Raw genomic sequence first — 143,343 nt, 5'->3', positions numbered from 1 at the left:
ACCCAAATAGAAAGAAAGCCATCAAAATCAATGTTGAGTAATCATAATTCAAAATCAAAGGAACAGAGAATTAATGGTGTCTATAAGTCATTTTCGGAGGCACATTAAGGTACCAGGGAGAAGTTGGGTGAGGTGAAATGAAATGTTGAAACTTCAAACAACTACTAAAAAGAGAAAAAAGAAGACGAAGACTTTTGTTTCAATTGAACATGTGACATGGGCACATGGGACATCAGTACATGTCACATGGAATTGAATCTCTAAAGACTAATTGCTTTGAAAAAGTGATCTTCCATGCAATTTCTTATTCATTCACTTTAACTTTTGGCCATATCATTAGTTACTAGTAACATGAAAAATAAAACTAATCAATAGAAAAAAGGCAATCTATTAGATTAATTTATCATGAAGTTTAGGTGAAATACTAAAATCTGTTGTGATATGGCATTAATTAAAAAAAGATAGAGACACATTCCTTACTTATAAATTACTTTTATTATCAACAGTTCCTCTCTTTATAAATATAACTCAATTAATAGACAGTTTGACACATGAGACATGACTGATGACCACATTGAAGTCTCTCCCACACCGTGCAATATAATCAAATATTTGAAATATTTTAACTCTTCTAAATGAACAAAGAAAGAAACCACAAATAAAAAAAATATAATGAAACAAACAAACAAGGATATATAATGTTCCACATACTAGATTTGGAGGCAGTAAGCAGTAAACTATATATATAAATCAGGAATTAAGAAGTGAGAACATGAAGTAGCTCGCAAGGTAATCAAACTCTTTTGGCAATCTCTTTTTAATTTACTATTGAGCTTTGCAATTCAAATTTATCTAAACTCGTATAAGCTCCACAAAATTTAAGTGAACTATTGAGTTTGAATGTTTGATTATCTTGACAATGTGAATAACAGCACTTTAAAAATAAAAAGAGACTTAAATTCATTTGACACTTTTATTTTATGAAGTATATGACTTCGATGAAAAGTTGTATTGATGTATGAAATACATAAGACACCGACATTCATTCATACTTGTTCAACACACGTCTGGCATGCCCAATTATGCATAAACAAAAATCAGAAAAGTATTCAAAATAAAAGATATTAAAAATGTATAATGTAGTCACAATACAAATTTATTATCAAAATAAAAAATATACAAAATTCAGATAAAAGTATTCAAAATTTTATTCCTTGTCTATATTATTAGTATGAACTGCTAAAAGTAGTTTGTATTATTGATTAATCTAATTAAAAAGGATGCAAAAAATATTAAAGATAAAAAAGGTGAAAAGAACGGCGAATACACAGGATGTAAGCTAAATAAAAATTGAACTAAAAAGAAAAACTCGTACTTTGTGGGAAAATTGGATAGATCAAAGGAAATACATGGAAAGTCTTAACTCTATCCTTAAGACTACATTTTGTTATGAGAACAAAACAACAACACAGAACACTGAGAATAAGATACATAAAATAAAGACACAAAAATTATTATTCTTATATTTTATTTGATGATAATTTAAATATAAGAAAGAACAAATTATTAAACTCCAATTTACTCTCTTTTTCTCATACAAAAAATAAAAAAATAATAATAAAAAATTATTATAAAAAATTAATAGAAATAAAAAAAATAAATTGTATCTTTTATTAGTATCTCTATATCCTATTTAAAAGAACATAAAATACACTAATTTAATACAAATATAATTTCATATTTTTGTATCCTACAATATTACGTGCCTATATATAAACGCAACTTAAATGCCTTCACTAGTTCGCTGACCTCAGATGATCCATATGACTAACCTCACCGAATATAGTAATGATTATTCATAGGATTTATTACATGGTTTTGAATAGTAAAGGCATAGCAAATTCTAAATAAAAAAAATTAACTGCTTAAATAATAACAATTAATGAGTGTAAAACCTGAAAGTAACCAAATATAAACACTTTGTATGAAAGAACCCAAATCGGAAAGAAAGCTATTAAAATCAAAGTTGAGTGATCAAAATTCAAAATCAAAGGGGACAGAGAATTAATGGTCTCTATAAGTCATTTTCAGAGGTACATTAAGGTACTAGGGAGAAGTTGCGTTAGGCAAGGTTGCGAGAACCGAACCGGTTATCGAATTGGTCAAATAACTGGTTCAATGGTTCAATTGGGGTCGAAGATGGTTGAACTGATTTAATTAAATATACAATAAAATCATTAAAAATTCAATATACAATTTCAAATATTCACATTTAATATTTTCTAAACTAATAAAATTTAAAAATTTACCATTTTACATAATAATTTGTTTATATTCTATCATTAAGAATTGATAATAAAAAAAATTTAATTAACTTCTAAACTCTAATCAAGTTCAATTACTTGACAATCAAGATAAACACTCCAAGAATTTGTGGACTTACTGACAAGTCTCTTCATTATTCTTACCAGCAGAATGGACTCTGATTGAGTGCATAACGTGCGGCAAGCACAGTTGCTGCAGCTATCAATGAGGCACAGTGCAGAACAATTTGACAGTGCATAAGACCAAGTTCAGCCAGGAAAAAAATCATGTTCTCCAGCTGCATTTTGTGTTTAAATATATCGAAGTAAAGAAACCATGGAACCAAATCTGCACTGCAATAGTGCAATAATTACTATGCATCATGGTCAGGATTCAATATAATTTGAAAGAAAGAAAAGGCAGCGCAATTCTAACCTGGTTGAGTTGCCATACTCCATATTTCCAGATCAGATTTGATAGGTTGCTCCTTAGGAGCATGAATCACGATAATGATGGAACCGGCAATGCACATTATACATCCCAAAACCCCAATCAAGTGTAGCTTCTCTTTCAGGATAATCTGAGCCAAAACAGCACTAACGGATGCCATCGCCATGCAAAAGGTAAAAACGAAGTTAGAGGTTAATATTGTCTTCACACCAACTAGAGAAGAAAAGCTAAAGCCAATACCTCACGATAATGCTCAATGCGCCAAGAGGTAACTAGAACTGTTGGGGCAAATGCATAGGCAACAAAATTTGCAATCTCTCCAACAATCACTAAAGAATAAACCACAAAGAAACAGATTCTGCAAGAAGTCAACTAAAGATAAAAGTTGCATTATAATTTAAAATCTCCATAGCCAATACACAAAAGTCAATACTATATAAAATTCAGAACCCAGAGACCAATAAAGGGCAACCCGGTGCACAAGCGTCCCGCGTTTAACGCAGGGTCCGGGAAAGGGCCGCAACCAAGGTTGTAATGTACGCAGCCTAACCTGATAATTATATCAGTGGCTGTTTCCACGGCTTGAACCCGTGACCTTGAGGTCACGTGGAGACAACTCATCCGCTGCTCCGAGGCTCCCCTTCAGAACCCAGAGACCAATGCAAAATGAAATTACTTCAACCTAACCTATTGAATACAAACTTTCCCTTTTGATCCAATTAAGCCATAATAAGATCATTGAATCAAATCAAAACCAAGAATGAGGAGAATAATATCCACTGAAGTAACAGAAAATCTAACTAACAAATATAAAATCAAACAAACATTGGGAGCTTACTCGTAATCATCCCCACCCACCAGAGTGGCTCCAATAGATAAGAATAGCCACCAACACCTACAAATAAATAAATAAATAAATTGAGAAATTGATTGGGAACAAAAAAGAAAAAGATGAGAAATGAGAATTGACGAACCTGCCCTAACACCGCTGATTCAATATAATTTTTTTTATTTTTCTTTCTCTGAGCATGCAATTTACACAGATGTTAAGATGAACTCAAATTACTTACGATGTCAAGGAATCTAGTTCACTTGTAGTAACATGACACATGTTGGTGAACTCAGTTATTCAAGGCAACACCAAATACCAGATTTTGAATCAACAAACCAAAATCAAACTCTAGGTAATCAGGCATTTCTAGTATGAAGTGTATATACATGCTAAATGAATAGGAAGCAAACTTATAGCAAAAATATTCAAAATCAAAATCAAAATAAGCACTCTAGAAGCAAATAATCAAGACAAAAGAAGGATTGGAGCGAGGAACAGAAATTGACATGACAAAGTGCACCAAAAGCTGTGTTGGACCTGGTGAAGAAACATAGGAAATGCCATGGAAATGTTGGACCTGGTGAAAGACAGCTGTTCATGACAGCAAAATAGTTTCCGAGTAAAAAAGCTTATCTAGTTACAATCATGGATTTGAGTTTACTATGCATGGAAACTTCATAGATTGTATGTTACAAGTTTCTCACCTTGAGCAAGTCTAAAAGAGTTGAGTCTTCATGATTGCTCATGCTTAAATCTGAAGATTGTAATTGCACAGAAAAAATGTAACAAGTTTATTAAATAATCATGCAGCATCACTGACAGGAATCTCTAGGAAAGTTGCAACACGAACTGCTTACATAGAAAGTTAAAATATAAAGATGTGACATTTTGTGTTTACCCGGGAAACCTTCGTGACCAGCAGGGTTAACAATGTTTGATCCTCTTCCAAAAAGCACCAACTGTGATCAATAATCGAAACATTTTTTTCAATCATGGTTAACAAAAGCAGTCTACAGAAGTCCACATCACAGTAGCCAATTCCAAATCTCAAAAAAATAAACATGACAATATCAAGTTATGCAGTTAGACTAGTCTTCAAGCAAAAAACAAAATCTTCCAAGTGAAGTAAGTTACTGTAAAATGCCTAAATTACTAATACTCGATAATTTTGTTAAATTCTGAAACAATATCAGCTGATTGAAACCTTTAGCGTGACACCCTAAGAAGCTCGAACTGGTTACATAATTATCGGAAAATGAAATCATGGTGTTTAAATATTTACCTCTAGTGGTGATGGGAACAATGTCACCCCCCCCCCCCCCAAAAAAAATGATGCTAAGTCTAGTGAGATGTGCCCCAATATGAACATGGTTTCCACTCATTTTTTCAACAAATTAAGTCACAACCTAAACCTCCTTTATTATTAGAACTTACTCACTCCCTATATTAATATACAAAGAAAAACTCAGTTATCCTTTGTTAATAAAATCATAAATTATTTTATAAAAAATAACAAAATGTCGTAGATCAAGCTTCAAAAACCGTTTATATTAAAACACAGTGATAATTTTCTTGATGGAACCTAATGGAAAAAGAAGTAATGAGGTAATAAGGTGCACGAAGAAAATAAAGTAGAGAAGTGAAAGAAATTGATACCCATCCCGAGTGCACAGAGAGCGACGTCATTGTTCTACTTTATGTACTTCTGCACCAGCAAAAAAAATAAAAATTGAAAGCCAAAATTAAAGCAGTGGCACAATCACAAAATTAAAAATCGCAGGGAGTGGACCAAAATAAAAATCCGATGGAACCAAAACCAAAATCAAGAAGAGGAAAACCCTAAATTCGGTAATTTGATAACAGCACATTACAAGAAATGAACCAAAATAGAACATCCATGAAACTACTATGAAGATATAAGCAATAAGGAGCATCAGGTCAATTATCAAAGCCGCATAAAAGACGAAATGCTAGAAACAATAATTAAGAGTGAATACAAAATCGAAAACGAAAGCATTATTGAGAGAGCATGTAATTAGAACAATTAGCATATAACAATCATCGAAGTAATTACAACCACAGGATGTGAATTTAGTTACAGATCTAAGAGTGAGAAGTTAGAACGCAAACTGAGAAACAGATTGAGGAGGAGAATGCACGTTAATGGACGAGGAGAAGCTCGCAGATCTGGAGAAAATCTTGACGGAGGAGGAGAAGCTCGCACGTTGAGTGAGTGTGTATGATAATATTGACAAAATATGAATAGCGAAAGCATAGAAAACAAAACAAGACCCAGATAAGATTCTTTTGAGTAATGTGGATCCCTCCCACATCAATAAAGACAAGCACCGTTACATTCGTAATAAATCATCATTTTCATTTTTCATTATAAAAAAATAATATTATCATTTACCAAAATGCATGGCATCATAATTCATCACCCCATTGTTGAAGTCGGAGCTATTTTTTTTTATGAAAATAAAAATAAAAATAGTGATATATTTAAACATAATAATAATTTTGGTGTTTTATAAAATTTATAAAAGGTACATAAATCAAATGGTCTAATTTTTGTATTTTAAATTTTTTTATTTTTTTAACATAAATCGAATAGTTTAATTTTTGAACCTCTAATAAATCAAAAAAATTTGATTTTTACTTCTTTACTTAAATAGTTTTACATTTGAGAATACTACTCATTAATTCACATTTTTAAAAAACACCATTGTAATTCTAATATAATATTAAAAACAAAAAATTGTTAGAATCGGCGTGACATGAAGTAGGTCCCGAACGATCTATGTTACAATTTATATCAGAATTTATAATTTATATCAAAGAATTTCTGCATGTTGGTTAAGTTTAAGATCACTAAATGTGCATTTGAATTTCATAAGTGATAAGTAATTAAGTATTGATAATTTACTAGTAAAAAAAACAAGTCTAACAATTATTTTTGTTCTTAAATGGACCATGCATAATGCATTACGCTCTTAACAAATAGTGAGATCTCACTAATAATTAATATCATTTATCTTTATCTATAAATATGATAAGCGTAAGCTGACGATGTTATTTAATCATCGTTTTCAACTTTTCTTTTCTTTATACAATAATTTTTTGAATTTAAACGTAATTGCGCATATATATAGTTTGTAATGATGTTGAATTTTGTTTTGATATCACATTATAAAAATATAAATTAGATTTAATTACTGTATTAGTTTTTATAATTTTATAAAATTTTTAATTAAATTTTTATATTTTTTCTTTTATTTGAGTTTTTATATTAATTTTTTTTAATTAAGTCCCTTTTAATAGTAATTAGCTTAATTTTATAGGGATTCAACTAAAAAAACTAATGTAAAAATCAAAATAAAAAAATATAAGAATTCAATTAAAAAAAATTTAGTATAAAAATTCAATTAAAAAAATATAAAAACTTAATTAAATTTTTTACAAAATTATAACAACCAATAGAGTAATTAATACAGCAAATGTCTTTGTGAAAATTAAAGATGGAAGAAAAAGTGAGTGTGTATGTTTATAACGAAACGGTGAGTGTGTATGTTTATAACATTTTGTATATAAAATGTGTGTATATATTTATATAGTTAAAAATGTTATTTATACATTAAAATTAGTCATTAAAATTAATTATTAATATATTTATATATAAATACATATATGATTTAATTTATTTTTAATATATATTTATATTTTAATATATATTCTATATTAGTGACTAATTTTAATGTACATGTAACATTAGCCATAAATAGCATTATTGTCATGCATGTACTACAAACACGTTGGTTTCAGCGTGGAAATTAAAATTAAAACTTAATCATGACTTTCTTTGCTGCCACTTTTATAAAAGTAATAAAAAAGAAAAAAAAGAAAGAAGAAGACGACGACAAAGACTTCCATTTTGCCTATTTTTCTGTTTTTATATCCGAAGCTAGTTTAGTTCCATTTTTAGAGTTTCTGAAGGATTATTATGTGTTCATAACATATAATAGAAGAAAATAAAATAATTCTAAAGATTTATGTTGTGTTTAAATTTTATTCAAATAATAAATATATAGATTAGATCTAAATACTTGTATACACTAGTAAAAGTTATTTTCTCCTTTGATGGTATGAAAGTGCTATGCATATCTACACCGAGACCAATCTTTGCTGTCAACTCCTTGACCAATGGATATTTGATCTAAATTGAAAAACCTCTTGTAACTCTTTGTACGTCATAATTCTACAAGTATTTAAATCATACATAATATCCATTCAAGTAGCACCTTAGGGTATTAGGTGACTGGAATCAAAGTATAATAAATACATTGTTAAATTATTATGACAATTGCAGGTCAAAAGAAACTCTATTACTATGTTCATCTTGAGAATATTCTATTGACAAATATGCAGTAATTATAACCATTAAGATTTTTCAAAGTGAGTTAGTTTAATAGTCATATCTCTAATTAATTTTTTTAGTTTATAAAAATTTAAATATTAAATTCTAAAATCTCAATTATTTAAATAAAATCATATAAAATCATATAAAGTTCTTATTATTTTACCACTACTAAAATTTATAATTTAAATATAAAAAATACTTAGTAAATTATAAAATCAGGTAAAAACCTTAATTTATTTTAAACACAATTTACCAAAATTTGCTTTAATTATCTTTAATAAAATAAGTTCCAAGATTAAAATCTTTAATGAATAAATAAATTGAATTTAGCACATAATAAGATTTTTTAAAAATTCTGGGTCTTATAGAGAACACGATTTATATAAATAATAGAATGATTGTAAAACCTAAAATAGCAAAAGATGAATACTTCTAGAAAAGAATACAAATGAGAAAGAAAGCCATTAAAATCAATCTTTGAGTGATTAAAATTCAAAATCAAAGTAATGTGTGTTAGTGAAAGAACGAACCATGAAAAAGAAGCTTTGTGTATGATTAAGTGAATGTGTATAACGGTGAAGAAGAACACGATTTATATAACTAATGGAATAATTGTAAAACCTAAAAGTAGCAAAAGATAAATACTTATAGAAAAGAATCCAGAAGAGAAAGAAACCAATTAAAATCAAAGTTTGAGTGATTAAAATTTAAAATCAAAGAAATGTGTGTTAGTAAAAAAACGAACCATGAAGAAAAAGCTTTGTGCATGATTAAGTGAATATGTATAACGGTGAAGAAGAACACGATTTATATAACCAATGGAATGATTGTAAAACCTAAAAGTAGAAAAAGATGAATAATTGTAGGAAAGAATCCAAAAGAGAATGAAAACCACTAAAATCAAAGTTTGAGTGATTAAAATTCAAAATCAAAGAAATGTGTTATTGAAAGAACGAACCGTGAAGAGAAAGCTTTATTAATGATTAAGTGAATGTGTATATAACCAATGGAAGGCTTATAAACCCTAAAAGTAGCAAAAGATTAATACTTGTAGGAAAGAATTCAAAAGAGAATGAAAGTCATTAAAATCAAAGTTTGAGTAATTAAAATTCAAAATCAAAGAAATGTGTGTTAGTGAAAAAACGAACTATGAAGAATAAGCTTTGTGTGTGATTAAGTCAATGTGTATAACAGTGAAGAAGAACACGGTTTATATAATCAATAGAATGATTGTAAAACCCAAAAGTAGCAAAAGATGAATACTTGTAAGAAAGTATCAGCTCTAATACCACTTGTTGGGCCACCTGTGAAGAGCTCTCGACCAGACCACCGGAGAGATTTCGTGGAGGAATCAAGCGAGAGAATATAATATGAGAAGATACCATATCCAACTCAAAACCTTAAGGTAGTAAGTTAATGGATATCTCATCTTATAAACTCCTTACTCTTCCTTACTTTCTTTGATGTAGGTCTAACTTCATGCACGCCTCACACTTGCAACATTAACAGAAAAGAGAAAGCCATTAAAATCAAAGTTTGAATGATTAAAATTCCAAATAAAAAAATGTGTGTTAGTGAAAGAACGAACCGTTAATAAGAAGCTTTGTATATGATTAAGTGAATGTGTAAAACGGTGAAGAAGAACACAGTTTATATAACCAATGTAATGATTGTAAAACTTAAAAGTAGCAAAAGATGAATACTTATAGAAAAGAATCCAAAAGAGAAAAAAAGCAATTGAAATCAAAGTTTGAGTGATTAAAATTAAAAATCTAAGAAATATGTATTAGTGAAAGAACGAACCATGAAGAAGAAGCTTTGTGTATGATTAAGTGAATATGTATAACGGTGAAGAAGAATACGATTTATATAACCAATGGAATAATTGTAAAACCTAAAAGTAGAAAAAGATGAATACATTTAGGAAAGAATCCAAAAGAGAACGAAAACCATTAAAATCAAAGTTTGAGTGATTAAAATTCAAAATCAAAGAAATGTGTGTTAGTGAAAGAACGAATCGTGAAGAAGAAGTTTTGTGTATGATTAAGTGAATATGTAAAACGGTAAAGAAGAACACGGTTTATATAACCAATAGAATGATTGTAAAATCTAAAAGTAGTAAAAGATGAATACTTGTAGGAAAGAATCCAAAAGAGAAAGAAAGCCATTAATATCAAAGTTTGGGTGATTAGAATTCAAAATTAAAGAAATATCTGTTAGTGAAAGAACAAACAGTGAAGAAGAAGCTTTGTGTATGATTAAGTGAATGTGTATAACGGTGAAGAAGAATACGGTTTATCTAACCAATGGAATGATTATAAAATCTAAAAGTAGCAAAAGATGAATACTCGTAGGAAAGAATCCAAAAGAGAAAGAAAGCCACTAAAATTTAAAGTTTTAGTGATTAAAATTCAAAATCAAAGAAATGTGTGTTATTGAAAGAACTAACAAGCTTTGTGTATGATTAAGTGAATGTGTATAACGATGAAGAAAAACACAGTTTATATAACCAATGGAATGATTGTAAAACCTAAAAGTAGCAAAAGATGAATATTTGTAGAAAAGAATCCAAAAGAGAATGAAAGCAATTAAAATCAAAGTTTGAGTGATAAAAATTCAAAATAAAAGAAATGTGTGTTAGTGAAAGAATGAATTAAGAAGCTAGCTTTGTCGATGTCTGAGTTTCTGGCACTCTTCTTTTTTTACTCTTTCTTCATTGACTATAGAAATTGAAACACAGCTATTACTTTCTTTTATTTTTAATTAATTATTTTATGAATTTATTTGTACTTTATGTTAGTTTCGTGTTGATATATGTTTTTAAGATTTTTATAACGTACTGATGTAATCATACAGATACAAGGATATTGTGACAGATGTGAATACAGCTGCACTCAAAGAGACAATTTTTTTTTGTGTCATACATCACACTCACACATATCTCACACACACTAACCTTGCAAACACTAGGACTCGAACCTGGTGTGGCTTCATTTGAGGCAAATACGTTTAGTGTTTAGGAAAGTGGGCAATTGGGCTTTTGTTTTTGTTTTTGGGAAATAGCTAGCTGGCTTCGTTATATTTTTTTTTATGTGAATATTGGTGGGCTCATTTATATCCCTCCTCCTATATAGATTTGGCTCTTTTATTGAAAAAACTAACAAGCTTTGTGTATGATTAAGTGAATGTGTATAACGATGAAGAAGAATACGGTTTATATAACCAATGGAATGATTGTAAAACCTAAAAGTAGTAAAAGATGAATATTTGTAGGAAAGAATCCAAAAGAGAATGAAAGTAATTAAAATCAAAGTTTGAGTAATTAAAATTCAAAATAAAAGAAATGTGTGTTAGTGAAAGAACGAATTGAGAAGAAGAAGCTTTGGGTATGATTAAGTCAATGTGTATAACGGTGAAGAAGAACATGGTTTATATAACCAATAAAATGATCATAAAACCCAAAAGTAGCAAAAGATGAATACTTGTAGGAAAGTATCACATCTGATACCACTTGTTGGGCCACCTGTGGAGAGTTCTCGACTACTGAGGAGATTTCGGGGAGGAATCAAGTGAGAGAACATAGGACGAGAAGACACCACATCCAATTCAAAACCTTAAGGTAGTAAGTTAAGGTAGTAAGAACACGGTTTATATAACCAATAGAATGATGGTAAAATATAAAAGTAGCAAAAGATAAATACTTGTAGGAAAGTATCAGCTCTGATACCACATGTTGGTCCACCTGTATAGAGCTCTCGACCACCAAGAAGATTTCGGGGAGAAATAAAGCGAAAGAACATATTAGAAGTAACTTACCATTATAATAATTATTGGACAAATCAAGATAAGAAAGCTTCGTGAGAGTACCAATTTCTTTGGGAATACTTTTCATAAGTCCTATTCCATAAAGATTGAGGTGGACTAAATTGGGAAAGACACTGAGATTCAAGTTTTGTAGCTACATCAATTTAGACTTATTATAAGGATTATTAAACAATACGGATCCGTCAATCTTTATAACACTTCCAGCATTATCACAGCTGATGCTGGTCCAATGGTAATGATATAAAATACTATGCTTACTCCACCAACCACTTTGTATTAAAGCATGTCTTTCTAAATTATTGAAGGAAGACAAAACATTTGGTGGGAATATAACATAAGAGGCTGCGGTGGAAAACAAAAATGCCACCACAACAACAAGCAAAGCAAAGTTATAATTGGCGAGAGTCAACAGTGTCATTGTTTGAATAAGAAATGTGTGCTAGTGAAAAAAATAAATTGGGAAAAAAAGTTGTGTATGATACTATGATTGAATGTGTATAACGGTAAAGAAGGATATGGTTTATATAATCAATAGAATGATTGTAAAACCTAAAAATAGTAAAAGATGCATACTTACATGACATAATCCAAAAGAGAAAGAAAGCCATTAAAATCAAGTTGAGTATTAAAAATCAAAGAGATGGAACAGAGTTTATAACGTGAAGAAGAACATGGTTTATATAACCAATAGAATGATTGTAAAACCTAAAAGTAGCAAAAGATAAATACTTGTAGGAAAGTATCAGCTCTGATACCACTTGTTGGTCCACCTGTGGAGAGCTCTCGACCATCGAGGAGATTTCGAGGAGAAATCAAGCGAGAGAACATAAGATGAGAAGGCACCACATCCAACTCAGAATCTTAAGGTAGTAAGTTAATGGATCTCTCATCTTATAAACTCCTTACTCTTTGTTGCTTTCTTTGATGTGGGGTCTAACTTCAGTATTATTTATCTTCTAAGTGAAGTGAAGTGTTAAACAACTACTAAAATGAGAAAAAAGAAGACAAATACTTGCCTTTGATTATTTTCCCTTTTTTTCAGATTCGATCCGTCCGAAGCTAGCTTTGTCGATGTCTGAGTTTCTGGCACTCTTCTTTTCTTACTCTTTCTTTAGTGACTAGAGAAATTGAAACACAACTATTACTTTCTTTTATTTTTAATTAATTATTTTATGAATTTATTTGTACTTTATGTTAGTTTCGTGTTGATATATGTTTTTTGGATTTTTATAATGTACTGATGTAATCATACAGATGCAAGGATATTCTTACAGATGGGAATACAGCTGCACTCAAGGAGACAAGTTTTTTTTTGTGTCATACATCACACTCACACATATCTCAGACACATTAACCTAGCAAACACTAGGACTCAAACCTGGTGTGACTTCATTTGAGGCAAATACGTTTAGTGTTTAGGAAAGTGGGCAACCGGTGAAGAAGAACACGATTTATATAACTAATAGAATGATCGTAAAACCCAAAAGTAGAAAAAGATGAATACTTGTAGGAAAGTATCACCTCTGATACCACTTGTTGGGCCACCTGTGGAGAGTTCTCGACCACTGGAGAGATTTCGGGAAGGAATCAAGCGAGAGAACATAGGACAAGAAGACACCACATCCAATTCAAAATCTTATGGTAGTAAGTTAAGGTAGTAAGAACACGGTTTATATAACCAATAGAATGATTGTAAAACCTAAAAGTAGCAAAAGATAAATACTTTTAGGAAAGTATCAGCTCTGATACCACTTGTTGGTCCACCTGTAGAGAGCTCTCGACCACCGAAGAGATTTCGGGGAGAAATAAAGCGAAAGAACATATTAGAAGTAACTTACCATTAAGATAATTATGGGACAAATCAAGATAAGAAAGCTTAGTGAGAGTACCAATTTCTTTGGGAATACTTTCCGTAAGCCCTATTCCATAATGATTGAGGTAAGCCCCGTCCCATAAAGATTGAGGTGGACTATATTGGGAAAGGCACTGAGAATCAAGTTCTGTAGCTACAGCAATTTAGATTTATTATAAGGATTATTAAACAATACGGATCCGTCAATCTTTATAACACTTCCAGCATCATCACAGCTGATGCCGGTCCAATGGCAATAATATAAAATACTATGCTTCTTCCACCAACCACTTTGTATTAAAGCATGTCTTTCTGAATTATTGAAGAAAGACAAAACATTTGGTGGAATATAACATAAGAGGCTGCGGTGGAAAACAAAAGTGCCACCACAATAACAAACAAAGCAAAGTTATAATTGGCGAGAGTCAACAGTGTCATTGTTTGAATAAGAAATGTGTGCTAGTGAAAAAAACAAACTGGAAAGAAAAAGTTGTGTATGATACTATGATTGAATGTGTATAACGGTGAAGAAGCATATGGTTTATATAATCAATAGAATGATTGTAAAACTTAAAAATAGTAAAAGATGCATACTTACATGACATAATACAAAAGAGAAAGAAAGCATTAAAATCAAGTTGAGTATTCAAAATCAAAAAGATGGAACAGAGTTTATAACGTGAAGAAGAACACGATTTATATAACCAATAGAATGATTGTAAAAGCTAAAAGTAGCAAAAGATAAATACTTGTAGGAAAGTATCAGCTCTGATACCACTTGTTGGTCCACCTGTGGAGAGATCTCGAGTACCGAGGAGATTTCGGGGAGAAATCAAGCCCGAGAACATAAGATGAGAAAGCACCACATCCAACTCAGAATCTTAAGGTAATAAGTTAATGGATCTCTCATCTTATAAACTCCTTACTCTTTCTTGCTTTCTTTGATGTGGGTATATCTTCATTTTTATTTATCTTCTAAGTGAAGTGAAGTGTTAAACAACTACTAAAATGAGAAAAAAGAAGACGAAGACTTGCCTTTGATTATTTTCCCTTTTTTTCAGGTTTGATCCGTCCGAAGCTAGCTTTGTCGATGTCTGAGTTTCTGGCACTCTTATTTTCTTACTCTTTCTTCATTGACTAGAGAAATTGAAAAATAGTTATTACTTTCTTTTATTTTTAATTAATTATTTTATGAATTTATTTGAACTTTATGTTAGTTTCGTGTTGATATATGTTTTTAGGATTTTTATAACATACTGATGTGATCATACAGATGTAAGGATATTCTTACAGATGGGAATACAGCTGCACTCAAGGAGACAAGTTTTTTTCTGTGTGTCATACATCACACTCACACATATCTCAGACACATTAACCTAGCAAATACTAGGACTCGAACCTGGTGTGGCTTCATTTAAGGCAAATACGTTTAGTGTTTAGGAAAGTGGGCCATTGAGCTTTTGTTTTTGTTATTGGGAAATAGCTAGTTGGCTTCGTTATATTATTTTTTTTTATGTGAATATTGGTGGTCTCATTTATATTCCTCCTCCTCCTATATAGATTTGGCTCTTTTATTGAAAGAACTAACAAGCTTTGTATATGATTAAGTGAATGTGTATAACGATGAAGAAGAACACGGTTTATATAACCAATGGAATGATTGTAAAACCTAAAAGTAGTAAAAGATGAATATTTGTAGGAAAGAATCTAAAAGAGAATGAAAACAATTAAAAATCAAAGTTTGAGTGATTAAAATTCAAAATAAAAGAAATGTGTGTTAGTGAAAGAACGAATTGAGAAGGAGAAGCTTTGGGAATGATTAAGTCAATATGTATAACGGTGAAGAAGAACACGGTTTATATAACCAATAGAATGATCGTAAAACCCAAAAGTAGCAAAAGATAAATACTTGTAGGAAAGTATCAGCTCTGATACCACATGTTGGTCCACCTGTATAGAGCTCTTGACCACCAAGAAGATTTCGGGGAGAAATAAAGCGAAAGAACATATTAGAAGTAACTTACCATTATAATAATTATGGGACAAATCAAGATAAGAAAGCTTCGTGAGAGTACCAATTTCTTTGGGAATACTTTTCGTAAGTCCTATTCCATAAAGATTGAGGTGGACTAAATTGGGAAAGACACTGAGATTCAAGTTTTGTAGCTACATCAATTTAGACTTATTATAAGGATTATTAAACAACACGGATCCGTCAATCTTTATAACACTTCCAGCATCATCACAGCTGATGCTGGTCCAATGGTAATGATATAAAATACTATGCTTACTCCACCAACCACTTTGTATTAAAGCATGTCTTCTAAATTATTGAAGGAAGACAAAACATTTGGTGGGAATATAACATAAGAGGCTGCGGTGGAAAACAAAAATGCCACCACAACAACAAGCAAAGCAAAGTTATAATTGGCGAGAGTCAACAGTGTCATTGTTTGAATAAGAAATGTGTGCTAGTGAAAAAAATAAATTGGGAAAAAAAGTTGTGTATGATACTATGATTGAATGTGTATAACGGTAAAGAAGGATATGGTTTATATAATCAATAGAATGATTGTAAAACTTAAAAATAGTAAAAGATGCATACTTACATGACATAATCCAAAAGAGAAAGAAAGCCATTAAAATCAAGTTGAGTATTCAAAATCAAAGAGATAGAACAGAGTTTATAACGTGAAGAAGAACATGGTTTATATAACCAATAGAATGATTGTAAAACCTAAAAGTAGCAAAAGATAAATACTTGTAGGAAAGTATCAGCTCTGATACCACTTGTTGGTCCACCTGTGGAGAGCTCTCGACCATCGAGGAGATTTCGAGGAGAAATCAAGCGAGAGAACATAAGATGAGAAGGCACCACATCCAACTCAGAATCTTAAGGTAGTAAGTTAATGGATCTCTCATCTTATAAACTCCTTACTCTTTGTTGCTTTCTTTGATGTGGGGTCTAACTTCAGTATTATTTATCTTCTAAGTGAAGTGAAGTGTTAAAGAACTACTAAAATGAGAAAAAAGAAGACAAATACTTGCCTTTGATTATTTTCCCTTTTTTTCAGATTCGATCCGTCCGAAGCTAGCTTTGTCGATGTCTGAGTTTCTGGCACTCTTCTTTTCTTACTCTTTCTTTAGTGACTAGAGAAATTGAAACACAACTATTACTTTCTTTTATTTTTAATTAATTATTTTATGAATTTATTTGTACTTTATGTTAGTTTCGTGTTGATATATGTTTTTTGGATTTTTATAATGTACTGATGTAATCATAGAGATGCAAGGATATTCTTACAGATGGGAATACAGCTGCACTCAAGGAGACAAGTTTTTTTTTGTGTCATACATCACACTCACACATATCTCAGACACATTAACCTAGCAAACACTAGGACTCAAACCTGGTGTGACTTCATTTGAGGCAAATACGTTTAGTGTTTAGGAAAGTGGGCAACCGGTGAAGAAGAACACGATTTATATAACTAATAGAATGATCGTAAAACCCAAAAGTAGCAAAAGATGAATACTTGTAGGAATGTATCACCTCTGATACCACTTGTTGGGCCACCTGTGGAGAGTTTTCGACCACTGGAGAGATTTCGGGAAGGAATCAAGCGAGAGAACATAGGACAAGAAGACACCACATCCAATTCAAAATCTTATGGTAGTAAGTTAAGGTAGTAAGAACACGGTTTATATAACCAATAGAATGATTGTAAAACCTAAAAGTAGCAAAAGATAAATACTTTTAGGAAAGTATCAGCTCTGATACCACTTGTTGGTCCACCTGTAGAGAGCTCTCGACCACCGAAGAGATTTCGGGGAGAAATAAAGCGAAAGAACATATTAGAAGTAACTTACCATTATAATAATTATGGGACAAATCAAGATAAGAAAGCTTCGTGAGAGTACCAATTTCTTTGGGAATACTTTTCGTAAGTCCTATTCCATAAAGATTGAGGTGGACTAAATTGGGAAAGACACTGAGATTCAAGTTTTGTAGCTACATCAATTTAGACTTATTATAAGGATTATTAAACAACACGGATCCGTCAATCTTTATAACACTTCCAGCATCATCACAGCTGATGCTGGTCCAATGGTAATGATATAAAATACTATGCTTACTCCACCAACCACTTTGTATTAAAGCATGTCTTCTAAATTATTGAAGGAAGACAAAACATTTGGTGGGAATATAACATAAGAGGCTGCGGTGGAAAACAAAAATGCCACCACAACAACAAGCAAAGCAAAGTTATAATTGGCGAGAGTCAACAGTGTCATTGTTTGAATAAGAAATGTGTGCTAGTGAAAAAAATAAATTGGGAAAAAAAGTTGTGTATGATACTATGATTGAATGTGTATAACGGTAAAGAAGGATATGGTTTATATAATCAATAGAATGATTGTAAAACTTAAAAATAGTAAAAGATGCATACTTACATGACATAATCCAAAAGAGAAAGAAAGTCATTAAAATCAAGTTGAGTATTCAAAATCAAAGAGATAGAACAGAGTTTATAACGTGAAGAAGAACATGGTTTATATAACCAATAGAATGATTGTAAAACCTAAAAGTAGCAAAAGATAAATACTTGTAGGAAAGTATCAGCTCTGATACCACTTGTTGGTCCACCTGTGGAGAGCTCTCGACCATCGAGGAGATTTCGAGGAGAAATCAAGCGAGAGAACATAAGATGAGAAGGCACCACATCCAACTCAGAATCTTAAGGTAGTAAGTTAATGGATCTCTCATCTTATAAACTCCTTACTCTTTGTTGCTTTCTTTGATGTGGGGTCTAACTTCAGTATTATTTATCTTCTAAGTGAAGTGAAGTGTTAAAGAACTACTAAAATGAGAAAAAAGAAGACAAATACTTGCCTTTGATTATTTTCCCTTTTTTTCAGATTCGATCCGTCCGAAGCTAGCTTTGTCGATGTCTGAGTTTCTGGCACTCTTCTTTTCTTACTCTTTCTTTAGTGACTAGAGAAATTGAAACACAACTATTACTTTCTTTTATTTTTAATTAATTATTTTATGAATTTATTTGTACTTTATGTTAGTTTCGTGTTGATATATGTTTTTTGGATTTTTATAATGTACTGATGTAATCATAGAGATGCAAGGATATTCTTACAGATGGGAATACAGCTGCACTCAAGGAGACAAGTTTTTTTTTGTGTCATACATCACACTCACACATATCTCAGACACATTAACCTAGCAAACACTAGGACTCAAACCTGGTGTGACTTCATTTGAGGCAAATACGTTTAGTGTTTAGGAAAGTGGGCAACCGGTGAAGAAGAACACGATTTATATAACTAATAGAATGATCGTAAAACCCAAAAGTAGCAAAAGATGAATACTTGTAGGAATGTATCACCTCTGATACCACTTGTTGGGCCACCTGTGGAGAGTTTTCGACCACTGGAGAGATTTCGGGAAGGAATCAAGCGAGAGAACATAGGACAAGAAGACACCACATCCAATTCAAAATCTTATGGTAGTAAGTTAAGGTAGTAAGAACACGGTTTATATAACCAATAGAATGATTGTAAAACCTAAAAGTAGCAAAAGATAAATACTTTTAGGAAAGTATCAGCTCTGATACCACTTGTTGGTCCACCTGTAGAGAGCTCTCGACCACCGAAGAGATTTCGGGGAGAAATAAAGCGAAAGAACATATTAGAAGTAACTTACCATTATAATAATTATGGGACAAATCAAGATAAGAAAGCTTCGTGAGAGTACCAATTTCTTTGGGAATACTTTTCGTAAGTCCTATTCCATAAAGATTGAGGTGGACTAAATTGGGAAAGACACTGAGATTCAAGTTTTGTAGCTACATCAATTTAGACTTATTATAAGGATTATTAAACAACACGGATCCGTCAATCTTTATAACACTTCCAGCATCATCACAGCTGATGCTGGTCCAATGGTAATGATATAAAATACTATGCTTACTCCACCAACCACTTTGTATTAAAGCATGTCTTCTAAATTATTGAAGGAAGACAAAACATTTGGTGGGAATATAACATAAGAGGCTGCGGTGGAAAACAAAAATGCCACCACAACAACAAGCAAAGCAAAGTTATAATTGGCGAGAGTCAACAGTGTCATTGTTTGAATAAGAAATGTGTGCTAGTGAAAAAAATAAATTGGGAAAAAAAGTTGTGTATGATACTATGATTGAATGTGTATAACGGTAAAGAAGGATATGGTTTATATAATCAATAGAATGATTGTAAAACTTAAAAATAGTAAAAGATGCATACTTACATGACATAATCCAAAAGAGAAAGAAAGCCATTAAAATCAAGTTGAGTATTCAAAATCAAAGAGATAGAACAGAGTTTATAACGTGAAGAAGAACATGGTTTATATAACCAATAGAATGATTGTAAAACCTAAAAGTAGCAAAAGATAAATACTTGTAGGAAAGTATCAGCTCTGATACCACTTGTTGGTCCACCTGTGGAGAGCTCTCGACCATCGAGGAGATTTCGAGGAGAAATCAAGCGAGAGAACATAAGATGAGAAGGCACCACATCCAACTCAGAATCTTAAGGTAGTAAGTTAATGGATCTCTCATCTTATAAACTCCTTACTCTTTGTTGCTTTCTTTGATGTGGGGTCTAACTTCAGTATTATTTATCTTCTAAGTGAAGTGAAGTGTTAAAGAACTACTAAAATGAGAAAAAAGAAGACAAATACTTGCCTTTGATTATTTTCCCTTTTTTTCAGATTCGATCCGTCCGAAGCTAGCTTTGTCGATGTCTGAGTTTCTGGCACTCTTCTTTTCTTACTCTTTCTTTAGTGACTAGAGAAATTGAAACACAACTATTACTTTCTTTTATTTTTAATTAATTATTTTATGAATTTATTTGTACTTTATGTTAGTTTCGTGTTGATATATGTTTTTTGGATTTTTATAATGTACTGATGTAATCATAGAGATGCAAGGATATTCTTACAGATGGGAATACAGCTGCACTCAAGGAGACAAGTTTTTTTTTGTGTCATACATCACACTCACACATATCTCAGACACATTAACCTAGCAAACACTAGGACTCAAACCTGGTGTGACTTCATTTGAGGCAAATACGTTTAGTGTTTAGGAAAGTGGGCAACCGGTGAAGAAGAACACGATTTATATAACTAATAGAATGATCGTAAAACCCAAAAGTAGCAAAAGATGAATACTTGTAGGAATGTATCACCTCTGATACCACTTGTTGGGCCACCTGTGGAGAGTTTTCGACCACTGGAGAGATTTCGGGAAGGAATCAAGCGAGAGAACATAGGACAAGAAGACACCACATCCAATTCAAAATCTTATGGTAGTAAGTTAAGGTAGTAAGAACACGGTTTATATAACCAATAGAATGATTGTAAAACCTAAAAGTAGCAAAAGATAAATACTTTTAGGAAAGTATCAGCTCTGATACCACTTGTTGGTCCACCTGTAGAGAGCTCTCGACCACCGAAGAGATTTCGGGGAGAAATAAAGCGAAAGAACATATTAGAAGTAACTTACCATTAAGATAATTATGGGACAAATCAAGATAAGAAAGCTTAGTGAGAGTACCAATTTCTTTGGGAATACTTTTCGTAAGTCCTATTCCATAATGATTGAGGTAAGCCCCGTCCCATAAAGATTGAGGTGGACTATATTGGGAAAGGCACTGAGAATCAAGTTCTGTAGCTACAGCAATTTAGATTTATTATAAGGATTATTAAACAATACGGATCCGTCAATCTTTATAACACTTCCAGCATCATCACAGCTGATGCCGGTCCAATGGCAATGATATAAAATACTATGCTTCTTCCACCAACCACTTTGTATTAAAGCATGTCTTTCAGAATTATTGAAGAAAGACAAAACATTTGGTGGGAATATAACATAAGAGGTTGCGGTGGAAAACAAAAGTGCCACCACAATAACAAAAAAAGCAAAGTTATAATTGGCGAGAGTCAACAGTGTCATTGTTTGAATAAGAAATGTGTGCTAGTGAAAAAAACAAACTGGAAAGAAAAAGTTGTGTATGATACTATGATTGAATGTGTATAACGGTGAAGAAGGATATGGTTTATATAATCAATAGAATGATTGTAAAACTTAAAAATAGTAAAAGATGCATACTTACATGACATAATACAAAAGAGAAAGAAAGCATTAAAATCAAGTTGAGTATTCAAAATCAAAAAGATGGAACAGAGTTTATAACATGAAGAAGAACACGATTTATATAACCAATAGAATGATTGTAAAAGCTAAAAGTAGCAAAAGATAAATACTTGTAGGAAAGTATCAGCTCTGATACCACTTGTTGGTCCACCTGTGGAGAGCTCTCGAGTACCGAGGAGATTTCGGGGAGAAATCAAGCCCGAGAACATAAGATGAGAAAGCACCACATCCAACTCAGAATCTTAAGGTAATAAGTTAATGGATCTCTCATCTTATAAACTCCTTACTCTTTCTTGCTTTCTTTGATGTGGGTATATCTTCATTTTTATTTATCTTCTTAGTGAAGTGAAGTGTTAAACAACTACTAAAATGAGAAAAAAGAAGACGAAGACTTGCCTTTGATTATTTTCCCTTTTTTTCAGGTTTGATCCGTCCGAAGCTAGCTTTGTCGATGTCTGAGTTTCTGGCACTCTTATTTTCTTACTCTTTCTTCATTGACTAGAGAAATTGAAAAATAGTTATTACTTTCTTTTATTTTTAATTAATTATTTTATGAATTTATTTGAACTTTATGTTAGTTTCGTGTTGATATATGTTTTTAGGATTTTTATAACATACTGATGTAATCATACAGATGTAAGGATATTCTTACAGATGGGAATACAGCTGCACTCAAGGAGACAAGTTTTTTTTTGTGTGTCATACATCACACTCACACATATCTCAGACACATTAACCTAGCAAATACTAGGACTCGAACCTGGTGTGGCTTCATTTAAGGCAAATATGTTTAGTGTTTAGGAAAGTGGGCCATTGAGCTTTTGTTTTTGTTTTTGGGAAATAGCTAGTTGGCTTCGTTATATTATTTTTTTTATGTGAATATTGGTGGTCTCATTTATATTCCTCCTCCTCCTATATAGATTTGGCTCTTTTATTGAAAGAACTAACAAGCTTTGTATATGATTAAGTGAATGTGTATAACGATGAAGAAGAACACGGTTTATATAACCAATGGAATGATTGTAAAACCTAAAAGTAGTAAAAGATGAATATTTGTAGGAAAGAATCTAAAAGAGAATGAAAACAATTAAAATCAAAGTTTGAGTGATTAAAATTCAAAATAAAAGAAATGTGTGTTAGTGAAAGAACGAATTGAGAAGGAGAAGCTTTGGGAATGATTAAGTCAATATGTATAACGGTGAAGAAGAACACGGTTTATATAACCAATAGAATGATCGTAAAACCCAAAAGTAGCAAAAGATAAATACTTGTAGGAAAGTATCAGCTCTGATACCACATGTTGGTCCACCTGTATAGAGCTCTCGACCACCAAGAAGATTTCGGGGAGAAATAAAGCGAAAGAACATATTAGAAGTAACTTACCATTATAATAATTATGGGACAAATCAAGATAAGAAAGCTTCGTGAGAGTACCAATTTCTTTGGGAATACTTTTCGTAAGTCCTATTCCATAAAGATTGAGGTGGACTAAATTGGGAAAGACACTGAGATTCAAGTTTTGTAGCTACATCAATTTAGACTTATTATAAGGATTATTAAACAATACGGATCCGTCAATCTTTATAACACTTCCAGCATCATCACAGCTGATGCTGGTCCAATGGTAATGATATAAAATACTATGCTTACTCCACCAACCACTTTGTATTAAAGCATGTCTTTCTAAATTATTGAAGGAAGACAAAACATTTGATGGGAATATAACATAAGAGGCTGCGGTGGAAAACAAAAATGCCACCACAACAACAAGCAAAGCAAAGTTATAATTGGCGAGAGTCAATAGTGTCATTGTTTGAATAAGAAATGTGTGCTAGTGAAAAAAATAAATTGGGAAAAAAAGTTGTGTATGATACTATGATTGAATGTGTATAACGGTAAAGAAGGATATGGTTTATATAATAAATAGAATGATTGTAAAACTTAAAAATAGTAAAAGATGCATACTTACATGACATAATCCAAAAGAGAAAGAAAGCCATTAAAATCAAGTTGAGTATTCAAAATCAAAGAGATGGAACAGAGTTTATAACGTGAAGAAGAACATGGTTTATATAACCAATAGAATGATTGTAAAACCTAAAAGTAGCAAAAGATAAATACTTGTAGGAAAGTATCAGCTCTGATACCACTTGTTGGTCCACCTGTGGAGAGCTCTCGACCATCGAGGAGATTTCGAGGAGAAATCAAGCGAGAGAACATAAGATGAGAAGGCACCACATCCAACTCAGAATCTTAAGGTAGTAAGTTAATGGATCTCTCATCTTATAAACTCCTTACTCTTTGTTGCTTTCTTTGATGTGGGGTCTAACTTCAGTATTATTTATCTTCTAAGTGAAGTGAAGTGTTAAACAACTACTAAAATGAGAAAAAAGAAGACAAATACTTGCCTTTGATTATTTTCCCTTTTTTTCAGATTCGATCCGTCCGAAGCTAGCTTTGTCGATGTCTGAGTTTCTGGCACTCTTCTTTTCTTACTCTTTCTTTAGTGACTAGAGAAATTGAAACACAACTATTACTTTCTTTTATTTTTAATTAATTATTTTATGAATTTATTTGTACTTTATGTTAGTTTCGTGTTGATATATGTTTTTTGGATTTTTATAATGTACTGATGTAATCATAGAGATGCAAGGATATTCTTACAGATGGGAATACAGCTGCACTCAAGGAGACAAGTTTTTTTTTGTGTCATACATCACACTCACACATATCTCAGACACATTAACCTAGCAAACACTAGGACTCAAACCTGGTGTGACTTCATTTGAGGCAAATACGTTTAGTGTTTAGGAAAGTGGGCAACCGGTGAAGAAGAACACGATTTATATAACTAATAGAATGATCGTAAAACCCAAAAGTAGCAAAAGATGAATACTTGTAGGAAAGTATCACCTCTGATACCACTTGTTGGGCCACCTGTGGAGAGTTCTCGACCACTGGAGAGATTTCGGGAAGGAATCAAGCGAGAGAACATAGGACAAGAAGACACCACATCCAATTCAAAATCTTATGGTAGTAAGTTAAGGTAGTAAGAACACGGTTTATATAACCAATAGAATGATTGTAAAACCTAAAAGTAGCAAAAGATAAATACTTTTAGGAAAGTATCAGCTCTGATACCACTTGTTGGTTCACCTGTAGAGAGCTCTCGACCACCGAAGAGATTTCGGGGAGAAATAAAGCGAAAGAACATATTAGAAGTAACTTACCATTAAGATAATTATGGGACAAATCAAGATAAGAAAGCTTAGTGAGAGTACCAATTTCTTTGGGAATACTTTCCGTAAGCCCTATTCCATAATGATTGAGGTAAGCCCCGTCCCATAAAGATTGAGGTGGACTATATTGGGAAAGGCACTGAGAATCAAGTTCTGTAGCTACAGCAATTTAGATTTATTATAAGGATTATTAAACAATACGGATCCGTCAATCTTTATAACACTTCCAGCATCATCACAGCTGATGCCGGTCCAATGGCAAGGATATAAAATACTATGCTTCTTCCACCAACCACTTTGTATTAAAGCATGTCTTTCTGAATTATTGAAGAAAGACAAAACATTTGGTGGGAATATAACATAAGAGGCTGCGGTGGAAAACAAAAGTGCCACCACAATAACAAACAAAGCAAAGTTATAATTGGCGAGAGTCAACAGTGTCATTGTTTGAATAAGAAATGTGTGCTAGTGAAAAAAACAAACTGGAAAGAAAAAGTTGTGTATGATACTATGATTGAATGTGTATAACGGTGAAGAAGGATATGGTTTATATAATCAATAGAATGATTGTAAAACTTAAAAATAGTAAAAGATGCATACTTACATGACATAATACAAAAGAGAAAGAAAGCATTAAAATCAAGTTGAGTATTCAAAATAAAAAAGATGGAACAGAGTTTATAACGTGAAGAAGAACACGATTTATATAACCAATAGAATGATTGTAAAAGCTAAAAGTAGCAAAAGATAAATACTTGTAGGAAAGTATCAGCTCTGATACCACTTGTTGGTCCACCTGTGGAGAGCTCTCGAGTACCGAGGAGATTTCGGGGAGAAATCAAGCCCGAGAACATAAGATGAGAAAGCACCACATCCAACTCAGAATCTTAAGGTAATAAGTTAATGGATCTCTCATCTTATAAACTCCTTACTCTTTCTTGCTTTCTTTGATGTGGGTATATCTTCATTTTTATTTATCTTCTAAGTGAAGTGAAGTGTTAAACAACTACTAAAATGAGAAAAAAGAAGACGAAGACTTGCCTTTGATTATTTTCCCTTTTTTTCAGGTTTGATCCGTCCGAAGCTAGCTTTGTCGATGTCTGAGTTTCTGGCACTCTTATTTTCTTACTCTTTCTTCATTGACTAGAGAAATTGAAAAATAGTTATTACTTTCTTTTATTTTTAATTAATTATTTTATGAATTTATTTGAACTTTATGTTAGTTTCGTGTTGATATATGTTTTTAGGATTTTTATAACATACTGATGTAATCATACAGATGTAAGGATATTCTTACAGATGGGAATACAGCTGCACTCAAGGAGACAAGTTTTTTTTGTGTGTCATACATCACACTCACACATATCTCAGACACATTAACCTAGCAAATACTAGGACTCGAACCTGGTGTGGCTTCATTTAAGGCAAATACGTTTAGTGTTTAGGAAAGTGGGCCATTGAGCTTTTGTTTTTGTTTTTGGGAAATAGCTAGTTGGCTTCGTTATATTATTTTTTTTATGTGAATATTGGTGGTCTCATTTATATTCCTCCTCCTCCTATATAGATTTGGCTCTTTTATTGAAAGAACTAACAAGCTTTGTATATGATTAAGTGAATGTGTATAACGATGAAGAAGAACACGGTTTATATAACCAATGGAATGATTGTAAAACCTAAAAGTAGTAAAAGATGAATATTTGTAGGAAAGAATCTAAAAGAGAATGAAAACAATTAAAATCAAAGTTTGAGTGATTAAAATTCAAAATAAAAGAAATATGTGTTAGTGAAAGAACGAATTGAGAAGGAGAAGCTTTGGGAATGATTAAGTCAATATGTATAACGGTGAAGAAGAACACGGTTTATATAACCAATAGAATGATCGTAAAACCCAAAAGTAGCAAAAGATGAATACTTATAGGAAAGTATCACCTCTGATACCACTTGTTGGGCCACCTGTGGAGAGTTATCGACCACCGGAGAGATTTCGAAGAGGAATTAAGTGAGAGAACATAGGACGAGAAGACACCACATCCAATTCAAAATCTTAAGGTAGTAAGTTAAGGTAGTAAGAACGCGATTTATATAACCAATAGAATGATTGTAAAACCTAAAAGTAGCAAAAGATAAATACTTGTAGGAAAGTATCAGCTCTGATACCACTTGTTGGTCCACTTGTGGAGAGCTCTCAACCACCGAGGAGATTTCGGGGAGAAATAAAGCGAGAGAACATATTAGAAGTAACTTACCATTAAGATAATTATGGGAAAAATCAAGATAAGAAAGCTTCGTGAGAGTACCAATTTCGTTTGGAATGAATACTTTCCGTAATTCCCATTCGATAAAGATTGAGATAAGCCCCATCCCATAAAGATTGAGGTGGACCAAATTGGAAAAGGCACTAAGATTCAAGTTCTGTAGCTGCAGCAATTTAGACTTATTATAAGAATTATTAAACAATACGGATCCGTCAATCTTTATAACACTTCCAGCATCATCACAGCTGATGCCGTTCCAATGGCAATGATATAAAATACTATGCTTACTCCACCAACCACTTTGTATTAAAGCATGCCTTTCTGAATTATTGAAGGAAGACGAAACATTTGGTGGGAATATAACATAAGAGGCTGCGGTGGAAAACAAAAGCGCCACCACAATAACAAGCAAAGTAAAGTTATAATTGGCGAGAATCAACAGTGTCATTGTTTGAATGAGAAATGTGTGCTAGTGAATAAAACAAATTGGGAAGAAAAAGTTGTGTATGATACTATGATTGAATGTGTATAACGGTAAAGAAGGATATAGTTTATATAATCAATAGAATGATTGTAAAACTTAAAAATAGTAAAAGATGCATACTTACACGACATAATCCAAAAGAGAAAGAAAGTCATTAAAATCAAGTTGAGTATTCAAAATCAAAGAGATAGAACAAAATTTATAAGTTGAAGAAGAACACGATTTGCCAATGGAATGATTGTAAAATTGAAAAGTAGCAAAAAATGAATACACATACGAAAGAATCCAAAAGAGGAAGAAAGTCATTAAAATCAAGTTGAGTATTCAAAATCAAAGAAATGGAACAGAGTTTTCGTTTTCAAAGGTATATTAAAGATACTAAGGAGAAGTTACGTTAAGTGAAGTAAAGTGTTAAACAACTACTAAAATGAGAAAAAAAAAGACGAATACTTGCCTTTGATTATTTTCCCTTTTTTTCATATTCGATCCATCCGAAGCTAGCTTTCGTCAATGTCTAAGTTTCTGGCACTCTTCTTCTCTTACTCTTTTTTCATTGACTAGAAAAATTGAAGCACAGCTATTACTTTCTTTTATTTTTAATTAATTATTTTATGAATTTATTTATATTTTATGTTAGTTTCGTGTTGATATATGTTTTTAGGATTTTTATAACGTACTGATGTAATCATACAGATACAAGGATATTGTGACAGATGGGAATACAGCTGCACTCAAGGAGACATGGTTTTTTTGTTATACATCACACTCACACATATCTCACACACACTAACCTAGCAAATACTAGAACTCGAACCTGGTGTGACTTCATTTGAGGCGAATATTTTTAGTATTTAGAAAAGTGGGCAATTGGACTTTTGTTTTTGTTTTTAGGAAATAGCAAATTGGTTTCGTTATATTATTTTTTTTATGTGAATATTGGTGGGCTCATTTATATTCCTCCTCCTCCTATATAGATTTTCCTCTTTTATTGGGTCAAATATGATTAATCATAACATCTTGCTTATAGGTTATAAACATAATTTATAATTGCATTTTAAGTAGTTAACAACTGAATAAACTACATGATTAAAATAACAAAGATAATGTTAATAATTAAATTATATATTATATAATTTTATTTTTTATTTAAAAAATAGAATAAGTAATTATCTTGTATAAATAATTAAATTATTAAACTTAAAAACAAGTAACAATCCTTAAAACAAGTAACAATCCTTAAATTGAAAAGAATATTATTATTGTCAAATCAATTTTTGATTAAATAAATTTTTACAATTATAAATATTTAAAATTTTTTGTCACTTTTTAAAACCCTTCCCTCAAGGACGCTCCTCCAACTCTATGATGAATTATTTTTTGTGTCCGCTCTCAGAAAATTAGTGAACCTATAGGACCTGCATCTATACGCCTTGTTAATCAGTGAATTGGGCTTATGAACAAGTCTCCATCCTTCTTTTGTGAGCATTACAAGCTTTAAGACTTTTAAGTTTTTGAAGTTTAATCCTCTCTAATATTTAGGTCTATAAGTAATATGTAAGTTTATCCAGTAAAATTCTTTATCATTTATCTTTTATGATAATTTATTTAATATTAATATTATTTTCTAAAGTGAATGATAATTAATTATATAGATAATTATTCTCTAAAATGAATAATAATTAATTATGAACCTAATCATTTTCCAAAATAAATAATAGTTAATCATATAAATAAATATTTTTCGAAATAAATAATAAGTAATCATATAAATAATTTTTTAAGGGAACGTATGGTAAGTGAGAATCTCTCAAGAAGAATTATGTATCGCAATTGATCATTGCACTATTAAAGATACAATCTCTAGTTCTCTACTAAATGAAAGTAAGGATATATCTCATCCTTTCTCAAATAATACCTAAATATCTGTAGAATACACAACAAAAATACGAATTTATATGAGATTAAAAAATCATGACAGAAAATTTATATTGAAATAAGTCAAAATTTAATTAAAATATATTAATACTTTATTTGTTTATTTTTATTTTATTTTAGCTACTACTCCTAACAAAGTTGCTAATATTGCTAAGTATCATGTAACCCATCATGTATTCATCTCGCTCTTGCTTGTGTTGGATTCATATCAACAATATAATCGAAAGATAGCTCGAAATTATCCATGCCACCAGCTATCTTGGGATTATGTTTAACGAAAAATTTGTCCCTTTTGTGGCACAATCTATATTCATGCTTTTCATCTTGGTGCAAACTAATTTTGTTCTCAATAAAAGTTTGACTAGACATCGTCTTTTAAGTATTTTTAGAACTACTGCCATAGAACAGAGGATCAAGTTTAATATGCACTCAGGGTTGTGTAGTGCAGACGGTGATATACCATGGTCACAAGTGAAATATATTCTCAAAAGGTTTGACATAAAGAAATCAATATGCAGTGATAAAAGCTTATTATGCAAACCTTGACAAGTTTATGTATGTGACCAACAAATGTGAACACTTTCACAGTTTTACTTCTAAAGGAAAGCATAAAATAAAATGCTTCAATTCAGTTTCATGAATATTAATAAGTATTAAAAATAAACCAATCCTTCCTGCAAGATGAATATGTATGTGCCTAAAAATAAAAACAAATAAATTCAAGGTACTTTTGAAAATAGAAATGTTCCTAAATAAAGAAGCATAGAGATCAAGATCTTCATTAACCAAAGGGGCATTATCAATCTCTTTCTTTGCATACACAAGGGCCTTATGAGGTGGCAACAACTGTATGTATCCCTGAGAAATATATATGCATCAACCTATTGGTGACTTTATAGAAAAGGTGGTACGTTCAAGGTCTCACCAATTTCTATTTGCTTATAAGAAGGAACACTAAGAGGGGGTGAAAATCTTGTATTTTTTGTTGCATCAGCAAGCTTTTCCTCCCTTTTACTCCTAGAGATTGAATTATTCAGGCGGGTTTCTGCTCTCTCTGACTCAAATGCGACTGATTGGACTACTTCATTTGATAAATTAAGTAAAATAACAGAGTAAGAAAGGCTGAGGCAAACCTACTGAAGTATTGCCTCTTTGGTAGTGTTGCTATTTAAGGATGGGTGTGATGAATCATTTTCATATGGAGACTGATCATTTAGTAAATACCTATGTACAAGCATCTGAAACAAAATACTAGATACAGTCAAAACAGCCGCCAGAAGAAACAATCTTCGCCAGTCAATTTTGTGGCCAAAGAAACGCCATCATAACTCCCTCATCAGGACTTTTTCATCTCATTATACAAGATATCAGAACCAAACCATTCAAATATCCAAACAAATGTTACAGATCATAAAAGCTAAGCATGCCATTTCATACATCTCTATACTCTGAAGTCCTATATACAAATTGAAGATGATAACAATTATGAACATTAATCACTATATACAAATTTGATTATATTATTATAAAATATAAAAATATTATGTGTATATCCAAAATTAACCATTATATATTTATATATAAATAAATATATTATTTAATTTATTTTTCCAATTTGTAATATCTGTTCACATTTTTTCCATTATTATCACTTTTGTTTCAATTTGTAATACGTGAGTTGTGTATACAGCATTATTTGCCATGCACAAACACCGTTTCATCTGAAAATTATGCATTTACTCTTGGGGGCTACTCCAGTTGACGAATGTCTTCTGCTGAATATGGAAGTTGGACCGTTAGATGTCCTGTGATCTTGAAAATTGTAGGGCTGTGATTGATTTTTTGTGGACCGATAATTAACGAAGTATACAAGGGTACAAAGTACAAACACCACAAACACGGTTATTGAATCTCTAAAGACTAATTGCTTTAAACAAGTGACCTTCCATGCAATTTTTTATTCATTCACTTTAATTTTTGGCCATACCATTAGTTACTGGTAACATGAAAAATAAAACTAATCAATAGGAAAAATGCAATCTATTAGATTATTTGGGATTTAACATGAAGTTTAGGTGAAATACTAAAATCTTTTGTGATATGGCATTAATTAAAAAAAGATAGACACGCATTCCTTAGTTATAAATTACTTTTATTATCAGCAATTCTCTCTCTTTGTAAATATAACTCAATTGATAGAGAATTTGACACATGACTCGCATTGAAGTCTCTCACTCACCATGCAATATAATCAAGTATTTGAAATATTTTAACACTGAAAAGTGAATAAAGAAATAAACCACAAATAAAAAAATATAATGAAACAAACAAACAAGGATACATAATGTTACACATACAGTAAACTATGTATATAAATCAGGAATTAGAAAGAGAGAACATGAAGTAGCTCGCAAGGTAATCAAACTCTTTTGGCAATCTCTTTTTAATTTACTATTGAGCTTTGCAATTCAACTTTATTTAAACTCGTATCAGCTCCACAAAATTTAAGTGAACTATTGAGTTTGAATGTTTGATTATCTTAACAATGTGAATAACAGCACTTTGATACCAGTTGTTACTCTGGTATTTATTTTAATGGAAATACAGAAATACAATAGAACAGTAAAAGATAATTGAGGAATTTCGAGAGTCGTCTTCTCTCTTATTCTAAGCCTTTCCAAATCTTTTCCTACCTCTCACCTAATCAGCTCTTCCTTTTATTGCCTTCCCTCAAATTAATTATCATAATTAGCATTCAACTCCTACGATTACGTCTCCCTGATTCTCTCATCTGACTAATCCAATCATCAATTATTATCACTTATGATTACACACATTTCTCCTCCCCTATTCTTCCAACCTTTTCTTTATTACTTCTTCTAGAATAATGATAAGGTAAAAGGATTATTTTCTTTCCTTTTTTGGCTACCTTTGCTGCTGACTCAGCATTCTCTCTCTCTCTCTCTCTCCAGGGTATGTAACAAAGACTCACCAGGTTTCACAGTATATCTACCACCGCGGGCTTGCAGGACAATATACTGTAGTGGTGCTTCTGTTTTTAAGATATATGAGACAACCAAAGTGATTCAAATGTCCATGAAGTAACAATATTGTGTACAAGTAGGATCGTTGTGGGGTAAATGATCAAAATATCATCATGACAATTTCACAATAGACAAGCTCTAGAAGATTTAGATGTTAAATGTGTAAGTTCCCCTTGAAGCTGCATGAGTGATTTGTACGAGGACAAAAGAAAATCCTATTCCTACCAATAATCCCCACAAGAACACTCCCCTCCTTTAAAATGATGAAAGCAGTTTGAATCCCTTAATATTATATGATGATTCAGAACTTTTGATATATATTTCATAGCAGAATGGCAGTCTCCACATACTCGGAGATTCTTGAAAATCCGAATTGGGACACCTGGTGAAGAAGCAAGAATTCCAAAAGCAACAGCCAGTTTCTCGCTATGATAAGCAAGACTGGCCTCCTTTCCCTCTCTATCCATGTCATGCAAAGAGAAAGTCATATCAGGAACATAGCCAGCCTCCTTAATTAGTGTTATAACTCCATCAAGCTTGGAATAAATCTCAGCCACCCTTGGATGTCCCCTATCTTCAGAAATGAAGGTATGTACCGTGCCGTTGATCTCAATCCAACTACATCCAGGCTCCTTAACTATTCCTTTTGATTTCATCAACTTTCGAACTTTTGCAACTTCATCCCATTTATGAGCTGCGGAATACATGTTAGACAACATAACATAAGGCATTGCATTCTTTGGTTCCAAATGAAAAAGATTCGTGGCTGCTCTTTCACCTAATTCCAAGTTCCCATGCACTCTACATGCAGCAAGGAGTGCCTTCCATACAGTTGCATCTGGCTCCACATCCATTTTATCTAGTAAGTCTCTTGCCTTATCAAGCTTTCCTGAGCGTCCAAAAAGATCAATCATACAGGCATAGTGTTCAGGGCCAGGTTTTATACCATAAACCTTATTCATTTGCTGAAAATATATATGACCGTCTTCCATAAGACCGGCATGGCTACAAGCAAATAATAATCCTATAAATGTGATATAGTCTGGTTTTGTACCACATGAAACCATAGCATCATAAATTCTTAAGGATTCTCTTCCCTTCCCATTCTGTGCATAACCAACAATAAGAGCTGTCCAAGTAATTACATCCTGGACTTGCATTGAAATAAAAATAGTATCAGCATGATCCAAGCATCCACATTTTGCATACATTGTCACAAGAGAGTTATCTACTGATAATGATGACTTAAGACCTGATTTAATAAAGTCTGCATGCACTTGTTTACCAAATTCTAGAACAGTCAGTTCTGCACAGACACTCAGAATACTCGCAAAAATAAATTGGTCTGGACTGACTCCGGCAATTCTCATGTCACAAAAAGTTTTAAGGGATTCTTCATGCAAACCATTTTGTGCATAGCCTGTGACAAGAGAGGTCCATGAGATAACATCCTTCTCAAGCATCCTTCCAAATACTGAAAATGCACTACTTAGCTTCCCAGTTTTGGCGTACATGTCAACAAGAGCATTGCTAACAGGTTTATAATTCTCAAACCCTGTCTTGATTATTAAGCAATGAACAGATTTCGAATCTGTAAGTCCTAATACGCAACAGTTCAGGACAGATGGGAATGTATATTCATCAATTTTCATGTTCCTTGCATGCATCTTTTGAAACAAGGCTAGAACTTCGTCTTCAAACCCGTGTCTTGCACACCCAACTATCATAGAGTTCCATGAAACAACATCATCCTCCTCCATAGTTTCCAACACTCTTTTTGCACTATTAAATTCTCCGCATTTTGCATACATATCAACCAATGCACTTTGAACATATACATTGCATCCAAAACCACTCCTTATAATGCAACCATGCACTTGTTCCCCAAAACAATGAGCTGAAACTGCTGAACATGCTGTCACTATGCTAGGAAAAGTGAACTGATTGGAGTCAACCCCTTCCCTACGCATGTACCGAAAAAACTCAATTGCCTTAAAGCCATCACCATTTTGAGCATAACCAGTGACCATGGTAGTCCACAGTACATGATTTCCCTTGTCAAAGGACAACCCCTTGAAGAGAAACTCAGCTTCTGAAATGTATTTGCACTTGGCGTACATGTCAACCAGTCCAGTAACAACATACACATTGGATTTAAATCCGTTCTTTATCACATACCCATGAATCAATGTTCCACTTTTGATCCAACCCAATGCTGAACACGCCCTCAGAAGACTTCCCAGAGTGTATTGGCTTGGATTCTGACCCTCCAACCTCATACACCTAAACAAATCAAAAGCTTCACTTTCATACCCAAATCTGCAATACCCAGATATGAGGGAGGACCATGCGATGGAACTTCTTCCTGAAAACCGGTAAAAAATATCTCTTGCCTCAGCCAATCTTCCCACATTAACATAAATGGAAATCATGGTGTTCCAAGTATACTCATCCCTCTGGAGCATTTTGTCGAACAATTTCCGGGCATCATCCACTCGACCAGATTTTGACAACCCATTAAGAAGCTGATTCGAATGGTAAATGGATTGATGAGATGTCGTGCTGGTGTAGATACAATGAAGAAATGGTATAAGCCTGAAGGGGTGACATGGATTATATGAAATCTGCATAACTTTTGAGTTGAACTTGTGCATAGCCACTTCTTTCTCTGGCACCCTTGTTTTATCCGGGTACGCATTACTTCACAATACCAGACAGGGAAACAAGCTTCACAATGTTTGCACGTTTTCCAACAAGAGAGAATGTGTTGTAGTGCTTCAACAAAACTCTTGGATGTCTTTACCATTAGATGCTTTTGATAAACAGATCTATGGGCAAGCTGAGGCTGAGGCTGTGGCTAAGAGCAGATCCAATCAAGGGAAATGAAAGTGAGATTCAAAGTCCGGAGATCTTTCTTCATGATGCAAAGGTTAGTGTCTGGTAACTTGGTAGCAAAACACCTTTTCCCGGTAAATATGCAAAATGAGAAACTGTATCTGATTAATTAGCGTGGAAGGTTATTCTTTTCTATATAACAAGCTTTAGGCACACACATTTCATACAAAAATAAGGTATGCTTATATCTTATGGAGTTACATAACAAAACATAACAAAGTTACATATTCACACACCATCACATAAGAAAGTTGAGATCGATATTTTCATTTAAAAAAAAGAAAGAAAAGAGAAGGATAAAAAGAGGATAAAAATGGAATAGGCATTAGGGAGTACATGATAGACTAGGTTATTTTTTTTTATTTTTCAAGAGAAAGCACAAAAAATCAAACATTCAGTCAATGAATAGGTAAAACATACTAAGACAATATGACTGTTTCCATGTAAAGTGACAAAAAAAAAAAAAAAAATTGGAAGGTGGGGTCCTATGGTTTGAGATGAATACCTACTATTACTATTTTTCCAGGCCATCTTATAACCAAATCCCACAAATCCTAGGTTAGGTGTGTTTGTTATCATATCAATTATTAACCAGAAATGATACATAATCATCTCTAGATTCAGATATCCCTAAGCTGCTGATGTTACTTTCATATGCAGATATGCTACATACAACTACAACTCCTAATGCAGAATGGAATGTTCGCTTACGTTGAACCATGAAATTCAAGATAAATCAATCAAAATTGTCACTGACACTTATAAATTGGTATTAGTATCATTTTAGTACCAGATATCTCATTTTAGTTATTATATTCTTCTTTCAAAAAGAATAGTTAAGGTACTCCTCACATTGTCTTCTCGTAGGTCAAAACATTTCCTAAATTGTATGCTGGCAACTCAATCAGTGCTTAATTTACTAACATAGAGAATAATTTGATTAATAGAAAAAATCAGAGTTTCAAACAATGCAATGGAATTCATGGAAGAAATTTTCATGCATAGACAAGAAAATAGAACTAAATTTTCAAATACAAAATGTAAAACAATTTGAACCAGAAATTATAATAACCAATACCATGCTTGCAAAACGCTAACACCAAAGCAAATTAATTAATGGCATGAAATTCACCTATAAGTTAATTAATTGTAATCAATTAATCAACTCTCAAAAATGGAGTGCCCACCAGTGAGACAAAAAACAGCAAAGTACAAAAAACAGAACCTTCCTAGTCTACAAATACAGTAACAAGATCTTTCATGGAAGAAGCATACAAAGAAGGAGCAATGCTGGGCCGAAGAGCAAAATATCTGGAATGGTCAAAGTGAAATCAGCATAATCAAGTGTGTTATTGGGACTCTACTATCATTTCATTCATAAGCGTTTAAGTTAAAAGGATATTTGGACTGAAGAGTGAAGACACTTGTTTAAGCTCAAGTATAGGATATTTGGATTAGCAAGTGATAAAATTACCAACAGAAGAGAACACAATTATAGAATGCTCATAAAAAAATCTGCTAGATAACTCAACAAGCAAAATTGTAGATGATAGCAAATAGGAGTTAATCAAGCAGTGAATTCTTCCAATCTGAAAAATAAAAGAGAATCAGTGAATTCCAGCAAAATCCTCTTGAGCATTAAAAAATATCTAATTCACCCATCTTACTTCTCTAATGCTTTACTTTCTTTGCCATATCTGCTCCATCCCACTGAACTAACCCGCATTTCTTCGTCTCTAGCTTGACATTACTCAACCCACTCAATGCCCCATTTTTCACTTTATCTCCTTTCTTCATCAATTAATCGATTATGATTCATGTGTTGTTTGTAATATATTGTTCTTTCATCAAACAACAAAAAACAGCAAAGTACAAAGGAAGGGCCTCAATGCATACACAAGCATACGATCCAATCATTTCACAAATTGTGGAATAAAACAAACAGAGGAGTTGAAACAATCACAGTTTATTTTTAATCATATGCACCCAAAATAACCCTCTGTCCCACACACATTATCTATATGAACAAACAGGAATAATCACCAATCACAGTTTATTTTCCTAACAAATTTTGTATTAGGATCATAAAAATGGGAAACATAATCACCAAAATTTCTATATGAACAAACAAGAATAATCGAAAACAACAAACAAAATAAGATAAGGACTACTCTGATTTGAATTCTTATTATAGTCACTGATGAACTTTGTTAGGATTATTTTACCAAAAATCACCAATCCTGCTTTCTCAATCCCTTCCTAATCTAGCAGCAATCTACTAATTCAACATACAAACAACAAACACAATCTAGTTACACAGCAAAGGGAAAAGCTGTGATCCTATCAAATTAATTCATGCAAATTAATTAAGTTCTGACCAATCATAAAGTGAACCACAGTGAAGAAGAAACTTACAGCAGGGTCCATTGAAATGAAGAGCTCAACACCGAGAGATTTTAAAATCTGAACCTTTTTATCTTTCCTGAAACTGGGTTATGCAATGGTTCAAAATCAGAGCACATCCAAAACTAAGGGTTTCGTTTGAAGAAAACAGAAGAAAACTTGTTCTTTGACAGAACAAAACAGAACAAAATAGAAGAAACCCAGATGCCACGGCAGAAAAAACTCAGGAGAAAACTCAGAATTCAGAAGACGCTAATGGCAGAACCAAGGGCAAGGAGGAGGCTTACCTCAATTGAAGAAGAGATACTCCGGCGGCAAGATTGGAGGTCGAGGAACGGAGGCAGAGAGATAGAGGCGCGAATCAGAGTGAAGACCCGAAGAGCGAGAGGTCCGACGAACCACCGACAAGCTCCGGCGAGAGGCAGAGGAGAAGAGGCGAAGACTCGAAGAGGGGAAGACCGGAAGAGCCGTTGAAGAGTGAAGACTTGAAGTGTGGCTTTTGAAATGAGGGTTTTTTTAAATTTGGTTTGATTTTAATTAATAGGTTAAAAATTGATTTTTTAAATTTAGTTTTAATTAACTAATTTTAAATAACTAATTTGATTGGAGAAGTAACAGAGTTCAGAAAGTTTGTATTCCTAAAAGAGCTTGTCAACAATTTACGTGGCCAAAATCAAGATTGTATATGTGTGATGCATATTTAGGAGGTAATCGGGTATTAATCTAGTTTATACCATTCTCTGCTTATAACTAACTCCACTTAACTAACTGAGCTTAGGTTAAGTCCAATTATAAATGTTACCTATGGTCTGAAATATAAGAATAGAAACTTTTCCATTCCTTTTGAGGCTACAATTAAAATATATAGTTTACAACTAGTAAAGAGTTAAGGAGATTTAAAACTTGAAGAGATGAAAAAGAAACATAGCAAATGGAAATATCAGATGATATATAAAAACTCAAAACGGTTAACATTATTTAGTTGAAATTCAAGATTACAAGACCAAAGCTAATTAAAATAAGCCAAAATAACTAAGGATGCTATCCAGATGAACACTAGATGCAGCAATGTGAGGATCAAGCTTTTCCTGATTGAGCATAGTAGTCCATACTGAACTGAAACAAAATACATTCTCTAAGCTATCTCTAAGCTATCAGCTGATGGACTGTGATTTCAGACAAAGGCAAAGACAGTGATGATTGTTTGAAATTAGAAAGCTCATGAGCCACTTGCTGCATTGATGGTCTTGATTTTGGATTAGAGCCCAAGCATGCCAATGCCAATGTTACCACTTGAACTATAGCTTGAGCATCCTTTTGACATAATGGTAAACTGATGCGTGAATCCAAGAGATCTTTTACCATTATGTTTTTGTTAGAAGAGTTGAACAAAGACAAGATAAGATGGATGTCTTCCCATTATTGTTTCCAATGCCACCACTCCAAAACTATATACATCACATTTTTCTGTCACACTCAATGTGTATGCCAATTCTGTGCAATAAACCATGAAAATTGTCAACAGATCTGATTTCTCATATGTAATTACGCATTAATTAAAGTATCATTATGTAAAGATCCAAACATGTTACAATTCTTTTTTTTTTTCTTTAAAGAAATAACTTCACCTGGAGCAAGATATCCATATGTTCCAACTTTCAAGGTTTGGTTTGAAGAATCTGGATCAAGAACTCTAGCGGTGCCAAAGTCAGAGACAACAGCATGCAACTCTGAGTTCAACAAAATGTTGTTGCTTGTTACATCTCTGTGAACTATTGGTGGGGAACAATCATGATGCATGTAAGACAATGCATTAGCAGCTCCACTAAGTATATTCACCCTATGGCTCCAAGTTAGCTCCTCAGCTTCATCATCAATTCTCAAGGCATAAAATAAGCTTCCTTTTTCCATGTATTCATAAACTAGAAACATACACTGACTATGAAGACAAAATCCATGGAGCTTGACAATGTTTCTATGGCGGATTTCTGTTAACATCTTTACCTCGTTGCGAAAGCTCTTGTCAAAAGAAGGATTCTGTGACTCCCTTTGGTGAAGTTTCTTCACTGCAACAACTTTGCCACTTGGAAGTTGTGCTCTATATACACTACCATATGCACCAGTTCCTATGCAATATCTGATATCAAAGTCCTGTGTTGCTTCAATGATATCTTCAAATGCAATTTTTCCATCATAGTTCCATATAGAAAATAAGTCTCCATTTTTTGCCGTTCTTTTCTCGAGTTTCTTACTTTTGGTGCGTCTTGCCAAAAGTATTATCGCTATAATTGTGAGAAGAATGATGCAGGTTATAGGAAGAACTATTACAAGCAGGTGCTTAGTTTTAGCACTATGTGGAAGTTGGGTTTTTGGGGTAGAATGGCAGGATGCGAAGCTTGGTGTGTTGCAACCAATTAATGACTCTGGTTGAAAGTAACAATAATCAGGTAACTGTGACTTTGAGCTCATGATGTCTTGAGAAAAGTCAAGGGAATTGTATGAAAGGTTTATGGATATAAGATTAGCAAGTTCTTTGTGCAGTTTACCTGTGAAATTATTATAACTGAGATCCAAACTCTCCATCATTGAATTAACTCCAAAGATAGATGGGATATCACCAGTGAGAAAATTATGACTAAGGTCTATAGTCCTACCACTTGTGCTTGCAATATTTGGTGGTAGTGGACCAGACAACTTATTATGAGAAAGATCTAAACCTTTTAGACTAGGCAAATTTATAAATTGTGAAGGAATAGAACCATTAATTTGATTGAGTTCCATGAGGAAATATTGCAACTGAGTTAAAGCTCCTATTTGAAAGGGGATTGAACCAGAAAAGGAGTTGTTCGAAAGATCCAATGAACATAAACTTGTTAGATTCCCTATCTGCACTGGTATAGAACCTCCAATTTGATTTGATCCAAGGTTGAGATCATTTAAACTCACCAACTGAATAAAAGTTGATGGAATTAAGTCTGTTAGCAGATTATTGGAGAGATCTAAATAATATAACCTTGTCAAATTTCCTAGTTCTAGTGGTATAGGACCTTCAATTTGGTTTGAAGCAAGAGAAAAAGAAATCAACTCCTTGCAGTGGCCCAAAGTAGAAGGAATGATGCCACTAAGAAAATTAAAAGAAACATCAAGGTACTCAAGTTGAGTGAGGTTTGAAAGTGTTGGCGGCAGCTTACCATCAAGATTATTATTGGACAGATCGAGATTGCAAAGCTTTGTGAGAGTACCAATTTCTTTGGGAATGCTTCCCTTTAGCCCCATTTCATCAAGATACAGATGGACCAAGTTGGGAAAGGCAGTGAGATTCAAGTTCTGTAGCCACAATGATTCGGAAATAATAATCAATTCCCATCCATGAATCTCTTCAACACTTCTTCCAGCACGGTCACAGCTGATGCCAGTCCATTTGCAATGGTTTAAGTCACTATGGTCATGACTCCACCAGCCACTCTGTATTAAAGCCTGTCTCTCCGAATTATTGAAGAAAGACGAAGCCGCCGCCGCGGTGGTGAGGTTGGGTGCATTTGGTGGGAATATCCTATAAGAGGTTGTGGTAGAAAACACAAGCACCACTGCTGTAACAAGCAAAGCAAAGTTACTATACTTTGCCACCATTATATATACTCTTTTGTTTTCAAATTAGAAGGAAAGGGTCTTGTATATAGACTAAGTGAGTGTGTATGTTTATATGCCATTGCCTTGCATGCACAAACACGGCTTCATTGTGGAAATTATGCAATCACTTTCGACTTTGGAAGCTTCCGGTTCAAAGAGATTGCACTGTTCTTGTGGAATCATAATGAACGTGTCAAATGGTCACTAGATAGCTATACTTGTGTAATAATGCACATATATGCTGCAGGTTCCTCTTCATTATTCATTCCACTGCATTATTCGGTAAAGAACAAGATGTATAAAAATAGGGTCCACTCAACAATTCAAAATAGATAGATTGACTGGAATTTTGTATCAAAGTTGAGATCAATTCTTTGCAGAGTTGTTAATTAATTAATTAGTTACATGATTGGAGTTAATTCTAACATTCTTCGACTATCATCTGCCACCTCAAACCCTTTACCATGCATTAGTTTAGCCTCTCATGTTGAAAATCTAAAATTGTAATTAATCTGTTGAACTCTGAAGCTTATGTTTTATATTTTTTATAAGTATGGTTTAAAACATAAAAAATAAAGTAGTATTCTTCTTCTTAATTATTATCTTCACATAACAATATTTTCATATGAATAGTCACTAAATAATAATAATAATAGGGTCCTATCCCGTATCTTGCAAAGTCTTCCACACTCATTTTGCAAGTCTTCGGGCAACTTAACCGTAACACTTACTTGGTTGTATTTATCAACATGATATGACCACATAAAATAATGGAGAGGTTACTTTCCATGATGTAGCATGTTTGTGGAAATTAAAGATAGAAAGAAATGAACATGTAAAGTAGGCCCGTTAGAATTGAAGCACTTTGATTATAAATTAATGCCATTAATTACTTGAAAAACTACTTAATAAGTGTCAAAAATTTCAATTTCTATATATGCAACAATTTAAAGACATATTCTTAATTGAAGCTCAAATCCATGTCGAATTAGTTTTTGGTGTGCCGCGCTACGAGATACTACAAAAAAAAAAAACAAAAAGAAAAAAGGAAAAAAAAAACTAGGTTGCCAAAGAGGAATAACTTATTTTGACTGTCTTAATTAGGGCTGGAAGTGAGTCGAGCTGAGCCGAGCTAGACCAAGCTCAAGCTCGGCTTACCAAAATTGAGCTTGGCTCACGGCTCGGCTCATTAACAATTGAGCCTATTTTTTAAGCTCAAGTTCAACTCACCGAAAGCTCACGAGCTGGCTCAAATAATAGAAACATAAATACAAAATCTATAATTTTATATTAATAAATTATAACTTATATATTTTAAAAAATATTTAAAAAGAACAATTTTATATATTGTTTATCTATCAATAAATATAAATTTTTTATTTATGTCCTACATCAAAATTATATATAATAAATAAATATAAAATTTTAAATAATTAAGATCATTAATATATATAATTATATATTACTATTTCATATGTATATATATAATATTAAAAATATAGACTAAATGCATATAGGATATGTGTATTAATATATATATATATATATATATATATATATATATATATATATAATCGAGTCAGCTCACGAGCTAATGAGCCAAGCTTATCCAAGCTCAAGCTCAGCTCATTTAATTTATGAGCTCAATTTCAGGCTCAAGCTTGGCTCACCAGCTCACGAGCTTAGCTTATCGAGCTGTTAACGAGCCGAGCTCGAGCTAGCTCATGAGCTGGCTTGACTCACTTCCAGCCCTAGTCTTAATAGAGTTTCCTACAAGCTCTAACTATTACTTTGTCCATTCCTTATATTACGCGTCAAATTTAATTCCACTTCATTGATAATTTGATAAACCAAATTGAAAAGAAAATATAAGGAACGTGTGAGATGGGGATATAGAATCTCTATATGAGAAAATGTTCATCTTGACTGACTTTTATTCTATTCTTCCCTACAATTTCTTGTTAAGTCACTTTAACAACAACATTATGCATCAGTTGAAATTTGAAAAAAAAAAGTTATATAAAACTATGTAATAATACATTAATTGGAAGTTAAAATGTGATTCTGGCAAAATATTTATCATTACTGATTAGAAGATGCTGACACAAATGCCTCAAGTTACAAACAAACTTTCAATATCAGCTGTTTGTGGTGTGTGGCCAGCCAAGTAGAAGAACTGGATCTTGAGCAAGTTCATCCATCTATAACTGATAATTATGTTGTGTTCTCCTCAATGAATTTGCAACCTCTGTCCTTCATCCTGTAGTATACTCCAATTTTAGGACAATATGCTAAATTCTAAAGAAGGACACATAATGTCCACTGATTAGATTAAGACTTAGGTTTGGAAAAGCTTCTTGAAAAGGAAATAAAAAAGATGATATATTTGTGCTTGCAGTTTTTAAAAGGATTTTTGAAACTATCTAAGGGATGACTTTTCAAAATTAGCTTGTAAAAAAGTAAAAGTAGGAAGTCATGTGTTTAAAGGTGCACTTTCGTATTTTACTGGCAGAAAAGAAATCACTTTTCCGATTGAAAAAAAGAATCCTATATTTGCATGTAATAGCAAATGCAAATATATAAAAGATAGCAGTGTTTTATGATAGTAAATTTTGGGCAATGAAGTGCCGAAAGAGCAAAAGATATGAGCAGAACCAATTTCCCATCGTGAATTTAGAAGAAAAGAAAACATCAGAAATGAATGCAGTAGAGAAAAATTGAAACTGGTGAAGAGACCACGACAGAAACTGCACTGGTCTGGTGATGATTTGCTAAATTGAGAAGAAAAATTGAGGCTCTTGAGAGAAAATTGGAACAGATGAAAAAGAAGCACGGAAAATGAAAACATGAGATGAATATATAAAAATTCGAAAATACTTAACAAGTATTTAGTTGGAAGATTACATGTCTCGAGCAAATTCGGATGAGGCAAAACAATTATTCAAATGAACACGAGATACAAATACAACAATGCGATCAAGGAACAAACTTTGTTGATTGAGCATAGCTCAAGCAGTAGTTCATACTGAACTGAAACAAAACACATTAATAAGCTATCAGCTGATGGACTGTGATTTCAAAGAACGGCAAAGACATTGATGATTGTTTAAAATTAGAAAATTCATGTGCCACTTGCTGCATTGATGGTCTTGACTTTGGATTAGAGCGGCAAGCATGATGCATATAAGACAAAGCATTACCTGTTCCGCTAAGTATATTCACCCTTTGGCTCCAACTTAACTCCTCAGCTTCATCATCCATTCTCAAGGCATAAAGTAAGCTTCCTCTTTCCATGTATTCATAAATTAGAAACATACACCAATTACGAAGACAAAATCCCTGAAGCTTGACAATGTTTCTATGGACGATTTGTTAACATCTTGACCTCATTGTGGAAACTCTTGTCAAAAGAAGGATTTTGAGACTCCAATTGATGAAGTTTCTTCAATGCAACAACTTTGCCACTTGGAAGTTGTGCTCTATACACACTGCCATATCCACCAGTTTCTATGCAGTATCTGATATCAAAGTCCTATGTTGCTTCAATGATATCTTCAAATGCAATTTTTCCATCACAGTTCCATATAGAAAACAAGTCTCCGTTTTTTGCCGTTCTTTTCTCGAGTTTCTTACTTTTGGTGCGTCTTGTGAAAAGCAATATTGCTAGAATTGTGAATATAAGAATGATGCAGGTGACAGGGACAGCAATTATAATGAGGTGCTTAATTTTACTAGTTTGTGAGACATAATGGAAAGATCTGAAGTCTGGTGTATTGCAACCAATTAAGGAATCTTCTTTAAAAGAACAATACTCAGGTAACTCTGACTTCATGCCAACTTCTTGAGAAAAGTTAAAGGAATTGTATGAAAGGTTTATATGCCATATTGCAGCAAGTTCCTTGTGCAATACACCTGAAGTTGTTATAACTAAGATCCAACGTATCTAATATAGAATTCTCTCCAACCATAACTGGGACCTCACCTTGAAGCAAATTATGACTAAGGTTGAGGTTAACAACACAACTAGCTTGGGAAGTAATGCTTCCATTCAACAAGTTGTAGCTTAAGTCTAGTATTACTAATGCTGAGGAACAAAAATCAATAGGAAATGGAAGATATCCTATTAGCTTGTTGTGAGAGAGATCCAAATATAAAATTTGTGTTTGCAAAATCCGATGGTATTGTACCAAACAATTGATTTGATGAGAGAAGTAAAGAATGCAAGTTGGCAAGTGGAAAAAGTTGTGCAGGAATAACACCGGACAATTATTATGAGAAAGATCTAAAACCATTAGATTATGCAAATTTATAAAATGTGAAGGAATAGAACCATTAACTTGATTGAGTTCTATGTACAGCAATTGCAACTGAGTTAAAGGAAGACAGAGTTCATTCTGTGATTGACCAAAAGAAGAAGGAATGGTGTCATTAAGAAAATTGAAAGAAATATCAAGGTGCTTTTAAGTTAAGTGAAATTTGAAAGTGTTGGAGGTAGTTTACCATGAAGATTATTATGGAACATATCAAGATACGAAAGCTTAGTGAGAGTACTAATTTCTTTGGGATGCTTCCCGTAAGTCCCGTGCTATAAAGATTCAGAGAAACCAAAATACTAATATTCTTTTTCTAAAAAATACTTGATTGGTTTGGGTAATTACTCGTAAAAAAATTAATTGCTTAAATAATAACAATTTCTTACCTTATTCATCATCTAATCAGCAGTTATTTTTACTATTGTTATCTCCCCGGAGATTAGAGTGGAAACAGAGGAAATTGTGCAAGTTATTATATTTGTCTATTCAAGCATTATAATTAAACAACTTTTCACAAAAATGAACAATGTGATTAAAAAAAAAACAATATTTACTATACACAAAAGTCATATTGAGATGTTAAAACTAGAAAAAAAAATTACTTAACTAGTAAAATGATCAATTTTAATCAAGCATCCTTATGCATGCTTGGATACCGTATTTAACCTATACAAGGGCCAAGAGAAACGTCAAAGCTGAAAAATTCACTTTAACCAATATAAATTAACCTTCAATATGCTTGGTTGTCATGTGTTTTACACAAAAAAATGGAAGTAAAAAAATTCGGCACCAAGAGAAAAGGTAAAAAATGGGTTAGACGAGAATCCAACTAAGTATAAGAGACTAATAGCACTTGATTTGGCTGCATGCAAAGATTAAATTCAATATAAAAAAAAAACTACATTTATTCTTAAAACAAACAGCATTTTTTTTTTCATGTTTAAACAACACAAGATGCAATAATAAAAGGAGGAACAAGATTTACATTATTGATAAGCTTAACTCAAGCAACTCATGCACAATTGAAATAAAATATATCTCTTAAGCTATCAACTGAAAAACTGAGATTTTAGAAAAGGACAAAGACAATGATGATTGTTCAAAATTAGAAAGTTCATATGCCACTTGCTGCATTGATGGTCTTGACTTTGGATCAGAGCGCAAGCATGCCAATGCCAATATCAGCACTTGAACTATAGCTTGAGTGTCTCTTTGACATAATGGTAAGCGGATGCGTGAATCCAAGAGATCTTTTATCATTATGTTTTTGTTAGACGAGTTGAACAATGACAATATTAGAACTCCTGGATGTCTTCCCATTAATGTTTCCAATGCCACCACTCCAAAGCTGTAAACATCGCACTTTTCTGTCACAGTCATTGTATAGGCCAATTCTGCAGCACGGACCAAGAATGGTGTCAATGAACCCAATTTCTATCTCATACTCAAGAACTAAATCTATTTAATAAGATATCAATACATTTTACAAGAAAACATCACCTGGTGCAAGGTATCCATACGTTCCAACTTGTAATGTTTGATTTGAAGAATCAGGATCAAGAAGTCTAGCAGTTCCAAAGTCCGAGACAACAGCATGCAACTCTGAGTTCAACAAAATGTTGTTGCTTGTTACATCTCTATGAACTATCGGTGGGAAACAGTCATGATGCATGTATGCCAAAGCATTAGCTGTTCCACTAATGATATTCACCCTTTTGCTCCAACTTAGCTCCTTAGCCTCATCATCATCCATGCTTAAGGCATAAAATAAGCTTCCTCGTTCCATGTATTCGTAAACCAAAAACATGCATCGATTGTGGAGACAAAATCCATGAAGCTTGACAATGTTTCTATGACGAATTTGTGATAACATCTTAATCTCGTTGCGGAAGCTCTTGTCAAAAGATGGATTTTGTGACTCTCTTTGGTGAAGTTTCTTCAATGCAACAATTTTGCCACTTGGAAGTTGGGCTTTGTACACACTGCCATAAGCACCAGTTCCTATGCAGTGTCTGATATCAAAATCCTGTGTTGCTTCGATGATGTCTTCAAATGCAATTTTCCCATCATAGTTCCATATGGAAAACAAGTCTCCATCCTTTTTTGAACTTTGTTCAAATTTAACTTTATTGGTGCATCGAATATAACATAATATGCCCACAAAAATGATAAAGAGGAAGCAACAAGTGATGGGAAGAGCAATTACAATTAGGTTCCTTGGTTTTTCGGTTTTTTGAACTTGAACCGAAGAATTGACAGACCTTGGAGTATTACCAATTAATGATTTTGCATGAAAACCTTTGCAGCCTTGTGGACATTCAAAAAAGTTAAATGACAAATTTATATAAGGTATAGTTGTAAGTTCTACAGGTAAGATACCCGTGAGATTATTATAGCTAAGATCCAAACTTGATAAAGAATATTCTCTCCAAGGAATATAAGGATTATCACTAATGGACAAAAAAGGTATGCTTCCACTAAGAAGATTGTGACTCATGTTAAGTTTATCAACATAACCGATTTTTGAAGGAATATTTCCACTTAACAAATTATTACTGAAGTCTACTTTCCCAAAACTCATGAAACAGTTTAGTATTGGAGATGGGATCAATCCTTCTAACTTGTTATTAGATAGGTTTATGTCACAGAGAAAATCAAGATTTCTTATCTCTGATGGTATGTTTCCACCTAATTGATTGTTAGAAAGATGAAGAGAGACCAAATTCGAGAGCTGAAACAGCTTAGGTGGTATAACACCAGATATCATATTATGAGAAAGATACAAAGTGTGTAAATTGATCAAATTTTGAAATTCCGAAGGAATGGAACCATTTATTTGATTGAATTCTATGTATAACTCCTGTAAAGACACCAATGCTTCTATTTGAAGAGGTATTTGACCAGAGAGATAGTTACTTGAAAGATTTAATATTTGTAATTGTTTCAAATTTCCTATTTCTATTGGTATATGTCCTTCAATTTGATTTGAATCTAAGTTGAGATATATCAAATTCTTTGATTGTCCCAAGGTAAAAGGAATTGAACCATTGAGTAAATTGTGTGAAAGATTCAACTTTATAAGATTACTCAAATTTCCTATTTGTAGTGGTATGGGACCTTCAATTTGATTTGAATCTAACTCGAGAGAGATCAAATTCTCCAATAGACTAAAAGTAGAAGGAATGATGCCACTAAGAGAATTAAAAGAAACATAAAGGAACTCAAGCTGAGTAAGATTTGAAAGTGTTGGAGGCAGTTTACCATGAAGACTATTATTCGACAAAACAAGATAAGAAAGCTTTGTAACGGTACCAATTTCTTTGGGGATGCTTCCGGTAAGCCCCATTCCATCAAGACTCATAGAAACCAAATTGGGGAAGGCCGTGAAGTTCAAGGTCTGTAGCTGCAATAATTTGGATTCGTAATTCAATTCCCATCCGTAAATCCCTACAACACTTCCAGCATCGTCGCAGCTGACGCCCCGCCAATAGCAATGGTTTGGGTCAATGGCGTGATGACTACCCCACCAGCCACTCTGAATCAATGCCTGTCTTTCCGAATTATTGAAGGAAGAGGAAGGCGGCTCCACGGTGGTGAGGTTGGGTGCATTTGGTGGGAATATCCTATAAGAGCCTGTGGTAGAAAACAAAAGCACCACTGCTATAATCAGTAGAGCACAGTTACTACACTTTGCCACCATTTTATATATTGTTTTGTTCTCAAATTGAAAGAAGAGGCTCTTGTACCTACAATGCGTTAGTGTGTATGTTTATATACCATTACAATGCACGCACAAACACGGCTTCATTGTGGAAAATTATGCATTCACTTTCACTTTCACTTTCAACTTTGGAAGCTTCCGGTCCAAAGAGACTGCACTGTTCTTGTGGAATCATAATGAACGTGTCAAATGGTCACTAAATAGCTATACTTGTGTAAAAATAGGGTCCACTCAACAATTAAGAATAAATACATTGATTGGGATTTGTATCAAACTTGAGATCAGGAGTTGTTAATTAATTAATTAGTTACATGACTCAAGTTAATTCTAATATTCTTCGACTATCATCTGCCACCTCAAACTCCTTACCATGCATTAGTTTAGCTCTCAAGCTGAAAATCTAAAATGGTAACTAATTTGTTGAGCTATGAAGCTTATGTTTTATACTTTTTAAAAGTATGGTTTAAAACGTAAAAAATAAAATAGTTACTTATATGAAGACATCAGCATATGAAAATAATAAAAATATTGATGCATGTTATGTTAAAGAGTTTAGTCAATTATATCAAATTATTTAATAATTCTTAATTATTATCTTTACATAAAAATGTTTTCATATGAATAATCATTGAATAATAATAATAGGGTCCTATCCCGTGTCTTGCAAAGTCTTCTATACTAATTTTGCAAGTCTTCGGACAACTTGACCGTAATAATTACTTGGTTGAATTTATCAACATGATATGACCACATATGCATAAATAATGGAGAGGTTACTTTCCATGATGTAGCATGTTTGTGGAAATTAAAGATAGAAAGAAATGATTCAATGAACATGTAAAGTGGACCGTTAGAATTGAATCACTTTGATTATAAAGTAATGCCATTAATTAATTGAAAAACTACTTAATACTCACTCGCCTAATTAATTAAATAAGTATAAAAACTTTTAATTTCATTTTATATATACAATAATTTAAAGAAAATTTTTTAATTGAAGCTTAAATCCATGTGGAATTGATTCTTGGTATGTGTGTTTGGAGATACTTCAAAAAACCAAAAAAAAAAAAAAATAGGTTGCCATTTGCCAAAGAGGAATAACTTATTTTGACTATCTTAATGCCGTTTCCTACAGGCTCTTACTCTTACTTTGTCCATTCCTCATATTACGCATCAAATTTATTTCCAGTTCATGGTTAAAGTCATAAAGCTAATAAAGTAGAGTTACCAAAAAGGGCTTCATAGTTCATACTGATTCGATCAACCAAATTGAAAAGAAAATATGAGGAACGTGTGAGATGTAAGGGTGTCAAAAATTTCTGAGAGTCGGGGATTTTCGTAGGGACCGCCCCGAATAGGGCCCTAATAGTGGGGAATTTTTCTCGTGGGGATGGGGAGCAAAATTTCCCCGAGACAGGCGTGGGCACCCGAGTGGGGATCTCCGCCCCATCCCCGATAATTTCTCGAATGTTTGAAATTTCTTAAATAACCTTACTTTATTTCTAACATAGGGTTTTTTAGTAATTTCACCAATTAAAAAATTCTAACCCTAACCCTGTTATATTCAGTCTTCCTGTGTTGTTTGCTGCGCCATCTACTTTCTATTCTTTCTATTCCCAGCCCCAACTCTCTTCCATCTCCACTTTGTTCAAGCACCATTCTCTCCCACACCCCAAACTCTCTCCAGTTTCCACTTGATGTTAAAGACTATATCTTATTGTTTTTTTTTTCGAATGAAAATTGTATTTTAAGATTTTATTTTATGGACTATAATTTACTATGTTGTATTTGTGGACTTATAATCTTGGATAAGATATGTTTGTGTGTTTGTAATAGTTCTAGTTTGTTTTTTTATTTTTTTTGATATTTTTTACTATAATTTTCATATGAATGTTAAACATAAGGGATGGGAAATGGGGCCCCGCGGGAAATACGAGGAACGCGAGGAATGGGGATGGGGACAATTATCCCCCCACTGCGGGGATCGGAGCGGGGATGGGGATTAATTCTGGGGGCGGGGACGGGGAACAGGGAGGCATCCCCGGCCCCGCCCCCGCCCCCGCTCCCGCCCCGCCCCATTGACATCCCTAGTGAGATGGGGATATAGAATCGCTTTATGAGAAAATGTTCAGCTTGACTCTGACTTTTTCTCTCTCCTTCCCTGCAATTTTTTGTTAAGTCACTTTAACAACATTATGCATGAGTTGAAATTTGAAAATAAAAAAAAAAAGTTATATAAAACTATGTAATAATACATTTATTGGAAGTTAAAATGTGATTCTGCCAAAATATTTATAACTATTGATTAGAAGATGCTGACACAAATGCCTAAAGTTACAAACAAACTTTCAATATCAGCTGTTTGTGGTGTCTGGCCAGCCAAGTAGAAGAACTGGATCTTCAGCAAGTTCATCCATCTATAACTGCTAATTATGTTGTGTTATCCTCAATGAATTTGCAACCTCTGTCCTTCATCCTGTAGTATACTCCAATTTTAGGACAATATGCTAAATTTTAACTCTTCCCTATAGGGAACAAAGAAAGAAGTCACAAATGAATAAAATGAAACAAACAAGGACACATAATGTCCACTGATTAGATTAAAACTTAGTTTAGAAAAGCTTTTTGAAAAGGAAATTGTCCTTTTCAAAAGCACAAACATCTAGTTTTGTATTTGGTAAATAAAAAAGATGATACACTTATGCTTGCAGCTTTTAAAAGTTACGAGTATTTTGAAACTATCTAAGGGATCGCTTTTCAAAATTAGCTTGTAAAAAGTAAAAGCAGGAAGTCATGTATTTAAAGGTTTCGAGTATTTTTGCATTTTACTGGCAGAAAAGAAATCACTTTTCCGATTGAAAAAAAAAAAATTCATATTTGCATATAATAGCAAATGCAAATACAAATACAAATCATAAGTGAAGTCAAAAGAAAAATTCAATCCAAGCTTATAAGATCAGCAGTGTTTTATGGTAGTAAATTTTGGGAAATGAAGTCCAAAAGAGCAAACGATATGAGCAGAACCAATTGGTGATCCGTGATTTAAAAAGAAAAGAAATGATAACATCAGAAATGAAAGAACTCAAAAAATTGCAACTAGTGAAGTGACGGACAATAGAAACTGGCCTGTGATAAATTACTCAATTGAGAAAAAAAAGTTGGGGCTCTTGTGAGAAAATTGGATCAAGTAGAACACATTACAATTGAAAGGGATAGAACAAAGGAAGAATCATGGCAAGCCTATAAAAAAACCTTGCTTTAAATGCTTTCTCTTAAAATGTGGTCTTTGACAGAGTTTGCTAGCCTCAGTTGATCCATATGTCTAACCCCACCTAGCGAAGCAATGATTATTTACTGGATTTATTATAGGGTTTTGAATAGACAAGGTATAGCAAGACATTCATGTTTAAAATAGCAAAAAGATATCCCTTAAATAATAACAATTAGTTTACCTTCTAATCAGCAGTTATCGTTACTATTGCTGCCTCTCCAGAGAGAAAATAGAGGAATTTGTGCAAGCAAGGAGCCCAGGAACCCAATAAGGGATTGGTCTGTTACCTCATCTACCGTAGTATCGAAATCCCGCCAGAACTTGATTATATGTAGACTTTCTTCCTCTGTCGATCTTTGAATGATAATCTTAGAAGCATATCCTTTTTTCCTCATTTGCAGGCATATCTCTGAGGGATTGTTTGCCGTCAAGGTGACCATGTACAACCATCCCTTTTCAGACAAAAGATGGTCTGCAACAGGCAGAATCCGATCAATTACTCTCCTTCCATTTTCCCCTCCAGCCCAAGAAGAGATAATACCTTCAGCGCCGACTTCATCTTCGGGAGTAGGTACGTAAGGAGGGTTCACAACCATGACATCAACCAAACCAGCTAGACGGTTCTCTAGCCCAGATGCGATATCTGTTAATATCAACTCTGCATCAACCCCGTGTGCATCCAATGTCTCACGGGTCACCTTAACTGCATTTGGGTTTATGTCAGTTGCGATATAGTTGACGCCACCTCTTTCGCGCCCAAGAATAAGAGCAAGGGAAGTAATGACATATCCACTGCCACAGCCAATCTCCATACACATTGTAGGACAATGTTCCAACAAGTTAGTGCGATCGGCAAGCAGAGCGTCAACCAGCGCAAAAGAATCATCACATGGTTCATAAACCTCATTATGTGAACTCACAAGCCGAATTTGGGCAGTTCTATTCTCCTTGTATGAAGCCTATTTATAGCAGAAAATTGTTGTTAGTGTAAAGATCAATGGTTCAATGTAATTCAAAGGTTAAGGGAGATGTGGGGAAGTAGTCGCAATAAAACACTTCTGCTGCCTTACCATTTCAGCGGTGTCCACTTCAGCAATGATATACAAATATCTTGAATCGAATCCAGTTCTGAATTGCTCTCCTCAATGTCAGGCAAAATTACAATGTCAGCTTCCTCTGGACTCCTAAGCCCTGAACCCAAAATTGAGGAACTATTAGAAGCAAGTAGCATAAAGTAGTAGGAGAAACAAGCAAATAAGTGTCAAGTGTCAACAATATAATTTCTACAAATGTCTTAAACCAATATTATTTAGATATTGTTGATTCTGTATACTAATAATACAAAACATAATAGCAATATATATATAAGAGCAAGTGTTTTATATATCACATAAGCACTTAAATTTCTTTAACTTGATCTTGTCTTCCACAGAATATAGGAGCAACTAAGAAAAAAGTCATTACTAGAGTGCAACACTTCAAACTTTGACAGTGTGCCATAATGCACCTTATTATGTTAAATTCATGTAGCGTTGAGGTTCAGATACATGATTTTATGAGAAATCGGCAGAGGCACACCAAGTAAGCTGGCTAGTTTAGAAGGAAAGATTATCTCTAGAAGCTGGAACTGCGGATGTAACTTCAAGCTCCAGTTGCTTTGTCAAAGAAATCAGGCTTTCATAAATCATTTCAGACTGTGGATGTAATGCATCCTTTACCACAAACTCATGAACAATGCCATTGATCTCAATGGAGCTGCAACCAGGAAGCTTATCTACCCCTCTTTCCTTCATTAGTTTCCTTGCACTCCTTGCCTCCTTCCACATTTTTGCTTCACTGTACATGCTAGCAAGGAGAACATAATTCCCACTATCTTGAGGATCCATCTCAAGGAGCTTCATAGCTGCCCTCTTCCCAATCTGAACATTGCCATGAACACGACAAGCAAAGAATAAAGCACCCCATACCGCAGCATCCGCTTCTATAGGCATATTTTGGATAAGCTCTTCAGCATCCTCCAGATGACCAGCCCTTCCTAGAAGATCCACCATGCAAGAGTAGTGTTTAAGCTTAGGGAATATATTGAATTTGGAGCTCATTTGGGAAAAATATTTGCGGCCTTCTTCAACTAAACCTCCATGGCAACAAGCTGATAAGACACCAAGAAAGGTGATCTCATCAGGCATCAATCCAACACGAATCATTTCTGAGAAATAGTATATAGCATCACAGGAATTCCCATTAAATGCTAAACCGCAAATAATGGCTGTCCAGGTCAAACAATTTCTTTGAGGAAGCTCTTGAAAAACTTGGAGAGCCTTGTCAATATTTCCACACTTGGCATACATGTCAACTAGAGCAGTTCCCAAGGTGACGTCTACAGAAAGATTTTTTCTTTCAATATAATGGTGAATCCATATTCCAACATCAAGTGCTCCTAGTTGTGAACATGCACACAAGCAGTTAATCATGGTCACTTTATCAGGCTCTATATTATTAATTTGCATTTCATGGAATAAAGTCAATGCCTCCTTACTATGCTTGGATTGAACACAGCCACTGATGATTGCATTCCAAAGAACAACACTCTTCTCTGGAACTTTATATAAAATTTTCCTAGCAATATCAAGGTAACCGAATCTGGCGTATCCAAAAACCATTGTAGTCCATGAAACAATGGTCTTCTGTGCCATGTTATCAAATAAAACTTGTGCAGACAATAGGTCTCCACACTTCACATACATGTCCATAAGTGCATTAATAAGTGGAACTGTCAACTCAAGCTTATGTTCTTCGATGTAACAATGAAATTCTCTGCCAAGATTCAAATCATGTAACCGAGAACAAGAAGAAACCAACCCAATCATTGTAATTTCATTTGGTTTCACCTTCTCAGCCTCCATTTCCCGATAAAGTTTTATAGCCTCAATCTCCAGTCCTCTTCTAACACATCCCGTGATCATCGCATTCCAAGTTACCAGGTCCCTCACACATCCTCTATTGAACACATCATATGCTGCCTCTAAGTCCCCATAGGACAGTAGCATAGAGATCAATGCATTGTGCACAAATAAGTCAAATTCAAAACCAAACTTTAATACATGTCCAAGTATAGTATGACCTACACAATTTAGAGAAGGAGAAGAACATGCTTTAAGCAATAACGGATAAGTATGATTATCTGGCTTCAACCCATCATACTGCAACATTTTCTTGTACAAAACAAGAGCTCCATCTAAGTCTCCACTTTCTATATATCCCCTAATTGTCGTATTCCAAGAAAAGACATTTGGTTCGTTTGTATGAAATAAAATTTTTGTGCAATATCCAAGTGTTTGAGATTCTGAGAGCGCGCAGAAAGCAACAAGGCGACTTGCAGCAAAGCTATTGTCTATTAAGCCTGTTAAGGTCATTTGAGCTTGAATTTGCTTTAACTGAATCAAGGATTTACATCTTTCTACGAGAGAAAGAAGTGGGTTTCTATGAACAAAACTGTGGGTTGTGTTCCAATTGACGTGTTTGGCATAGGGCAACAATGAGCGAGTATGTAAACAAGAACAAAAGCCTAAAAGTTTGGCTGGGATCAAAGAAGACAATGATCTGAGTTTGCTGATATAAAGAAAGTTCATGGCTGAAATTTCCCCTGCTTCTTAAGAATGTAGCCAAAAACTATTGTCACTTACATGAACATGGTAGATGACAAACTTCAGTACACACAACACTTTTGAAATAAACCATAGGAATAATCAACAACAAATATGAATCATATGGAAAGCTAAAATTAAGATGTCAAGAACATATGTAGGCATTATCAACAACAACAACAACATCAACAATGGTTTAAGATCACAGGAAAAACAAAACAAAACATAACAACATAGTCCAATAAAAAAGCTAAAGTGAATAATCCAATGAATACTATACATGAAATATGCATTAGAAACCCTCTTGATAAGAAAAACAGAAAAAGAACACAACTTTCTTATAACTGAGACATGGGTAATCGGCAGAACAAAAAAAAGCATGACTTTGATATAATGAGATGTGTTCACTGAGTGAATAGAAAGAAAAGGGGGCTTACGGGGAAGGAGAGAAGGAATCAGGGTTGTGCGGCGTCACAAAGAAAAAGGAAGAAAGTGGTTGAAGAAGCTTCAAAAAACAAGAGCTTTAGGTTTGAGTTAGGCATTGGAGGTGTCAGATTTTGATAGAAGCACCACTTCTGAGTTCGGAATAACCAATGCTCTTCTCTTTTGTTTGTATTTCATTCTGACTTGTGCGAATCACTTCAGAAGAATAATCTCAGTAATTTTATGGTAGTGTATTTTTTTTTTAAGCAAAATATATAATATAATTTTTATAGCGAAATTCTGCAAACCCTTGCATGGATTTGGTTATAGATTACAGAACCATTTGATACGTGACCGAATAAGAAGTATTTATTTATGTATTTTTTTTTATGAGTAAATACCCTTTCCGCTCCTGTATATTTTGAAAATTGACTACATGCCCCTAACTTTTATAAATTATCAAATCGGCCTTTATACATTTACTCCGTGATACCAATTAGCCCTTGAGTTGGTTTCTCCGTTCAAAGTCGACAGAAAACGCTGAGGTGTAACGTGCAGCCTGTGACGTGGCGTTGGATCATCAAACGTGAATTGCTCTGTAGGCATGTGGACAAATAAGTCCCTGCAGACTCAGCAAAGCGACCTCGTTTTGCTTGGCATCATTTTGCTTGTTTGGGGTGAAATCTCATTCTCCCCCTTGTGCACACCCCAATCACCATACATCGCCCTCGTTCTCTCTTCAAAATTACGAAGAAATCCTAAGAGACCGAAACGTCTCCCTCCAAGCAAGCTGACAGAGGCTTCCAACAGGGAGGTGTTGACGGTGCTGCAGACGGAGGAACTAACGGCGCTACTAAGGTTAGTGTCGCTATCTGATCTTGAAGCTTCGTTAGCTTGTGTTGCTCCATTTTTTTTTTACTGAACTTGGTTATTGTTAATGATGATTTGGATTAGTGATCACCCCATGCATGTTCTAAAATGTTAAAATGAGGCGTGGTGGAAGTAGTTAATTAATTTCTAATTATTGCACATTGTTGTTCTAATAGATGTCATATGAAACAGCCCCTGTTTTTCATCATGGGGTTGGTTTAAACGGGATGAAGATGGTGCATTGTTCTACCGCGACAGAAGTGTTGAGACATTTTCTCCGTTAGACATAGATTATGTTAATTTCAAGGATTTGGAGGAAATGTTCAAGGGTTTAGGGTATACAAGTTACAAACAGATGTATTGGTATGATGGCAGTGCCCTTGATTTAAAGTCTGAGTTGCATGTTCTAAAAGGGGATAAAGAAATCAATGAAATGTGTGATAAAAAAGATGGAGAATGTGGAGTCGAATTTGCTAGTTATTTACTTTGAGCATGATATTAGTCAACCAGTATATGGGCCTGATGTTGTTAAGGTAGATTCACCTTCTTCCGATGACGGATATGAAACAACTGAAGACGAACCCTACAAACCCCCTCCAACTGGATTAGAATCTGATAGTAGTAGTAGTGATGAGGAAGTAAATGTACAGAGAAAGAGTGTGAGAAAGAAGCAGCCTAGTGTGAGAATGAAAGAGGCAATGGATGCTGGACAAAAAGGTGCTAGGAAGAAGAGTTGTGTTAGACAACAGACACCTAAAAAGAAGAAGAATGTGCCACCTGGTAGTTTTGGTGATAAGGACATGTCTCCTAGGACTAAGAAGAAGAAGGCAAAGAGGTATGTTGGAAGAAAAAGAAAACATGTTCTATCCCAACAAGAAGCAGACAATGAGCCAAACAGTGGGCTTAGTAGAGATCAAGGTAATGGGCCAGCTGATGTTGACCCAAATGATGAGGCAAGGGATAAGCCCAATTCAGATCCAGTGGCTGAGGAATTAGACTCAGACCTGAAAAAGCCATATGAATATGAGTTTGAGGTATTTAACTTCCCAATTTCTGACTCAGATGAGGAGCATAAGGCAAGATATCCTGATTTCAATGAGGATGCAGAGTATGGTGAAGTTCAGTTTCAGGTTGGACAACACTTTGAGACCATGGCAATGTTCAAGCAAGCACTTAAGAATTACTTTGTATATGAGGGAAAAGAGCTTATGTATTTGAAGAATGAGCCAACGAGGATTAGAGAAAGGTGTGCTGAGGAGGGTTGTCCATGGCTGGTGTTTTGCTCTCATAATAATCAGAGTCTAAGTTTTCAAATCAAGACATTCATTGGAGAGCATAACTGTGGTAGGAATTTGAGCAGTAACATGGCTGATAGAGCATGAGTGACAAGTAAGTTGGTAAAAAGGTTGGTAACTCAACCTCTAATGACTCCGAAAGAGGCACTAGAGCACATGAAGCATGACTATAATGTCCATATCAACTATAGGATGATATACAGAGCCTTGAAAGCTGCTAGAGAATAAGCAATTGGAAAGGAGCGAGAACAATATGGAAAGCTACATGACTACTTAAATGAAATTCACAGAAGCAATCCTGGATCCACTGGTATGATTGATGTAATTCCTCAACCGGAGGGTCGTCCACTCTTCAATAGGTTGTACATTTTACTGGATGCTTGCAAGAAAGGTTTCAAGGCGGGCTGTCGCCCTTTGATCGGATTGGATGGATGCTTCTTAAAAGGGTACTTTGGTGGTCATCTGTTGTCAGTTATGGGGCAGGATGCCAATAATAGTTTCTTTGTTATAGCATTTGCTGTAGTTGAAGCTGAGAACACTGATTACTGGAAATGGTTTCTTTCAATCTTGCATGATGATCTTGGTTCTGTGGCTGCCAATGGGTGGAACTTCATGTCTGACCAGTAGAAGATTATATTACTTCTTTCTTTGTGTTTCCTTTTTGTTATATGATTTGTGTTCTGTGCTTACTTGTTAATTCAACTGTTCTTATGAATTGTTATTGCAGGGGTTGGCTAAGGCATTGCATGAGGTAATGCCACAAGCCCATCATAGGAATTGTGTCTTACATATATGGAAAAACTTCATCAAGCAATTTAAGGACAAGCACACAAAAGGGCTAGTTTGGAAGGCTGCTAAGAGCACAACAATGAGAGAATTCAAAGACTTAATGGAACTTGTGAAGAAGGCGAACAAGGATTCTTGGGAATATCTACGGAAGTTTGATCCTGGTGCATGGACGAAGGCTTACTTTAGCCATGGGCCGAAGTGTGACAATATCACCAATAACATGCGCGAAGTTTGGAATGCCAAGATCGTGGAGTATAGAGAGAAACCGATTTTAACTATGTGCGAGGAGTTTCGAAGTTACATTATGCGAAAGATGGCAGGGCACAAGCACAGAATAAGCAAATGCAAGGGTAAATTGGCTCCAGTTCAACAACTAAGGCTGGATGAGTACATCATTTCTGAGAGCAATAAGTAGACAGCAGAGTGGGCTGGGGATGAGGCAAGGGTATTGTTTGAAGTCCAGAGGTACCAGACCAGAGTGGCTGTTAATTTGCAAAGGCAAACATGTGCTTGCAACGTTTGGCAACTAATAGATTTATTCATCAACTCATTTCTTGGCAATGATTTAAGTAAATATTGATTGAGTAAAAGTCATTTATGTATCTATCCTACCAGGGTTGCCTTACAAGCATGCAGTGGCTGCTATCTCAAGGTTAAGGAAACAAGGGCTGAAGCCAGAGGATTTTGCACATAAATGGCTTACAATGGAAGCTGTTCGGGCTACTTATGGGGACTCCATTAAATCAGTGAATTCTGAGGAATTTTGGGAAGAAACAAACAGGCTGCGTCCAGAGGCACCAATCATTAGGAGACCCCCTAGGAGACCAACCAAAAAAAGGGCTGTTGATGTGGTGGCTGAGTCACAAATGCAGCAGCAAGGTCACAAGGTGAGGAAGTCATTCCAAGTCACGTGCAGTAAATGTGGGCAAAAGGGACACTACCACATGACTTGCAAAGGACCTCCTGCAAATCCGAATTGGCAGCTAAAACGAAAGAAGGCAAAGTAACAACAAACTGGAAATCAATCATCACAGCCACCTCCAGATCAGCAGGAAGCATAGGTAAAAGGAGTTTTACATATTTTTCTTTCCCCTTGTAGTAGTTGTTATTTCCTCTATTCAATTGAGTAATATAGTAGCTGAGATTGTTATTTTTGGATTTGCACAGGCCGGGAAAGGAGTTGGAAGCAATGTTCCCCAAAATGTTACTGTCACATCTATTGATCCAGTGGTAGTTTTTTGTCTGAGACCCTAAACTTAAGTTTTTTTTTCTATCATGGCTGTACTTACTTTGCTTTTCATATGTCTTTCATAGGGTAAAGCAAAAAGGCAAAAGAAAAAAAAGTCTCAAAGACCTCTAACACTCACTCAGTCCAACAAGAGACAAGGGTTGACACTCAATCTTCACATCCTGCCCAACCACCAGTAGAGGTAATCTTATTTTACAGATTCATGCCCTTTAACTATAAAATTAATTGGCCCAAGAGCATATACAATAAATTGAATTGTTTTCATGTGGTTTAGGGTGTGGACTACAACACTGAGCCCTCAAACCCTGCTACCCCAACTGCACTCAACCACGGGCCAAATTTCAGACCCAAGCAAGCTATAACTAGACCTCCAGCACCTACAGTGCACCACCATCAACAGCAGGCCACAGCCCCAATAGTTCAGCCACCTCTACAGTAAGCAACAACCCAAAACTCACAAGCATCAACTCAGCAACAACTTCCACCTGAAGGAGCAACTGACTCAGGGACAGCCACAACTTCCTTCATGTTTATCCCCACACCAGGCCTAAATGCACCCCACAAATTCAAGCCAACGTATGGGTTTAGGCCACCAAGACTTCAGAAATGACATAATCCTAATTATAGTTATGAATATTTTGGTGTAAAGTTTTTTTGGTTGTCAAATTATTAGAAGTAATACACTAAACAATATGGAACATGTTTTTTGTTTTGTGAATTCAGACATGTGCTAATGATTTTGGCTCACTATGTAAATGCCTTTGTGCTTAGCTGTATGAATATAAACATTATGCTTTTAGCTTATACAGCATTGTGCAGAGTTATTTTGGGTTCAGCCTTTATATTATTACAAAGAAAAATTCACATTCAATTAATTTAGAATCTACAATTAATAGCAAATTAACCCAAATCTTAACAGATATCCATGCATCTCTTAAAGTAACACAATATACCCTAAAACACTACAAACACAATTGTTGTTAATACAATTAACATTGCCAGCATAACAAACACACTATGGCTATTACTACATTTTTTTATTTTGCTTCATATTCATCTTCAATCTTGAATTCCAGTTTCTCCAACCTTTTCTCCATCCTCATCATTCTTCCTTGAACATCATTGTCATCTTCATTACTAAAACGTTTAGCAATCAGTTCATCCAGCCAAACAAAAAAGTTGCAGTGACTTTACTCCATCTGCAATTGCCATTATAGTGAATACAACTTGTTAAACAACGTAGGAAGTTGATTACATAAACTGAAGATGGGTGCACACTTACGCCATAGTAGGAACAACCCAGGAAGATTCTGTCTGGGTTCTTAGCTGTCCCAGACTGTTGCATGACTGCATAGGTGCCACACTTGCATTTAGGGTGCTGGAACTTGGCCTTCTTGCCCTCACTTGCATTGCTACTCGAACCCACCAAATTCTTCCTCTAGACACGGCGTGTGTTAGAGGTTGAAGATTGCTCTGGATCGCTCATGCTTCATGCACTAGTCTTAGGGTTCAGAAATGGGGAGACTGGGATTTCGCCCTAAACGAGCAAAATGACTTCTCTTTAAAACGACGTCGCTTTGCTGAGTCTGCAGGGGCTTATTTGTCCACATGCCTACAGAGCAATCCACATTTGATGATCCAACGCCACGTCATGGGCTGCACGTTACACCTCAGCGTTTTCCGTCGACTTTGAACGGAGAAACCAATTCAAGGGCTAATTGGTATCACGGAGTAAATGGATAAGGGCCGATTTGATAATTTATAAAGGTTAGGGGACGTGTAGTCAATTTTCAAAATGGACAGGGGCCGGAAAGGGTATTTACTCTTTTTTTATCGAAGATAGGGAGATTCGATTTAAATGAGTATGAGAAGACTATGCTATTTGAGTTATAGCTCATTGGCATTTATTTATGTATTGTACTAAAAGAAGGAAAATATTTTTGTATCTCAAAACTATAACATCATATTTACAGGTACAATATTAATTTTTAAAGATCATTTTTTATTTTGATACACAAAAAAAATTAATAGTTCACAGTTCACAAAATTAACAACAAAAATTAATAGTTTAATGAAAAATTATTCAATTATAGTTAAAAAAAATTTGAATACCAGGAACTGAGGGAGCGTAGAACAGCGCAGAGCTGGCGCAAGAGGGGGACAAGAAACAGTGGAGCACGATCGAATGCTGAAGGTGGAACAGAGCTGACGCCGGCGGGACGACTGCGCGATGGAGGCTTCGATGTTGCGACGGTGACTGCGCGATGGAGGGGAAGGAAGTTGCGACGGAAGATGCGACACCTCGACAGTGGCTTCCAAGTTCGCAATTGCGTCGGCGGCGGTATCAAGCGGTGGATGGACGAAAATGACGGAGGAGCAGGGGCTCGAACTGGCTGAGTGTGAGAGAGACAGGAGCGCGTTTTGGTTAGGGGCAGGGGCTTAGGGCTGAGACTGCTAGGGGTCCTCCTATGCCCTAATGTGCTATAAAACGACGCCGTCTAAGCTTCATTCAAAAAACCAATCGGGTCACGATTCGGTTCGATCAACCGATTCTCAACCGATTTAACAATCAAGAACGGCTTTTAAATTTTCAATTTTAACATCTTACCGATTTGTTTTTTTTTTTTTTTGTTGGTTTGTAATTCAACCAATTCGACCGATCAATTCGAATCGATTTTTAGAATCTTGCATATTTTGGATGATTAGAATTGTAATGTAATACTATTTTAGTTTTTTTTTTATAATATTACGGAACTACCAAGAATTAATTTAATTCATTACGAATTTAAACTCTGGTTGACTAACAAATTGGTACATATATAAATTCAAACTCCAAATACTCCAAATGAGCTGATGATTTGATCGACTCAAATTGATTTATAATATACTTCTATAGTTTTATCAATCAAACTAACCCATAAAATTATTATATTTAAAAAGAGGAGAGAAATTTCACTAATTGACTAAAAGTGTTAGACTGCTGGCCACTTGGCCCATATAAACTAAAATTGTTGGCCCTCAAATTTTTCTCAACATATAAACAACGAAACTTAAAAAATGGGAAATGTGAAAAACATACAATATATATCTGGAGATTATGCAGAAAAAAGACCAGTGCCACCACAGTTTGGCGGATAGAATAATTACAAAACATTTTGTGCTACAACATTTACAAATTGCCTTAAGAATTCAAGCTATAAATCAATCTTTCTTTTTTTAAAAAAAAAAAATAGAATAGTGATAGCATCACTCTAATTTAATCTAATAACCTCTCTTTTCAATTTTCACTTTCACCCACCTTTTTTTACCCTATGATGACATTGCTTGGCTGAATTTTCTTGGGACATTGGTATGGTGCTAATTGACAGGGTCCCAAAAAAAGCATCAGACTTGACACATTATGTGTTTTAGTACATTTCAGCCCATCAAAAATAGTGCAGCAGAGCTTCATGAAGAGGCTGAAGCAACATGGAAGTACATGCAATGTCACTGCTGTGATGATGCTTGAATTATAGACGTAAGAGATGGATGAAGACGAGCCCTTCTTATTGAGCGTGCGTCACTTCTTCCTTCGGCATATTCTTCCCCTAGTGGCCACCTCGGCCGCAAATCATACTGAAATGAATCACAGTTGAAAGAATCAGTGATTGAGGAAACAAGTATAACATGTAGCAACAGATGAAAATTCTGACACTAAATGTTAACTTTTTACTATTACCTCGTCAACATCTAGGAGGTTCATTTAAAAACAGCCTAGATCCTCACATTTTCTTAGTAGGACAAAGAATGAATTGAATATGGAATATAATAAGACAACGGCAGCAAAAGCAACTCAAGTTTGTAATCCATGAGAGCAGATAAAACTGATCACTCAGAAATGAATTCAACATTTTCTATGAGCTGGGCTACAATAATCGAGCATGTTGATTCTGTAAAATACCATTAACTATAATCTTTCCCCCTAAATGAATCATAGCATCCAAATCCATTGAGTCGTGATAGGAAAGCAAATTGTTTAGCTAAGAAAACACACCACAAAGTTTTCTGGTTCTTCTGCAGGTGGAGGAGGGTCATATCTTCCCATGCGGAAGTGCTCAATGCCAGTCCAAGCTACCATTACACCTATCCAGTTCAACAAAAAGCTTAAAATAAATAAATAAAAGCTATCTTTCATGCATCAACAAAAGATAACAACCTAATTTGCTTTTTTGAGAACTTTGACTACTTGCTACTAATAGCAACTAAAAAACTATATTATTACCATTGTCAGTACAAAGCCGGGGAGGAGGGCATACAAGTTGCAAGCCATTCTTCTTCACAACCATATCAAGCCGAGATCGAACATAATGATTTGATGCAACACCACCAGAGATAATCTGCAATAGATGGCATAAAATATAAAGTCATTTAGATTTTCCGATGTAAAATAAATAGAAAAGGAAGGATTGAAGAAAGAAACTACTCAGACTTCAAACTACCAGGTGTCTTATAGAAGGCTCCATCTTCAATGCCCACTGGATTGCACGTTCACACCTTTCCTCAAGATGTAACACTGCAATTCGCTGACCACATGTAGAAATAAGACATCAATTAGACACAAATTAAAGATGATCAAGACAGAGCAGATGCAGTAATTTCAACCAAGTCATTATCTAGACCTGATACGGAAGACAGGTCTCGCATGCCATAATGTACAAAACCTACAAAAACGTAACTAACCTGAAAAGCAGCAGCAATATCAGCCCGGGCCAATCGATCTTCTTTACTTGCAGAAGAAATAGGGATGTTGGCATCACTGCAAAAAAGCCCGTAGCCCATATCCTCATATGTACATAACAATAAATTGAAAGATGATTGCATAATTTATCACTACTACACAAAAATGCTTTTGCAACAAGCAACATCATTCTTTTATTATCTGACTACATGAAGCTAACACTAACAGAATGTGGAAATCAGTCTTTTATTTATTTATTTATTGATAAAAGAAGAATATCAGCCAGCCAGAGAGGAAATACACATGTATTTGGGAGAACAGGAGATCCTCCTTACATGAGCAAAGCCAAACAAAAGTAAAGCTATAAAGGAAGCACATCAGAAACCAGTCACTTACTCAACTTCAAAGCAGAAATCTTTTATATAGTATGGCAAACAAATATAACAGAGCACATGCAATGATATAAAAGATAGATTATCCAGCTTCTACTAGGTTTATGAGTTATGACCTAGCTCCCCCCATAATTTTTATAAAATAAAAAATATAATAGAAACAGCAGAAAATACTTACGTACATCTTTTTGGATTCAATTGCCAACCTTACTTGGGTTTTTAGACCAGCATAGGAAAAGTTGCAATCTTTGTGCTGCTTCATTGGAACCTAAAATAAAAATAGGAGTGAACTTAAAATCTCCACTAGAAGCATAACAACCACCATAGTCATGTCAGATGGGAAAACCAAAGAAGGGTGGAATATAATATTCTAAGAATACTTACTGAAAAGCTTACTGATTTGGCATTCCCCTCCTTAGCAAGCTCCTCTATAGCAGGACCACCACTTCTCCTCAAATCAAGTCCAAGCCATTTGGCTGTCTTGTCATATGCTTCACCAATTGCATCATCTATTGTTGTTCCAAGTTGTACATATTGCCCAAGATCACGAGCTAGAATGAGTAGATTATGTCCCCCTACAAAACAGTATATGCCATCATCAGAGAAGATAGTCACATGTAATAGTCAGCAGTGACACCATCAAATCATATGTTTGCAATGCATTGAAATGTTCCGAGTAAAGAATCTATACAAGAAGGACCATCTCCATTTACAAAAATAAGCAAAAATTCAAACATTTGACTTGAATGTACAATTATGTAAACAAAATTTTGGTGCTTGTTTGGGAGGGCAATGGAGGAACACAAATTGTTGAGAGAAGAATGGAAGTTAAATATGAAAACTATCCTCTACATGACAAGTTATGGACAAAGATAATACGAAACAATAATTAAGGAGAAAGGTTCCAATAGCCAACAAAAATCACCACAAAAGGGAATAAGAAAATTTTTAACATGAGCTTGTACTCTAGCTAAGTCAAAATAGTAAAGTTTTCACATCATTAAGCTGTTGGATACTTCGGTGAAAACCCAATATAACTATATAAGTTTTACATCGCTGCCCAAAGAGTGTTTCCATCACTCAGAGAAAAAAAATGAAATTAGATCAACTGTATAGAAGAAAACCATCACTTATCAATAAATGAAAAACGAGAACTTGGAACAGGAACAACTTAATATTACCTGATATTAGTAGGGCTATGAATGGAAACTGTAAATCTTTCTCAGTTAACCTGAAACAAAACGATATGTATGCCTCACAAAGAAAGACAAAAATATTCTATGGGATATTACAAACGTGCAATCAAATTCAGAAGCCAAAACAATACAGATAGTTAGTTGCCATCCCAGATATTGCAAGCATGCCTCTGAATTACTTTTGCAGAAAATACATATTCATTAAAAAGCTATTATATATGTACCTGGCTACTAGAGCATGTGCTTCCATGTGATGTATGCCAATAATTGGTAACTTAAAGGACCCAGCAATTTGTCGAGCCTTCTGCACTCCAACTGCATAGTGTAAGAAGAATTGTTGAGCATTCCATGGAAGCACTAGCCAGAAAAGTGAAACTTAACATAACACTAACCAGGCAGTACCTTGCTTAATACATAGAATCCATTCCATGGCATATATAATGAAATATATTGAAATTAAATATAATGTATTACCACGAAGGCAAAGACTTAAACCAGGACCAATAGTAACAGCAACTGCAGTAAGATCCTTCTCAGTCATGTAAGCATTATCAAGAGCTTCTTGCACAACCTATAATAAATAAGCAAAAAGATTTTGTCTATGTCAATTCCAGATCAATCACTAAGTGAACCATTTATAGTAAATCAAGTTCCGTTCCTGTACCTGGTCAATAACCTGCGAGTGAGCTTCTTCTGCCATTTTTGGAGCGACACCTCCATATTTCGTTAGCAGATCTGCCTTAACTATGAAAATTCAAATAGTTAGAGAGAAAGATAAGTTTGTTAAAGCTAATAAGTGAAGAGACAGAAATTTTTAACAAAAATAATAAAATGAGATATTATCACCTAATGTTAACCGATAATCATGACACAAGTGGTTAACACTTAACACTGCACAATGTTCTTGTCAATCAAGTAAATTCCATGAATAATATACTGATGTAAATTATGTGATTAATGCAAATTGCCATTAACTTAACCACAAAATAGAAATTGTTAACAGAAGTAAAGCAGGTATAAAACGTTGGTTTGAGAATGCATAAAAGTTGATTGGAAAACAAGACAATACCTGAGAAGACACGACTTGACTCAGAATTTCACCGTTGCTTCTCACCTGAAACCACACAAACCATAAGAATAGCAATATAAAAATAATCAGAAATCAACAAATAAAAAGAAGGTTAATTTAATCCTTATAATCAACACTAGCTTTATATTGATCTCGTTGCATTATGATGGCATCAAATTTCGTTCAAAGGCAGGCATATATTTCAACAACAACCATAATAGTTCAAACATTAATCTTCGTCACCAAAATAAAGCATACCATTTTTTGGCCAGGGTACATCAAATTAGTTAAATTGGTTCAAGTGGTCATTTAAAGTATTACAAAAAGGATAAATAATACCTTTTTTTTTAAATCTTTTTTTTTATCTTAACCACATGTATCTTTTATTTACTCTTGAAACACTTCAAATAATAATAATAATAATAATAATAATAATAATAATAATAATAACTTGAGGGGCCAAAAATAAAATAAAAAGTAGTAAACTTTAAGGCAGGGAACATATTTATTTACAGTAGTGCTACGTTACCAACTTTTTATCTGCCAAAATCTACCAACTTGAGTTGGGCTGGACATGAAGTCCATCTACTAAATAAAGCCACATCTAAGTTAATCATGGTTTAATCCTAATTTATCACGTGTTGGTAATAGTTGACAGACTCTTTCTTGGTAACATATACTTTTTCATTTAATAAAAAGAAAGAGAGAAAAATACATACAACGGCGGCGGCAGTGTCGTCGCAGCTGGTTTCAATGCCCAAAACGACAAAGTGGTTGTCGCGTTTTGGGGTTGGGTTTTGGAGCTCTTTCATAGAAGAATTAGAATAAGAAGAGCATGTTAGGGAGGAGGAGGAGGAGGAGGAGGAGGAGGAGGAGGAGGAGATGGTGCGGGAAGAAAGAGTGGGGAAGAAATGGAATTGGGTTCTGCGGAAATTGGCGGCAAAAAGAGAAGGTTTCGGGAGGAGAAGGTTAAGGCGCGAAAATGCCGATGGAGAAGCCATTGGCACTACTTGTAGTTCTACTGATTACTGTATGGCACAGATGAAGCAGACCAAGCTTAACGAGATAGGGGAACTAATAACGACTAAAGTTGTGGAAAGTAGAAACACACCATTTTTGGAGAGTCAATTTGGGCCAAAGACCCAACTACATATTTTTGTTAAACTTTACCATGGGTCATCAATGTACCAAAAATACCTTGAAATATTTCAAAACTCTTAAGCCCAATCCTAGTGCTACCATCATCAGAGCTAAAATCTAAAAATCCTAGAATTAGAAATCAGGGAAGCAATGAAAAAAAAAAGGAGCAGCTCAGACAAAACCAGAATAGTATTACCCGGAGACCTCCACCGGGGAACTGGCTGAAGGCCAATGTAGATGCTGCGTATAGACGATCGATGGCGGAGGGAGCAACTACGGTAGTGATTCGGGATAACTCAGGTCGACTGTTAACAGAAGAATCAATGAGAATCAGAGCTTATTCCAGCCTAGCTGCAGAAGCAGAAGCAATGAGAAGGGCGCTAATTTGAAGCCCCACGAGAGATAGCAGAACAACTGAGGAGAGGGAGGCTACAAACCAGTTCAGATGCTCCAATCGAAGCCATTTACTGTGCGAGACTCAAAACACAGTGCATTCCAGAAATCAGAGGCAACGGAATCTGAACTTCGCGGAGGAACCTGATGCAAAATTCGGGAATTCATAATCCTCTTTCAGTCGTCAACCATGCTGATGTGACTTCGCCGGAGAGGAGAAACGCCACTGTAAATAACACCAACACACCCAGCCACGGCAGCCAAGCAGGGAATGAGAGACTGGAAACAGCCGGGGATCCAACGGGAGCTTTGTTGGCGATGCAGAAGAGCGGCGGAGATGCGGTTGACGGCGGCTTCACCTGCGGACACGATGGATTAGGACAGAGAAGAACCGATGCTTCGAGGCAAAGGGGCGGGGGTGAAAGGGTGTCAACGCAGCCTCTGGCGTCGATGGCGGACTAGAAGTGGCAACGGTGGCGCAGCTGACGTAAGCCATGAGACTGAGAGAGTTGCAGAGAGGGACGCGGGTGTTAGAGGATTAGGATAAGGTTCCGGATCTTCCTGGGCAGGATGGGGATCCGGTTTGCCCGGCCCGGTTTTGCTGGGTTGTTTGGCCTTGGACCAAGACCAAAAACAAAAAGGAACTTGAATGTGTTGGATATAAAAATGTCATTTACTGCTTCTTTTCTTTATCTTAATTCTTGATATATTTGTGGATTATATTTATAGAAGTTTTATATACAAAAGTAAGTATATAGTTTGTACCTATATTTACCAGAGTTTACACACGAATCAATATATTTTGTATTTATATTTTTTAGAGTTTGTACACATAAATTAATAAAATTTATTTGTTAAAGATAATGTAATATTTATACTGATCAAATGATAGCAAAAAATATTAAAAATTGTTGGTCCTAAGAGTTTCTCTTATAGAATTACTAACCAATTTGGGTTGGTCGAGTAGTCAACTTACTCGTCCGCTTAAGCGAATGTGTTTGAATCTCGGTTTGTGCATGCAACAACTCATTGGTCAGCAGCAGACCCTTAAATGAAACTCAGATTCGTGACTTATTATTAATTGTCCTGTCGGGTTGGGAATTTCATGGGCAACCAATAAAAGAAAAAAAATTTATAGAATTATTTGAATACTAGATATTGTCAATGTAAATTATTAATAAAGTAAAAAATAAAATTTAAGGGTGCATACAACAATCTATTGACTAGCGGCAGGCTCTTAAATGGAGTTCAGATCCGCGACAGATTAATCATTGACCTATTGGGTTAGGGAATACCGTGGGAAACCCAAAAAAAAAAATCTTGATCTAAAACTACTTATATTAAACCAATATTTTGATTGACAAAGATATACTTTAGGAAAAATTTTAATAGAAGTTTGTGTTGTATCTAATTTATGTATTTCATTTTGAATTGGTGACAAAGATTTTTTTATTATTCCATCATTGTTTCTACTGAAGAAAAGAATTCCTTGCTAAGCAAGGATCAAAATCTAAACTCTTTGTATCTTTGCACTGTGTCACAAGTTGAAGAAGTGAAATATATTTTAAGATTGTTGTCACAGTCTTTTTCTGTGCCATCTTCATACAACTACAAGTATTTTCTTTGTTTGTCGAGCAAGGTGCTATGATGGACAGAACGTTCCTGAATTTTTAATCCCTCTGGCCAACATGACCGCATTTGAGAAGTACGAAAATATTTATTTTGCTGTTTGACACTCTCATAGTACCATTATTCGTGAAATTGATGAAAAGAGATCCAAAACATCTTAGCAAGTTAATAAAGAATTGGCATTGGTTTAGAAATTGTAATAGTAGATAGTTGTTGGCTTTGTTGAGAGAAAGAGACTTGAACTTGCTAGTCAAAGCAATAATGAAGAAACAAGTTCTTTGAGTATATTTTGGCAAACACGGCAATATGTGCTCATTGGAGTCGCATAGGCTTTTGTATATGTTGCACAAATGGAGTTTTTCTCATCACAAACACCTGATGGATTTCAAAGTATAGGGATAAGGTTGTTGATGCCATTTTCGGCAGTTGGTAGTAATGTTCCCAACATTGTTTTGACAATAGTAATGAAGATTACTTCAGAACATGGACAACCTGGTTGGATTTCACCAAATCTAAATAAGGGTCATTTGGACATGTTTTTCTTCTTGTATGCTTTTTCCACGTCCATGAACTTGATTGTATATATTATATCTGCTAGAAAATATAAGGAAACAGCATGGGAGAAAAGAGAAGCAAACAATGAGGAAGTTGTTATTTAGGTTGAGATTAGAGTAACAAATTTTCTTTTAAGTTATTGGTTGAATAACATGAGAGTTAGTTAGGCAAGAAAATATAGCAATGTGCCATGAGACTTCAGCACTTGTTTACTAGTTTCTTTCTTATAAACAAAAATATGACCAAGAAAAATCGGGGTAAAAATACCTCTAAAGCCATCTCATTGTAGAGGCAAAAATGTAAGAAGAAAAATGCAACATACCAATATGATTATTTTAGCACTTTGAACTGATTCTTGTTAATTGATGGAAACATTGTTAACATAGTTAATTTGCACATTTGAAAATGTTTAAGGAATTAACTTCTCCACTTTAACTTAAGAAGCTTCTTCATTTAAAATTGACTACAGAAACATAAGGTCTCACAACATTGATATTCTATAGTTTTTCAAACATTTAAACTCAGAAATATAAATATGTTTGTGCTAACAATAAAGGAGTAGCAATCTACTTATTACATACATGTTCTGCACAGAACTAACTACATGTATTGTGTGTTGCACACATTTTTTCATAGTTAAAGCACAAGGACATGTAAACCCTTTTATGAATGATTTCAATGAAACTAACCAAAAATTCAATGTCACTCTTAGAAGCTATTTAAAGGAATGAGGATTGCATTGAAGATTTAATCATTTTGCAATCTTGGCAGTCAGTTCTCTCACCAACTTTGCGGCTACCATGGCAGTCATACCGTCAACTGTATCACGTTGCGGATTGAATTCAACCACGTCTGCGGCAACAATGTCGCCTTGAAGGTTGTGTAGGATGTTGAGAACATCGCGGAAAGAGAGACCTCCCGGTTCGATGTGAGACACTCCAGGAGCAAAAGCAGGATCAAGACAATCCACATCTATTGAGACATATACACCTTTCACACCTTCACCAAGTTTCTGCAAAATGAAAACCTCTGTTTTAAAACCAAGGAACACCAAATTGCAAAATATCTTGTACAGTTTTTGATGAATAATATCATTTTGCAGCTTGGAATTCGGAAACATCCATTTGAAACAGAAATCCAAAGAAGTTCATTCAATCAACAGTAGTATCATTTTAAGGTACTAAGGTATATGTCTTTGTAATTGCATCAAAATTACAATAAGATCTAGAAACACTGCATGAAATATAGTGTATAGTTGTGCATGTATGTGTGTAAAGTTTTAAGGGGAAAAGAAATAAGAGAAATAAAGGTGGAGAGAGAGAGAGAGAGAGAAACCAGGCTTTCTAAATATTCACGATCTCTTGAAAATGTTCGCATTTCATATTGCTCAACCCCGAATTTTTTGCCTTGTTCGCGCCCTTCTGTTGTTATTGATCTTATACCAACCTGAAATATATTGAGGAATGTATTGCTAAGAACACATGATACATGATGAAAACCATGGAGGAAGATTGAAAATTCACCACCATAAGTAAAGAAAAATCAGCCATTATAATATCATGAAGAAATCAAGTTAGCGACAAAAACAAATTAACAAAACTAGTCTGATGAAGACAGTCAATATAAGTGCTTAAATGAGATGACAATAATACAACATGATCATAGAGAATAACAATGGATTATATTTTGGAAATGCACAATCAACTTATAATGTTTGGATACAAATGCTATAAAAATATAGAGTTAAAAGATAAAAATAAATAATTGCCTGCAAGAGTCGCCTGGCATAACCACCCTCCATGATTCGGGCAAAAGAAGAAGCATGTGAATACTTGTTTCCTTCAAAGCAATGATAGATATCAGGATGTGCATCAAGATGAAGAATATCAACCGGTCCTCCAAGTTTTTCAGAGACGGCTCGAACAACTGGATATGATATTGAGTGATCACCACCTAAAACTAAGGGTCGTAATGGAGCCTGGAAGAATGTAGAAAACATGAGAATGAAGCTTCATCTAGTTCATACAGCATGATAACTTGTGATAGTAGATCTGATTCTACAAAGCATAATTATTTATTGTTCCAATCTAAGTGAGGTTAGAATAAATTGAACATATGAAATTCAGGGGCCACCAAGGAGTTGATCTCATAAATCATCATGTAAATGGATCCTTCCCTACTTGTGTTCACCCATTTTAGATGATTCAAGTAAATGAATGTCATAGTTTAAGACTTATAAGCTAACAGAATGGCAGTTACTTCTGGATTCATACATGAATAGCCCAAGTGAAGCAATTGCAGGGAGAAAAAAAAAAGTAGCAAGCGTCAATTAGCCTGAATTGCACTCACATTTTACAATTTGGTTAATCAACAAATTTCAATGCGAAGTCCTGATATAAAACAAGTGGGGAAAATCTCTCATTGGATTAAACAAAAAACAAAAGAATAGGCTAAAGTGCATGTTATACTAAGTTTAAGTTTATTAAATAAGAAAAAAAAATATAATACTGTGATTGTGTTCAGAGCAGAACTTCACAGATCAGTACATTACCTCCTCCATCACTAGCTTGACAGATTCACTGATGACATTCATCAATCTGTCATCATCTACTCCACAATCTCGAATTTCTTGGACAGGGACATCACCAACGTCAGTAAGCACTCGTGGATCCTCTAATACCTTTCCTGCAAAGCCGGAACCAAGCCACCTCAAGCTCATCATTATCAAACAAAGTTTCAGCAAGAAGTGTGAAGGCACTGAGCAGAATAAAAGTGAGTCATATCCCATTAAATAAATTGCTTCCAATGACCATTTTAGCTTCACATGTAATGAATTGTAGAAATGAAGGTTACATTCATGGCACAAAGAACTAGAAGAAGAGGGAAATCATATGCCTATGTTGATTGGAAATTCTAAATCCTAACAACATAAAATGTCCAATTTAACAACCTAAGAAATAATATCAACAATTATAAAGTTAGAGGAGAGGTTTGCATTCTTGAGTATTTCTACTACCAAGATTTCATGCAAAAAATGATTTATAATTTGAAGATGCATTTACGATGCAAAATTTAGGCTAGCGAAAGAAAACCCTTCTAGAAGACTTCTATCATTTGTGGAAAAACCAACACTTACCTTCTTCGGTTGAAGAGTTTGTGCTACCACACCAAATGGCCTCCCTAATGCGAGGAGGTGCAAAGGCAGGCCCTTGAAGGAATGATGAATTATGTCCCAAAGGAACTCCAAGAAGAGATGGACATGCTATAGCCCCTCCTAGAGCACGCACGAGTTCTCCCTGGAGAAGAAGCAACTTTCTGTTTAAATTACCTTCTTGCAAAGCTTATAATGAAAATCACCCATATAAAACACAGCATCATGTAACAAAAAGACAACGCTGAAAATCACAGATAAAAGCAAAGATGGCATGCCTTAAGCTTTGCTCTTTCGCGAATAAGTGTAAGGGAAGCTTCTATCACACGGTTTTGACCTTTCTCTAGCATGGCAGTAGATACATTTGAAGCATTTAGTCTCTGCAAGTAATGGATGCCTTTACGTGCTATACCTGACATGCTGCATTGAAATCCCAAAACAATCGATATTTATAATTACAGGCTAGAGAATTCTATTCAACTCATTTACATCAAGACGAATGATCTATGTTTGAAGTAAATTGTGATCTAATCACTTGAGCTTATCATCGACGACATTACAAAAGGCAAAGCCGACACAAGCATTTGTTTAAACCCTGGCGTATGCCAAGCAAAGCAACTTAACCTCGTTTTAAATCATTGTCAGCAATTGCAATTGTGGCCACAGTACTAGTTATAGAACAGTCACTGCAGCCATATTGCAACAACAGTTGCAGCTACAACAACCCCCATTTATCAAGTTAGTAGCAATGGCAATGAGCTCAAGACAACGGACAACCACAAAAGCAATCATAATAACAACTTAAAATGCTATATCAAAACATGCCATCTAAGAAGGGGGAAAACAGATTATTAATTCTTTAAAAATAAATAAATCAGAAAATGCAAAAAAGCTATCAAAAACAACAATTGATCATAGCATGTCAGAACAACTTCCGTTGCTTGTAGCAATCAAACTGCCAAAGTTCAACTACTATGAGGAATACTCAAGTATTGTTTGCTTCATTATAATTCTTTAACAAAAAGGAGCTATCAAACCAAAACATCAAAAGTTGTGGGAACACCCAGAATCAAGGATTGTTAAAGTTTCAAGCTTTACAAACCCAAATGAAAAAAAAAAAAAAAAAATCCCTCCTTTCCTTTCTTTCCACATGATCAAAACAGGGAAAACAGCTGAAGGTAGCGTTGCAACAAAAGCGTACCTTGGAAGCTTGAAAGAACAACGAGAAAACCCAATGAAGATGATGAGAAAGAGAAAGCGAAGTAGTGGTGCCGCTTTAATAATATAATTTGCTTCTGCTTCGTTTTCTGAATGCTGCGGCGCTGAAAAGATACGTCACTTGATAATGTTTAATATACAAAAAGTATTCCCCTTTTCCCAAAATTTCAATGGTGTGGATCGCCAAAGTTGCAGAACAAAAATGGAAAAGAGAAATGCCCATGACGCCATGCCTTGTCGCCTACTATAAAACGCACATGATTTGATATTATCTTTTTGGAAAATTGAAAAATAGTTAACTTAATATATGAAGTTATTTAAAAAAAAAAACTATTATTTCTAACCTTGAAACTTTAAAACAGTGATATATTTAATTATGAGTAAACGGAATTAGTTTTGTATAAATTTTATGTGATAAAATTACTCAAATATTAAATTTATTTATTTGTAATTTTGTTGATATTCTAAGTTTTTATGAGGTAAAAATGACGATTTTTCATTTTTACGAATACAAAATTAATTTTATTTATTTATGAGTAAATTTGTTATAGTTTTAATTTGAGTAAAATTTCACTTTAAATTTCTGATTATTTATATATATGACAATTCGTCCTCTCACAAAAGTTAAATGTCGTTACGACGGTTTCTAACCAATTGATTTGTTAGACAATTTGTCTCCTTAGTTAGTCTTTCCGTGAATTCTTAATGAAAAAATTGTATGTATATTGTTTATTATATGTCAATACTCAATATACTATTTGATTGGGCACATTATCTCCTGTACACTCATCAAAATGTTCGCATATTAGAGCAAAGATGAAACAATATGTTTCAACTTGTGAATGTTAACCTCTTTTCTATGCATGAAGCATTTTCACTTCTCACTTTTCTTCTCACTCATAATTACAGAAAATTCTAAGCAAAGCATACTTAGAGCCAGACTCATCTTATAAACTCCTCACTCTTCCATGTTTTCTTTGATTTGGGACTAATTTCAACACTCCTCACACTTGTAACAACACTAACAATCTCCCCCTCAAGTGTGAGCCTTCACATCAAGCATCAACTCCCCTTTAGCTCCTCCACCACCACGAGTATTCGTCCATCACACCGCCGCAAAACACCGCGGGACACGCCGCCCGGACCACCTTTGCCGAGAAGACTTTCGATGCTTCACCTTGAATACCCCTTAAAACCACCAGACCGATTAACCATCGGCTCTGATACCACTTTGTTGGGCCGAATTGTGGAGAGCTCTCGACAACCGGGGAGATTTCGGGGAAGAATCAAGCGAGAGAACATAAGATGAGAAGATACCACATCCAACTCAAAACCTTAAGGTGTCAAGTTAATGGGTCTCTCATCTTATAAACTCCTCACTCTTCCATATTTTCTTTGATGTGGGACTAACTTCAACACTCCTCACACTTGCAACACTAACATAAAAATGTGACAATGATCACTTGACGGCGATGTCGCGGTGCACAGAAACACTAGCGACGATAAATTCTATTTCTATATGATTAAACTTGTGTTCTATTTGATTGAATTTGTGCTCCTACATTATATTGTCTCTGTTTTTATTGCATATAAATTCTTATGGTTAGTTTGTTTTAATTTTTAATAATGGACCAATTTTTTTGGATATGATCTATTCAACGACATTTAAGTCACAAATTAATCAATCAAATTGAAGTTGGAATATTGCATATCCAAACTTTGGTCTAGCTTTTTGTGATATTGTAGTTTGTTTCTCAAAACTAATGGGAATCATCCATAGAGCATATTTTAAAAAAGGGTTAAGTATGATTTTGGTTCTTAAGGTATAGGTTAAAAAAATTTTTGTTTTTAACTTTTTTTTCATACAAAATCGTCCCTAAAATTTAATTTAATTTTAAAATTATCCTTCGAACCAAAATACTCTTATCCTTCTTTACTAAAATACTCAGTTTCTATTATTCTCTTTTTTTTTCCATCACACCGGCATATCTTCTTCTTTTTCTTCTTCTTCAACTAGAATTTTAACCACAGCAATAAAAATTCAACTAACAAATATCAAAGAATCAAAATACAATTCATTTCAACTAGCAAGCAATAGTAAAAGAGAAGAAAAAAAAGAAGCCATCACCATCTCTCTCAACTCCGAAGAACAACAACAAAGATATAACAGAAGTAGAAGAATCAACAACAATAGAATCAGAAGCAGAAAAATAAAATCAGAATCAGAACTACTCTAGATTCACATGATGCCTCCTACCTGATTGCAGTGCATCAAACTCATCGGGAACTTGGCTATTGGGAAGCTGTGAGAATTGACTGAGACGTAGATTAAGAACAATCTTGTTCGAATATCATGCGAAATTTGGAACTTGATGAATGGATTCACCATGGGATGATGTAGCAAGTTGTGTCACAAGTGCACCACTGAAATTCAACATGTTATTCAACCCGAGACTTGGTGACATGTTATTAGAACCCCATGTTTGGCTTGACAGGGGAGAGAGAGAGAGAGAGAGAGAGAGAGAGAGAGAGAGAGAGAGAGAGAGAGAGAGAGAGAGAGAGAGAGAGAGAGAGAGAGAGAGAGAGAGAGAGAGAGAGAGAGAGAGAGAGAGAGAGAGAGAAGTTTGAGTTTGCTGTGTCGGCATAACTTTCTCTTGAAGGAGGAGGGTGTTTGAGATTGGGGATGCTTGTCCCACCCACTGAACCTTGAAAGAAAAGGTCACATGATACTCCTGAATAGTGCTGCCAGCTTAGTGTTCTGAAAAATGGTTGAGATGCTATGGGATTTGGAAGTATGTTTCTAAGACCAAGCTTCGGGTATAAAGCGAATTCCATTAGGAAGCTTCCACTTTTGCCACTTCCATCAGAAGAATGGACCAGCGATGAGCGACGAGAAGCAACGGCGAGCGGCTAGCGATGAGGAGCAGAACAGCGATGCGCGCGGATGTCCTCCTCGTTGATCTGTTGGCGTCGTCGTCGTTGCCACCTTCCCTTCCTCCTCCTTCTTCTTCTTCCCTCCCCCTCCCCCTCCCTTCCCCTCGGCGATTCCCTCTCCCCACGTGATTCCCTTTCTCCCTCTCGTCTGTTTTTTTTCACTCTTGTTTTTTTATTTTATAATTTTTTAGGTTAGGTTAATTTGGTAATAAAATTTAATATTAAGTAAAAAAGACAATTTTATATGTAAAAAAAAGTTAGAGACAAAAAAATTTTCAACCTATACCTTAGAAACTAAAATCTTCAAGAAATTATACAGCATGTTCAACACAATATTGTCCGGATGTTTTGATAATGCAATAAGGCAGAAATTATTTTTCATATGGAGAGTGTATTGGTGTTTCGGATGAATATTGAGGAGGAGGTGCTTTGCTGGTTTGTAAATGTCACGGTCAACACGCAGGGGGCATAGTACCGCTGTCCGTCAGAGGCGTGCCAGTTCTTCAGCAACACATCGTGGGCGTGGTGACGCGACGCGCATGTAGCTTCCTGGCAACACGCGGTGCCTGCGAATCAGCTAGGCTTTCCAGAGTTCCACGCCTTCCCAATGTGCTGCAGCAACACGGGGTGGGCATGTTGGAGGCTGTCTGCATGCAGGCGACAGTTCTTCCATCCCGGTAAGCAGCGAACGTTACTCTTAGGCTCTATAAAAAAAGACCCTCACCCACATTACATGTATTAGAGTATTTGAGAGAGAAGAAAGGTTGTTGCTATTAGTGTGTGTTAGAGAGAAGAAGGGTTGCTGTTAGTGTAGGAAGGATTACGATCGTTTAGTTTAGTGGTGCTAAAAAAAATAGAGAAAAAAATATTAGTTTGTATTTATTTAAAAAAATGGTACGTAATTATACGACATCTGAAAAACATATTATAAATTATTTGGATACATTTTATGTAAGTTGATAAATTATATTTTTTATTTATTTAATTTTTTTAAAATTTTGTTATTGTTAGTATCATATAAAAATATAGTAGGATTATTATTTTTGTATTTTATGAATATTTTGGAATAAATTTTTTATTTGTAAAATATAATTATATTTTATTTTATATAAACGTAAATATATAATTTTTTTGTTATAATTAGATTAATTTTCTATTATAAAAATACTATAATGAAATATATATTGAATAATTTTTGTTATGAATATACTAATAAATAAATAAATATTTTGACTTTTTGAAAATAAATATGCATGTCGAACATGTATTTTCAAAATTTTAATAAATAAATATTATAATAAATATGTAAATATTTATAAAATATATCGTTATTAAATATTGAAAAAATAAATATTTTGATTTCGGAAAAAATCAATCATTTATATTTATTTATTTAAAAAAGAAGTGGAAGTATAAATATTTATTTATAATATTTAGAGAAATAAATGTTAATATATAATTTTTTTTATTATTTTTCTTAGAATGAAATTATTTTTCTGTGAGTTTATTAAATAATTTGAATATTAATAAATAAATAAATATTTTTTTAAATAAATATGGTAATATTTGTTAGATATTTTAATAAATAAATATTATAATAAAAATGTGAATGTTTATAACAATATTTATATTGACATCGATTTATTATTTGTAAGAATTATTATTTATTTAAACTAATAAATATATTTTTGTGGAACAAGCCTAACAAGAATTTGATGGTCCGTAAACTGGATCCGCCACAGACGTGAAACTCGATGGTCGAAAATCACTTACGCTCGACGGGTTTCTTCCACTTTTTTAGGATTGGGGTGATAAGAGGATTTTACCCCTTATTAGCTGCTCTGGTGGAAAGGTGCAGGCCAAAAATTCATTTGTATTACCGGTGGGTGAGGTTACTGTGACACTGGAAGATGTCGCTCATATATTTAGTCTACCCATTAATGGAGAGCATGTGAGCGGATGAACAGATAGTAGTAGCGACTTCCTATAGAGCCAGAACATCGCGATATTCGGTCGTGAACTAGAAGTCAGTAGTTCTTCGAAGACCTATATAAAGTTGGGTTGGGTTCGACGTATCAGAGACGTAGAACCGTTGGACACTAAAGAGTCTATTAAGAGATACGTCAGATGCCAGATTTTCTGTTTATTGGGTTCGACTCTATTCACAGATAAGTCGACCGCATATGTCTATGCGAAGTATCTACCATTGCTTCACGATTTCGAGCGGATCCATACTTATAGTTGGGGATCAGCATGTCTTGCATATCTTTACAGAGCACTATGTCGTGCATCATGGTATGATATAAAAGAGATGGATGACCCTCTTAATCTGTTGTTTGTTTGAGTATGGGAGCGAATGCCCTGTATTATGCCCGTACCGAGACAGACCCTTCCACCGGCTGAGATACCAGTTGTCATGAGGTAACAAAAATCTATTTTAGTCCTGCGTTATATTCACGATACATGTTTGATTTACGGTGACTTTTTAAAATTTTTTCAATGAATCATATTTCAGGTGGAGTCATTCGGAACGGACCACAACGTGGTTATCGAAGACCGCAGCGAGATTTAGGCAGGATATAGATTACATGGAGGAGGTAAATATTTAGGGTTCGTGTGATTCCTATTTCCAAACATTAATATTAGGGTTCTAATATACCAATAATATGTGACAATTTGAGTGGCGGCCATACAATGGATTGATCATACCCGACGAGTTACATGGATGCCTTGAGGTGTGTGACATCGTTACTCCATAGTTGTCGTTCGAGTGTGTCGAACGACACCTTGTGGACTGAGTGATGCGTTAGTTTGGGTATGCACAACCTCCCCCAGGAGTAGCAAGAGACATTCCACTGGACCAGCATTGCATCACTCTTCGCGGAGTGCAACTTCATGACTGGAAAGTTTTACATGGAGTATGGATAGCGAAATGAGTCAACAGGCGAAACACTCGGCTGCGGGATCTGCACCCCCTTCCGACCTGTGACTTTATACCGACGGTGGAGTACTGGGATTAGTACGTAGGCTCGTACGGACATATGCCGAGATTGTCAGAGCACGTTCCCTAGCATCCATATCAACCACCAATACCACAACCATCGGCACCTCAGGGTGCACCTTAGGGTCCACCTCAACATGCAGTGTTTGAGCCATTTCCTTATCATATACCACAGCCACTGGACCACAGTCATGGTAGCCATCAAGGCGGGATTAGCGACCAATGTGGGTCCCTTATAAGCAGGCCATGTCTCGGGATCGCCTAATGGTGTGAACTCAAATCTATATACCTTACGAACCTCTGTCATCTTATACATATCATGCACATATAACTGCCAATCGAGACGCTAGTTAGCACAACAAGCAATAACATGGCGACATGGTAGTCGTTCCACCTGAAAGTGCCTATAATCACAGGTTCGTCGCGCAAGATCAACAACTAAGACCCTTTCCGCTAGTCATTTTGCTCACCTCAAATACCTCATTTTGTCTATCAAACCGGTGCACAGCTATATTCCCAGCCTGTTGCATATTTGCTTCTATTCGATGTTGTGCAAATACGAAGTAAGTAAATCCAACACACTTGCGTTCGTGAGCTTCAGCACTCTTCCGCGTAAAAGTTCATTTAACCGATAATACATTGCTCGGACGAGTGCCAACACAGGTAGATTTCGGGCACCCTTTAACACTGAGTTAATGCACTCGACAAGGTTCGTCGTCATACGGCCCCATCGATGTCCCTCATCGAATGCCAATACCCAATGTTGGAGTCCAATGGCATCACACCACCTGGCATATGCCTCGCCTCGCTCTTCCAAACTCTTATAGATGATGTTGTACTCCTCCACCGTTATTGAATACCCTATGTTGACAACAAGTTTTTACAAGTGATGGACTTTGAATACCCTTAAGAAGTTGCTACCGATGTGCCTTATATAAAACCATCCACCATGCTCTTAGAGGTTGCCATTCACCTCCAGAATGATTTACTGCTGCCCGGATCGACTCATGTCGGCCTGAGATCATACCCACACTGTCTTTTCTAAAAATATGCGTCGCAGATTCCTGAGAAAGAAGTGCCACACATCAGCTATCTCTCCTCCCACCAAGGCAAAAGTGATAGGCACAATATTTCGGTTCCCATCTTGTGCAACAGCAACCAAAAGTATACCTAAACGCCCTAATGCATGGATTGAAACTCCAAAATACGCGATGAAGTATTTTTACAATGTGCGCCTCCTCGTTTCCGTTGTACAGTGGTTATGTTTCTATTTGGACAATTGAACCAGGCATCTTCTGAACCATGATCGAGAGCCACCATGGCAAAGCTTGGTAAGAATCCTCCCAACCACCGAAAACTTTGGCTATGGACTTCTACTTTGCCAACCAAGCCTTTCGGTAACTGATGGTATAGTTGAAGCTTGATTGGACTTCCGCTATTAAAGATTTCACCTTGATGGACGGGTCAGTCTCGACCAATGGCCTTATAGCCTCAACAACTGTATCCGAGTCCAACTTCAAATGATCCTGTGAAATTGTTCCCATTGTGCACGTGTGCCTACCGTTGTATCTGCGTATCTCCCAACAACCTTTTTTCTGTATCAAGTTGGCACGGATAAGCCAGTCGCACCCACGCCCATACGTCTTGCATTTTGCATAAAACGTTTGTGGTTCAGACTCATACACATTGTAGTCAACTCCTCTAGAGATAATGTAACTTCTAATTGCTGCGACAACCAACTTTCTAGAATTGTATTCCATTCCAATCCTGAACTCTCCGTCCTCAGGATCAACAACGCCTACAGAAAGCAGAGATCATCATTCATTAATCAATCCATAATATAAATTAACAAAAATGTATTATTCAGTCATCATGTACCTATGTTTGCATATTCCAAAAATTTCGGTGCATACATCGCGTCAAGATCCAAGTTACGCATAAAAGGTGGAACGTTCATCGGTTGACTACCCGAGGGATGAAGCACTACATTCTTTGCTGCTACCTCAACTCCCACATCACCATCCTCGTCTTCGTCGCCGGCTTCATAAGTGGCTTCGAAGTCATCTTCACTGTCACTATTCATTCTTTCGTACAATGCAGCTCTATCATTCTCTATATCTAAATCATTTTGAATCCCATCCGCCTCTACGTTTTCAAACTCGACATACAGCTCAATCTGTGGCTGTCGTATTGAGTCTGCTGATGAATTTGGAACATATTCTGCATACTCGCTACATCAATAATCGGCATGATATCAAACTGTGTTAAACCACTAAAAACTACAACCAGATTTCGGTACAGAATTCTGCTCACTCTCCTTAACACACCGTTCTCCATGCTTTGACAGAGACCGTTCTGAAGCTCCATTAACGTCATGGTGCATGGAACCACAAATGAAAACGGATTCTAAAACACAAACCTCACTCCTTCATGAGTATTCCGTATTATCTCACCGTTGCGATACACTACCAAGTTCACGGTACCCTCCATTACACTACCAACACACTCAAAGAACACTACCAACACACTCTAAGAACACTCAAAACACACTCTTCTTCGCAATGAAAATGGTACCAAATTTTTCCTTATATAGAGAGGAGTATTCAGCACGCCTCCACGTGTTGCTTCATCAGCCAATCAAAGCTCGCCACGTGTCAGCACGCAGGACAAACCAGACTTCAGCACATGTCAGCACGCCCCCTGCGTACTGACTTAACACACCCTCCACATACTACATGTAACACGTTTGACCATATATCTGACATGTCCACCAAATTATAAATACACTCACTACACCTATTTTCAACTAAAACACCACCCCTTACTCCATAATCAAATCTTGAGCTATAAGACCAAATTGTCCCTCTCTATTTATTCTTTAACACTTTAGTAATAAACGGTACACATAACATTTTTCTGTTAAAAATTTACGAAAAAACTAACAAAAGAACTTGTCTAACAGATTAATTAATTAAGAATCGCAATAACATTTTATTTCTGTAATGGGATGAATGGTCGTATATTTAAATGGTCAAAAAGTGAAAAAAATATTCTTTTTAATTTTTTTAAATAAAAACAATAAATTATTTTTACATAGACTTTTCCTCCTTCTTCTCTTGTTATAATTAGTTAGTTATCCATATAGATTAAATTTAGAATTTTTTAAAATAAATACAAAATTATATATTTATAATTTTATACTAAAATATAACTATTTATTATTTTAACTATTATTTTTTATCTTAGCTGTTAAAACAAAATCGAACATCTATATTGTTTACTTTAATTTTGGAGTTACTATCAACAAAATTGGGTAAAAACTAAAAAGTTTAAATGCAATTTAACAAGCAAAATTAGAATGTTTACTTTTTATGATTGCATTGTTAGTTAATGCAATTTAATACCGTTTTATTTTTTTAAAAATTATTTTTTATACTTATAAAAATTAAATTTTTTATAATTATATATACTCATATTTCGTTTATAATTATGAATATATTTTGTCTACATTATAAATAAAATATGTGGAGGACGTCAACTTTCACGTATTTAAAATTTTTTACATATTTTGTTTACAGAATAAATAATGTGTAAATAAAATATATTTTTTTTTGTGTGTACGCTTTAAATTATATATATTTTGATAAATAAAATATTTAAATTATTTATTTATTAAAAAAATTCAAATCAAGAGTGTAAAAAAAGAATGTATCATTTTTCTTTTTCTTCCAATGAAAACGAATATTCTCTAGCAAGCAAAAGTGAAAGTCCCCAACAGCATGGTCCAACTGTCCAAGGAAGACTTGAGATTCTCAAGCAAAGAACTCGGAGCTTCCACACACCTCAATAAAACTCACTTTATTATTTGTTACCGCTTTTTTAAAAAAGAAATAGGAAAAAAATGTCACTCCTCCTTCGGAACCCACTTCCGCCATCACTGTTCCATTTCATTCCCTCCATTAACAACCCTTCTTCATTCCAATCACAAGCTATGGCTTCATTCTCTTCGTCTTCTTCACCTTCTACGCCTTCCACTGAACAACAAAAACAACAACAAAATCAAAACCTCGACCAAAACAAACTCTCTCACGTGCTCAAATACCACAACCAAACCAAGCACCACTTCAACCGCTACGCCAGGGGCCCACATGGGCTTGATTGGGCCAATCAGCCCAACCCATTTCGCAGGTACCTCTCTTCCCCTCTCCTCCCCCTCCTCCATTTCCCCACTGATGATAACAATGCTGATGATGATGCAAATGCACCCCTTTACAATTCACTCTTCCATTCTCTCCCTTCTCCACAACCCATTTCCAAAACCACCATCTCAAAGTTCCTCTATGATTCTCTTGCTCTCTCGGCATGGAAAACCACGGGCTTTTCAACTTGGTCCTTAAGGGTTAATCCGAGTAGTGGGAATCTTCACCCAACTGAGGCTTATGTTATTGCACCTAACTCCATTGAATCACTTTTTGACACACCATGTGTTTGTCATTATGCCCCAAAGGAACATGCTTTGGAGGTAAGGGCCAAAATCCCACCTGGGTTTTTCAAAAAGTTCTTTCCTTTGAACTCTTTCCTTGTTGGGTTGTCTTCGATTTTCTGGCGTGAGGCTTGGAAGTACGGGGAGCGTGCTTTCAGGTATTGTAATCATGATGTTGGACATGCTGTTGGTGCTGTCGCTATGGCTGCTGCTGGTCTTGGTTGGGATGTGAAGATTCTTGATGGTTTAGGGTGTGAGGAATTGAAGTACCTTATGGGGCTCCATGTCTTTCCTGAGTTTGAGGTTCCATCACGTGCTGTTATGGGGAAGTTCCCTGAGATTGAGTTTGAGCACCCTGATTGTGTTATGCTTGTTTATCCAAGTGGGAGTCAAGGTTTTGATTTGGATTACAAGGAGTTGAGTAATGCTATATTGGAGTCTTTTCCGGAATTGGAATGGAAAGGGAAGCCGAATTCCCTTAGCAAGGAGCATGTGTGCTGGGATATTATATATAGAACTTCTGAGATTGTGAAGAAGCCTTTGACTTCAGGGGATAGGTTCTTGGTTGATCCATTTCAGAGTAGTGGCAGTTATAGTGAGGGTTCTTACAAGGGATATAGTGTGAGGCAAGTGGTTAGGAAGCGAAGGAGCGCTGTTGATATGGATGGAGTTACAGGAATTCAGAGGGATACATTTTATCAGATAATGTCACATTGCCTTCCTTCAGGTTGCCAACCTGGAGGAAAGCAAAGGAGGCAGCTCGCGCTGCCATATCGTGCACTTCCATGGGATGCCGAGGTGCATGCTGCTTTGTTTGTTCATAGAGTAGTGGATGTGCCTCAGGGCTTGTATTTCCTGGTCAGGAATGAGGATCATTTGGGTGAGTTGAAGAAAGCTATGCGTCCCGATTTTGTCTGGGCCAAACCAGAGGGCTGTCCCAATGAGCTTCCTTTGTATGAACTCCTGAGATTTGATTGTCAGCGGCTTGCCAAGCAGCTCTCGTGCCATCAGGTTCATATTATGTTTAATAATATTTCACTTGTCTTTCAGATTGTTACATTGAATGATAGAGTTTCATAAATGCTGAAAACTTAATCAAATATCAACCCATTTAAGTTATGATACATAGTCACAGAAAGAAAATGGTTCCCTGTTCTTTAGGACAATAATTTTGGGTTTTATACCTATAGCTTTTGCTAGTTAGGCGTTCTGAATTTGGTATTTGCTTTCAAATAAAAATCCTTGTGCAAATTGTATTCTCTTAGAAATATATTTAACAGCAAATTAATCTGAGAAAAGGTCTCGAAGTTGAAGTTGAGGGTTTCAAAACTTAGTTATTCTCTCTATTTATTTATTCAAGCCTCCTAGGAGCTACTAGTTTTGAGGTACAGTAATTATGTAGAGTTAGTATCTCTATTTTGATGCCGTTATATATAGTGTTCTTTGTACGAAGTTTTTTGTATTCCCCTTGCAAAAAGAAACAAAAAACGCTTAAATAGAGCTGATACTCTAGCATATTTTGATCTCCATTTTTTTAATGCGACCTATGTTTGCAGGAGATTGCAAGTGATGGTTGCTTCAGCCTTGGTATGTTGGCTCGGTTAGAGCCTACATTGCGTGAGAAGAATGTATGGATGTATCCTCGTTTATTTTGGGAGACTGGAGTCCTTGGACAGGTATTGTACCTTGAAGCACATGCTGTTGGAATCTCAGCAACTGGAATTGGTTGTTTCTTTGATGACCCTGGTATGCTTCTTCCTTCTCGCCATTACTTTGAGAATCTCAGTCTGTTGGTTACGTGTGGATCAACGTTGCATCTGCTACTTAGAAGTTAATACAAAGATTGAGTAACTAGGAACTAGTGAATATAACTAATCATCACTTCAGCAGTTGCACTTTCACATCAAGTTACCATTGCTAATTTTGCATCATACTTCAATTAGTTCAATGTTTCATTATTAAGCTGTCACTGATGAGCATCGTAGTTTAGTTATTATAATGCTCCTTTTTTACATCATTTCCTAATTGAACATCTGGGTGAACTCATTAGATTGTTGTGGAAAATGTATTCTTGCCAGATAGAAACTTCATTGGATACTTTCAATTCTGTTCATGTGCATAAGATAGTAGCTCTAGCAATATGAACTCATCTCCATGTATGCATATGTTCTTAATGATAATTCAGACAGCTTTTTTCCATTAAGTTATAACATTGAAATCCTGGAAAAGGTTTTTCTTGGACAACACTATGCTTGATGTGATGATAACTGGAATAGACTTTCATTAGTTTTCTTTTTGTGTCTTCTGCAGTGCATCAGTTGCTTGGGTTTGAAGGGTCAACTTACCAAAGCCTCTATCATTTTACTGTTGGAGGTCCCGTCTTAGATAAGCGCATAATGAGTCTACCAGCATATCCAGGCCCCAATGTTGATGCTTGAGTCTCGTAATGACTTTCCAAATTACAATTCCATGAAGAGCTGCACAACAAATGAATATCAGGACTGAATTCTCACGATTGGAAAATTACCTTGACTATGCCAGCTGCGAACTTCCACCATTGTTTGAATAATCTCGTGGATCCATCTTAGAGCCAACCATATCAATTAATGGTAGAAATTCATTCATGACATGGTCAAGTTGGCTTTCCATTTGAGGCTCTGTCCCCAATGAATATATCTTGCTCTTGCATGACACAACTTAGATTGTTACAACACCTTTGTATATGTTAAGTCCTCATTGTCAATAATCTTTGGACATACACATTAACATACACAAGTTTTGTATAGTGATTTGAATTAGTTATATTTGGTGTTGCCAAAATGTAATGACAAATAAGGGTAAATCATAGCACTTACCCCTGAGCCTTATTTTGAGTTATAATTTCTAGCACTCAGATAAGGCTGCTTGCATGTTATTGTTCTAATATAATTAATACTACCTAGTGTTTGACTAGTTAGTTACTTTGTCTTGCTCCTCTTTACTTAACAGCTTACAAGTGATTGTTGTAATAGCATCATTGGCAAAGCATGAATGAGTTAAGAGAAGTAGATTTTTTTTAATTGAATAAAATAAAATTACTTTTAGAGGTATAAATTAGTTAATGTTAATATGAGGGTAATAATGACATTACAGCTCAAAAGTATTTTTGCTAAACTAAAAAGTAATTTCATATATACTTTCACCAAAACTCGAGGTTCATCAAAAGGTGATATTTACATCCACAAGACCACAATCTTCAAGATCCAAATGTACACCAGACATGCAAAAACTCTCTAAACATTATATATAACCTTTACAAAACATGTTGCAGGAGTCTACCATATATAAACAAAATCTGTGAATCAACATATGTCATCATCTGCATTACTTGATGGAGCCTGCAGCAGATGACAAACAATCTTGGAGTTCTTGCAAGAAGATGATTCACAATCACATCACTGCATGAGCCAATCTTGTGCCAGAATTAAAATATGAAATCACCAGGCCAAGAACTGAATCGAGTTTCCTTGGTTTCAATAACTAACATACTTGTTGCGAAAGGATTTGTGGTTCATCATCTGTGCTCACGACTCACAAGCCAATAAAAAGTTTGGTTTGTTTGTTCTGCTTTGTCAGAGTGACCTTCCAGAACTTGAATACCAACAACCCTGACAGCAAAGATTCAACACCAAGATGAACCAACTTGAGAATAAGGGAATGAAGGACTGTAGCATTGATCAAACAGAACTCAGTATCCATCTATGGTAAAAATTGAAGTTGCCGATTGCTTCAATGTCCTTAAATTATCTAAGTCAAAACTATTGCTCTGCTGATCATAAATACTGATGACTGACGTAACAGCTTGAATGGACTACCTTCTGAATTTGAGCAATGGCTTTCAGCAATGCTAACCTTAGAAGTTACAGTCTAAATTATGTCCAAGAAGTGACACTTTCACATGTCTCAAACATATCTGTGATGGAGAACCGAACAGACTGCGTGTCATTATCACTGCAAAAATCCAACTCACATGGAAGGACTTCTGCTTAATTTAAATAAGTGTGAGAGGAAGCCGCAGTTCGTCAAACCAGATTTGTCAGATTCCTGGTAATAACATCCGAATACCAGTGACAAAGACCAAAACAATCAATATTTAAATGAATCCAAGAAGAGTCCCAATGTTAGGCCAGCTTTCCAATAATTGAATATTGATATTAGGCTCCTACCTTTGCTAACAAATGGAAGAGAAGTTCCATACATGAGAGCGCCGATGCCTTCCACAACAACCACGGCTAAGCCAGCAGATAGAATATCCCAGTCACCTGTTTGTCCGATAACAGTGGCAAATGCAGTAGCGCAATAAAAACCAACCAGGAAGGAAAGAAGTTTCATCGGAAGATTTTTCTTTACTTCCTGAATCTTCGAACCTAACGTGGTCTGAAACTCTTGAATCACTCGGATTATGCGTGTTCTTCCATTGGTACCGTTAGAAGTGGAAGGACTAAAACCACTGTCGTTTAAGCTGCTTCTAACAGACCATGTCATCCTCCTGAAGAGCAACACAAAGACTTAATGCATGATTCTCAGTGTATGATTATCTTACTATATTCAAATCACATTCATGGATGTACTATTAGATGCAGGTCTTAAGAGATATCCATTACCTGAAAATTACCAAACTCTTTTCTGATATAAAGTAATCACACCAACAGAGATATTACCCATTTTTAGCAATTTTTACACTAAACTAAATCCACCATGATTAAAGTTATGAAACACATTCCATCTTTCTGGTGAAGATAGATGTTAACTTTCAACTTATGATTGTAGTGCAACAGTAGGCACTAATGAACAGTTAGAATATTAGATACTCTAATTGAATAGATAATTATTTTATTAAAGAAATAGAAAATATGTAATCACATGGAAACAATGAAAAGAACTAAGAAAGACAGTCGTATAATATAATCATGCACAAAAAAATAACCACACATCTCAGAGTGCAAGGCTGCATTGATATGTTACAGAACCTCCAAATCTTCAAAGTTGTCACATATATTCCCAGATTATCCATATGATCAACTAGCATAAGCATAATCGAAATGCCACCACTGACTTACCTGAACTTGTCAATCAAACAAGGTTGAGTGAAACCGAAACAGCAAGTAGAGAATTGCTTCTGGCCGAAATTGATTTTACAAAAGAGTGCAGCAATGGCAGATTGAGAAACTCCTGAACTTATACAATAAAGAGATACAGATTTGGCGCTTGCCATGTAATTGTGTGATGCCATTCTGGTTGAAAGCAAAAAGCAAATTGCATAATCCTCACACCTAAAGATAACAGAATTATAAGAAACATTAGTGGGAACAGTGCAAACAAGAAGACAAACCAAATGCTCTAAATTAACGATTTTTCAATTGATGACAGGGACTTTAAGCATTAGAGAGCTAGGAATAGCTATAACATGAACAAATACTATTCACAGAATCTTATTATTCTTCAATCAAGTAACTCAATTTTCAAGTGCTTTTATACCTGTGCAAAATTTCCAATCCTATATCCTTATTCCGTGAAAAGACAAATTAAAATACCTAGACGGAAAGTTTACAACTTTGATGCTTTCTGCGCTGTACTAATGAAAAGATGAAAAGAGCAAAATGGGTGTTTCTGTAATATGAACTAAAAGCTGAAACAAGGAGTAAAGTTAGAACCTTTCAGTGTGTGAGACCCAAAAAGAGGGCTTGAATATGAAATTTGATGATGAAGAACTTTATTGGGTTGTCCTTGCTTCTCTGTTCTTAGTTCCCTATGGAGTATAGTGCTTGCTGCTAAAGGGTAATGAAGAAAGAAAAATGGGTTTTGTTCATTGAAGAAGAAATCCATTTTTGTTATGCTTTCATTGCTATTTGTCCATGACCATGGCCATTTTTTTTCTTTTTGGGATTTTATTTATTTTTTCTTTAGACACTACTAAAGAAAAATGTTCTTAATTAAAAAAAAGCTACATTTCAATTGCAATTGCAAATAAAACTATACAAGTTAATGGAAATATAAAATTCTTTTAAATTTATAGTATAAAAAATTAGTAGTAAATTATTCTAAATATACTGAAAGTAAAACATTACATTGTATACAAAAATATAAGAGATTATGGATCAAAATACCATATGCTTATTGGCGGTTTGTCAAAAGGAACAAAGCAGAACCCAGAATTATTTTAATATATTTAATTTGTAGATGAAATATTTAGTTTAAAATGACACAACTGTAACTAAATTGATTTTATTTTGTTCTACTCAAATTTTTATATACGAAAATTTCCAAATAAAATTTCTACTGATTTTGGAAAAATTTATATCACCAGGTTGAAGCTTTCAACCTAACAAATCAAGAATTAATTTGCAGCAGATAAAAGTTTTATTTAAGAATCGCCGTCAGCAATGAATTGTTGTATATACATAACAAAATTCGAACTCTAGACACTTGATTATGCGAACGAATAAACTAACTACTCAATTCAAGTTGATTAAGCATTACTTTCCTACCAAGTTTATAATTTTCTCTTTGTCAACGTCTTTGTACTTAAGTCTTCGAACACTTGAAGATTGCACTTACACTTTGAAATTCTGTAAAATGGTGTTTATTTTGTTCAATGCTATAGAATTTAGTTATATTTTCAGAATGTTAAATTTGCAGTATAGATTTAAACAATGAAAAAATGACATCTTTATGATAATTCTATTCAGAATTTCAGATATATATATATATATCATTAAATATGATAATCACAGCATTACTGCATTGCATGCTGTATCCCCTTGTTTACATGTGACATTACCTGCCTACTGACATTTACACAATGTGAATCAACAAATTCTCTTCTCTTGTCATTTCTGAGTATGGAGAATATACTGTTCCTTTCAAACATTCCATTAAATTTGTTTGCTACAAGTTTCATTGTTCAGCTATACAATTTAGCTCTTGGCTCTCTTTCCCTCAAATGAACATGGGGGGCATATTCAAAGATTCAGCAAAAATGCTTTTGTTACAACATATAAATCCTCAAAAAATAGACAAGTATTTAAAATTCTGAGCATTACACATGATAATTTGCACCACTTCAGTCACAACAAAAATCAGTTGCAAAATAATATGCTTGCTAAATACAACTATCATATCAGAACCTACATAGAAACTATACTAAAAAGTTTGTACCAATCAAGCTAGCCATTTTCACCATAAAACCCCTCAAAAAATAACTAATCTTCTTCGGTTTGTCAACTCCTCAATCCAATTACAGATGATCCTTTTTTTCTTTAGCATTGTTGAAATGAGTATACAGATTTCAGGCACTTGATGAAAAACTGAGCAGTAAAACTGCCACCTCTCCAGACTTGAAGCAAGAACATCATTGCATTGCTGAAGAGTTTTCTTCGTGATCAAAACCACATTTAGTAAGTTGAGGCAATTCAGAGCTATATCAAATGCTTCATTCTATAAAATTGCTAAATTTTTAAGCCTTTGACCGTCTAAATTCAAACCATATCTCATAGTGATTGAATAGCAAACTATCGTGCGTATGCTTCCCAAGATACTCAAGCCCCAAGCTTGTAAGCCTCTTTGTGCATTCCTCTCCACCCAGTCGCGAACAGAACTTAATATTGTGTGATACGAAGATTCGTCCATCATAAGGTCTCAACTTAGATGCTAATCTTTCCAATCCAATCCACACGAGCTTATCAGGCATATGAAGAAACACGGCACTAGCATAAATCAAATCATACACTGTGGCAGAATCGAACTTACTGAAATCCATGTCCTCCCCCTTAACTATCAAAGGTCGTTTGTGTAAAAGGCCTTGGGCAGGAAGCTCATATCTAAATGCAGCCATCAAAGAGAGCTCATCCCTTTCGAGACAATGAAAGTGTTCAGGATTTAAATATCGGATGAAATGTAAACCAACACGGAGTGTACCACAACCTATCTCCAAGACCTGCGAGTCAGGTCGGAGTTGACTAGCTTGAGCAAGAAACTCAAAAACGTCTCTTCCACCTGCCCAAGGCTCGCCATAGTTGCTATGGTGTTCTTCAACAAGGAGTTCCCCAGGGCACGGAAGGGCGGTGTGATTATCTGATCCATCGCCCTCATAGTGTGATATACCCTTAAATCTGCAATTAGATTAAAATTTAGTGATCATAATCCAGAAGAGCATTGATGCATTCATGCTCAAATAAAAACTAGACATTGCAACCACTTCTTGATAAGTATATTTCATATACGGCTCCAAAAACATTGGAATCTTGCAAAGAGAACATTGAGATGGAGACAGGAGAAGGAAGATTACTCAAGTTGAGAAGAAAACATAATGCAAGAACATAACATTCTGCAGTTCCTATACCAATAATATAAAATAAAAATAAAAGGAAAAATGCAATCTGTAGTTCCTTCATTTTGAAGAAATTGTGCTTCAAACCAATAAAAGAAAGGGGAGTGAATTTTCTACATCCACTCATTCTCATTTCTCGCATCTTCCATACTTTAGATGACACAACCAGGTATTCAGTGCCAAATACCCTACAATTCAGACCGTTAAATATATCGTGTCTCCCTTAGGGTTCTCTCTACCAAATTGAAACTCTCATTGCAAACAAGAAATGGCACAAATCTCATAATTGTCATTCTGAAACTCTATGTAATGAATGAGATAAAAATCTGGCAATCCCGAAACAACAATATACTCATACAGAAACACACAAGTGAATAAAACTGACTGAGATTAAGGGACTTACTGTCTAAGATCCTCAAGTTGCTGAGCCCTAGTCCGAGGGTTAATACCCTTGCGAAGCACATTGTCATGCATGTGAAGCCCGTTTGCTATGATTTGATTTTTCACCCACTCAACATCATCCTTCCTTGTTGACAGAGTAAAGCCACCACTGCCAGAATCAGACACAGTGCCACCAACACTCACGGCGTTGGCGTTGGCGTTGGCGATGGCGTTGGCGATGGGGTTTACAGGCGGGCCTGAAGTTGAAGGACAGGAGCAAGAGGACAGAGAGGAAAACAAGAAGAACAAAAATACAGCAGCCACCAAAGCAGAAAGAACCAACACAGGCACTGTTATCACTACACCTTTTGACATTGCCCTCGAAGCCGAGAGCGCCATCTACCAATACTACAATAGCTCTTATTGGCACCCTGCAAATCTAACAGGAAAATGAAAACTCAGCAAACAAACTATCGCTGAAAACTCATACCTGAGTTCATAAACTCATTGTTATCTTAAATTAAACAATGAAGCTAAAATACAAATTGAACCACAATGCTATAACATCCTAAGCCAGTGGCATCAAAGTTATCATTATGAGTACTTTTCAATTAACCCTACCATATTCATGTATCAAGAGCTAAAATGTTAAATCGTAAACCAATTGAAAAAATCCACTATTCCCATCCAAGGTGGACAGAATCATGAAGCATTCAATAATTTAAGCAAAAAGGAATCAACTTGGGGATTATCGCAATAATTGGAAACCCAACCCTCACCCCCACAATCAATGCATTAAAAACCACGACTTCAATATGAATCCAAAGTACCCGAGACAATGAGCATGAATCAGTAAAAATACGAAAAAGTTAAGAACTTCAACGAAAAGCAAGCATTTTGCGAATGAATCAAAGACATATAAGGAGATAGAAATGGAGCAGAATTGAGAGTTACCGTGTTGGAGAGTAGATCGATCTAGTGAGCGATGTTGTGGATATGAGTTGTTCTACACTATGATTGGAGGAACAAAAAGGAGAGAAAGAAAGAATTAAGAATATGGTTAAAGAAGAAGAAGGTAATAAAAATGTTTGGGTGGAAATGGGATGATGATGATGATGAAGGAACCTAAAAACACGAGTCACTCCGACACAGATTGGATTTACTCAGGCACATGGAGCGATGCAGTTTTTTTTTTTTTCTTTTTCAATTTTAAATATTTTCTGGGTTCACCTGTGTCGGTGATAGGTTTATATGTTTTCTTTAGAATATACTCTTATTTTATAAATTTAATTTCCACGGAATGTCGTCTAAAAGAATTATTTTATACAGATAATTAATCATAATATTATCATAAAAGAATTATTTAAAAATTATCTAAACTGATGAATCTAATTTAATATTATATAAAATTATTTATATTATTATTGTATCAAAAATAAATTTTTAAATTCATTGTTAAAAAAGATCATTTTAATATAAAATTATTAAAGTTTGAAGATGAAATAATTTATTTTTTAAATATATTTGTAAAAAAATGGTGTCGAAATCTAACTTTAAAAAAAAATTTGTGAATAAATATCTTTATCTTTGAAGTTAGAGACCAATGAGATTTCTTTATACTAGTTTAAATATATTTTATTTATCAGATAACAAAAAAAAACATATTTTATTTCTTATAAAATATAAATAAACAAAGATTTTTTTAATAAATACAGCTATATAAATAAGTACAGATATATTTTTTCTATATCATACAAAATTTAATAAATATATATATATAATTTTAAATTTTAAGTATATAATAAATATATTAGTTTTGAACATAAACTAAAATAACAAAGAAGAATTAAACTTTAAAGTTGGTGTCTTTGGGTTTGTAAAAAATACACTTAGTTAGTTTTTTATTTTATTTTTGACTAATTTATTGTTCTTCTTCTTCTCTTTCTTCACTAGCATTCTTTTTTTTATTTGATTTTATTTAAAACTGAAAGTAGAATTATGATTGGATATGCAAGTCAGGATCATGAAAGCTCTATGCAATCAACAACAAGAATTCTAAATAGCCATCGCATTCTTATATATAACAATAGATCATGGCACTCACACATGAGATAAGCCTCAATATAGTCCCTGAATTTACACTCTGAGACTCAGAGTTGTCCTTCCGACACATTCTGTCCATCTAGCGCTACCGGAAAGCTAAGTTGGCATCCTTCGTGACACGTGGGCATTACAACGGCTAGCTGATGTGGCAGAGTAAACTGTCCCGAATCAATTTAGTCCCTTAATTCAAGTTAAAACTCTAATCCCAATTTTGAAGCCCACGGTGTTCTCTTTTCTCTTCTCTTCGGTTCTCTGTTCTTGTCTTCTCCATCATTGAAGCCTGACGGTTATGGCAAGCGCGAGCAACGCAGCTGGGAGCTCGAACAACCTACGATCATTTGGAAGGATCATGAGGAGGATGAATAGAAATAAAGAATCGTGTTTGCTAGAATGGTGTGGCTGCGGGTCGAGACCAGTGTTGCGGTGGTCAAGGACGGATTCTAATCCAGGAAGACCATTTATGGGTTGTCCAAACTATAACGTAAGTATTATTATTGTTGATTGCTGTATTTATGAATATAAAATTTGCTAATTGAATTTTCTTGGCTGTGCAGACTATAGGTAAGAAATAGTGTGAATTGTTTTTATGGGTTGATAAAGTTTTGGAAGATGTCATAGCATGTGATGATAGAACAAGACATTCAGTTGATAATGAAGAATGGAAGATGAAGATTGCTTGAAAATTTGGTAGATTAGAGGCTGAAATTAGGATTCTAAAAATGGGGGGATTTTGATGTTTGTGTTCATGCTGCTGATTGTAGTTGGTGTTCTTGTATTAAAGTTGGATAGACAACAAGGTCAACTGTATCTAGCCAAAAAAAAAATGACATGCATATTATATGCCTATGTTGTTCATGTACTTGTTCCTGTCCTTTTGTTTGAAAGAAATGCAAATTAAAGTGTTTGATTATATGCATACTTCTTTTCTTGCACTTCTATTCAACGAAATAGAAATGAACAGGGTCTAAATTACTCTTAATTCTGTAACAAAGGACAAAATATAACAAAAAAGTTGACAAAACTCAATTCAAGAAAGTCATAATTCATATTGGTAATGTTTCGTCCAAAAAAGGCATTATAGAGCCAAAACACCAAGTATATCAAAGTTGTTAACATGTTGACCTCATAAGTTTCAAATACTAAAATCCTCAACACTAGGACAACGTTTAAGAAAGCATACATTGTAAAAAACTTCAGCAAAATAGATACACAAAGACACCATGTGTCCCTAAACATAATCATTCTAATCTTCATTTTTTGTTTCTGGGTGCCTTGAATCTAGAGGTGGGCACAAACTTCATGAAGTTTGCAAGCCTTGTAGCATTTCCCTGTGTTGCACCTTGCATAGGGTTAGTTAGGGGATTCCTTGCTGGTTGACTGCTTCCTGGTGGATTGCTACTCCCTGAAGCTATTTTTTCATGATGCTTGGAAAACTTTCTTTTTAGAGGGAGCTTTGGTGGCCTAACTGGTGAGGGTAAAACCTATTAGCAAAAACATGTAAAATAGTTAGTAAACTAGGTAAGGATATGAATATAATAAATTCAAAGTCATATAAGTTTGTGAACCTGTTCAGAGTCATCAGTTGTTGACAAGGGTGGTTCACTTAGGTCAAGATTGATTTCAGTTGGGGCTTGTGGGACAGGGGCAGCAGAGTTGGCCTGACTTTCACCACCATTAGCACCAGTAGGTTGTGCAGCAGCAGCCTCTTCATCAGCAGCTCTCTTTGGACAGTTTCTTTTGGTGTGTCCTGTTTCGCCACAATAACGACATCGACCTTTTTTATAAATTCTTTTCATCTTGGTCTTCTACTTCTTACTCCCATTTTGCTCCTCATCTGCATCATTTCTTCTTTTTTTCTTAAGTGGTCCTGGCTTTTTTCTAAATTTTGGTGCTTGTGGTCTGTTATATGGTGAATTTTCCTATAGTGCTTGACCTGAAATTGGATTGATATAGAAGGCATATGTGTTATTATATGCTTTCATGGTCAACCACTCATGACAAAACTCCTCCGGTCTCTTACCAGCCCTTGCCAGTGCAGCACACGCATGCACACATGGCATCCCTAAACAACATTCACACAACAACAAAGACAACTACAGTAAGCCAACAACAAAGGCTGATAATGATAATAAGATTAAAACAAAGAATTTAAAAAGCATTACCACTCAATTGCCAAAAACCACATGTGCAGAGTTTCTTTCCCAAGTCTACAACCATGTTGGTTGGCCAGTCATGAAGTTTGAACTTCTGAAAAAACCTCCTTAACTGCATTTATAAGGCCCTGTTTGAGGTAAAAAAAAAAAGTTGTCAAACACTTGTTTTCGAGCACCAAAATAGTCCCTACACTTTTATAAGTGACATCAAACTAGTCCCTAAACTTATGTAAGTGACATCAAACTAGTCCTTAAACAGCATTGTTACATACAAACAGGACATTATGCAGCATGTATAAACATCAGCCCAGGACATTATTCGACATGTATAAACAGCAGCCCAGTTTATAAACAACATGTTCAAGCACAACCAATAGGTAACAACTAATAAGCAACAATAGATTCACACTTAATAAGTAACAACTAATAAGTAACAACCAATAAAGACAACAAATATTGCATACCTTCTACATATCAGAGATAAAACACAGCTTGTTCTTCTTATAATCCCTCAAGTCTTGATGAAGTAATTCCAAGAACCAGTTTCAATTCTCATTGTTCTCAATAGGGACAGTGGAGCCTGGATTGCTCTTCAACAGTGTCAGCCCATAATCCCTCACCATGCCATATTGGGCAGCAGCATCACCGTACACAATAGATCTAGCATCTCCTAAGGCCTTAGTCAGTGAAGACTTGTTTAAATCCAAATCACATTTTGTTTTAAAATATTGTGTAGTCTCGGAGTATCTCAGATTCGGATATTTTCTTAGCTTCTTCACTAATTTGCAGGCTAGCCACTTCTTATTAGCTAGTCTGTTTTTCGTCTCTCTTGCACAGGTGTGGTCATCCACAAATGTCTTGATCTGCCAGCAATTGTTCTCAGTATTATTAGAAGCATACACAAGTCAGCTCTCATCCTTACACACAGCTCTCATCCTCACGTTATCATTCTTCTTAAACCAAATCCTTCTACCCTCTAGTATACAGTATTCACGCACAGCCTCTTTGAACTCCATCTTTGTAGTGAATGTCATTTCAAATTTTCAACCTCAAGCCTAAGCTCTCCAAACCTCCCTCCTTCTCTGAACGCAGGGAAGACGTCATCTAAATCAACTTCCTCCAACTCATCCTCAGAGTTCGGAGGAGTCTTCATTTCTTCCGAGTGCCATGAGTCTCCACCATCAGAATCATTATAAGCTTCATCCTGCACATCATGATAAGGAGCAACTGATGATCCAAACTTAGGAATTGGTCCAAAAATAATTTCATCATCCTCAGAATCTGAGTCTGCACAAACAGCACCATCATCTTCAACCATAACAGCCTTCTTTAGTTTTGTAAGTTTTTTGTCTGTCTTAGTTCTCAGTTTCACATTAGTCTTTGCTGCTAATCTATCCAGAGGCAACTCTTCTTCACTGGACACCTCATCACCACTAGGCCTATATGGTTCATCCTCTGCACTATCATCACTGTCATGGCTGTCTGAGGATTCATTTGAGCTAGACAAAGCAACAAAGGCTATTTTGGGCTGTTTTCCCTTACGAATTATTCTTGCAATATTTCCAGTAGTAGCAGCTCTTGTCAGTGGCCTCCTTCCATATGCTACTGCTATTTTTACATTCTTATAGCCTCTCTTTAGTACAGCATTCTTAGTTTATTTCACTTTCAATCATGGTTTAGAAATTGCAGTGGGTTGGGCCATTTTTTGTGGGATTTTGGGCTTGGTTTTACTGAGTTGGGCCATTATTTTGGTGGTGGATTGGGTTTAGATCCAAGACTTGCAGTCAGTTGGAAAGAATTTTTTCTGGTATGTTTCGGTTACCAGCAGAAACTAAAGAAGGTGACTCCTTTGGTTTTGTTGTATCAGTAGGCTTTTTTGGTTCAGAAGTTAGAGTGCATGGTGTTGTGGTGGGAATTGGTTCGGTTGTGGCATTGGTGGTGGGGTTTGGGGTGGGAAAAATGGTTGATATCACCATTAGCTCCTTGCCTTTAGATGCCATTGGTTCTGCTTCCTCAATATACACAGGTTCAGATACTTCATGTTCGTAGTACACATGAATAACCCCCTTGTTCTCTTGAGCCAGGTAACACATCTCCATGAGCTCCTTATCATCTGTTATTGCTCTTAAACCAGTTTGCAAAGGCTTATTAGGCACCAGCCACCAAGTTTGACTAACCTTGTCATACCCAATATTCTTGTGATAGTCTCGGAAGAAAAATACATCCAGTGTATCTGTATCAACGTCCGGTAACTCACAAATCTCTCCACCGTTGTAAGACATACTTCCATCAGCCTCTGTGATAAACGACCCTCCATGGTGAAATATGATGGTAATCAATGGATCACCCATCTACAATTTAAAGAAAAAAATTTTCATTGATCATAGTCATTGTCCTGAAACACATTAACAACTTCAAAAATCCACAACTAACTGCAGTAAACCCTAACACATAAAGAACAAGTTTTCATGTCAACAAAATACAAGAAACACTCCCAGTCTATAACTTTGTTGGCCAAACAACTAAGAAACCTAGTTCTAATCAAACCCTAGCATAGAGCACAAAACAGATGCATTCATACCCACAGATTACAATCGAAAAAATAGACTAAACTTTTGTGAATATTAAATTAACAACAATATAAAAAAAATAGAGAAATCGCATATTTTTTTTCATTTTTGGCTTACCTGTTTCAGAGAAACCAACCTTTACAACTCTGTGTATGAAGGAGATGACAAAAGCGATGCTCCAGAGCCTCAGTTTTCCACTGAAATCGGTGCGGTTAATGCAATTACATAGACACCTTTGGTGAGTGTATCGGGGAAGATGAAACCTCAGTTTGTGTTGTGTTTGTTTTGTGTTTTGAGAGGGGGGAGACAGTACGTTAGTGTAATGTTAAGGAAGGGAGGCTTTCAGCGTGAAACAACATCGTTTCATGTCATTTTGGCGCCATAGCCAATACGGCGTCGTTTCTATAATGCCCACGTGTCATGACGGATGCTAACTCAGCTTTCCGGTAGCGCCAGGTAGACAAAATGTTCTGGAAGGACAAGTCTGAGTCCCGGAGTGCAACTTCAGGGATGAATATGGGTAATTTTTAAGTTCAGGGAATATTATGAGGCTTGAGTGTAATTTCAGGGACTACATTGAGGCTTAACTCCTCACACACAAACAAAAATTTCAGAAATAGCCATCAACCAATTCAAATAAAATTGCATTGAAGAAAATATCCATCTTTCCTATGTGAAAACAGAACATAAAAAAAATTTCTCCATTACCCACGAAACATACATAAACCCAACTAGATAATGAATAGTAAAAAATTTTTTATCAACCTACACAAAATTCTGACCAAATACACACAATGATGTATACCTAAATAGAAAGACTGTAACTTTTTTTTAATCCAGTACAGACTTACCTCAGTGTTTCACAAAGAACTCTTTTTCCTTTCCTCGCTCAACGAATATGATTGCGGACAAAGATCAGAGTGTGAGCGAATTCTACCAAGTCGGATAATTTCACCGTTCAAACCTTAGGTAACAGTTATAGGCACGAGGATTTTATAGTGCTGAATGTTTGAGTTCAAAAGAAGAAGAAGAAGATGAAGTGATCAGCAACGTTGGGGGGTTTAATTCTTTAAATTTTCAAACGACGTCGTTTCAGTGCATTTTATTGCCAAAAAACCATACTACGTCGTTTTATGATGTACAATATGACACTCATTTATCATATCAATGCTATATTACTAGCTGACGACAGACTAATTAACTGGAAATAGAATGAGTGATCAATTAGGTGCAATTTTTTACAAATTTAAAAACACAAACAATATAATCGATAAATCAAGAATTAAATTAGTATAGTATGTAAATTTCAGAATCCACGTTAAAGTTTAACTCAACCAATACTTATTTATATACAAAACTCATTAAAAAGTGATCACCAAAATGAGAGCGATGCATAGAATTAATAAAAAAAGGTTTTACCCCCTAAGTTTTATAACTATATGAACCTTAGCTTCTTGTCTTTGACATAACTCTTTCTTTTTGTTTTTGGATGGTTAAATTCACTAGCATATTAATTAATCAAACTGCATTTATATGTTAATTTGTAGCATTTTCTAATAACCTTCACTAGCTCTAAGTATTGGAGATATGAGCAACAGTTTGTCAAACTATTAGTTAGCTATAACTGATTTAGTTAGAGGTTGTTAGCTTTTTAGAGATAAGGTCCTCTAACCAACTCTGCTGCATAAATAAAAGGTTATGATTCTGTTGTAAAGAACTAAAAAATAGCACAATAGTTATTCTATTTCAATTTTCAATTCAAATCTCTCGCCAATCTCTCTCTTCTCTGTATTCTTCCATTTCTATCATGGTATCATAAGTAGCAATTATCCTACACTTTTCTTTTTCACATTCTTCTACAAATTCAACTACTTTTTCTTCACCTATGATAGATAAACTCAATGAAAACTCTTTCAAGACCTGGCAACACTTGGCTCTTCATATCATCAATACTAATGAATTGGTGGATCATCTTAATCCAGAAAAAATTCCAACCAAATTTGATAATGAAGCAGCTCGAATTGCAGGAACAGAATCAGAATCCTACAAGAAATGGAAGACTAAAGATCACTACCTCATGACCTGGCTTCTTTCATCAATTGATGATAGTTTCAAGAACAAAATGTTAGATTGTGCATTTGCATACTAGGTTTGGGCAAAAATTCAATATTATTTCTCTAAAACTTCAAAAATCAAGAAAACAATTAAATTTTGAACTTAAGTCAATTAGAAAAGGTGGAACTTCTGCTATTGAATATCTCATCAAGATAAGAAAGATTATGGATTCTCTAGAAGCAAGTGGTTATATCCCTCTCCCTTGATGATCATATTACTGCCATTACTGAAGACTTGTCTGAGGATTATGCATTGTATATCTCTGTTGTAATGACAAACATTGAGTAAATTTCTCTAATGGAAGCTGAATCCCTCCTTCTAGCTCATGAACATATGTTCGATCGTTTTTGAAAATCTGATTTTGGATTAGTTTCTGCCAATTACACACAAACAACTCCTCCGTATGCAAGACCACTTTGAAGAGCAAATTTCTATGGACTTCGTGGAAGGGGTGGTAGATTTTCTCGCTGTGGCAGATACTCTTCTTTGGACTCTAGGCCTCGGTGTCAAGTATGTAGGAGACTTGGACATGTGGCCTTTTCTTGCTTCCATCGCTTCGATCACAACTTTCATCATTCTTCTCAAAATTCCACAAATCAACAAATAAATACACCTTTGGCTCTTCTACATCCATCATTATTTCATGCTCCTCGTGCTTATCTTGCAACTCCTTCTGCCTTGTCAGATTCTTCCTAGCTTTCTGATACAGGTGCCAATCATCATGTTACATCTGATCCAAACAATCTAGTTTGCTCATCTGATTACAATGATTCTGAACAGATTATGCTAGGTGATGGTACAGGTAATAGTATTACTCAATATGGTCACTCATATCTTATTAATCTTGATACAAAACAAAAGTTTCTGCTTGATAACAAGTGTTTTTTTGGGTTTCATGCTAACTACTGTTTTGTTAAATCCCATATTACAAAGGAGATTCTTCTTTAAGGAATTCTTAAGAATCGCATTTATCATTTTGATAGAGTAGCTGTTACTCAAACTAAATCTGACAATGCTGATAAGAATTTAGTGCAAATTGACATCTTTTATCATAAAGTTTTTCATGCTAATTTGAACTCATATAAATTGTGGCATGATAGACTTGCCCACTATGGCATAAATACTATTCTAAATGTAATGAGACATTGTAATTTGGATGTTCAATCAAATAAAGTCACTTCTCATGTTTGTGAATTCTGTTGTATGGCAAAAATGCACTTTCTTCTTTTCTCTCTAGATAAATTTAACTTTAATGCTCCTCTTGAAATGGTGTATTCAAATTTATGGACCTGTTCTTATTACTTCATATCATGGATTCAATTATTATATCTCATTTTTGATGCTTTTACTAGGTATACATGTGTTTATATTCTTCATTCTAAATCTCAGGCATTTCATACTTTTTTACAATTCAAAGCTAATCTTAAAATTCACACAAGTCTAAAGATTAAAGCTTTACAAACTGACCATGACCGTGAATACCTATCTACACAAATCACTAATTTTTTTGCTACTCACAGTATCACTCATCATTTCTCTTGTCCATACACTCATTAACAAAATGGACGGGCCGAAAGGAAGCATCGTCACATTGTTGAAACTGGTCTTGCAATGCTTGCAAGAGATTCTCTTCCTTTGATACATTGGGACGATGCCTTCCTTTTGGCAACCTACATCATCAATAGACTACCCTCTCCAAATACTCAAAATATCACTCCTTATGAACTCCTTCACCTCATAAACCAGACTATTCTTTTCTTAGAATCTTTGGGTGTGCTTGCTATCCTTGTCTTAAACCATATTCTACTAATAAATTTGACTACAAATCTCAATTATCCATCTTCTTAGGTTATGCTCCTAATCATAAGAGATATAAATGTCTCACTAAAACTGAAAAAAACATTATTACTCGTCATGTTATATTTGATGAATCTAAGTTTTCATATTCTATTCTTTTTCCATCCTCACCTCTTGCTTTGCCTAAGCAACAATTTCCTCATACATCTTTGGTACTGCCTATTATAACTCATACTTCTTCAAATTCACATTTTAATAATGAGTCTAGTTCTGCTCTTCATTTATCCTACCAACCAATTCCATCTAGTTCTAATTCTGACCATCTTCCTCACTCTTCCTTAGATGCATCATCACCTAAGCAAGCTTTTAACCAAAAACCAAATGAGCTAATTCATCCCTCTAAAGCCAATATAGCTTAACACCACTCAGATAGTGTCCCTATTTCAGGGTTAGAAATACAATTTGGAATTCTCCAAAATAAAAAATTTTAACTAATACTCACTCAACGCAAACCAGATCTAATCCTGGTATTGCAAAACCAAAACTATTCTCATCTACTACTTCTTCCAATCTTGATCTTTATAATAATATTTCTATCACCATTGCACAGGCTTTACATTCACCTTATTGGCATCAAGCCATGTTGGAGGAGCTGCAAGTTTTATATAAGAATCAAACATGGAGTTTAGAAACTCCTCCCCCTACTGCCAAGGTGATCGGTACCAGGTGGATTTATGCTATTAAAAGAAAATCAAATGGAGATATTGCTAAGTATAAAGCTAGATTGGTTGCAAAGAGTAACCACCAAGTCGAAGGGGTTGATTATGAACAGGTTTTTCCCCCCTGTAATCAAACCTTCATCCATAAGAATTGTTCTCACCATTGCATTAAAGTATCATTGACAGATTCGGTAGTTCGATTTCAATAATGAATTTTTGAATGGGAATTTAAATGAAGTGGTTTTTATGAAACAACCTCTAGGATTTTCTCAAGGTGATATTTGACAGGTTTGTGGATTGAAAAAATTCTTGTATAGCTTAAAACAAGCCCCAAGAGCATGGTTTGTTAAACTTTCTTCAACTTTAACTTTATTTGGTTTCATCAAAACTAAGTCAGATCACTCTTTATTTGTCAAGCATGATCCTACTATCATGATATATATATATATATATATATATATATATATCATGATAAACTTATTACTAGGAATAATACAATCGCCATTCAAAATACTATAGACCAGCTTCACAATATTTTTTTCTTAAAAAATCTTGGTAAATTTAGTTATTTTCTTGGAATAGAAGCATGTAAGATTGATTCGGGAACTTATCATCTTATCCAAACAAAATACATCTCTGACCTATTGAAGAAAGTTGGCATGGCAGAATTGAAAGGAGTTTCAACTCCTATTATTGCAAGTGTTAAACTATTTAAAGAAGAAAATGATATCTTTGATGATGCAACATTATATAGATCTGTTATAGGGTCTCTACAATATGCTACCTTAACAAGGCCAGAAATCCCTTATTGTGTTAACAAATTAAGTTAATATATGCAAAGACCCTTGATTAATCATTGGAAATCTGTGAAGAGATTGTTACGGTATCTTGCTAGGACCATAGAACAAGGTCTTTTGTTTAATTCCAGCACTGACTTAAGAATTTATGCTTTTTGTGATTCAGATTGGGGATCAGATGTTGATGACAGAAAATTCACTTATGGTTATGGACTTTATCTTGGTGCAAACCTGGTATCTTGGTGTAACTGGAAACAACCCTTTGTCAGCAGATCCAACACAGAAGTTGAGTATAGGGGACTAGCCAAAGCAGATTTTCAAATAGTTTGGCTTCAAAATATTCTCAAGGAACTTCACATCCAAGTTGACACTATTTTCACTCTATATTACGATAACATGAGTGTAGTTTTGCTGGCAGCTAATCCCATTTTGCACAGCAAAACTAAACACTTTGAGTTAGATTTACATTTTGTTAGAGAAAGAATAAATCAGAATCAGCTAAGTGTTGTTCATATTAGTGCAGTGGATCAAGTGGCTGACATTTTTACTAAATTCTTGTCAGCAAAACCTTTCAACAAGTGTAAAGATAAACTTAAAATTACTGCAAGAATATCTTCAAGTTTGAGAGAGGATATTGAAGATATGAGCAACAGTTAGTAAAACTGTTAGTTAGCTATAACTGATTTAGTTAGAGGTTATTAACTTTTTAGAGATAAGGTCCTCTAACCAATTCTGCTGAATAAATAGAAGGTTATGATTCTGTTGTAAAAAATTGAAAAATAGCACAATAGTTATTCTATTTCAATTTTTAATTCAAATCTCTCCTCAATATCTCTCTTCTCTCTGTATTCTTCCATTTCTATCACTAAATAATATAAATGATTTTGCAAATAAAGACACTCGATAAATTTTCAAAAATAATTAAAAAATTTGAGTTTTGCTCTTAAGATTCTTAATATATAAAGTTTTTTTTATTGAAAAGACACAAAATTAATTTTAAATATTTTTGTAATATATTTATCAATTTAAAAAAAATTGATTATCATTAAATAATCTTAATAAAAAAACTTGTTTAAAGACCGAAAAGTTTTTATTAAATAAATTATCTTTTAAGTTTTTCATGAAAATAAACACATAAATTTATTGAATTTCATAAACTAATTTAAGCAAAACTCTATTTTAAACTTTTTATTTTTTATTCCATAAATACTTTGAAAACTTGAAAATTTAATTTTTTAATATAAAATTTATTTTATATTTAAAACCTTAACTAATATTTTAAAATTTAAAATACTTATTAGCTTTTTTTTTTAAAAATTAGATATTTCAAAAATATCATTATTCTAATAATTTTAACTATTAATTTTAATGATTATATATATATATATATATATATTAAAATCATCTGTTAAAACGACCGGTATTTTTAGAAATATTTAAAAAAGTTTCATTTCTTTATATGAACTTGAAACGTGAACCATCCTTTCGGGAAAAAAAAAATTATTAACCCTGCTTAGAATAGGGTGCTTAAGAGGAAGAAAATAAAAATGAAATAAAAGAGTGTAATAACTAATAAGAAAACATAAAACGACAAGTTGCTTCGAATTTCCGTATGGTTGGTATAGGGTTTTGATTCCTCTGATGTTGTCACCTCCTCCCAACTTGAACACCCCAACTCCAACTTGCTCTTCACACACTCTTCCATTCTCCCACCAAAGGTAACCACAGATCTCTCTCTCTCTCTCTCTCTCTCTCTCTCTCTCTCTCTCTCTCTCTCTCTGTGTGTGTGTGTGTGTGTGTGTGTGTGTGTGTGTGTGTGTTTATGAATTCGCTACATTAAGATTGTTTTTTTTATGCTGCCCATCATTTCTTTATAATAAAAATCATCCCTTTCTATTGATTGAGATTTTGGGTTGTGTTTTCTGAAACCAGATTAATGCAAAATATCTGTTGAATTTTGATTCGGAATTTGGAGTTGAGTGTACAAAGCAATAATTGCAGCTATTTCTTCTCATATTATGCCTTAACTTTTTTATTTTTTTCAGCTTTTTAGGTTCAAGGATGTTATGCTTGCTGGATGCATTCTCTTCCTGAAATGCAGTCTTTCTAGGTAGAAAAATCTCACTCCCACATTTTTCTTTTCTATACCTAATTTTTAGTTATTTCTTATTTTTGCGTTTTGCGAAGTGTATTAATATGATATTTTGTACTTTGAACATTCACAATTTGATGTTGTGGAACACCTGAACTTTTCTGACTGATCAACCTTTTTGGCAAATGGGTCACCCTTGTATTTTTGCATATATAGCAATCTCTATTGTATTTGTAGTAATATTAACTGCATAATTAGATGTTAGATTAAAGACTGGATTATTCTGATATTCTTGTTGCGGTTTCCTAGACTCAATATAGAAGAGATTCCAGATTTGTTGGGATCACATCATAGCAAATTTGATGTACAGGTTGTAGTTAGGTGAAGGAGAGACATGATCTGGTGAACTTTCCTTATGTAACAAATTAATATCCATGATCCCTGAGGTGATTTATCTGAAATCGAGTACCTTTGTTTACTAGGTTGTCCTAATTGGTCCACTATTTTATATTCTGAGAACTAACTATCATGAGCCTTTACATACTATTTGGTTTTACTTTTTAAGTCATAAGAGGAATTAGAAATCAGTTTTGGAGACACGTAGGTAAAGAGTGGACAGAATGCTTGTAGACTTGTGGTGTTTTCTAGGTATTGACTTTGTATCCTGAAAGAAAGTGACTTAGAGAAAAGAGTGAATTGGAGCCTTAGATGGAATTAGAGGATTAAATCAATAAACATTGGGCTTGTGATTGGCAGAATGGAATTCACTTATTTTTTGTATTCATGAGTTGTTATATTGCTTAATGATTGAATAATTACTCGCTTTCTATGTTTACATCTTCATCATATTGCCACTTTCTTATGGTGCCTTACTTTCCATGCATATTTTTGTATATATTTTATTTGAAATTGAAAAATATTTAACTTGTAAAATACCTTAAGACTACTCGGCAGAAAAGTTCCCCTTGCGAAAAACAGCATCTGACATGAAATAAGTTCAATTTAATCTATTTATATTCTTGTCGAGCTTAAGCACTTTATTTGTGAAATGTGAAAATAAATAATTTTTTGCACTTATCTCCTCGATTGAACTTCTTCGGAAGCTTGCAGGTTGTGTCTTAATTTTGATTCTGTTGACTGCAAGCTTTGTTAAACTGCCCCTTTGTTGGTGTTAGCTATGCTACCCACTGGAGCGAAAGACACTCAATTACGCGAGAGCAACAGTCAGAAGGTCCACCCTCAACCAATGGAAGAGGCCATGAATCAGAATCCGGAAGCTATGGAAACCCTTATTTCTAAAATCTTTACAAATATCTCTTCCCTTAAGTCGGCTTATATCCAGCTGCAATCCGCTCATACCCCCTATGACCCTGATAAAATCCAAAATGCCGATAAACTTGTTATCAGCGAGCTGAAAACTTTGTCTGAGCTCAAGCATTTCTACAGGGAAAACAACCCAAAACCGGTGTGTGTTTCTCCCCAAGACTCCCGTTTAGCCGCAGAAATTCAAGAACAGCAGAGCCTCCTGAAAACCTATGAGGTCATGGTGAAGAAATTCCAGTCTGAAATCCAGAATAAAGATTCAGAGATCCATCAATTACAGCAGCAGATTGAGGAAGCTAGCCAGAAAAGAGCCAAACTAGAGAAAAATCTGAAGCTTAGAGGTTTGTCAACCAAGGAATCAGAGAATGAAAATGGATTTTTCCCTGTTGATCTAACTCCAGATCTCTTTACCTCTTCCGTGGATGCAGCCGCGAAAGCCATTCACGATTTTTCTAAACCTTTGATCAACATGATGAAAGCTGCTGGGTGGGACCTTGATGCAGCTGCAAACTCAATAGAACCTGATGTCATTTATGCGAAAAGAGCTCACAAGAAATATGCCTTCGAGTCTTACATATGCCAAAGAATGTTCAGCGGCTTTGAGCAAGAAAGCTTCTCTGTCAATTCAGAAAATATTACGGTCACCAAAGAGAGCTTCTTCCACCAATTTCTTGCTTTAAGGGAGATGGATCCCTTAGACATGCTAGGACAAAATCCAGATTCCATTTTCGGGAAATTTTGCAGGAGCAAATACCTTGTGGTGGTTCATCCAAAGATGGAAGCATCATTCTTTGGAAATTTAGATCAACGAAATTACGTAATGGGTGGAGGGCACCCAAGGACTCCATTTTACCAAGCTTTTCTAAAATTGGCCAAGTCAATTTGGCTTTTGCACAGATTGGCCTATTCTTTCGAGCCGAATGTCAAGGTCTTTCAGGTTAAAGGTGGGAGCGAGTTCTCCGATGTTTACATGGAAAGCGTGGTCAAGAATCTGATAATGGAAGACAACGATGAAAAACCAAAGGTTGGTTTGATGGTTATGCCTGGATTCTGGATTGGTGGAAGCGTGATTCAGAGCAAAGTCTATCTATCTGGTATGAAAGTTGCTGAATGATCCTAAATTTGGCAGGGCAAACCTTTCAGAAGATTCATATGTTTCTATGTGGTTTATTTGGACTTCACTTTTCCTTAACTGTAAGATAATGTTGTGTCTGTAACTGTTAAGATCCCCTTTAGTTGTTGTTGAGGTTAATTGAGTCTCGTAATCAAGGTTGTCAAACTCTAACTCTCGAGCTAAACTCGTCGATTCGTATAAACTCGTCGTACGAGTAAGCTTTTACAAGCTTATGAGTTTTGAGTTTTTCAGTTCAAGCCTACCTAAACCTGATGGATTTAGATAAACTCTTGAGTTTGATAGCCATGTTCTTAATTATCCTTGTTCATTGTCAAGTGCCTTGTTGTATTGTGGAAACATGTTGCACTCAAAATTGTAGTGTTTGTAGGAAGGGGATTGTAAGGTATATACAAGTTTTCCACTTTATATTTTATTTTGGAGTATCATTGGTTTTGGACTTTTGGTGGGAAGGGACATGTGGGAGTTATTATTATCTATAATGCAATTGTAACACAAACTAGACTTCGAAAAAAGGTCCTATGGTGAGACAAGGCTAAAATGAGAAAAAAAAAAAAAATAAACAACCATGCTATATATACTTGTCTAGCATATACTTATCAATTAACATAGACATATAAAATATGTATTTGATATTTTATAAAAAAAATATATTATTGTAATTAAATTTGAGTATTAGTCTATTATATATTTAATTATTTTATTTTAATAAGTTTTATTATTTTGGTAGTTAATTATTTAGTTGAAAAATGTGCGAGTCATTACATATGTATATATATAATTTTTGGTAATTGGGTATTTGTTGACATGACTAATTCCGGCCAAACAGAAAAGGCTCAAGCTTTATTAGTATTAGGCCCATTAAGCAACTAATAAATTTAGTTAGGAGAAATGGAGAATTAAGATATCATGATAAAAAAAAAAAAAAGATGGAAAATTAAGATATAAATAAGGGATTTTATCTTTTGTAACTCAGATTGAAAATAATTGAATAGCGAATTTTAGAAATTTCTTGTAGAATTAGCAATTAATTTGAAGATGGGGCATATCTTAAAGCTCTATCAAATCAAGTGTTGTATGAGTGAGAATCTCTTCAAACATAATTGTATTTAGGCTATTTTATTTTTGTTTTCGAATTCACTCTTCATACATATTTTATTTTTTTTATTTTAATTTGAATATTTCTAATTGTCTACTAACAACTTCACAAAAATATAAATGTAATTTCCTGAAATATTTGGCTGTCCACTTTAAGAACAACAACCTTCTCCAAGAGGCTTCATTCTCCTCGGTCCTTTCATATCTCCACTTTTTTTTCGTTAATACAACAATCAGTGAATTGGTAATCAGAAGAATTCTTTAATCACAGTTAGCCAAGTAATAATTCAATAAATTATTAAATCAAATTATTATCTATATAAAAGAGCTTAAAGTAACAATTGAGTTGTCTTCATATGACTAAAGATATATTTAATTATGGAAACAGGATAAGACAATTAATTAAGAACAACATAACAAGGACAGATACAGAGAAATTAGTGTTTTTGCATTTTGTTTGATAATAAATTAGAATAAATTGTAAAAGTTTAATTTACTCTTTTTTTTATACAAAAAATGTAAAAAAAATATAGTAATAAAAAATATAATTATGAAAAATTGATGAGAATAATTAAAAAAATAAAAATAAAAAATAAGTTATGTCTTTTACTAGTATTTCTATGTTAAAAAAGACACAAAATATATTAATCCAGTGTCTTTGGACACAATATTTTTATCTTTGCCTAATCTACCAAATATGATTTTGTGTCTTTAGATTCATATTTTGATGACTTGTGCCTGTAAACAAATGCAATCTAAAATCACGTATTCAAACCTTAAAATCACCATTATTATTAAGTTAAGCGGTCTATATTCCACCATTTAGATGCAAACCTGTCTTAAAATTCTATGCAAAATACTTATACACCATCCTTTAGTCACATTAATATCTAGGAATGATTTTATTTAAGCATCTAAAAAATTAATGTCATTTTAACATCCAAGTACAATTACTTAGACGTTCAAATATTTTCCACTTATTAATAATAAAGAAAATAACACCTTATAATTTTTATTTTTCTTGTTTATAATGTCTTTCAGGTACTTAATAACAGACAAGTTTCAAAGACAAGAAAACAAGATAAAATTTAAAATCTCAGTTGTGATTTCCAAGTGATTGAACCAGAGCCCATGGTTTTCAATATGTTGCTTTCCTTCCTTCCCAAGTCATGAGTTAGGTAAAAAATGTTAGATTTTTATTTCAGGGTGAGTTTTGCAACCAATTTAAATGTTTTTCAGAAGAAAAAAAAAGTATTAAGATTATTGTGTTGGATTTATATGCCTTTAAGAAAAACAAATGTACCAAATGAGTTCTTGAAAAATTATAAAGAATTTTAACTCTTCAGTTCAATGTTACAATTCTTTGAGGACTCACTTAGCAATTTTATTTTCTTAATAATCTATAAGTCCATTACAAAATTTTCTCAAAAACTTACTTGGTACTTTTTTTTTTAAGAATTTATAAATCCATCACAAAATTCTTCAATTCTTCTTGATTTTATCTATTTTATAATAGTAAAATTAAGGGGGTTTATATTGAATCATTATTAATGTAAATTGCAAGTTTTTAATATATCATAGTTAAGAAACTTCGTTTGAATTGGATTATAGTATTTGTTGTTGCTGGAACATTACAATATCTTACTGTCTCACTCCACTTGCAAAACCCAGCAACCAAGAATTAATTAAACATAATATTGTTTAATTAAAGAAAATTACGCCTACCTGTAATCTTCTAATCTTGTTGGCGGTGTTGGTATTATTATTTTGCCAACCAATTAATTAGCTACACGCATGTGTGTTGTAATAATTTTTGAGACATAAATCCGTTGGTATCGCCTAAAAAGCTCCATGTTGCACCATGCTTCAGCCTACATTATCATTAACAATATCTTATTTAATTATTCCTAATTATTCAAGTCACTTTCATGCTCTTTTCCTTCCTAAGCATTGCATCCCTTTTTTAACTCCGCACTTAATTAATCGGAATTTATTTTTATATTAAGGTGATAAGGTCAAGGTCTAATTAACCCTTCATACCGGGTGACACTAATTTATTGTAAGTTTTGAGCCATAATTGACTACTTCATATAACATACTAGTTAATTACCATGATTTTAAGTTGTCGTTTGCAACCTTAATTAGCCATACAATAATTGAGCTTTGCATTAAAATCATAACGCATCGCATCAAGTTGCAACGTGTCATAATATATAGACTAATAATATTTTAGTTGTAAACACACAAATTTTATATCGCAATCATCGCTACAATAATATACATAATACATGCATGGTACATGCTATGCATATTATTATGTTGCTAAAATTAAAATATTTTTTTTATTATTTGACAACGGTTTTAAAGTTAAAAAATAAAAGTAAAAATTATGACTTTAATTTTGATAGACGTGTAAAATAATTTTATATATTTAATTATGTAATATTACATCAATAAAAATAATTATCTTTTATATTAATCATATGAATAGTCATCTAAAATAAAAATATAACTGGATAATTATGTAAAATTATACTATCAATATATTAAAATTAAACTAAAAATGTATTATCAAAATATAAAAAAATATTATTTTAACTTTAATAATATTTTAGTTTAATTATTCTGTTGATCTCTATAGTTTTACGAAATTTTTAATTAGGTCCCTATACTTTTTTTTCTTTTAATTGGGTCTCTGCACCAATTTTTTTTTCAATTGAGTCTCTATAATTTTTTTTCCTTTTATTTGAGTTCTTGCACCATTTTTTTTAGTGGGGTCCCATAAAATTAAGCCAATTACTACTAAGAGGGACCTAATTGAAAAAAAAATTTGGTGCAGGGACCTAATTAAAAAAAAGTATAGAGACCTAATTAAAAATTTCGTGAAACTATAGGAACTAACAGAGTAATCAAACCTAATATTTTTTAACTATTGTTAAAATTGTATAGTTATTATAACTGTATGGTGAGTCGGGTACCGGACTGTTCGTAGAGGTCTCGAGATGGGGAGGTGGGTTACCGCCTGTCTTCTTCTAGTGATATGTACGAAAGAGCAGCTGAGCTTCCGAGCACTCTAAGTGAAGAAGGGGATGTCACCTGCAATGACACTCCAACGCTCAAGTCAATCGCGTGTATAGGTGATATGAGAGCTCAGAGTAGGGTGACGTACTTTGGGGGAGGGATAGGACCCTCCCCTTATATATTTTGTCAGTAGGGCGAGCCCCACAGGAGAAGGCCTTCTTCTAAAAAAGTTCCTTCTCCACAACTGGCATGCAACTGGCATCGCGGGTGTGTGACCGAATCGTCAATCGGACGAGTCATGCGTGTCGACCCATTCGATTGGGTCAGGATGTCTTCGGGTCGGTTTGACCGACGTGCCTAGCTGGACTGGCCCTAATGTAACAGTAACCATTGTAATAGTAACAATTATATACTCACGAATAATACAACTACAATTTAAAATCCTTGTGGCAACCTTTGTCAAATAAGGGCAAACAATTAAACAATCTTCTTCCACATAGCACATAGGGTTACACTAGTAGGTTTTTTCTTTGGTTACGTAGAGTGGGAATACCTTTGACTTGAATTAACTATTAATTGCACATGTAATGACAATAATAATGTAATGTAATAATGCTTAATTGAATAACAAACGGTAATGCTAATCTTCTATTTTAATTATGTCTATTATTTTGACCGACCAATTGCTATTAAAATTTTATAATATATGCCCTATTGTTCTTTCTTAGCGCAACTCATTGCATGCATAGTGGACATAAAATCACGTAACATGCAACTTATCATGTGATAGTGATTTGAACACTCCTCTATATAATCACCAAACTCATTCCCATTTTCCCAAACTCAAATCAAAGCATTTTGAGAACTTCAATTCTCTTCTTCGAAAAAAGTCTCATCAATCTTCAATTGCCCAAATCCTAAAAGAATGTCACCTTTCAATATCACATTTCTAGTCACAATTTTCCTCTCTCTTTTCTTCCCAACCCTTGGTAAAGTTGATCCAACATTGTCAAGGCCTAAATCCCAAACATTATCATACATAGAGTCCTCTTGCAATGGCACTCTCTACCGTGAACTATGTATCCGTTCCCTTTCGAAATTCGCCAGCACCAATGAAATCGACGGTCCACAACACTTAGCACATGTTGCCTTGTCAATTAGCCTTGCTAGGGCAATCCACACAAAGAACTTCTTGGTGGGAGTTTCCAAGGAACTCGACGCGATTAACAACCTCAACAACAATAACAATAACAATAACGACAGAAAGAAGAGAAGGGAGTACCAAACAATTCAAGATTGTGTGAATCAACTAAGTGATAGTGTTGACCAACTTAGTCAATCAATCAAGGAGCTAAGAAGGATGAACAACAAAAGTAGATCAACAATAAATGATGATTTCTTGTGGCATATTAACAATGTTGAGACATGGGTTAGCACTGCCTTAACAGATGCTAGTAGTTGTGTTTATGCATTCCCTGGCCATAGAATGAGTAAGAGAACAGCTTCAATTAGGGGTAAGGCCATGAATGTTGCACAAGTTACTAGCAATGCATTAGCCTTCATTCATAAGTACATGGAAGCAGCAACAAGGAACACCAAGCCTTGAAATTATTAAAAAGGGATCATCAAAATTAAAGCTAGCTTAATTAGCTTTAATTAAGTAATTAACCACCCTTTGTTAATTTGTTCATGTATGTATTTAGATTGATCTATTATAATTAAGGTACATGTTTTTTCTTTGGGTGGGTAGTTATTATCTTTTAATAATCAAGTGTAATTTGGATGAATAATGTTATTCATAGTTATTTATTTTGTATTAAAAAGAAGTGATTTTTTATTGTATTTTGTTATTCAATTGCATTTTTCTTTTAATTATTATTATTTTCCTTCCTTATTGGTAATAGTTTTTTGATCCGTTGACTGTGACTCTCTTAATTGGCAAAGCCAGCTGAAGTCACGTGGAAGAAGATTGAAGAAGTAAACTAAGCAAAAGTGGCAAAATATATAAATAAAAGGAAAATAATTCTATAACCTAAAACGAAGGAGGATGATTCTTAATGTAAGATTTAAGACAAAGGCAGCAAAAATTTGAAATTAAAGGAATAAAGACACAAGTTAGAATTTGAAGCCCTGTACTTTGAATTGATGAAGCATTTATGTTACTAAGCCAAAATTTGTGATTAATGTTAATGATCCAACTTTCTGAAAATTTTGATATATTATTTTATTTTATTGTCAGAGATATATTATGTAATAGCATGTTTGTTGTACATTTTTTTGTTGTACATTTGAATAGGCTTTGTTGGAATCAAGTCAAAGGTTTTCCTCTGAGAAAAACTGCTTCAAATGATATATGAACTTCAATCTTAGAAGAGAGGAGAGAGATTCAACTTCCATGTTTTTAGCATTTTTGAAAGAAATAAACAAATAAAATAATTTCTTATTGAAATTAATTTTTCATTAATTTTTCAACTAATCATTTCTTTTTATAAGAAAAAGAAACAAAGCACAATTACTGTTATATGTATATTGATCACTACATAGCTGCCTATTTTTATTGTCTTGATTATACAAAACAATAAATAACATGAATTAAATAAGCTGAAAAATATATTATTTGTGGATTTGATACAAATACCACCAAAAATTAAATAACATGAATCATGCAGTAGAATATATTATTTATTAAGACTACTTATGATCTAATTATTTTGTTGATTACAACAAATAAGCTGAAGAAAAGAACATAGGACAAGATTATTAAAAATGACTAACATTTAATTATACAAAACAAACATTATATTGTCACAAAAGGGGTTTCGAAGAATTCAATCTATGTTGAACTTTATGATGAGTTACAAATCATGATCCACCAAAGAGGCAAGAAGTGAAAGGGCAATGAAATGTTGTCTAATGTTCTATTCATTCTATGTATTTTTTTTTTTCCAGAAAACTGCCACAAATTTCATGATTTCAACCATGGAAAAACATTGGGTGATGTCTGCAACCTCCCTGTTAGGACCTCAACACCAGTGTCTGTCACCTGAAAAAAAAAAAAGGGTTAAAAAATGGTTAATTTAACTACAAAATACATAGCCTAAGGTACTTAGGAAATATGATACAAAAGTACCATAAAGCCATAAATTCACCAACATAACAAATTATAGATAAGTGGCCATGGATTTAAAGCACTAACATATCATTGTATTGTGTACTCTGATATCCAATACCATATAAGAGTTTGCAAAGATTTAGTCAAGGTCATGTAAATCTTCGAAGGAGGTAAGTACAAAGAGAAAGGAACTGCTATTGTCTTTCTAGAAAATTTCTTTAAAAATTTAGAGCCCGTTTGGGAAGTAGCAGAAGCTACTTTTTTTAACTTTTGGATTATAAAAAGTCACAATCTATGTGTTTGGCACTATTTTAAAAAAAGCTTTTTAACTTCCCAAAAAGTTAATTTGCAGCTTTTTGAAGAAGTAGAAATATATGACTTCTTGCTTCTCGAGAAGTCATTCTACCACTTACTTAAAAAAAATTTAAAACAAAAAAAATATACTTTCCTTCTTGACTCTATGAAAAATACTGACCCTTCATCACCATTTTCACACGAGGTCTGCTAGAAGCACTGACCTTCCACCATCATTCTCACGCAATGTTCAATGAAACATCTGATGGAAGTATTGATCCTCCACCACATTTTCAGACAATATTACATCTGAACAACTTACTGCATATATTCCTTCTAAGTATTTTTTTTATCATTTTATCACTATTTTTTATTATTAAATTTGTATTCAAGTGTGGTATGAAATTTCAGTTTTAATTTTATTTTTTTCATATGTAATTTTATAGCTTATTATTATTTTCATAATTAATTATAACAAGTTCTTGACCTCAATAAAAGAGAAGAGAGTTCTAATAGGAGTAAAAATAAAAAATAAAAAACAGCAATAAAATATACATTGACACACATTTTATATTTATTTTTTATTTTCACCTACCATATCATACACAATATTAGTGATTAGGTTATGTAAAATCAACATTCAATATTGGAAAATATTTGTTATCATGGTTATTTTAATATTCATTCTCTTTTATAAAAAAATTTATCTTTTGCGTTATTTATCCAAACGCTACAACTTTAAAATAAGTACTTTTATAACTAAAAAACCAAACACAAAATAACTTATTTATAAGCTGCTTTTAATAAAAGTCCTTATGTTTTAAGCTCCTTTTCCAAAAGAACTTATTTAAATTATTTACCCAAACTGGGCATTAATGATAAATTACATTAACTTCCCCTAAGGTTAGACAATACTGCACATATATTTGTTCATTTGTAAAGTATACACTATCTCCCCTAGGGATTTGATGATACTCGGTATGTTCATGTATTTTGCGAAATGGGACAATGACTTCCTTAGATCACTTTTAAGCATAATAAATCAAAAGGTATGGAGAAATCAATGTAATTTACCCAAAATTTGAAACAATGAAGATTCATTTTTTTTTTTTTCAGTTGGTCACTTCCAGCACTTGTAAGACCATTTTCTTTCAGGGTGGAAAAGAACAAAAATACTCAAACTGTGTGGCTTTTATATGCATCTATCATTAGAATCCAGGACTAAAGAAAGATGCACTTACCAAAAGAGTGTGCTCAAATTGAGCACTTTGTTTACCATCTGCGGTGACAGCAGTCCATCCATCTGGCCACATTCGATCACGCCAGATACCTAATGAAAAAACCAAATCAGAAATATGACGTGTATCCATGTAAGTAATCAACTTAAACCTTTTAGAAACATACCTGCGTTGATCATTGGTTCAATTGTGAAGGTTTGTCCAGCCTTCATAATACCAACTGCTTTATTTCCTGCAAGTGGTTAAGGTTCACTGCATTTGATTTCATTGCAATCATGGTTAGTTTTTAACAAACAAATTGCAGGGATAGGGGGAGAAGCTAGAAACCAAGACATGCAGTGTTAAAAAACAGCTCTTGTTAAATCACTTTTTTCTTGCAGTGCATTTAAACCATGAAAAGGATACTTCCATAATGAGGAATGTTTGGTGCACAATGAAAGAGCTCTCCAATTCCATGACCACAGTATGATTTTACCTAAAGGGGCAAGGGAGAATATCAGTAACTGACAAACTAGTAAACAAATCTGTTGTGCAAGAAAGAAAATTAATTGTAAAGGAACAGAATGCAATACCACTGAAAAGCCTGACATAGTTGCATGACGGTTGATAACTTCACCAATTTCCCGGAATCGTACTCCGGGTTTTACTGAAATTGATAGAAAAGGAAGAATCAGAATATATATATATATATTACTCACTAAATATCAATAAGCAGATAATATGATATTATTTGATATCACTCTGTTAAAACATATCCTTCTGAGTTCTGACTTTAACTGAAATTTATCATTGAACTGAATTTACAGTTAGTGTATGAATTGACAATGAAGCTTTGAGGTAAATGTCAAAACATAAAAACAATGGAATCCAAGGCACCTATAATACTTTTAAAAATTCAATTACGTTCTAAATGGAGATGATCAAACTTGAGTAGAAATACACTGGTAATATACCAATAGCTATTGCCTTTTCAAGGCACTCATATGTGCATTTGACCAGCTTCTGAGAGTCTTCATCAACATTTCCCACGAAGTACGTTTCGTTGAGATCACCTGCATTAACTCAACACAGAAAGACAAGTGTCATGTATAAACTTCAACTCAATAGTGTACACATATATCAATATACATTAATCCACTCACCATGTACACCTTTATAGTACACAGTGACATCAATATTTACAATGTCTCCATCTTCAAGCTTCCTGTAAAATGACATTATCAAAAGAAATTCTCAAGTTGAAATAATTGTCAAAATAGCTACACTTGCACTACTTGTAAATTACCGATACGGCATTTCAAGAGAAATATTTTCCATTGGATTATAATAAACTCTTTCAAAACAAATGTTACTTTTGACCTTTTTTCCGGTACATTGAAAAAATCAATGTATATGTGTATCCAGATACATTGACATTTCAATGTATCCAGATACATTATCAAAAAAGTGATAGTGACGTTTATGTTAAAATGAAGGCAGACGTCAGAAGATCTATTACTACAATCCGGTACTGGTAAGTGGTAACAAAGAAAAACTGTAAAAAGGATAAATAAGAGAAAATCACAGAACAGTCTACCTTGCATCAGGAATTCCATGACAGATTACTTCATTAACTGACCTGTTAAACAGAGCAGATTTCATGGTTAACAAATACCTGGGTCAATCTGAGAAGAATAGAATATGAACAGAAGGAAAATACCTACGTGCAGCAAGATTTAGGGAAGAAATGATAATTGAGAGGTGATGGATATCCTCCTGCATAAGTGGAAAATCGGTGGAAAACATCCATCAACGCTAATTATTTAGTGAAATTGGCAATAGCAACAACATCAATAAATGAAAAAGTGTCTCTAGAGCATGTGATTATAATACCTATAATAATAAGTAATAACAGTAACAGAAGATTTTGAAAATGGAACTTGGCAAACAAAGGTAATACCTGCAGCAATAGTTGTGTCGTGAACAACTTTGTCAATCTCATCAGTTGTCACACCAGGCCGAACAATACGAGCAGCCGCATCCAAAACCTCCCTTGCAATCTACAAATTAATATGATCAAGAATAAGTAAGATAGCAGAGGGGCCAAATAAAACTCCAGTACCACAAAAATCTATGAAAACTAAATGCCATAGAAAACTTGAAGAATTTACCCGACATGTTTCTCTCATTTTCGCAATTAGATCTGGAGATTTAATCTACATATTAAAATCAGTTAGAAGAGAGACTAAATAGAAAAATATAAATAATCTCCAACTTTATCCTACATTGATTTCCTACATGAAAAACTAAAAAACTACCCACCTCAACAGTATGCTGGAAGTCACTATTAGGCTCAATTTTGGGAATTCCCTGGAAATAGAAGATAGGAACAATTTAGAAACAAATAAACCCTGCTATCAAATTATTGGCTATCACATAAACTGTAGTAAAATGAGTCAAATAAAAAAATGCAAGAAATTAAATAGGAAGAACTCAGGTAACTCACATCATCTGCCCAGTCTGGTTTATCAATATTAGCTGGAACAATGCGTTTAACAGATATGGGATATGGCCGCAACGTCCTTACAAAAGCATAAATGAAATTTTGCTTTCAACAAAAATTGAGTTCATTACAAACATAAGATAAAGTGCTGAAAAGAAAATGTATGTTAGCTGTAAACTGCTGCATACATCTACAATGCCAAAAATACATAAGAAAAATGAAAAAGAAGGTGAACATGGGAAAAACAAAAAAAAGGATTTGAAAAATGCTTAAACAGCATCATATCCTTGCAAATAAGTAACAATGAACATAAGTTTCTGATCAATCATCATTAAATTAAGATGCATACATTCCACAATATGAAGCGATTCAGTGTCCTAGAAATTACCCAGTCCAATCAAAGTGAGGCATCTTTGGAGTTCGTGACTGCCCTCTCTTCAAGCAGTATAACCAACTTTCACCAGGTGAGCTCGAGTCCTGCTCACCTGGAGTGCCCATGCCAGGTGAGGATAGCTTCGCCTTCACATGCACCGACTTGTGCGAGCTCCACGAAGACTTGAAACAATCCTGGGAGCTGTCAAGAGATATCAAAATAGGCTCCAATATGAACAATATAAAAAGGACATCGATACATCAATTAGTAAAGTTTTATGTGATGCAACCACTGTACTTTGTAAATGTAACCTATAAGCTCTAAAGCATGGCCCTCCTAAATGGTTGCTGTATCTGTAAACTCGTTTGATACTTGTGTACTCATTCGTCTAACTCTAAATATTACTATTGTAACAAAAACAACATATATCTAACTACAAACTATTCCTGAAAAAAGTCAAAACCTTGTACCTAAACCATTGATAATCGATATAGTTTTATCTCATATCATTTGATATGATTTTGCTCAAAAATTATGTTTATTTTATAATTTAATTACTTTTCCTTCCCACACTCATAGCCTATTTTTTGTAAAATTTTGTACCTCATACTCATATTGTATCACGTGGTGTTACCTATGCAAAATAGTCCATAAAGATTCCAACTCTATACTTGGTTTTAGTCTTCATATCATTTTATAATTGTGAACAGAAATTTAATGGATAATAAAATGGACATCAAATCATTGACAAAAATGGATAAAAAAAATCACAGACCAGAAAGCAGAACCTTCACGAGGAAGCTTCAATTCAATGCACTTTGGACACCTGAGCAAAATGAATAAAAATAAAATAAAATACAATAAAAATTACAAATTTTACATAAACATCTATGCATAAGGGCATCCCTATCTGGTTACAACATGATCATTCCAAACCTCCTAAACCGAATTGCAAGACTAAAAAAAAAAAAAAAAAACTGTAACTTTCACCACCCAATTGATCAAAAACTCTACCTTCCACAGTTTTTCAACATCATAGCACAGTAAACATAACAAACTAGGCACCACTAAGAAATTTCCGAAACTACTCTAATAATCCAAAAATTACCCAAAATCAATGCTGTCATCAGCAACAGCAGCTACAGCTGAAAACTTCAAAAATCCACTTTGATCAAACCCAAAAAACTAAGCCTTTCCGCATATATCAAAAGTTATTCAATGCGAAAACAGCATACCTCAATCCAAACAAGATTAAATTTTCAAAAGTGCATGCAAAATATATGAACAAGTACACAGTAAAATTATATATATATATATATAGAGAGAGAGAGAGAGAAGAGTTTAAGTACTGAAGATTTGCGGGTTTTCCACAGTTAGCACAAGAAAGTGCATTTTCAGAGACATCAGATTCACCAGCCATTTTGATTTCACCAACACAAAGAAGAATAAGGAGGTTCAATCTGTTTTCTGATGCTGAAGGCTATGTCTTTTGCTAATTGCTACTTTGCTAGGGTTCAAGAAAATCAAGAAATGGTAAAACCTTAGACCAAAAGGAAGAAAAATTACAAGAAAAGTATTATAATAACTTCGCGTGTAAGAAAATGGTGCCTTTGGATTTGGGCTTGTTTGGTTCATTTTTATGGGCTCACCCGTTTTTTATTTGGTATTGTAGGCCCATCAAATGAAGCATTCGGCCCAAAATATTGGTAAACCACCAATCTTTTGCTTCCAAATTATTAAAACGCTTATAAAAATTAGGCTAAAAAATTTTGATATGGAAGTAAAATGAGTGATATACTTTAACATGGTAATTGTTGGTGTTTTTTAAAATTGTGAGAGTACACAAATCGGACCATCCAATTTGTGTATAAAAGTTGAAAAAAATTCAGAGTACACAAATCGGAGGGTCCGATTTGTGTTAAAAAAATTAAAAAACTCAAAGTACACAACTCGGACCATGCGAGTTCTTTGGTCATGAAATTTTACTTCACAAATCGCATGGTCCGATTTGCAGCTGATGGAATTTGAAATCTGAAACGTGGAATTCGGACCCTCGGTTTTTTCTTGTTCTGGGTAATTCACAACTCGCAGGGTCCGAGTTCTGCTTCCTCTAATCCCACAACGAGGTAAAGCACCCCTCCTCTCCATACGCGAGTCTAACACGTTCTTTAGTTCCATATTCAAATTAATTAGTGTAAAAATTACCACACTTTTCTTAACCATAAAAATATACTCTTTTTAAAATTTGATAAAAAGGGTAAAAAACCCAAATGAGCCAAGGAGAGCTCAAAATTACCTAATTAAGCCAAATCAAAAATCCATACATGAATCAACCAGGAAGAATTATTATATAATTCGAATTATATTTACATGTAATTCGAATTGATATGATTCGAATTACTAGGAAGGCAACAAATGAATGAAGTTCGAAACAAGTTGTTTCGAATTACACCAACATAATTCGAATTTAGTTAATTCGAATTACTAGGAAGAGACATTGTTAAGTAATTCGAAACAAGTTGTTTCGAATTACACTTAACTAATTCGAATTTAGTTAATTCGAATTACTAGGTTAGTTTGAGATACAACCTAATTCGAAACAAATTGTTTCGAATTACATATATATAGTACGAGCCAGAGCTGTATATATATGCTGTGAACTCATGATGCTCTCAACAAAGAGGGGAGATGGCTAGTGAGGAGAGTTTCCTAATTCTGGTACATTACAGAATGTCGATTAAGAGAAAAACTCGGTCCGGCGTGAAGTTCACTGATAAGGATCCCCTATGTATTATCGTGACGCCAACAACCACCTACGATGCTCTTGTTAGGTCTGTGGTGGAGAAGCTTGGTCTTGAAAGAGTTAAAAGGGTCAAGAAGTTTTTCTACCGCATTCCAACAGCGGTGCTCCATGACACCGTGAAGTTTGATTGTTTCACAATCGGTAGTGACGAGGACTTGCAGGTTATGTTTCTTTCTCGTAGGCAGTTTCCCGAGGTAAGGACACCAGAGCTGTTGGCAAAGTTGGTTGATGTGGTATCTAGCTCGGGTGGTTCGAACCGGAATGCCAATACTATAGCCGCGGTTACCGGCTCGAGCTCGAGACCTGCTGTTGCTTCATCCTCTGCTCCTGTGTATGAGCCACCGATGCAGCCTGTTGCGTCCCCTTCGTTTGCCGTTGATCTGAGCGGCAATGTTGGAGACGAGGTTCGGTATGGGGAACATATTCCCACCGAGGTACATTGTCCCACACCGGCTGGTGTTGGTGATGGTTTGTTTGATGATCCAGATGACGATGACGTGGAGCCGGATATGATCGCTGATGAAAGCGGCGATGATGTTGGAACTACTGTCCCGACAAGTGGATCTAGTTCTGGCACACAGCAGTATCCACCCCATTTTTCCTCATTGGACCTGGATGCCATGCGGCAGGACGACAATGCTCTGCAGGCCTCAGGATTTGGTGCTAGAGATAACGAGGGGTCTGCCGGTATGAACGAGTTCCAGGTTGGCCAACAATTTCAGGATAAAGATGAGGCGCTGTTGAGTGTGAAGACGTACAGTATCCGCCGAGGGGTCCAGTACAAGGTCGTTGAGTCTGACTACCGCAGGTATGTGAGAAAGTGTTCTGAGTTTGGGAATGGGTGCACATGGCTAATTCGGTTGAGTCTCCGACAGCGGAAGGGTATCTAGGAAGTGAAGCGATACAACGGACCGCATACATGTCTTGCCAGCTCCATCTCCAGCGACCATAGGAGTCTGGACTACCATGTCATATCCACCTTCATTATGCCAATGGTTAGGGCTGATGCAGCTGTGAACATCAAGGTGCTTCAAAATGCCACGGCCGCACACTTTGGGTTCAGGCCTACGTACAGGAGGGTATGGATGGCGAAGCAGAAGGCCGTTGCCGTGATATATGGGGACTGGGACGAGTCATACAATGAGCTCCCTAGGTGGGTTTTAGGAGTTCAGCTGACGATGCCTGGCACTGTAGTCGTCCTCAGGACTTGCCCTGTTCGAGTTGGGGGACAGGTTGACGATTCTCAGGTTTTTTTTCATAGGCTGTTCTGGACTTTCCCCCCTTGTATCCAGGCATTCCGTCATTGCAAGCCTTTGGTGAGTATTGATGGCACCCATTTATATGGGAAGTATGGGGGAACACTGCTAGTCGCCATTGCACAAGACGGAAACTCGAACATCCTCCCCGTGGCATTTGCACTAGTTGAGGGTGAGAATGCTGAGTCATGGTCTTTCTTTTTTTCCCACCTCAGTGAGCACGTGACACCTCAGCCGGGTCTGTTAGTTATTTCAGATAGGCATAACGGCATCAAGGCAGCCCTCGAGGCTCCGGATGGGGGATGGCTACCGCCTGCTGCGTACCGGGCGTTCTGCATTCGACACGTTGCAGCTAATTTTGCCTTGACGTTCAAGGGAAAAGATGCCCGGAGGCTTCTTGTTAACGCCGCATATGCCAAGACCGAGGTGGAGTTCGACTACTGGTTTGACATTCTGCGCTCTGAGAATCCGGCAATGTGTGAGTGGGCGAACCGAATCGAGTATTCGTTGTGGACACAGCACTGTGATGAGGGTCGGAGATTCGGGCACATGACAACCAATATTTCGGAATGTGTCAACTCAATCCTGAAGGGGGTTAGAAACCTCCCTGTTTGCTCGCTGGTTAAGGCCACATACGGAAGGCTAGCTGAGCTATTTGTCCGTAAGGGTAGGGAGGCCGAGGCTCAGATGGGTACTGGACAACAATTCAGTCAATACCTAGTAAAGTGTATCGAGGCCAACCTGAGAACAGCCAGGCACTTCACGGTGACTGTTTACGACAGGGATAACTCGGAGTACACCGTTGCTGAGACGACTCCGACAGGCTCATTCTCTCTTGGTACGTACAGGGTCTCATTAGGGTCTAAGACTTGTGATTGTGGATACTTCCAAGCACTTCATTTTCCCTGTCCGCACGCACTGGCATGCTGTGCTTATTCACGGCTTACATCGCAGCCTTACGTCCACGAGGTATATCGCTTTAGCTCCGTTTTCGGTGTCTATCAGATGGGATTTGCCCCTCCCATTTCGGAGGATTTCTGGCCACCTTATGCCGGGCCTACCGTTATACCGGATCCGAGTATGAGGCGTGCGAGGGAGGGTCGTCCTAGATCCACAAGAATTCGAACCAACATGGATGAAGCAGATCCGAACCGGCCAAAGAGATGTGGCCTCTGCAGGCAGCCAGGTCACACCAGGCGTAGTTGTCCACAAGTCGCAGGCCCCAGCGGGACTGCTGGAAATCAGTAGGCGATTTGCTATGTCTGTGTTTGTTTGTTAATGTATTAGCACTTGTCTTCTATTTGTTTTTAAGTTTTAATGTGTTACAACTTGTCTGGAACTACTTTGTTTCGTATGTGTAATGAAACTTGTTATTTGTACCAAATATTTCTGTTGAATGTCTTTTAAATCATTGACATTTATAACTAGAACAAACAACATTATATCATGGTATGACTGATAACGAATAACATAACATGAAACTATAAATCATAACATAAAAGTAGAATACATCGACGTAAATGACATAACAAAACATGAGAGTACATAACATAAAATCAAATAACATAATAAGAAAGTACATATCATAACAATGATAACCAACCAACAAAGTTCACAATATAAATATGACAACAAGACATACACCACTATCCATGAATCATCTAAACAGGTGCGATCCAGTGCCGCAACGGCGTGGCACCCGTGTCCGGTAGCCCCTACGAATAAGTGGCTCCTCATCCTCAATCGACTCGTCGCTGTCATCCGGAACTGGCTGTCTGGGGGTCATAGGCGCAACATGGACGGGTCTGGATGACGACGGGCCGGCAACTGAGTGTGATCCAATACTCTGCGCCGATGCTGGGGTCCCACCCATGGCAAAAGGATGCGCAGGAGCTACCGTGGCAGGCTCATTCAGATCAACGTCCAGCGGTGCCTGTGTCCCTGTGGTATGAACCCGTCCGGCTGCAGCCTCATCCTCCTGCATGATGGTTCGGATATCCTCAAGGAAATGTGGTCCACCAAACTCGTGCACAATGCCATCACTAGCAAGAAAGTCTCCAAACATCAAGCCAGGACTCACCCATGGAGTACTATCCTGAAGGGTATGATCATCACCGGGAACACCTACGAAGTAATCTCCAAGACCTCCACCACCAAGCCCAGCATCAGTGTGACTCGTGGGATCTCCCATACCAGATCCAGGGGACCCACCATCATGCCCGCCCTGATGGGCCCTATCAACCCCCGCAACATCACCTCCCCCAGGCATCTGGGCACCCTGTCTAGCAGCACCCACCCTCCTCCTGCCTCCACGACCACGAACTCTCCCCCCACCCCTAACTGGGTCGTCTCCGGCATCCATAGCCTGATCTACCCAGTTCCACTCACGCTGGCTACGACGTGTCCCAACTCGTGCTCTCCTCTCAATACGACGTCTGTCAGGAACATCCTCGACCCGGTCCATGTCCGGAAGTCAGCCTGCACCCCTCTGCGTCGCCTCATCTGGAATAGGAACACCTCTCGGATACCCCAGTAACATCTCCGGCGACAAAAACCTCTTTCCGTGCTGATACCACCATGTCAAGAACTCATGTGACGGTCCGGGGTCGAGCACGATGTCAAACTATAGAATATGATCAGCACACTCCTGCCAGTGAAGATGCCACTCAGGGTACTGTGCCGGGAACCAACGATCACCTCCTCTCCCGTCCTTCGACATCAGGAAGTCGATGTTCAGGGCGGGAGACAGTATGGGCTGAACGCCGCCAAACTGAGGTAAAACTCTATCGACCTGATGCCTCTCGACAACCGCAAAATAAATCAGGGACGTCCTGCATCGCCATAACATCGTATGCCGAGGCTCCAACACCTCAGGATGGACAACCTGGATGACGTCGACTGCGCTATAGGGCATTCATATGAACTGAAAAAACCAAAATCAAATCGATTGTACTTTCAGTTAAGTGATATAAACTGAAACAATGACTTGAGATACACAAAAGTTCTGCTTACTTACCTGCCGAGGCTGTAACAAGTCGATCTTCATGCGAGCCATCTGTATCCGAGGTCCCTTGTTGCTAATCCCAGGGTTGTAACCAGACCATCTACGTACAAGAAAACAGAAGAATATAGGGCATAATTACAAAATAATAACAAAAAGAATATCTAGTACAAAACAATAACGGTACCTCGAGGCAAGGGGCCAGCTGATCTCATCATACCCAGATGGTCTAAGTGTGGGAAACCTCCAGAAGATCCACGACTGTAATAACTGTAACGGGCCAGCTAACTTCACCACATGTCTGTTGGCGACTCGGCACATGCACCTGTACAGCCATGCTAGTGCCGCCGACGCCCAACTTTAGCGACCCATCTCCTCAAGCCGAGCAACATATGGTAGCCATCTGATGTATATACGATTGCCGAACTTGTCGGCAAACAGCTGCGTACCCAATAACATCATGATATAGGCCCGGGCAAATCGCCTAACTGTCTCCTCATCTGCCCCATCTGGACACTCTGCGAATGTCTCCTGAAACCAGGTGCAGTTGACTGCGAATTTCTGCACCTGGTTCTCCGGAGGTAAAACACCGAGCAACTCATGGAACCACTTCCAAGCAGGTCTCCCACCCTCAATGTAAAGGTGGAAGTCCGTAAGGCAACCACTAACATAATCTCCGTCGACTGGCAACCCCAGCTGGTATGCGACGTCCTGAAGCGTGATAGTGCACTCTCCGAACGGCATGTGGAAGGTGTGCGTCTCAGGCCGCCACCTCTCGACGAATGCGCTGACTAGGGGCTCGTCTAGTCGGAACCATCTGTCGTTCAGTCTCATCAAGACGCATCCCCTGTTGCCGCCTAACGCTGGATATGCAACGACGAGGCTGGCCAGTACATAAACCGCATAATTAGAACAGATGCACAAACCACTAACATAACCGATATATTTTATAACGAACCAGGAAATAAATCATGATGGGTAACAGATATATGAAACAAACGACCAACATTTCATGCACTTGCATAAACCACTTGCGTAAACCGCTAACAGTAAAATAAACCGCTAAAACAAAACCATTAACAAAAACCATCAACAAAAACCATTAGCAAAAACCATTAACAAAAATAATTAACAAAAACCATTAACAAAAACCATTAACAAAAACCATTAACAATAAACCATTAACAAAAACCATTAACAATAAACCGCTAAAACAAAACCATTAACAAAAACCATTAACAAAAACCATCAACAAAAACCACTAGCCTACACTACTTTCCTAAACCATTATCCTAAACCACTAACAGTAACATAAATCATTATAAAAAACCATTATCAAATACCGTTATCATAAACCGCTTTCATAAACCACTAACCTCGTCGTTGATCACACCGGCGATATGAGCTACTCCATCCAAACGATAAAGCCTTCCCGGATCGTCCCCCATCGACAGAAACAGCCGCTCTGGTCGCACTCGTACTGAACGTTGGTCTTCTTCTCTGGGATTTGGTGGGGTTGGAGAATGAGAAAGTGATTCGAATGAAGTTGGCTCGAACTCCTTTTATAGCCGAACTCCTTGTAATTCGAATCAAGTTGATTCGAATTACTATGCAACTCAAATTTCACCTAATTCGAATCAAGTAGATTCGAACCTCCCTACAATCCACTTCTCCTAGTAATTCGAATTAAGTAAATTCGAATTACGTTGATGTAAATCGAAACAAGTTGTTTCGAACTTCATTGGATTCTTGGCTTCCTAGTAATTCGAATCATATCAATTCGAATTACATGTAAATATAATTCGAATCATATTGATTCGAATTATATATTAATTCGTCCTGGTTGATTCATGTATTGATTTTTCATTTGGCTGAATTAGGTAATTTTGAGCTCTCCTTGGCTCATTTCGGTTTTTTACCCTGATAAAAATATATAATATTAAATACATTATCAAAAAGTGGTTTAAATATTAAATTTTGATTATTTTTTTCAAACATAATTAAAAAAATAATTTTATCTTTAAAATTTGATAATTTTATGTCAAGTATATTTTATTTACAATTTTTTAATCAACGATCACAAATAATTTTAAAAAATAAAAACTTTCTAGAAGTTAAATTTTTCTCCAATTTTTTTAATATAATTTTTAAATAATTATCTAAATATTCTTACAAATTTTTGGATCAAATGTATAACCAATTTTGTCAAACACAAAATTTGTTTTTTATTTTTAAAAATAATAATATTATTTTGATTATTTTAGTTGTATTTTATAATATTTTGAGGATATTTTTATTGTTATAAGAAATAAAGGTTATTTTTGTCGGTGCATTCAAAAATAGGGTGCGATTTTAATTTACTCTTTATTTTGTGGTGAAAACTCAAATGTAGTTATTTTTATGTAAAATTAATAATTAAAAATCATTAGATAATTTAACAGATTTGACTAAATTATCATATAACAACCCTAAATTATCAATTTTATATAGTCACAAAAAAAATTATTAATTTTATATAAAAACATACAACTATATGTAAATTTTTATCTTATTTTATTAAATAATAGTTACATTTTCTTTTGTTTCTCAACAATATCTTTCATATAATCAAGTCAAAGTTTAATCCGCCACAAAATTTAAATTTTATTTAAAAATGTAATATTGGTAAATGAACTATTGCATACATAAAAGTAGGATATCTTTGAAACATTCAATAATTAATGTTATATATTCAATTCAATTCAAAGACAATTAATTAAGTCTTCCTTCCGATTCAAGTGATTGCACCTTATTTACTTCTCAAAGGGGATGATGCCAATTCGGTCACTGGCCACTTTGATTCATGCATGAGGCATTAAATATTATTATTTGTTAGCTATCTCTGAAACATATCATTTTAGGAGCTATCTATCTAATTAAATGCCAGAAGTTTGACGATCTAAACTACGTGCAAGGAAGGTAAAGTAGGTGAAAGAGTGATTTGGCAATTGGTAAGGTTATGTACGTGTTTATACTATAGCAAGTTACAGACAAAATGGTGAACAAAATGTCTTGTTTTTATAGTTTTGGATTTCATTGGCATATTGAATCATAAGCCATTGGGGAAATGCTAATAAGGATGGTTCATTCATTTTGGAAGAAACTTCCAAAAGTAACCGCTAAATGATTCTTCACTACTGACAATTAATTTTCACCACCATGTTCATGCTTTTATAAATTTGAAAAACATTTGATAACTTAACTATCAAGGTGTTGAATAGTACTTTGTTTTAATTTCCTTTATTTATAGACAGAAAATATGTGACAAAAATAAAAAGTTTGGGCATGTTAGAGAATCATTAGAATTAATTTAGATCGATTAGTATCATCTATATTTATATAGTATATTTGTATATTAATTGTAGGATTTTATGTCTTTATTACTCTGATTCATTTAGCACCTATAAATACCATTTATATATTGTACCTTTGATCACACTTAATAATACATTTTTCAGATTACTCTCTCAGCCTCTTGTTTCTAATATGGTATCAGAGCCATGATATCCTCTTTGAAGAGGATATGTTGTTTTCTTTGTGTGAAATCACCGTAATTTTTATATTTTTTTTCTACGCCTTTCTTCTTTCCCTTTTGTCATTCTGCTTTTTCACCTCACCGACTAGCCTATTTTTCTATCTTGTGTTTTTTTTTTCAAGTTGAATGATCAAACACAATTGTCATCCGCTACTTACCTATTCTCATGAAGAAATCATATAATTTTCGATCTCTTTCAGCAATTCCGTCTGCGTTCTCTCGTGGCAGTTCCGTCTGTGTTCTCTCGTGGCAATTCCGTCTACGTTCTCTCGTGGCAATTCCATTTGTGCTCTCTCGTGGCAGTTTCATCTGTGTTTTCTCGTGACAGTTCCGTTTGTGTTTCGTCTGTGTTTCCTTGTGGCAGTTTTGTCTGCATTTTTTTCCTGGTAGTTCCGTCTGCACTTCCTTCAGACAGCGGCAGTTCCATCTGCGCTTCCTTCAGACTAGCGACAGTTCCATCTGCACTTTCTTCCGGCAGTTCCGCCTGTGCTTCCTTCAGACTAGCGGCAGTTCCGTGCGCTTCCTTCAGACTAGCGGCAGTTCCGTTGCGCTTCCTTCAGACTAGCGGCAGTTCCGTCTGTGCTTCCTTCAGACTAGCGGCAGTTCCGTCTGTGCTTCCTTCAGACTAGCGGCAGTTCCGTCTGTGCTTCCTTCAGACAAGCGGCAGTTCCATCTGCACTTCCTTTCGGCAGTTCCATCTACACCCGTTTTATCAGTTTACGCAATTTTCTTTTCTCTTTATTTCGTTGTTTCAAATAAGTTTCAAACTCAAGTTGTCACTTGAATTTGAGGGGGATGTTAGAGAATCATTAGAATCAATTTAGATCAATTAGTATCGTCTATATTTATATAATATATCTGTATATTAATTGTAGGATTCTATGCCTTTATTACTCTAATTCATTTAATACCTATAAATACCCTTTGTATATTGTACCTTTGATCACACTCAATAATACACTTTTCAGATTACTCTCTCAGCCTCTTGTTTCTAACAGGGTACTTTAATATGTTTATGTTGTCTAACAATATAATGTATATATGTATAAGTATGTAGTAGTATAATGTTGGGTTTTCTTTATTAAAACTCTTCGATTATTAATAAGATTTGGATATTAGAATATCTATAAGAATGGAAAATGGGCCGAAACTTGTCGGACGTACTAATCCTCGTAATTTGCTAAAAGAAGTGGGTCGAGTTAAAATTTTAAAAACATCATAATTAAAAAGTCTGTCTAATCCGATTCGCATCGTCTGATCCGCAGATTTTGACGGCTTTTGGTGTGGGAGTTTTTTTGGTAGATCTGTCTTTTTTTTTTTGTAATTGAAGATATTTTAAGTTATAATTTGAATTAGGTTTTATGTTTAATTGATTAGAAACTTGAAGATATTTAATTATATGTTTTGAAAAATGTTTATTTTATATTTTACAATGTTAGTTTTATTATTTTGTTTCAAAAAACTTAGTTGATGAATATGTTTATTATATATTCAAAATTATAAAGATTTTAATATTTGTGAATTTAAAAATTATAATTTTTTATGTTTTTAAAAATTATAGATTTATTAAAATAATTGTAAAATTATATATATTATTTAATATTTAATGGTTTATTAATTAAAAAATTGGCTTGCACCTGACAGACTTACTAATCCGCCAATTCACTGTTAGACAAGATAGAAGAGAAATTCGAAATTGCCTCACTAGACAAAGCAAGATAAGTCAACCCATCAAATAATGAACTTTTAGTGAGACGGGACAGAGCGAACTAGCCCGTTTGCCACCCCTTAACAGTACAATAGCAATACATGAATTATATTTAGAGAAAAACTCACGTTTTAAAAGTCAACTATATATGTAATTTTTCTTTTTTATTCTAACGTTAGCTGAAATAATAATTATACTTTAATTGAAACTCTCTTTGATTCAGACTGATATTGCTTATAATTAAATTCAGAAGATCAGGTCAAACGATTACTTAGTTTATCCACTTTAATTTCATTATGTCATTCATGCTCGAACTCCATTTAATATAGAATATTTATCCATTTTGATTCTCAAAAATTTTTAAATTAGACACTTTAATTCTCAACAAAAATTAATTATTTTATTGGTCTTTAACTGTTAATTCCATAAGTCATTTAGGTCCATAGTCTATTTTATTCCGTCAACTTCTAAAGGAGTTGTTGTACATGTCGCGTTAACTCGCCACATCACATGTTAAGTGATACGTAGATAAAACGGACAAAATGATCCATGACTCCCTTTATAGAGAAATGACATTATTTTGGAGGAATATCCTATGCTGCATGCGTTTTGGAAATTGATTAGACTACACCATTTTTAACCACCTTAATCATAAAATCGGACACTTCGCGTGAGAGACTCCTCACATTCACTTCCAAAATGAAAGAGTATTTATCTATTTTGATTCCCAACAAATTTCAGACCATACACTTTAGTCTCCAAGTAATTAATTTACACCTATCAATACTCAATTCCATCTGCTAAAGTGACCTAAACCCTTCTTATTCCTACCCACAACATTGATATAACAGCAGCCACGAATAAAAACCCTAAAAAACTACAAACTAAATCTTCCAACTGTTTGATTCTATCTTCACATTTTTCAATCTTTTTCTTTTCAATAGCAGTATCATATTCAAACACATGATCAAACTATTAGAAGAAGTCACAATATTCCATTTTTAGTAGGGTAAAAGAACACCATCAACATAACATCTCCGAGCATTCAACATCGTAACAATTCAACAAACGAAACAACAACCCAATCAACATTATTATTACCTTGAAATAAGAACAACTGAAGAATGACTTTTTTTTTGGATTTTTTGTTATGCTAGACTCCACTACAATGGCATAAGCTCCGCATTGATACCTTAGATTTTCACTTTTAGCCGTTCGCTTCCTCTCTCCACTGGATGCGCTTCCAATGCTTTGATCAACGGTAACACTTTTCCTTCTCAAACGACATGGAGCTGATGAGCTTCGAAAGATTGCCAAGCTAGGAGAACACATATTTCAATGTATTGAGTTTGGAAAACTAATATTAAAATGATTATCAAATATTATTAAAATGTTAATTAGATATTTATTAAATTATTACAAGTTTGTTTGTTTAATGAATTTTGTTTAGTGTATAGGAAAGCAATCTAAGCCCCATATTGGCCCAATATCCATTAATTCAAATTCGGCTTGATCTAAAATTTAGTGGCTGAACCTTGAAATAAGAAAGAAAAGACAAGTCCAATCATAAGCCTATAAACCAAGTATGATGAATAAAAGAAAGAAACCTAAAAGACCACAAGCCTCATACGGTTACTCTCACTCTTGGTAACTAGAACTTCAAATTCAATTCAATTAAGTTCCTTGAAACTTTTACCGAAAGCCATCACTTCTCTCTTCTCTATCTTAGTTTGGTCACATCACTCAATTAAAGAAGAAGAAAGAAAAAAATGGAAAACACAAAAAATAAGTTTTAAAGAAAGGCAAAAAAATTGTTGCCATATCAAAGCAAAAAGGAAGGGCTTCGGTCAAGTAGCAAATCTCATTCGGTCAAAGCACATCAAAAGTTTCTTCCTTCTTTTGTGCTACACTAAGAAACCAAGAAGAAAGCTACAAGGTCTCAAGTATAGAAGAAGCAACAATGGAGAATGTGAAGTCAACTTGGTTCAGAAGCTCATCAACGCTCAAAATCAAAACTTGGAGCCAAAGTCAAGGTCAATGGTCAAGATTGAAAAAGTTTGAAGAAAAAGGATGAGAGAGAAGAGGTGAGTTGCATGCAACAGATTTGGTCTTCTCTCTCCTCTCTAATGAAGTTGCTGCTAGTCTCTGAAGTTGGAGAAGAAGAAAGTATTAGGGTTGAACGCGATTCAATCTTGGAAGCTTCACTTTTTTATATTAAGGATGAACAATCAATGGTTGAAGGCAAGGAGAGTAAGTAAAAAGCACAGAGTTCACTCTCATAGCTACCTAAGCTATTTGAGTCCTTCTCCTTCATGTAGTTCATTTAGTATTTTCTTTTTCTTAGTTTAATCTGTTTGAGTCTCATTGTAAAAAGCAAACATAGTGAGGTTTGTAAGAAAAAACCAATGAGAGAAAAAAGACAGTGAGTTAAAACTAGGAGAAAAAACCATAAGATGTCTCAGATTTGCTTTGTACATCTTTCTGTTTTGTGTCATGATCCTGTAGGAATTCCTTTATAAGTTAGGTTAGCACTTTGCTGTTGAAAGCTAGATTGAGGTCTAATCATATTCGGATTGGGTTTAAAATCTGGATTTGTCCCAGATAGGATTGGGTAGATCCTAAGGAAGAGTTGGTAATTGTAATCTGTTGAAGATAGTAAAAATTCTGTCATTATTGTGATGGAGACTGAATGTAAGCTACATTACACTAAGTAGCTGAACTATGATACATCTGGGTGTTATTTCTTCTTCTCTATTTCGATTATGTTTCTGTTACTTATGAGACAAAATGAAAATGTCTCTCAACTCGTTACGAGACAAAAGTAAAAATATCTCTTAAATTTTTGTGAAAAAGTAAAAATATTATACAACAGAAAAATAAGTTAAGATTCAACCCTAATTCTTTTAGCCTCTAATAACCATCACAATGTAATTGGATTAGGATTACAGAGGATACAAAAATAATTTAGAAAAAACGGTATCGTTTTTGCGCAGAGGGAGTTAAGAAATATTTTGTCCTCTTCATTCATGTGTCACTTAAAGTGTGATGTGGCAAATTAACACAACATATAAGACAATTTTGTTAAAAATTAATGGAGCGAAGTGGTCAGGGATTTAACTGTTGTACGAAATTAAATAAATACTCGAATATGATTTTTTGGTTATTTCAAGTTCCATATTTTTTAAAAATAAAATGTTTAAAAGTTTATAAGTATAAGATTTTTTTATTTTATAAACTAATTTTTGAAATCGAGTTAGATTTACTTAAACTCAATTCTATTAAAGCGGGGTAAGTAGAGTTAGTAACACAATTATTTGACCAAAATTAACTAATTTAATTTAATCAATTATAGTGTTTGACAGATAATCGATGATAATCAAATAAAATTTAATTAGACCTGCTCTTATTTGGATACGATTGAATTTCGAATTCAATCATATCCACATATTTAATATAAAAAAACATAATTTGTAGGATTAATTTTTAATGTTAATGTGTAGTTTTAATATGTTATAATGTTTATTTGTAATTCCAATTAATGAAACCAAACCCCAGTCTAATAAACAGACTCATTCTATCTTAATTGATTCAGATACATACATTCCACTCAATCCAAACCAACTTAACCCGATTACATTCTTATTGATGTACATACCATATAGTTTTTGCTTCTAACACCTTTAATATCCATATAAAAATGTAATTATTATTAATTAATTTTATATTTAAATGACTTTTTTAATTAAAAAATTCATTGTTAAAAAAATATTGATATCAAAATAATATCTATTATAAAAAATATATATGCATAAGAAAATCGTAAAATAAAAGATAATGATAAAAAATCCATATTGTTACGCGTCTACTTCGAACCCTAGTTCTCTTCTAACACTAAAAAAATTAAAATTAAATTAGAAAAAATAAAATTAAAATACATTATTACTATATGCATATTCCATTATTTAACCAATTAAGCTATATATATACCAATATACTCATCAATAACCAAGCTATATAGCCACAACACCATTTCCTACTATTAGTAGTAACACATAGTCATTATAATTGCTATAACAATTAACATAACATCACATGCATGCTAATTAATTATATATCCACTAATTAACATCATTATCTTCCAATAAATTTCATCAACTAATTAATTATATATCTTTTATTTTTACTCTTTTTGACCCTTAATCATTTGTCCGAAAAATAAAATACTCTTTCACAATTCGAAAATTTTTAACTAATTTTTAATCATTTAAATAATTAATCTAATCAATTTTAAATCATTCAAGTAATTAATTTAAACAATTCCTGTAAACGATAACTTACTCATATGTTAAGAATTATTTAAACTAATGACTTAAATAGTTAAGTGATGCGTGAGCATTTTTTTTAGTAAATTTGTATGTGAAATTATTGAATTAAATCAAGATTTAGATGTTTTAAATTACAGGTGGCATTCAGACAAGTTTGATAGAATTTGTGTAAAAAAAGAAGAAGAAAGAAGATGATGTTGTTAATCCTGACCTCTTCTCACTCTAACGAGCATAACTTGAGTTACAAATTAAAGGTCTAATTGATGCGGTTTTAACGACATTAAAAACTAACGTCCAAAACTTTCCAACAATATATAATAGTTTATAATTACTCTCTAGATTTAGAGCAAAAAGTGGCGCCTCACAAAGAGTTCACAGTGGTATATGACCATATATAGTGACACCAAACTCCAATTGCCTCAAGTTTGGCGCCAGAATCTCATACAACCTTCATTAGATATGGCCATGGTGGCGCCAAACTTGACCCAACTCAAGTTTGACGCCAGAATCATCATGTTCTCCCATTTGTTTTGGCCACAGTGGAGCCAAACTTGGCCCAACTTAAGTTTGGTGCAAGCTCAAGAATTCAGAGTGATCCCCACCTTTTCTGAGAGCAAGCAACGTGGTTTTTCCTTTCTCTTGATTTAAATTTTATTCTATTCCCAATTATAAAAGATATTAATTAGTTTTTAGAAAATATATTTTACATTAATTAGAGTTAGATATAAAAAAAAAGATATCTCTTCTTCTCCTTCTTCTTTTCCTCTTCTTCTTTCTCACTTTTTACAATTTTTTTCTACTAGAATTTATTTTCACTATGAGGAACTAAATCTCCTTTGTTAAAGATAGGAGTTCTGTTTATTCTATGGATTAATATTATTATTCTTCTATTTTAATTAATGTATTAATTTCATTTTCAAGAATTTGTTTACGTTCTTCATCTTAAGGATTTGGATAGATCGGAAGAATAACTCTCATTCTAATTGTGTTCTTGCTAAATCTTGAAAAAATAATTTATTTGAACAACAGTTTAAAAAAAATTCTTCTGAATCACTAATTATCTGGACTAGGGATACGTGACATATAATTCTCTTATATTTGGATAATTAGGGTTTTGTGGTTAATAAACTAGAATTGGACTTATATATAACCCTCTAATTAAAATTAAGTGACTAAGGAATTGACATTTAACTAGGTTATAGGAGACTAAATTATTAAGAAATTAGGGTTTAGTCAAATATAGTTTGTTATGAATTGAATATTGTATGATTAAAATAGTTGGTAAGAAATAGAAATAAGAAAATAAACAACTTTAAAATCTTAACTGTTTTCTCTAATAGCTTTCACATAAAGTTTATTGTTTGCTTTCAAATTTTCTGAATTTACGATTTAATGCAATTAAACTCTCAAAACACCATTTCTACTAATCTGACTAAGTAAATCATTCAACTATTGTTGTTTAGTCCATTAATTCTCATGGAATCGACCCTCATTCACTTGAGGTATTACTTGGTACGACCCGATGCACTTATCGGTTAGGTTGTAGATTTTGAATTCCGCACCATTAAGAACCAAAGAAAAATTTTCAAATTATAGAATATTATTATATGTTTTGGATAAATATATAGTAAAATACATTTATTTTTATTATTATTAGATCCCAGAGGAAAATGGAACCCCAGAAGCTGGAATCCACCTAGCACCTTGCAAGAACTCACCAACACTAAAAGGATAAGCCTCATTAGCACTATTCAAAACATGAAAGCCAGGCCAATTAACCCTATTCCTTAAAGAAGCACCACTCCCATAATTCATATACTCACCATAATACAAAGTCCTAATTGCAAATTCACCGTCCCATGGCCCCCACCCTTTCGGATCAATCAAACCATCCAAATCACTCTTCATCACCACAGTCCTAGAGTACTTCTTCCAAGGCCTACCCAAGAATGTCTTGATTGAACTCTCAGATGTAACAAAATCACTTGTTGGCCTAACCTTACAATTGATTATTGAAATCCCAGTTGGTTTTTTAGGATTTTCTCTCCCTTGTGCTGTTATATAGTTTGATTGGGACGACATTGGTTTTCTCACATAGATGTCACTGTTTTGAATGACAACTGTGGCATCTCCGAAGATGAAGTCTATGGTTCCATAGATTTGGCAATCTCGGTAGAATTGGCGGTTAGCATAGACATAGAGTGTGTCTTGGTATCCTCTGAATCTGCATCTGTAGAAAACTGAAAAATCTGAACCTGATTTTAGTGCTACTGC

At 34.6% G+C, this 143,343-nt stretch overlaps 15 protein-coding genes and 1 pseudogene across 24 annotated transcripts in view; 4 read left to right on the top strand and 12 right to left on the bottom strand.

The window, feature by feature from the left end:
• Positions 1-32,891: 32,891 nt before the first annotated feature.
• LOC112752719 (pentatricopeptide repeat-containing protein At2g03880, mitochondrial) lies at positions 32,892-38,847 on the bottom strand. 2 transcript variants are annotated; one of them, XM_025801564.3, is made up of 3 exons: positions 38,439-38,847; positions 38,164-38,236; positions 32,892-35,843 (listed from the first exon to the last, which is right to left on the bottom strand). In XM_025801564.3, exon 3 carries the CDS (start codon positions 35,505-35,507, stop codon positions 33,075-33,077), a length of 2,433 nt encoding a protein of 810 aa, XP_025657349.1. In that variant the 5' UTR covers positions 35,508-35,843; positions 38,164-38,236; positions 38,439-38,847; the 3' UTR covers positions 32,892-33,074. The 2 variants fall into 2 exon arrangements, with proteins under 2 accessions (XP_025657349.1, XP_025657350.1); XM_025801565.3 differs by having other exon boundaries at positions 32,892-35,813; positions 38,439-38,832.
• Positions 38,848-39,076: 229 nt separating this feature from the next.
• On the bottom strand, positions 39,077-41,918 carry LOC112752703 (leucine-rich repeat receptor-like protein kinase PEPR1; annotated as a pseudogene).
• A 5,139-nt stretch (positions 41,919-47,057) lies between these two features.
• LOC112752687 (uncharacterized) lies at positions 47,058-49,997 on the bottom strand. Its single transcript, XM_025801563.3, has 2 exons — positions 47,595-49,997; positions 47,058-47,488 (listed from the first exon to the last, which is right to left on the bottom strand). The coding sequence occupies exons 1-2, from the start codon at positions 49,792-49,794 to the stop codon at positions 47,136-47,138; spliced, it is 2,553 nt and encodes an 850-aa protein (XP_025657348.1). The 5' UTR covers positions 49,795-49,997; the 3' UTR covers positions 47,058-47,135.
• Positions 49,998-52,046: 2,049 nt separating this feature from the next.
• Positions 52,047-57,189, bottom strand: LOC112752655 (uncharacterized). Of its 3 annotated transcripts, XR_003177095.3 has the most exons (5): positions 57,168-57,189; positions 54,157-54,277; positions 53,268-54,045; positions 53,068-53,147; positions 52,047-52,291 (listed from the first exon to the last, which is right to left on the bottom strand). XR_003177095.3 is itself a non-coding variant. In XM_025801562.3 (4 exons), the coding sequence occupies exons 2-3, from the start codon at positions 54,157-54,159 to the stop codon at positions 53,275-53,277; spliced, it is 774 nt and encodes a 257-aa protein (XP_025657347.1). In that variant the 5' UTR covers positions 54,160-54,277; positions 57,168-57,189; the 3' UTR covers positions 52,047-52,340; positions 53,268-53,274. The 3 variants fall into 3 exon arrangements, 2 of the variants coding, with proteins under 2 accessions (XP_025657347.1, XP_025657346.1); XM_025801562.3 differs by lacking the exon at positions 53,068-53,147 and having other exon boundaries at positions 52,047-52,340; XM_025801561.3 differs by lacking the exon at positions 53,068-53,147.
• Positions 54,158-56,903, bottom strand: LOC112752639 (pentatricopeptide repeat-containing protein At2g22410, mitochondrial). The gene is made up of 2 exons (XM_025801560.2): positions 54,594-56,903; positions 54,158-54,277 (listed from the first exon to the last, which is right to left on the bottom strand). The coding sequence occupies exon 1, from the start codon at positions 56,713-56,715 to the stop codon at positions 54,682-54,684; it is 2,034 nt and encodes a 677-aa protein (XP_025657345.1). The 5' UTR covers positions 56,716-56,903; the 3' UTR covers positions 54,158-54,277; positions 54,594-54,681.
• Positions 57,190-64,421: 7,232 nt separating the features above from the next.
• Positions 64,422-70,774, bottom strand: LOC112752613 (probable tRNA N6-adenosine threonylcarbamoyltransferase, mitochondrial). Of its 2 annotated transcripts, none has more exons than XM_025801558.2 (14): positions 70,308-70,774; positions 69,450-70,221; positions 68,731-68,775; positions 68,326-68,400; positions 68,136-68,232; positions 67,886-67,976; positions 67,647-67,696; positions 66,850-67,040; positions 66,648-66,733; positions 66,076-66,151; positions 65,835-65,918; positions 65,618-65,732; positions 65,390-65,478; positions 64,422-64,971 (listed from the first exon to the last, which is right to left on the bottom strand). In XM_025801558.2, the coding sequence occupies exons 2-14, from the start codon at positions 69,729-69,731 to the stop codon at positions 64,843-64,845; spliced, it is 1,410 nt and encodes a 469-aa protein (XP_025657343.1). In that variant the 5' UTR covers positions 69,732-70,221; positions 70,308-70,774; the 3' UTR covers positions 64,422-64,842. The 2 variants fall into 2 exon arrangements, with proteins under 2 accessions (XP_025657343.1, XP_025657344.1); XM_025801559.2 differs by having other exon boundaries at positions 69,450-70,175; positions 70,308-70,761.
• Positions 70,775-72,877: 2,103 nt separating this feature from the next.
• On the bottom strand, positions 72,878-77,092 carry LOC112752597 (arginase 1, mitochondrial). Its single transcript, XM_025801557.2, has 7 exons — positions 76,800-77,092; positions 75,877-76,018; positions 75,584-75,743; positions 74,999-75,132; positions 74,216-74,425; positions 73,783-73,893; positions 72,878-73,459 (listed from the first exon to the last, which is right to left on the bottom strand). Exons 2-7 carry the CDS (start codon positions 76,015-76,017, stop codon positions 73,199-73,201), a joined length of 1,017 nt encoding a protein of 338 aa, XP_025657342.1. The 5' UTR covers position 76,018; positions 76,800-77,092; the 3' UTR covers positions 72,878-73,198.
• Positions 77,093-86,504: 9,412 nt separating this feature from the next.
• On the top strand, positions 86,505-90,190 carry LOC112752581 (uncharacterized). The gene is made up of 3 exons (XM_025801556.3): positions 86,505-88,245; positions 88,791-88,980; positions 89,545-90,190. Exons 1-3 carry the CDS (start codon positions 86,653-86,655, stop codon positions 89,670-89,672), a joined length of 1,911 nt encoding a protein of 636 aa, XP_025657341.1. The 5' UTR covers positions 86,505-86,652; the 3' UTR covers positions 89,673-90,190.
• A 186-nt stretch (positions 90,191-90,376) lies between these two features.
• LOC112752554 (uncharacterized protein ycf20) lies at positions 90,377-93,257 on the bottom strand. Of its 2 annotated transcripts, XM_025801555.3 has the most exons (4): positions 92,928-93,257; positions 92,334-92,546; positions 91,440-91,762; positions 90,377-91,317 (listed from the first exon to the last, which is right to left on the bottom strand). In XM_025801555.3, exons 2-4 carry the CDS (start codon positions 92,504-92,506, stop codon positions 91,310-91,312), a joined length of 504 nt encoding a protein of 167 aa, XP_025657340.1. In that variant the 5' UTR covers positions 92,507-92,546; positions 92,928-93,257; the 3' UTR covers positions 90,377-91,309. The 2 variants fall into 2 exon arrangements, with proteins under 2 accessions (XP_025657340.1, XP_025657339.1); XM_025801554.3 differs by having other exon boundaries at positions 90,377-91,762.
• Positions 93,258-94,078: 821 nt separating this feature from the next.
• On the bottom strand, positions 94,079-97,279 carry LOC112752528 (uncharacterized). Of its 2 annotated transcripts, none has more exons than XM_025801553.3 (3): positions 96,938-97,279; positions 96,006-96,414; positions 94,079-95,384 (listed from the first exon to the last, which is right to left on the bottom strand). In XM_025801553.3, exons 2-3 carry the CDS (start codon positions 96,380-96,382, stop codon positions 94,730-94,732), a joined length of 1,032 nt encoding a protein of 343 aa, XP_025657338.1. In that variant the 5' UTR covers positions 96,383-96,414; positions 96,938-97,279; the 3' UTR covers positions 94,079-94,729. The 2 variants fall into 2 exon arrangements, with proteins under 2 accessions (XP_025657338.1, XP_025657337.1); XM_025801552.2 differs by having other exon boundaries at positions 96,006-96,422; positions 96,938-97,278.
• A 12,382-nt stretch (positions 97,280-109,661) lies between these two features.
• LOC112752491 (protein GRAVITROPIC IN THE LIGHT 1) lies at positions 109,662-113,199 on the top strand. Of its 3 annotated transcripts, none has more exons than XM_025801550.3 (3): positions 109,662-109,955; positions 110,283-110,347; positions 111,440-113,199. In XM_025801550.3, the coding sequence occupies exon 3, from the start codon at positions 111,507-111,509 to the stop codon at positions 112,764-112,766; it is 1,260 nt and encodes a 419-aa protein (XP_025657335.1). In that variant the 5' UTR covers positions 109,662-109,955; positions 110,283-110,347; positions 111,440-111,506; the 3' UTR covers positions 112,767-113,199. The 3 variants fall into 3 exon arrangements, with proteins under 3 accessions (XP_025657335.1, XP_025657334.1, XP_025657336.1); XM_025801549.3 differs by having other exon boundaries at positions 109,725-109,955; positions 111,433-113,199; XM_025801551.3 differs by having other exon boundaries at positions 109,796-109,955; positions 111,505-113,199.
• A 4,533-nt stretch (positions 113,200-117,732) lies between these two features.
• LOC112720187 (pectinesterase inhibitor 9) lies at positions 117,733-118,652 on the top strand. The gene has a single exon (XM_025771041.3). The coding sequence runs from the start codon at positions 117,829-117,831 to the stop codon at positions 118,507-118,509; it is 681 nt and encodes a 226-aa protein (XP_025626826.1). The 5' UTR covers positions 117,733-117,828; the 3' UTR covers positions 118,510-118,652.
• A 915-nt stretch (positions 118,653-119,567) lies between these two features.
• On the bottom strand, positions 119,568-126,012 carry LOC112752475 (methionine aminopeptidase 1A). Its single transcript, XM_025801548.2, has 16 exons — positions 125,752-126,012; positions 125,178-125,228; positions 124,418-124,603; positions 124,033-124,108; positions 123,849-123,896; positions 123,698-123,742; positions 123,487-123,586; positions 123,251-123,302; positions 123,124-123,165; positions 122,690-122,751; positions 122,501-122,599; positions 122,120-122,193; positions 121,953-122,022; positions 121,714-121,779; positions 121,551-121,639; positions 119,568-119,946 (listed from the first exon to the last, which is right to left on the bottom strand). The coding sequence occupies exons 1-16, from the start codon at positions 125,820-125,822 to the stop codon at positions 119,869-119,871; spliced, it is 1,209 nt and encodes a 402-aa protein (XP_025657333.1). The 5' UTR covers positions 125,823-126,012; the 3' UTR covers positions 119,568-119,868.
• A 2,185-nt stretch (positions 126,013-128,197) lies between these two features.
• Positions 128,198-129,709, top strand: LOC112728663 (uncharacterized). The gene has a single exon (XM_025778897.1). The coding sequence runs from the start codon at positions 128,198-128,200 to the stop codon at positions 129,707-129,709; it is 1,512 nt and encodes a 503-aa protein (XP_025634682.1).
• Positions 129,710-131,822: 2,113 nt separating this feature from the next.
• On the bottom strand, positions 131,823-132,910 carry LOC112728654 (protein MAIN-LIKE 1-like). The gene is made up of 4 exons (XM_025778885.1): positions 132,839-132,910; positions 132,655-132,670; positions 132,470-132,524; positions 131,823-132,345 (listed from the first exon to the last, which is right to left on the bottom strand). The coding sequence occupies exons 1-4, from the start codon at positions 132,908-132,910 to the stop codon at positions 131,823-131,825; spliced, it is 666 nt and encodes a 221-aa protein (XP_025634670.1).
• A 9,741-nt stretch (positions 132,911-142,651) lies between these two features.
• The window catches only part of LOC112752449 (pectinesterase), a 5,298-nt gene continuing 4,606 nt past the window's right edge, over positions 142,652-143,343 (bottom strand). For both annotated transcript variants that reach the window (XM_025801547.3, XM_025801546.3), the window contains exon 3: positions 142,652-143,343. This exon is cut by the window's right edge and continues 71 nt beyond it. In XM_025801547.3, coding sequence (XP_025657332.1) covers positions 142,723-143,343 — 621 coding nt within the window. In that variant the 3' untranslated portion in view covers positions 142,652-142,722.

The sequence above is a fragment of the Arachis hypogaea genome, chromosome 2 (genome assembly GCF_003086295.3).
Source record: "Arachis hypogaea cultivar Tifrunner chromosome 2, arahy.Tifrunner.gnm2.J5K5, whole genome shotgun sequence".
In the NCBI taxonomy this organism is placed as follows: domain Eukaryota; kingdom Viridiplantae; phylum Streptophyta; class Magnoliopsida; order Fabales; family Fabaceae; genus Arachis; species Arachis hypogaea.
Note: the sequence above shows the minus strand (reverse complement) of the source record. Positions and strands in the feature narration are given on the sequence as shown.

Excerpts from the sequence above, each read along its gene's own strand:
- LOC112752687 (XM_025801563.3), bottom strand. The coding sequence starts at position 49,794 with ATGGTGGCAAAGTGTAGTAACTGTGCTCTACTGATTATAGCAGTGGTG. Across the intron at positions 47,489-47,594 it reads GTATGGATACCTTGCACCAG|AATTGGCCTATACAATGACT; the intron begins GTGATGTTTTCT and ends TCCGTGCTGCAG.
- LOC112752597 (XM_025801557.2), bottom strand. The coding sequence starts at position 76,017 with ATGTCAGGTATAGCACGTAAAGGCATCCATTACTTGCAGAGACTAAAT. Across the intron at positions 74,426-74,998 it reads TCAAGCTAGTGATGGAGGAG|GCTCCATTACGACCCTTAGT; the intron begins GTAATGTACTGA and ends ACATTCTTCCAG. Across the intron at positions 73,460-73,782 it reads GTGAATATTTAGAAAGCCTG|AAACTTGGTGAAGGTGTGAA; the intron begins GTTTCTCTCTCT and ends TTCATTTTGCAG.
- LOC112752528 (XM_025801553.3), bottom strand. The coding sequence starts at position 96,382 with ATGGCGCTCTCGGCTTCGAGGGCAATGTCAAAAGGTGTAGTGATAACA. Across the intron at positions 95,385-96,005 it reads CAACTTGAGGATCTTAGACA|ATTTAAGGGTATATCACACT; the intron begins GTAAGTCCCTTA and ends ATCTAATTGCAG.
- LOC112752613 (XM_025801558.2), bottom strand. The coding sequence starts at position 69,731 with ATGGCTTCTCCATCGGCATTTTCGCGCCTTAACCTTCTCCTCCCGAAA. Across the intron at positions 67,041-67,646 it reads CATAGCCCTACTAATATCAG|GGGGACATAATCTACTCATT; the intron begins GTAATATTAAGT and ends ACTGTTTTGTAG. Across the intron at positions 65,919-66,075 it reads ATATTGCTGCTGCTTTTCAG|CGAATTGCAGTGTTACATCT; the intron begins GTTAGTTACGTT and ends ACATGTGGTCAG.
- LOC112720187 (XM_025771041.3), top strand. The coding sequence starts at position 117,829 with ATGTCACCTTTCAATATCACATTTCTAGTCACAATTTTCCTCTCTCTT.
- LOC112728663 (XM_025778897.1), top strand. The coding sequence starts at position 128,198 with ATGGTTAGGGCTGATGCAGCTGTGAACATCAAGGTGCTTCAAAATGCC.
- LOC112752554 (XM_025801554.3), bottom strand. The coding sequence starts at position 92,506 with ATGGCATCACACAATTACATGGCAAGCGCCAAATCTGTATCTCTTTAT. Across the intron at positions 91,763-92,333 it reads TGTTTGATTGACAAGTTCAG|GAGGATGACATGGTCTGTTA; the intron begins GTAAGTCAGTGG and ends GTTGCTCTTCAG.
- LOC112752491 (XM_025801550.3), top strand. The coding sequence starts at position 111,507 with ATGCTACCCACTGGAGCGAAAGACACTCAATTACGCGAGAGCAACAGT.
- LOC112752475 (XM_025801548.2), bottom strand. The coding sequence starts at position 125,822 with ATGGCTGGTGAATCTGATGTCTCTGAAAATGCACTTTCTTGTGCTAAC. Across the intron at positions 124,109-124,417 it reads CCTCACTTTGATTGGACTGG|GACGTTGCGGCCATATCCCA; the intron begins GTAATTTCTAGG and ends TGCTTTTGTAAG. Across the intron at positions 123,587-123,697 it reads AAATGAGAGAAACATGTCGG|ATTGCAAGGGAGGTTTTGGA; the intron begins GTAAATTCTTCA and ends ATTAATTTGTAG.
- LOC112752639 (XM_025801560.2), bottom strand. The coding sequence starts at position 56,715 with ATGAACTTTCTTTATATCAGCAAACTCAGATCATTGTCTTCTTTGATC.
- LOC112752581 (XM_025801556.3), top strand. The coding sequence starts at position 86,653 with ATGTCACTCCTCCTTCGGAACCCACTTCCGCCATCACTGTTCCATTTC. Across the intron at positions 88,246-88,790 it reads AGCAGCTCTCGTGCCATCAG|GAGATTGCAAGTGATGGTTG; the intron begins GTTCATATTATG and ends CTATGTTTGCAG. Across the intron at positions 88,981-89,544 it reads TTGTTTCTTTGATGACCCTG|TGCATCAGTTGCTTGGGTTT; the intron begins GTATGCTTCTTC and ends TGTCTTCTGCAG.
- LOC112752719 (XM_025801564.3), bottom strand. The coding sequence starts at position 35,507 with ATGCACAAGTTCAACTCAAAAGTTATGCAGATTTCATATAATCCATGT.
- LOC112728654 (XM_025778885.1), bottom strand. The coding sequence starts at position 132,910 with ATGGGGGACGATCCGGGAAGGCTTTATCGTTTGGATGGAGTAGCTCAT. Across the intron at positions 132,346-132,469 it reads TTTATGCAAGTGCATGAAAT|CCTCGTCGTTGCATATCCAG; the intron begins GTTGGTCGTTTG and ends TGTACTGGCCAG.